The following is a 144,179-nucleotide window of genomic DNA, read 5'->3' as shown; positions in this document are numbered from 1 at the left end:
AGATCAACACATGGTAAAGGCATTATATTTAGCTTTGGAAAGGTTCAACTATTAAAAATGCAGAGGTTCTCAAAACATATACCTGAAAGAAATACTAAAGGTACAGGAAATTAAAAACAAATACAAATATCCTATACTATATGAAATACCTCCTGCTTTTTCTGTAAAATATATATTTGCTTAACACTGAGTAACCTCAGTGCTTTCAGTGAACATACTGCAGTTTGTACAAACTTCCTAGCAAGTCTAGGAAGAATTAGGGCCCAAGAGCATTAAAAAGGTGCTTTTGTTTTCTTTTTTATGCACTTGAGTAACACATGCCAGCCTTCTTGTGAATTAAATTCCTGCCATAAAAAATGCACCTCAGTGTCAAAGGCCTCATATCTGAATAAAATGATTGCACACTCCCACACAGATTTCCTGCATTGTCAGGGATTTCACCATCTCAGGATGCTTATGGCACACTGATATTGGCACTTGTTAAAACTTCCATGAACACACTATGCCTTATATTTCTTAAATATATATATATGTATATATATATATTTGCATAAATTTTAAAGGAAAGGGGACTAGACTTGTATATTTATCATTTAATAAAATAGGAAATCTACATTTACTCTTTACCAAGTTTTGCATCTAAATTCATTTTATCATTTGAAGTTTCTGGATGACACGGTTAAATTCATATATGTAAGTAACTCTGTATCACTACTATTGACATTTATTCTGATAGTTCTCCAACAGCAGGTAATATAAATGGTTTTAACACATGGAGACATAAACATATTATGACAGATTTCAGGAATCTAATCAGCATTTGTTGTGCAGGAAAAAGCATACTTATTAATAGAATAGTTTCATCCATGATAACAAGCAATGAAATCTAAGTTACCTCATAAAACTTTCTATTGCAGAATTAGAACTGGAATAGCACAAGAAGATAATTTCAGATAACATGAATGATTCAGAAATGTTTTATAACTCTTATTCCTCAGAACAAAAAACACATTTATTTGTGCTCTGTTAAATATAGTTTTGACTTACTTTCTTAAATCCAACTAGGTAAAAATAATTCTTTTATCTAATGACATATCGAGAATGTACCAATGCAAATAAAGTTTTTGGAGGATTTTTTTCTATAAAGGAAGGAAAATCCCAATAGGCTACCTCCAAAAATAGATATTTTGTATTAACACATACCATTATTATTTGCACAGAACAATTTACAATATCAACAACTGTGTTAAAAAATAACAACAATTTAGTTCCACCGGACTTGTGCTTTCAGCTGCTCTCTCAGCAAGTACAGACATAGAGCAAATGTGAGAACAAAATCGGGATTTGTTTCATCCATAGCTCCTGTGTAAGGACTAGCATGGCATGTCCTTTGCTTCTGCAAAGTCCCACTAAAGCATCTGGAATTTCACGACTGCGTATACAAATGCATATCAAACTTACCATAAATATCTTACTTATGGCTTGTCTGTTTTTACTCAGTCACTGACTTACAGTGACTTTAACTATACACACATATAAATAAGCTTTGCACAGCTGAAGAAACCAGAAGTACCCAATTAGTTTCCTTTAATTTCATTTTATATCTCATTAGTTATGTGGATAGTTCCCATGCTACAGCTCCTTCCATCTCCTTTAGCAACATTTGTACAGGCACATTCTATTGTTTTTAAATAATTTCTCTAACAAGGAGCAGGGAGGAGAAATATTCATACAAATAAAAGGAGACACTGTCAATACACAAACTGCTGACACATCCATTAGGTAAATAAGCTAGAAAATTTATTTCCTTTAGTTCTCTCCAGAGGCCTTTGCTAGCCTTGCTTTAGTCAGAAGTTTATTATATTGACAGTATCCTTTCAAAGGAAAATTCCAGTGCAATATAGAAATTATTTTAACCAGTTCATCAAAATCACTATGGGCCAGACAGGTGCAAATGCATAGACAGGTGTGCATACATACATTCTATATGATGGCCTTGGGAGAGAATGCAGTCTTTCTTGCACATCAAAGAGCAACAGCAGTTTGCAGCTTGGGAGCCTGGCTGGCCTGCTCTGTGGCATCAACAGCCATAGGAAAAAGTAAGTCTGTGCTTCCTACACACTGAGATGTGTAAATAATTTTAAAGAGCTGTGTTTCACTGTAGGCTTGTAAAGACATCGTACAAAAACTTTACATGGGTGCTGCTGACTTGCTCCTACAGCAATTGCTTTTTGCAGCTGAGGATTTAAGACTACTGAGAAAGAAGTAATTTTAAGATTAAAAAGAGTGCTGTATTGCTCTGAAAAAAAAACCCAGGAGAGAGACAGAAGCAGCCTAACTAGTTTGGGAGGTTTTTGTTGGTTTTTCTTTTTTTGGGGGGGTTTGGTTGTTTTGTACTTTTGGGTATTGTTGTTGGTTGTTGTTGTCGGTTGGTTGTGAAATTCCAGCTATTATAAGGTGTTTTTCACTGTCAACCAATGTAGCTCTCGTGGCATCTAAAGTTTTTACATGTCATAACAGAGATTAATACTAATGATTAGTACCAGCAACTCTCCATGACAAAGTGCAAGACAGTTCTTACTCTAGGGAAACTGTTTTTGTAAATAAATTCTTGCAAAATGACTTCATATTGTAGAATCCTTCATGGGGCTTGAGCCTACTACTTGCTGAGAAAAAGTGCTAAAACATCTGGGTGCCTCTTAGAGGTGACACGACTTATGTTGAAAGAGGAACAGTTTCTATTTTCATCAGCATTAAATTACTGTTCACCCAGCACTGTTCACCCACAACAATTTCGTTCTTTACATAAATTAGCATTTAGACATCATACCCACATTAATGGATTTGTGGATGTAGGTAGGCTTTGCTCACAAAAAAGTGCTGACATGTTTAAGGCTTTGTGAAGTGCAGAAATACTGTTCTGACAAGGTTTTTTTCCAAAGCTTATACCTCTGTTTTTTTAAACCTCCCCTTCCATCTGAAAAGAAATTTTGTGCATTAAGTTTTCTGAGGAAAAGCCACGTGTAACACCAATATCAGAAGTATCAGTTCTGGCATATGATAAAGGAGAAGAAAGTATTACTAAATGAGTAGTAAGGAGAAAAACTTGATGACTGCTGTATATAAATTATGTAGTCAGGGATAAAATTCTGGCCCTTCTGAAATCAAAAGCACAGTACTTGCTAAATCACATATGACTGTCACTGTCAATACTGTGACCAACAGATTAATTCCCAGATGCTTTTGCAGAAAATAACATAGCTCCTCTTGAGAGTATTATTCTATACACACTTCTATACAGCATCTTTTAAAGAAAAGGCATTCACATAAGCAGAAATCTTGAATATTATTTAGAGGGACTAAAAACCTTTGAAGTATCTTTACTGCTTGAGTTCTCCAGGACTACTGATTAGTAGTCGTGATTAATAAAGGTAAGCAATTATTTCTTTTTACATAAATATATAGTTCTCTATTTTTTACTAAGTATCTGATCCATACAATTACCATTCATTTTGCAAATACTTTCCAGGCTTGAATGAAATTTATCTCCAATGAGAGTTACTTCAGTAGAAAGAAGAAAATTTTGATTGTGACCAAAACATGTAACAGAGATAAGGAGAAGGTATGAAAGGCACTTGTGTCCACAATACATTGTCAAATATTCAGAACTTCTGGCAGATGGTTCTAAAATTCTTCATATTTGATGATTGCCAGTGATTTTGGATGACACTTCAAACAATGCCTCCAAATTTTTGCTTGCCAAAGGGTACTTTTCTTTTCTTTTTTTTAATATAAATATTAATCTCCCTGCTGTCAGTTCTGAAATGATGAAGATGGATTAGCAGCTTGTCCAAAATATCAGTCAGGCCTTGTAGTAAACACTTTCTAGAAGCACAATGTTGGCAGAAAGCTTTTGAAATTTCAGTCTGCAAATGTCAATTAAAGGTTTAAAAGATTTGTGTGTTGGCAGAGATTAACATTCACTTGTCCTTTCATGTGGAAGAAATTGATCCCTTTCATTTGCATTTTCAGGTTCATCCAGTTCTTCCACAGGGTTCTTTTCTTTCAACCCACTATTTTCTGAACAAGAATCATCATCTCCATCATTACGATGACCTTCAACACTGTGTCTGATGCCATAAGCAAAGTAAATGAGGAAGCCTTCCAAAAGGAAAAAAAGAAGTTCACAGGGTTTTCAGGCAAGTAGTGAATTAAAAAGGCATATATTTCTCTCTAGCTGAATATATTTTGCAAAACAATTTTCTTCTTCAGGTATCTGAATCAGAACTCATGCTTCAGGTCTCTCCTGTTTCTATGGGAACTTCCAGTGCATCATTTTTACATAATTAAATGCTCTAATAGGTCATGGAAACTACTAATTTATGTCTAGATGGAATGAATACAATTTCCTAGATCTAAAAGAAGAATGACTGATATACTGGGAAGAAACCTTTTACAAACAGGTTGCTACAAAATTTTGGCTATACTTACTAGGAAAAAAAAGTGTGGCTTATTGGAATTCTTCTTTTTACCTCAAAACTGTACCTAAGATTTTGACTGCATATAAATACTTCTTCTGAAGCATGCTTTTTTTTGATCAGAAATATAAGCTGACTTCTAATACACCACAGAGGTTTTTTTCAAATATTTAAAGGAAAAGAATGTTCTAAGATGAGATTCATGACTTCTAGTTTATGAAGTGACTGAAATGAACAGAATTACTTACCGAGTGCCATCCAGAAGCTAAATCTAATCCAAGTTTCTCCACTTAACTGCACCATCAAGTAAATATTTACCAGTATACTGAATGATGGCAAAAATGGCAATAGTGGAACCTAAAAGGAAATATTTAATATGTTTATAATAAATATATATTTTTTGCATATCACACTTCTGTTATATAACAAAAACTAGAGGTAACACATATAAGCACTAATAAAGAATTGAATTTTTATTTGCTGTTGTTATATAGTGAAATTGTCTTTTTCATTGGGTTTAACCACTAGTTTCTACATATCTTAAAAACTTTTAAAATACATTGTGTTTAATATATATTATCTAAGGCTGTAGGAAAACTTTCCAGTTTGTCTGAACATATACTAATGAATTCTTGTATTTACAGCTGAAAAATATATTTATCTACATATCACTTCTTTCTGAAATCCATCTCCAGCTCCACCAGATTCCTTGACTTTCATCACTATACTTCATTATTTCCATTAAATAATTGATCTTAGAACATAAGTGAAAGCACAAAATGAAAGGACTTATACTCTGGGAGGTGTGAACTATATTGTGGCCCAAAGGACTGCTGACAACACAGACAAGTGATTGTACTCTCATCAGTTTTTGAACTGTTTTCCAGTTTCTGAGTTCTCTGTCCCACTTGTTAGAATCCATCAAAACCTCTCATTAGAGAATAACAGAGTAAATATGTTATTCACCATAAAGGCCATTTTCTGCTGGTTTTGAGGCTGTCTTTGGATGAGGAGAATGGTAACTATGAAGGACACCGCTAACACAGTAAGAAGGCCAATACTCCAGGGCTCCAAGTTAGCAATGAAATGAATCCCATATGTAGTGAGGACACTCAAGCCACAAACCAAGCAAGCTGTATGAAAAACAAAATTATAGAAAAAGTAAATTTCTGCATTGAAGAGGAAGTGACTTTTAAGAAGAGTTGATAGCAAGTCTTCAATATGTAGTATTATCATGAATATGTTTAATTAAAAGAAAATATACTCGACTGCAGATTAGATGGATCCTTCAAGAAGTATAAAGGCATAGAATCATTATATAAAAGCAAACTAATTAGGACAGAAAGAAGGCATGTTATCAGTGAATTTTTAATTCTGTCTTTAATAAAATTCCATTATTTATGTTAATGCATATATGAGTTTGGACAGCTGAATACTTACCTAAGAGGCTCACTAAAAAGTTAACAGTAGTTGCTGTCTGCTCAGTTGGTAAACTGGATGGATTAATCAGGGCCTGAAGACTGAAGCGATTCTCTTCTATCATATTTATCTGTGATTCACTTACTGCAGATTCCCTTTCAGCTGCAGCCAAAGCTGCTTTTTCTGGAGAATATTTTGGTTCCTCATAGGTTACAGTGGGTTGGTATCTGTGCATAAAACAAGCAGGATAATAAAAAAAACATTAAGCTTGCTTTGGGTTTTGAAGCAATATGAATCTAGGAATGTATTTAAATACTAAATTCTTTGCAGTAGTGCATAAGAATTTCACAATTTATAACTGTACTGCAATAGTGTAGGAGTCGGATTACAGGAAGGATGCTGGATGAGGCATCCTGGGAAATGAAGTCCCGAAGTACTCCACACATGGGCAGTGAGATGCCCTTGGTAATTGGTCAAGGGAGTCACATGTTACTTTGAGGTGCATATAAAAGGTGTCATCCAGCATCCTTCCTGTAACCCGACTCCTACACAATAGCATCAGTAGTCAGTATCATATATAAAAAAACTGTAGCAACTCACTTTTTGGATGGGTTTTTTGGGGATTTTTTGGACAGTTTTTAAAGCTACATAAATGCACAAATGGGTCAGATAAATGACCAATCACGTAGAGAAAGAGGGGACAGGCTCTGTTGGTCAACAGCAGAGAAAGTTCCTGACTTGTTTCCCATCCTGTAAGAGGCCTACTAACCTGCATAAACTGAAATTTTACATCTGCTTTGTTTGCATTTAAGTGTATTTTTAAAAATACATATGGTAAATAAGTCACTATAGAATAAAATAGTCTTCTCCTTTAAAGTGTAGATTATTGCGACAATGAATTTTAACTGAATTTAAGCTGTTACACTTTTCTAAGTTAATCACTTACCCTTACGTAATAAAGACTGACTTTTCAATAACAATTTTCTTTAAAAAGAACAATACATAATAAAGTGAGCTATAGCTACCAATATATAAATTTCATTCCACAGTTTACAAACACGATAGATACCAGAGTTTTACTGAGAAGTATTTATAATCTCTTGCTTTGAGAGATAATATTTGCTCTCTCTTCGAAGGCTACCATATCTTGAAGCACTTCTCTGATCTTACATTTCTGGCTAGTGTAAAACAAAGCAATTATTTGAACTTGTTGATCCTGTGAAGGACCTAGAACATCTACACCTTTCACATACAGTCCCCAAAATGTAACAGGCGTGATGTACAGCATAGATTTTATTCATATCAAAATATCATTTGTTGAATTCTGCACACAAGCTTATATTCAGTACCTTTGGGACTAATGCTTGGACCAATACTACTTCTGGAAAATAAAAAGTGTCTAGATTTCACATGAAGCTTTGACTTGACTAACTGCTATACTTCCATGAGAATATACCATTGCTTTCTTTAATGGGTCACTGCTTCTTAGAAATAATTTATACACTTACAGCTGTTGGCCATCTAGCAAAAAACATGCCCTGTAAATGTGACTTCTCTTTATTTACTGACCAACACAAAATAAATCACAGTAGAATATGAAGGCTGTTTTTGACTTACCTAAGGATAAGGACACAGGTTGCCACAAGTGAATAAGCAAGAAGTGTACCAATAGACATCATGTCCACTAAAGCCTTTAGGTCAAACAGAAATGCCATTATAGCTAAAACAGAAAAAATAATGCAAAATTTCCATGAGATTGACACAGAATCATTCAGATTGGAAAAGATGTTTAAGACCATCAAGTCAAACCATAAGTGCCAAGATTAATATTAAGACATTTTAAGCTAAGATTTTCAAATCTGTCCAGAGTCTAACTTTACATTGTTTTACGGACAGCAGTATGAGTGAAATCATGGTAATCCTTAAAACCACATTTTTGAAGCCATTGGTACAGTTCCCAAACCTAATTGCCTACAGTTGGGAATCTAATCTATATAGATAGGCACTGATGAGCCATACAGTCATGCTGCATAATCAAACGCTTCATAGTGGACTTATTTGGACGTAAGTACTTGCACACAATGGGGCCATATTAAAAACACATTTTTATAGGATAAGGTTCAGATCCTGCAGCAGAATCTCACCAAACCTGAAAGGATGGATCCCACTGCCAAACCAGGAAAAGTAATCCAACCCAGTTAGTCATTGGGGTGTAAAATTTCTGCTGAGCTGGGAAAAAGCTCTATGTAGAGAGGACTTTCAGAAGTTGTCTCAAATAAAATAATTTTGTGTTTTGGGTTTTAGTGGTTATCCTACTAAAAATAGTTTTCAAGTGACCTTCAGGAAAGGCTAGCAAAATCTCACAATTTTTTTAAGATCATTCAACTCAGAGGCAGAAATTTTCATCATCCTGGGAGTAATTATAGAAATCTTGTGTCTATAAAAGCTAACGTCACATTCCTTTGGAGATTCTGGAATGTCTTTTTTTGTCTATGCTGTCTGCACACAGATGCACAGAGTTCATCAAGAAATTAGCAGAAACCATCACTAAATGAAAGGCTAATTCCAATTGATTTGAAAAGAGCTTCTTAAAATATTTGTATTTTATTAATATTTTTTAGATGCAGACTTTTTGAAGCATCTCAAACATCGAATCTCAACATCAAAAGAAACTTAAAGGTAGCCTTTATACACTGTGTATATATGCACACCCAAATTTTTCTATATTCAGAAATATTTATATTTAATATTTGTTACTTTTGGGGGTTTTTTTGTTAATATTTGTTAATGTATTTGTAAACAGGTGCATAAGTGCACAAACACACAGACACATTTTTGCCTGGTATTTGATCCTGAAGGAGGAAGCAAAATGTGATATTCTGAAAACAAGACTGCTGGATTACAGAATTTTTATATCATTTGTGAGTCTCCTTTTCCAATTAAGGAAGGTCATCCTGTTTTCTTTAATGACTGTGGATGTTCCTGAATACAAAAATTAATCTGCGGAGTAGATTTCTGAATACCTCACTGCTTTTCATGCTCAAAAGAGCATAGGTAAGCAAAGCTGAGGAAGAACAGAACCTACTATAACCTCATGTACAGTAGCTATATTTAATTTTTAATCCTAGCTTCAAAAGGCTACTCTATAGTTCAGAATGTTCATTAACATTAGAAATAAAGTGAAAAATGCCTCTGTTTCTTACTAAGAGAAAAAAAAGGCACAGTATCGCTTTTCCACTTCTCTTAATTCTACTCCAAGAGACACTGGTAGATCCATTTATGATGAAACTGGACTGACACCAAAACTTTTTGCTAGACTTTCAGCAGTGCAGTTATCACCTGTGAAAAGGTAAGTCACATAATACCATGAGACAGTTGCCTCAGCTGTAGTTTTGACCTGGTAACTTTGATTAAATGGCCAAACATCTAATTTCCTTAACATTTCTTAAAGCTATAAGACTTTCATGCTACAAATGCATAGAAAAATCAGATCATGTAAGCTGTTGCATACATCCATAACTATTCTGGTAGAACTATTTTTGGCCACACGTTACCAAATATGCTTTTTTGTTTTTTAATAGAAGAAGAAATTACTCTTTCTCCAGCAGTAGATAAAGCTGTTTTCAGATCAGCTGTTGACACACCAAATGCCCCAAACTCTCTAAAAGCAGTCCAATGAGGGTTGCAGCATAGCTACAGTGAGGGCTGTGTAACTGCATCAACCACTTTACCAGCTGGGTAATACGGTTTTCTTTCTTCTCATCATTACTGTGATTTCTGATAAAGATCTTGATTTTATCCCACAAAACCACACTTCCAAATTATTGTAGGAGAATATGTTGATAAGATAAATTAAAATAATATAAAGTTGAAACAATAAAAGTAACCCTAAGCAATTTATTTGTACTCTGACCGAAGAAAAGGGAACTGATAATAATGCTTCATGTGGGAAGTCTCCAGGCAGTGACTGTGCCTTTCCACATAATTGTCAAGTACGTGGTGTGAGCAGTTCCAGTCTTGTGGCATCTGAAAATACCCTGCCTATAAATGAAAATATTGTGGTCTCATTTCTGAGATAGCTCAGTTGGTTAGAGCATGGCACTAACACCAAGGTTGTGGGTTTGAAGCCCATATGGGCCATTCACTTAAGAGCTGGGCTCGATGATCCTTGTGAGTCCCTTCCAGCTCAGAATAGTCTGTGATTCTGTGACATTCCACTCAAATGATGGAATTTGGGCACAGCTGCATGTACCTCTGCAAGAAGTATGGACAGAATTGAAACAGTTGTATGTCAAGAATTAACATTAAGAGTTGGCAACAGCTCCCAAAATACTGTTTTGCTAAAATATATGTAGGCATGTATGTGTATACATATATGTGCAGACACACATAACCCCCCAACATACACACAAATCCCTCAACCACAACTTGGTAAGCCTATACAAAACCAGAATCATTTTCTCTGAAAGACAATTTAAAAATCTTTGTATTTTACACAAAAATAGACCCTGCTGAAAATATAATTTTTTTCTTATATCTCATAATAAAAATGTGTCAGTTATTTTTCCCCTCCCTTATAGATGTGATAAGTATATTATGAGTACATCAGACAAGGAAACCCTGTCAGTGAAGCATCAGCCTAAGTAAGGGACACAGATTAAGTAATAAGCTTATTCACCTACAGTGGGTTAATATTTAAAAAAAAAATTGAATTCTTTGACATTAAGGCCATCATCACCACCACCATGATTTGCATGATCGGGAGTTCTTATACCCTTTGATTACTCCGTAATTTTATTCCCATTGTACATGCAAGGGTAATTAACAAGCAGTCCTTTTCAAAAATATAAAGTACCATGCACGTGCATAGAGTGTTTAAATCTCAGTTTTAAGTAACACGGGCTTTGAGAGCTTACCAGAGATGACCCCTGCTGTCAAGGTGGCAGAAACTGGTGCCTGCCTCTTACTCACTTTGGCAAGAAAACTAAAGAGTAAACCATCGCGTGCCATGGCAAACAGAATTCGGGGCAAAGGGAACATAGAGCCGAGAAGACTAGAACAGAAAAATGTATAGTTCAAATACAGGTTATTAAAAGCACAATGCTTTATTGGTAAACCCAACTACACAAAAAGAAAGCTTGGAAGAGTTAATGGGCTCAGGCATAGTTTTCCTTAGGCTCTGTGTCGCTGCTCTTGGTATTTTGTTTGGTTGACTGATGTTCTTGGTTTTGGTTGTTGTTTATTTTGAACCTAGGCTTTTGAACCAGCAGATACAAAATCTGCGGTAGAGAATAGTTTTACTGGTAGCCTACTTTACCTAGCAACAAGTAGATTTGATCATTTCAGTCTGAAGCACGTCAAAGCTGCACAACAGTGGTTTATTTTCATATATGCAACATGTTTAGCAGTGCACCTTTCTTTACAATGATCAACTCTTAGTCTCACCTGCTACTGCACCAGACGATAGAGTAGCAACTAGTGGGGTCTTCGTTTTGGAATTGATTTGAGCTAGACATTTGAAAAGCAACCCATCCTTCGCCATAGCATAGATTACACGTGGTATTGGGAAAATGGATCCAAGAAGACTGAGTAAAAAGCAAACACATGCAACATGGCAAACACAGTTCATGCAGAGTTGTATCATGGAAAAGGTAAACAATGTTAATTAATGGCATCTATAGAAACAAAATGTATGGCTGTAAGACAAAACCAGAAAGCCCCATAGCCCAAGGTACTACAGCTCAGACACAAATAGAATTTTTTTTTTTAACTGCAAAGTTGATTGCTTTTTTTTAATTATTGGGTTTTTTATTTAATTTAGGTAATGAAATTGTGTCATCAGGCAGAATTCAGATTAGCAAGATAACTCTCGCCATCACCATAGTTCTTGGGTGTTAGTGGACCAGAAACATGTTCCAGATCACACTAACTATGAAATTAAGCTTTAGTATTCCTGGAGAAAGTCTGTCAGTCAGAAGCAGCAGCAAATAAATAAGCATTAGTATCATCTCTTTCACGCTGTATTTTCATGTGAGGCTGCTGATTAACAGTAATTCAAAGTAAGCACCATACAAGTATATTGGGCAGATTTTTTCTTTGGATTAAAAGCACCTCTAAGCAAACTTCATTAAGATTGTTCCTTTTTGGTTTTTTTTTTGGAAGAAGTAAAGCTAATTAATTTAGATTTGTTATTAGCAAAACACAGAAAGCTTTTAAACTATTGATAACTTGAAGCTCTTAAACATACTTCTTGAATTAGTTGATTTCTTTCCCTCAAAGAGAAATATTTTTAATTAAGAAAACAAAACACAAAATCATAGCCAGTATAACCTCTGCAGCAAGCACACTAGTTTTTAACCAGGTGAATGGTTTCTTTTCTTACTTTGCAGAATTGACTGTATCACTTAAAGAAGGCACAGCTTTTACATACCGCAGATGTTAAATACATCCAGTAATACTTGTGAGACACAATTGTTAAGGTTAGACATGAGAGAAGTTTTATTGCAAATGAACTGATTTTGATGAATGAATGTACCTTCCAAAAAGAATGTTTCTTTGCAGCTGTAGCTTTGTAAAATTCATTTAAACTACCCTTCTTCTAGTATATTCATATATATAATGTAAATATTAACATCTTTTTACCCTGAGGTAAAAAGTTTCCCTGAGGAAACGAGTTCATGAAATAACATAGTATGAGGTAACTGTATGAACCAAAAATAATCATCCCAGCGTTTTTTCTTAATTATACCTCTACACTGAGGAATATGAAATACAGTTTCCTTTGTTTTGTTCTAAACTGACATCAGTCAACAGACTGAAAGATTAATCTCTCCACAGAAGAAAATATAATTCTTCACTGGAATACACTGAAAAATAGACTAATAGTCCAAATTTCTAAAAAAGCATTTTACCATCTCAGTTCATTTTGCTTTCCAGTATTAATTTCTTTAACTTAGTTTCTGCTTCTATGCAACTTTCATTATTTATCAATGTAAAGGAAAAATTCAGTAAACCCCTCCAAACTGAGAGGACCATGACAACCAGATAGAAAATAACTATAATCCCAGGATGAAATGTCTAACTGTGACATTCTTCAGTCAGCTCTACAATTCTTTTAACATCATTCTGGAACTATTGCCTTTTTCTATCCCCTCCTACATCTAAATATTCCTTTCCTTTAAAGCACTGTCCACAGTCAGCATGCTCATCATCTTCAGGCTGCTTACAAGGTTATCTTGGAGTGCTGTTAGCATTAGTGCTTCCACAGCCATTATGTTTGCCTTTGTGGAAAGGCAGCCAGTATTCTTACCACTGAAGCTCACGCTCAGGTTACAGATTAGCATCAGCATTTTTCAGGCCCTGAATTTAAGTATCAAGCAATTCTCTATTCTATGAAAGCGTTTATACCACATCAAAATTGGGCTGTAATATATATGAATACATACTAATACATCTCATGCCCTCCCTGATCTTTTAAATCAAAGTAACATGTTAAGATTACATCCACAGTTTCACAAAGGGGAATAAATTATAATATTTTGACAGTTATAATCTATATCACAAATACCCACACAGAAACCACAGGAAGAGATGATGTCAGAAGACAGACTGGCTACTAGAGGAAAACAGAGACAGGCAACAAAGATGAGGAGTGGAGTTTAGTTAATCCTCTCTTCAATTTTGCCTGCAAATGCACAGAGCCCATAGAGCTGCTGAGTCATCAGGAATGGACAGCAAGAAAAGACAAAATGGGTGAGGTTGATTTTACCAGTTAATAAAGATAACTTGCAGGTCATATGTTTGAAAATACATACTTTAATAGTAAGTTTCTACCAAAGAGAATACTGTTCAATAACAGTACAGTTTAAAAAAGGGTACTGTGATGTAGACCTGCTTAAGTATAAAATTTGTTTATAATACTTACTGCTAATTCTTTGCATGGACTGAGCCTTCAAAATGAACATGTGAACATACATATAAATGTAATATATTACTCATCAGCTTTTCCCAGCAAAATCAGTATTTCAATGTCTTTACCTTGTAGACAAAGCACAGAGGGATCCCACTGCTACAACATATTTAGCAGGACCCCATGCAACATATTCAAATGCTACTGGCAGAGGACTTTTCTCATCCAGCAGATAGTATGGCATCATAAGTGTCAGTGCAGCTGAAACCCCAAAATAGGCCATGAAGCAGACAAGCAGGGACACCACAATTCCTATGGGTATGGCTTTCTGAGGATTCTTGACCTCTTCTCCTGAAAAAAGGGAGAAAAAACCCCAGCAAAAATTCTTATGAATTTGCGCCTTCAGCTTTAAAAGATAACATCAAAGACAAACTGTTTGTTAATTTAAGTCGTATCTGTAATAGAAGTTTTAAAAATCTGAGTGAAATAAGCTGAGAGACACAGAACAAAACTCACTATTTTGTTGTCAGAAATAGCGTTAAAATAGAGGTAAATTAAAGAACATAAAACACATTATATTTCTAGACTACTCGGAGCCCAGTATTTTTAGTTATTTACCTACAATTTATAGATCAATGTACTCATTCCCTATCAGTCACATGCAAGCCAGCCTCTAGAAGAGACACCTCACGTCAGAAAATTGTAAAAGTGAGCAAGTGATTAACATTATTTGAGCAGAAAAATTGTATGCTAAGCACTTCCCCAACTTAGAAAGCAACAATTAATTTCTTTAGAACAGGAAGAAAATAAGCAAAATCTCCTACTTCATCCCATAACTATAGCCACATTCAGGAGTGAACTTAGGTTCACTCTACACGGAATGAAGAAGGTTTGGGAGAAAGCAAAGTAAGAAGAGTAGACAGATTGTTATGTTGTTTGTGGGGTTTATGGGTTTTTTTTACAAAAAAATCATGTTAAACATATATACACAGACATATAAATACTATACCAGTTGTTGCAATGCAGTCAAATCCTACAAAAGCATAAAAACACGTTGCAGCACCAGCCAATGTTCCTGTGAAACCATATGGCATAAAGCCACCACTCCCATATATACTTGTCACATTTTCATAGGATGAGATGTTCCTATAAACAAGAAAAATACAGCAGAAGGAGAACTTATTTTTTCATTACTGGTAGGACAAACACATGCACACTCCTATCCTATCACTCTAGAGAAACATGTTAAAATGTTTTCATCAAGACAGAGTTCTGCTTTACAAAACTGCATGAGATGACATTTTTATGTCTTGTAAGAAAGACAAAAATAACAGCAAAAGGAAGAATATACGAATCAAGTAACCATCATCTTACTCACTTTGAAGTTTGTGACAAAACATATTAAAACACTAATAGCATATATACCAATAAAACGTGTAACAGAAAACTGCTTGGAACACGAGCAAGTAAATAGATTTTTAAAAATTACTCTGTTACTGCAGTAAGGTTTCTGAGATATTCTTCACTTATTTTCCAGTTGTCAGCATCTCCTTTCACAAAACCAGAAATCATAACGAAGAGTAGGACCAAGATGTTAATAGCAGTGAAAATTTTATTCACCCATGCAGATTCCTTTACTCCAAAAGATAAGAGACCTGTAAAATAAAAATATTTTATAGATGTGAATGGTCTATTAAACTGATAAAATAGCATTTTAAAGAAGGTATATAGGCAAGTAGTGTTAATAATACTAAAAAACAACACCAGATTTTATACTTCTAAAAAGCAGCAGCACAAATTTACTAGACTCTTTAACAGCATGACAATAGGCAAATGTATTGGAAACCACAAAAGGAAAAGCTTCTTTAATGGTATTCTTTAAGTATTTAAAAATATTTTGATCAATGGCTACTTACTGCTTCTCTGAGATGCAAATCCATATCTCTATTTTAATCCATGGAGCAAAAATAGCTACAAGAATTCTATGCTTTGTAAAAACAGGTTGGTGGAATCTATTGTCCTTACAGAACAATTATTCTTTAGATTAAGAATAGAAGTAAAATTATTAGGTTAATAATGTAACCTATTCACTCCACATTTTCCAGAATACATTCATCACAGAGTAAGTCCCATTTCCTAGTTCAGTAATGAAACCTTTAAAAGAAATCCATGCCTCCTGTTCATAACACTGATAGAGATCCTAGAAAAGAGTATGATATGAAATACACATCCTTTAGCTTACAGAGTAGTGCACTTAAACAATCTGAAAGTTATTCCATCAGGATTATACTGTGTCACTAGATTTATAACAATTTTAAGTGTACTAACAGTTTAATGGAAGAGCAGGCAGTGAGAAGATCAGGAAAAATTAAATACAATTGGAAAGCTTTCAGAGGTCCTTTACACTCTAAGCATTTCCACTGTTATCACATACATACTTTACCTCATTATTTAGAGATTAAGTCTGAAAATTTTAAGCCTCTCAAAATCATGTCTGAAAAGTTTCTGACTCCACTAATGAGACATTTGCTATCTTATCAGAACACAGAAGTTATCTTATGAGATATATTTTTCTTTACCAACAGCATTTTTATTGGAAGTAAGTGTATGGTTTCTTCAGCTCAGTTTTTTCCAAAAAGTTAGTGTCTTAGTCAGCCTAATACAGTATGATTCATAATTTGTGCATTTTTTAAGTCCTTTCTGTAGAAAAAAGAATCCCAAACCAGATTTCTGTGTACTTTTCCTTGTGCTTAGCACGTAATATTTTCTGTAAAACATCACCTGCTATTCCTATGATTCAGCTTTGCACAGCTCAAAATCCAATTACTGTGTCATGCTCAGCCTACACAGCCCTGATCCATCCCCACTGCCTCTCCTCTCAGCAGTGAATTCCACCCAGTTCACTCACTGGGGGTTTGGCTCCTTACAACAGATACCAGGAGAGGCAACTGGTCAGTCATTCTAGCATTAGGAGCCAAACAGAAATGTTTTCCTGGGTCCAAAAAAAAGCCGCTCGTAATAGAACAAGAGAACAGGAGGTTACATACATATAAGAAGTTTCACTTTCCAGAGAAGAAAAGTTCCTGCTTTGGTTTGATCTATAGAGAGACTGAACATGACAAGACATCTGCTGAATAATTAAATGCTTCTAGTATTGCCTGAAAACAAACTATACACTTTAGAATACTCTTCCTGCTTCCTTCACTCCCAGTGGCAGTAAGAATGTTTCCTTGTGGAAAGCAATTTTTAATGCAAACAGGAAATAAGTTGCAGTATTTTTGAGTTTTCTGATCCCTCAAACAGCATGTAGTTGGTGTCAATTTTTGTGATGTAAAAACATGATACGTGAGTAAAGATGAAAAAGAAACAAGACTGAGAAGAGTAGACATGAAAGGTTTACTCAGGTTTCAAACTGGTCTTTTGCTTCATGCCAGTACCATAGAGTGCCCTTTAGCTCAAATAAATTCTAAGATAGACAACTCTTCTGAAGACTTAAAGAGAAGAACATTATTTTATACAAAAAACCACGAAAAATTTAGAGAGCAAAAACCCCTTACAAATGCCCACATTTCTTTAAGGAGACCACATCACATCACCGAACTACAGAGCTTAACCTTAAGGTCCCTCCAAAAGCATTTATCAGTGATAAAGCCATGAAAACACACAGAACTGTATAATTTTCCTGTTACCATCAATCTGTATCATGGGTTTTATAAAAGAAGTACTGCCAAGTGATTATAACACGTCTCGGCTTCAACAGAACAGGGTATACATGAAAATTTGATTATATACATTTAATTCACAGAGCCATTCTGCCAGTACAAAATGTGCATCTGAACTTCCTTAAACATTATTAAAAATAATTAATTAATAAATAATTAGTAAAATACAAACTACAGTTTGGCATTTTTGTCTGTAAAACATCACAACCATCATAAATGAAGCGATATATTGTCTTACCTGCTAAAAGTAATATAAGGAATACAGCAAAGAAGTCAGGATACTCTGCTAGCCCAGAGTAATTCATTTTGAAGTAGGTACCGAAGAAATGACCAATCCGTTTTCCAAGAAGTTCATCAAAGGTGCCACTCCAGGCTCTCGCTACACTTGATGTACCTTCATAAAACACATGCATGTTTAGGGTTTTGCATACATACAGCAGGATATAGCTATTTCTAGTGAAAAATAAATAAAACTAAGCCTGTTGCTATTTGCATTTTAAAAAGCAGAGCTTATGCTACAATTGAGTTTGTTTTGCTGAAGAACTTTAATAGAATTTTTGTATGTAGTTAAATGGTAACATATTATTCTACAACTAAAATATAAAAATTTGTGTGCCACTTATTCTCAAAATATTGCAGAAATTATTTCATTTTCATAATTTATATCTGATGTCATTCTGGAAGAAGCTTGTTTCTAAAGGTACAGTATGACATATTTTAAACAATATAAAGTAATGTAAGAAAGCACTTTAAGAAAGAACATGGAGGAAAGTTTGCCCACCTGGAAGTAAAGCAAAAAAAAAAAAAATCATTAGCAAGATATGTGTTGCTACAGTTAGTATTTAAAATTAATACTCTCCTGTGGTAAAGAGTGCACATGGCCAAATGCAACCTTATTTTTACAACTCTCCTATCACGAAATACACTTTAGTACAATACTGGGGCATATCAATTTTTTAATGATTTGGGCAACCATACACAGTTTGTATGAGTGAGGCGTGCTAAAACAAAATATAACATAATGGAAGTTTGGAAGAAATAATTTTTGTATCAAAAAATGTTATCTCTGCTGTAGCACTGAGGTAGTTATTTGAATATCTGCCATATAAGCATTAGTTTTTTTTCAGATCTGGTCAACTTTTTATTTTATGGGATTACCTGATAGGACAGTGCTTAATTAGCATGATGCTATAGTAGCAAATTAGTACTTAAACACCACGACTTTCTTGAAGTGAGATTGGGTCCCTGTAAATGTCCTTGCTGTGTATATTCTGAAAAAAATGCTTATTGATTTTATTGAAATTATTCTTGCTGACCAAAGACAGCAGTGAAATCCTGTTTATTCTTGTGCATCATCACTGAATTGTCTGACCCAATTTTCATACAACGTATGTGGTTCATACTTCTCAAAACACACTCTTACAAAAATATCTTGCAAAAAAACCTGTTTGCAATAGGGATGCACAGGAGGAAATAACCTAATAAAATTACTTTGGTTATTTAATCTCACCAGGACTAAAAAGCAATAGCAGCTAAGTACAGAGACAGAAAGACAGACCTAAATCTTTATCTTATATCTTCTGTCTCAGAAACCACCAAGACCCGTGCTTGTTCCTAAGCTTACCTATAATATAGGATAAAATGAGGTTCCAGCCAGTGATAAAAGCCCACAGTTCACCAACAGTAACATAAGTATACAAATATGCAGAACCAGTCTTGGGGACGCGAGCACCAAATTCAGCATAGCAGAGACCTGCCATCACAGAGGCAAGGGCAGCAATGAGGAAAGAAATAACGATGCTAGGTCCAGAATCAGATTTGGCTACTTCTCCGGCAAGGACATAAACACCAGCACCAAGGGTACTTCCTACTCCCAGGGCTATCAGGTCCACAGTCGATAAGCATCGGCACAACTTGGTGTCCTCAAGGCTTTCACCATTGACATTCTTCTTCCGCACCAGACACCTAATAAAGGACAAAGCTGGTCCACAGGGCAACATGGTGGATGTAGAGCTGTGAAATAAAAGAAATCATTGCAGAATGTAACAGATAGCACAGACACTGGTGAAAAACAATGAAAAAAGTATTTACATAAAGAACTTTAATCACATCTACTAACTAATACATTTACACTCTTCTGTGATGTTAAATAAGCTAGGATTTGCTTTTTCCCCAGGAAAAGAAATTAGGGATATAATATTCCTAATTTTATATTTACTACTTATGTCCCCAGGAAAAAAGATCTTTTGTTATCTTTTGGTTTACTAAACTGCTGTAAAAAATGAAGAGATTTTATCTATTTATCTGCTAATGGCCACTTCTTAACCATTTCTAAAACAGAAACAGTATATTATCTCATATACCATAAGGACTTCTAAAATAAGGATCAACACCAACATAAATAAGGATTTTTGGCATCCGTCAAGGCTATAAACAGCAAAAGCTTTAAAACACAGCATTCTGACAGAGCCAATTCAATCTCCTTTTGTCCTCAAACACATCACTTTTGCCTTTACAATTTGCTCAGTGAGAACTGCTTGAAATCAGATTAAAAGTGTTTCTACTCTCTCCTGCACCAGTGAAGTTTCCCAGATCTAATTATCCTTCAAGAAATCTTGTATGCTTCTCCCTGACAATTATCTAAAAAAACGTGATGGGCTAACTGCTCATCCCATGCCAGCTGCAGTTCTTCAATATTCTGAGTGTGGGGTGCAACCAGCTCTTGCCCACAAGCCCAGATTCTGTGACCAGCCTGGTCCTGGAGGCCAGCATGTGAGTAGCACTTCTCTGGCCTGTGACATGGGGTACTGGGTCTGGCTGAGCTGGAGTTCATAGTGCTGTGCTTTGCATTGGTGGCTAGAAGGGTGTTGATAACACATCCATGTTTTGGCTTCTGCTGAGCACAGCACCAACACTGTAACATTCCTTCCTCAATCAAGGGCAAGATCCTGGGAGGGGACCCAAGTAGGCCAGCTGACCCGAACTAACCTAAGGGATATTCCATACCAAATGACATCAGCTCAGATATAAAAGCTGAGGCAAGGAGCAGGAAGGCAGGCATTCACTGTCTCCAGTGGCTGCCTGCTGAGGAACCATTACATGTGCTGAGGCCCTGCTTCCCAGAGGTGGTCAACCATCGCTGCGCATGGGAAGTAGAGAATAAACTTTGTTATCTTTCACTTCGCTTTTGCGCGCACAAGCTTTTGCTTTGCTTTTGCTTTAATAAACTGCCTTTTCCGATCCCATGAGTTGTTTTCCATCTTATTCTCTTCCCTGTCTGGCTGAGGAGTGATAGAGCAGCTGGGTGGGCACCTGGTGTCCAGCCAAGGTCAATCCACCATACATGGGTGCCTGCTATGAACAGCAATGATCCAGCTTCCCAACTCAAACAAATTATAGCTGAGGGTCCAAAGCATTTGCTTGGGAGGGAGGACACGGGCATCCCATAGAACATAATATCTCAAAGAGGCAGTATTAATGTACAAGTTCTGTCTTTATGTTTTTGTTTGAATTGTATTGTTGATGGCTAAGAGTTTGGTAAGAATCAAGCAATACAATCTGCCATCTCCCCAAACTGATGTTTGTCTTTGCAACTCATATCATAAATATCTATACTCTGCTCATGATTTGTTAAGTGGAACCCTCCTGGGAACTGAAAATCTATTTAATTTATCACAGAATTATAGAATGAACTGGGTTGGAAAAGACCTCCAAGATCATCAAGTCCAACCTTGATCCAACACTGCTGTGGTTACTAGACCATGGCACTAAGTGCCACATCCAGTCTCATCATAAAAACTTCCAGGGACAGTGAATCCACCACCTCCCTGGGCAGCCTATTCCAATGTCTGCTTACTCTCTCTGTAAAAAATTTTTTCCTAAAATTCAACCTAAACCCCCCCTGGCACAGTTTAAGACCATTCCCTCTTCTGCTGGTTGCCTGGGAGAAGAGACTGACGCCCACCTGGCTACACCCTCCTGTCAGGGAGTTGTAGACAGGGATGAGGTCTCCCCTGAGCCTCTTCTTCTCCAGGTGTAGTGGTTTGAACCTTGTTTTCCCCCAGAGGTTGAAAAGTGGTAACCCCCAGGGGTGGAGACCCCTGGAAGTTTTGAAGTTCTGCCCAATTAGCGCTCCTGCAGAAATGTAAACATATCACAAGCACCGGAAGAGAAGGGTTGTAGTTTGGTTGTGGAAGAAGTAGCCATTGTTGTAGGAGCCACGAGGAAAGGGGCCCGGAGCCCCTCGGGGCCTCTGGGGCCCCCCAGCCCCAGCTGGGGGCTACAGGGACCTGGAACAGCATACAGAGACAGAGCAGAAGCGGCGGCAGTGTCCAGAGACTCTGGATAAGAGCCAGGACAGATAAGAACTGAACCGGAGGAAGCAGCAGAAGAGAGAGCCCGCAGCAGAACTTCAGAGTTCTGGGGGTAGGAACTGTACCAAACCCCCAAACTCCTTGAGACCTCCTGGAAGGAGGAAGATGATGGACTCTTGCTTGAAAGAGCCTTGGAGTGCTACAGCACTTGCAGAGAGGAGCTGAGAAGCTCAAAGGCGTCCTGGGAAGCTGGACCGGGACGGAGAAGGAATGCGGGGGGGGTTGACCTTGGCCCCCCTCGCTGCTGCTGCTAAGCTAGCAGCCTTGAGGCAGAGCACAGAGCTCTGCAAAAGGGGAATTTGAATCCCCTGAGGAAAGGGACTGCCACGAAGACCCCTGAGCTTCGTGGTATGACGTGGTGACGCGAGCTTGTCCCTGCTACGCAGTCCACAGAAGAGAAAGACCCTCGTTTTGGAGACGACGGGCCAAGGGGCTTGGAGACCCCCTTGTGTGTATTGAACAGAGATCCAGCTACAACAATCCAGTTACTGCTGCATGCACGAGATGAGGAGAACCTGCTGCCTTAGAAGAAGCTGCCACCCTGAGAGACTGGAAGGGGATCTGTCCTTCTTTCCCTCCTGGACTTTTATTTGGAGGGGAGAGGAGATCTGATCCATTGTAAATACTATATGTCATGGTAGAGATAGTTGTGATTTTGTGTATAATGTATTAGGATATTTATTTGTACAGTCGTAATATATTCCCTTTCCCCCATTCTGAGTCTGGTTGTGTTTTGTCTGGAAAAAAAACCCATCTCACATTAGGTTGAGATGTGGGAGGGGGGATGGAGCTAGGGAATTGGATTTTGGGGCTATCTCAAACCATGACACCAGGCTAAACAGCCTCAGCTCCCTCAGCCTCTCCTCATAGGACTTGTGCTCGAGTCCCTTCACCAGCCTTGTTACTCTTCTCTGGACCTGCTCCAGCATCTCAATATCCTTCCTGAACTGAGGGGCCCAGCACTGGACACAGTACTCCAGGTAGAGTAGATGATGATATTCTGCTGGTATATACCTTCCTGGTCTGTATCAGTTTCCTAGACCAGTTAAGAACATTTCTACTCACAACAGTTCAATCCGCTAACAGAAATGACTTTGCATCAAGATGGATAGCTCAATTAACAGTGTTTGATCCTAGAACAGAGAGTCAGAGCAAGAGAACTGCCACCCTGACACGAGATTGCTTGAAAAAAAAAGTCCCCTTGTGAGAGAGAAATCTATGCAGACAGTTTCTCCCTATTCCTGTCATAGCTCCCCCAAGTACACTCAGACATGCCACTTCTGTCTTCAAGGAGCATCCTGAAGAAAAAAAGTTCTCCATTCCCTTTCAAGTAGAGGGAATTTGATAAAGGACAGTGAATGGAATTGAATAGCTCTGGGCAGAGATGCTTAATGCTCAGAAAGGTGATAGCTGGCCCAGGACAGTAGAAGGAGGCAGAAGGCAAATTTCCAAAGCTTTTCTGCAATTAGGTAGGCCTTTCAGCCTGCCAAGGCTCCCAGAGATAAATATCTGCCCATGGTATGTAGACTTCATCCACTTAGGAGATTTCATACATTAGTTTCAGAACTCAGATGATATTCATGTCAGCAGAGATCCACAAGATCTTCTGAGGGGAATCAGCATTGAATTGTTCAGGCAAAATCCCCTGCTGTGTATCCTGAGCTCTTCAGAAAGAGCAGCCGTTTTTTGGGCATGAGGCTTAGGCACTCCACTCTCACAAATCAGGTTTATCTATCCTGGGCTGTACTTAGACAAGTATTCCTGACTCCACTATCATGGTTTTTTCCTCATAATGACACTTCTGAAACTGTAGCAATCACTTAGGATGTTATATTAATATAATTATTAGTCTGTAGTCCATGGTGACAGGCAGCAATGCTCTTGTGACTCCATGCCCTTCACTTTAGTGATTTCAATGTTGCAAAAGCATAGCTTTTTTAAGGAATTATTCCCCTCTCCCCCCAATGATATTTCATTTGGTATTTCATTAACATGAAAAAATACTCTGGCAGATGTTGTTCTCAGAGCACTAAACAATTTCCAAAACTCCTGTTATTCAAACGACATCTCAGATTGCTCTGCTTCTTTGACATTTGGGACAAGGAGGTTTTAGAGTCATCTTGCAGTGGCCAGGTGAGAGATATTATGGTTTTCTCTGCTGAGAAGAAATCATTGTGACAAAATAGAAGGAGTTTTTCTGCTTTCTCTGATTCTTGTGGAGAGGACAGGAGGCTGGTTCTTGGTGGTCACAAGCCAGTAAGAGGAAACACCTCTTCTGACTCAAATCCAGCCTTTCTTCTTTAGCCTTTACAAACTGCAGCACAACCAAAGACAAAGTTCAATATAAAAATCCTTTGTCTCTAGAGAAAAAAAACACCTCACATGCATGGGAAACATATCTTTTTAGGTATATCCATCCTAACATGGACTTGATGAACAAACGTTCTTTTACAACAATCACTGCAATCCACAATGTCTTGCACTACTTCCTATACTTACTATGCATATATGCATAGTGAGCAATGTCTGAACCCAGCTTCACAACTTCTGTTGCTGTGTACCAAGAGCAGTACTCTATGTCAGATATGGCTGAGACATTCCAAGACTTCCTACTCGATAGGATGGTGCAGCAGGAAGAACTGATGAACTTACAGAGATATTTGGCCTTCACACAGGACCAAAAGACATAAGTAAGAGGTGACAAAGTGTCTTCAGAAATCACTGACAAGTGTAACCTTTTCCTGAGGAGTCACTTGTAAAGCATTACCCAGTGGAAGAGAACAGCCTGGGCAATGACTCAGTGCTAACATGTACTGACTCACAAGCACAGTTTATCAGAACACTGGGGCTAAGGACGTCTCAGGCTCAAATACAAACCTACAGAAGCAGAAAACTTAACAGCTGGGTATGCCTTTTGGTGGCAGTATTGTCCTAGATAAGCTTACACTGACCGCCACTACATGCTCTTAAAAACGGTCTTATTGCTGCAGGCTCACAGATCTTATTCCTTTGAGACAAATCTCATGGTTTTCTTTTCTGTCAATCTTTAGACATAGAGGAACGTGAAGTAGGATAAAGTGAACACGATAAAAAATTATCTGTCCTACTTTTTGACCAGCAGGATTGAGTATCTTCCTAACTGCTCCTTTTTACTTCTTCCTTTCCCTGCTGCAGCCTAAGCCTGCCTTGTCCTAGCACACTGTGGCCTCTGCTTCATCTTGGCCTCTGCTGCCACAAGCTCTGCCAGCGCTGGCCTGGGCACTTGCTGAATATCCTGCATAGCTCTTCTCTGAGCACTGGCTTTTCTCTGAGCCTTCCTGGGGAGGCACACTTGACAGCTTGGGAAAGGGGGTTTTGTCAATATATTGGGTAATCAATCAAGAAGGAAGAGAGTGCTTTCGAGGCATCTCTGACACACCTGTCCTGCATTTCTTGGAGCAGACTTGGATATCTGCCTGCCTTTGAACAACGGCATGTAGCCTGCAAGTAGAATTAGTCAGGGTGGGCTGAATTGTTCATGCAGTTTAAACAGAGAAAAGACTGAATCCTGAGCTTATACAGAGTTTAAGCATAGGCAATTAGAGATAAGAAACCAAAAATGGAAAATGCCCTTGCATTCACTAACAGTATGCAGTTACTTCTAATTAAGGTGAGGAGCAGACCCAACCTGATGCTTCTCTCATGCATTCAAACCTGTCCTAGGCTCCACTTTGGTGAAGTCTGTGTTACAGAGACATTTGTCACAAGCAAACACCTGTGAAGTCCATTTGTCACCGACTTTGGCACGTCCCTTTTGCTGTGTACAACTGAGGTGGCACTTCTCTGGCTCTGCATGCGCTTAGCCACTGCACTTCTCAAATCTCTTTTGGACTAAGTTTTAATTTAGCTACAGATTACTCTGTAACACAGAATATGCCTCCAACAATCCTCTGAAAAAGGGAGGTCCCAGTTCAACTGCCTTAGACTTGAGGACCAATGATCAGCTCATACTGAAACCTCCTCCTTCCTTGAATGCATTCCTAGAAAGAATGCTGTCCACAATGTTGTTTTCAGTTTTACCCTTTCAACTGCATTCAACAAAGAGACAGGCAGGAGAGGAGGACTTAATTTAGACAGGAAAAGAATTTCACAGATATATCTAACATAGGCAGGAAAAAAAACAACAAAGCTTCCTCATATCTGATGAACATTCATGGTATTTGTCAGAGTACCTGAATATGCACAGGCATTTTTCCAATTACTTTTGTTCTTTATTGTCTTGGGATTTTTTTTTTTGTTTGTTTGGGGGTTTTGTGTGGGTTTGTTTTGTTTTATTTTTTTTCCCTCTACAGTAGCTGCTAATAGAATCTTCCTAATTTCAGCCTTTCCTGGCCAGTTGTAAACCAGATCATTTACTGTTTGACCACTACACATCTGAATGCCAACCCAAGAAGAAGAGTTTGGCCTTATAATTCATACCACCTCTTCATTCAGGTGAATGATCAGGAACATTTAATAGTCATCTACTGTTAACCCTCTTCTGGCACGAAAAGTTTGATGTCAAAAGACTTGTAACTACAAACACAATGCAAGGAACAAAGTCTCCATCTGCAAGGACTGTATTCATATTTAAAACTGCTTTGACTGTTTCACAGTACTGTAAAATCTACCATTTCTGCAAAGTATTTTCCATGTAAAAATAATCTAACCTAGACTCCTATCCCAAACAGGAGTCAATAAAATGCAAAAAAAAAGTGGATATTGGAGCAAAAAAAGTAACTTGCATCATGCATCACCAATTTTATTTCCATTAAAATCACATTTTAATTTAATTATGTCTCATAAGCAGTTTAAGTTAGTACACATTAAACCCAAGCTACATGTGAGAAAATACAAAGTTTTCCTGTAGTTACCATTCAGCTTTTCCTACAAAATTTTCAGTTAAGAGCTCTAATAAAAAAAGATAAAAATCTCATATGGAAGGCAACTGTTACAAAGCAATATAAAACATCTGAAAGTTTTAATACTGTTATTGAGAAGTATGTTTAATGATTCCTGAAGCCAAAGTAATGTAAAGATATTTTACCTAAAAATTATTCTGTTGAGATAATATTATATAATATACTATAAATTTTAGGTACAATAATTTAACATTTTAAACAGCATACCAATTCAGGAGACAACACTCCAATAAGTTTTTAACATACTGAAAATGGGAAAATATAAATATATACCGGTTAATACAGGTTAATTTAGCCTCTTCCTTTCGCCTCATTTTCCTGAAAAATCTGTAAAAGTTTATATATTTTCCATTTATAGAATTGATTAAATTTTTTTTTTTTGCCCTTAAGTACATTTAGCCTTATCCAAAATTGCAGTATTGCATTGATTAGATCTTGTGCACTAATAGATAAAAGTAAAAGAATTCAGAGATGAAGCAAAACTAGGTATTGTCTATGATTTCCGTATGTATGCATGTACACACATGCACAGCCAACACATGATTTTACTGCAAGTGTCCTAAAAGTTCATATTGTTCCAAAGACTTTCACAAAACTCCTGATGCCTTGGAATATTTAAAGTAATGTATTTCAATAATACTTAAGTGCTCAAATTGGAAAGCAGCACTCTGTAACAGAAGTCTACGATGCATAAAACAGAAAAGGAAAGCTTTATCATCCAAAAGCAGAAACACTTTCCAGTCAGACAGGGAAGGAAAACATAGTCTGCATCTTCTAAATATTAGCACTGTACTTTGCACTCTGCCAAAGACAGAGTAATGCTGCATTGTAAACAAACTGTATACCACAGCTCTTGCTACTCAAAAAGCACGTACGTTAAAGGCAAAGTTTCCTGTGATAAGCTATGTTGCTTGCAGGTTACTTCTTTCAGCAGTAAACATCATTACAAACCTGATTCAGAGCAACTTCTGCTGGGCAAACTTCTGCTTTTCCCACCCAGTCCCAAACTCCTGCCGTTATAAATAGAAGAGTAATGACTGAAAGTGATTTTATTAACATACTTGCTTTAAAAGCCAGCTGCAGGTAGCGTGGAAGCCATTGGTGACAAGGGGTGGAGGCTTGGCAGCCCAAGCGATTGGAGGGCTGAGAGCTTGTCAGCTATTTGCCCAGCCAAGGCAGGCAGGCAGGCAGGCAGGCAGAGAGGGAGAAAGTCTTGCAGGTGGTTTTGATAAATCACATGACTTTCTGGAAGACACAAAATCCAACTGGATTGCCATTCTCTACATTTAAACACACCTGTGTGTGTGCACACAAAATGCACGCTGTATACTCCCTCATGCAGTGAGAGAGTAGCGTAATTTCCCCTACAGGGAAACCTTTCACACATCCTGGAGGAAACGTAGATGTCAAACTTGGTATCCCACTGGGATACCAAGGCAAAATCTTTCCACAGCCCTTGTGAAAAATAAACTGGCTTTCAAGCATGTTGAAGGATACTTTGTAGTAGACCTAAATGCAATAGCACAGCATGAAAACTGGTTTTGTTGAGTAAATTTTAGAAGAATATAAATAATTTTAAAAGTATTGCTGTGGTAGAAACAACACAGGAGGCAGTATATTTACAGAGCCTGGTTAGAGCCCATTCTGTTGAACTGGGTAGATGTACCATAGATCTTGAACTCCTTTATATGGCTTGAAATGCAAAAATGCTGAACACTGGAACTAGAACAAGCCAAATATTCCCGTGACACAACCAATAAATCAACCTCAGTTTCTTAAAAATTAGCTTCCAGCATAAACCAACCCCCAATGTACAGTTTGCAGCTGTATTTTTATTAAAACCCCACTCCAAACATGTAGTAGCATTTCCAGTCAATATTATTCATGGCATATTGTTTCCTTTTAAACACTCGTGTTTAAATCACTTTATTTTTGTTCAGCTAAAACTCCAACCTTGCAGATAAAAGCCCTTTGCTTCTCATCATTGAAAAGTCTTCCCTACAAATATATGCAGAAAAACACGTTACGTGATAGCCTCTGTAACTTTCTCTCAGCTTTTAGTTTTCTGTGAGTGTAAACTCTGCCAGTGCTCCAGAAGCAGAGAAGGCTCCTCTTCCTTCCCTCAAGAAAAGTCCTGCTTCCTGCAGCCACATGCAAGGAAAGAATACAACCTTTCCTCAGCTTTCCCACATCCAAGGAGAAATGCCTCCAAGAAGAGTGTGCTCCACAGGGGTGGGCCGTGTTTCAAGACCAGGAGTCCAGCTTACATTATCCAAGGGAATTCTTTTCTTAAAGTGCAAAAAGGTGTTAAGAGAAAGGTCTTGTTTGTTGAAGCTCTAATGATGACAATATTAATTCTTTCCCTTGTGTTGACCTCATCTTTATTAATATGAACTTTATCTCTTCCACAGTTAATACCCAGTCAGAAGTTGTGCTACAGGGTAGGCTTCTTGTGCAGAAATACATGAAAACTACTTTTAAGGAGCATCACTCTGACCTGTGACAATATCTAGGCATTTTTTTACCAAACTAGCACTCCCTAACATAGCCATGAATAACTTGAGAATTACTCAGATGGTTCTTGAGTATCTCCAGTGGGGGAGACTCCACAACCTCTCTGGGCAATCTGTTCCAGTGTGTGGTCACCTGCACATTAAGGAAGTTCTTCCTCATATTTAGGTAGAACTTCCTGTACATCAGTTTCTGCCCATTGCCTCTTGTCATATTGCCCATCTCCTGGTTGTGATAACAATTCATCCCAGGTAACACCAGTAAATTTATGGATCATTACAAAGACTGAGGAGCTGGGCTGCTGTGGTTCATCTGACTTTCTAAAACTTAATCCTGGGAACAGGAGCACACAGGAGCTACACTGCTAAAGGCATTAAAACCTAGAACTGTCCTGGCTGCCGGTCAAGAGGCAGGGAGAGTGCCCTGGCTAGTGAAATAAAATACCTTCCATCTGTCGCGCCTTGATCTAGTGCACTGTGGGGTGGATTAGTATGTCCCCCTTATGCAGTGCTTGGATCAAAGGTCCTATGGACAGACACTCATAGTTTTTGTGTGTGTTTTCAGTAAAGCATGCTCAAAACAAGAAGACCATGTTACCACCCAGCAGAGTGTTGTTTTTGTGGATTCAACTGCAAAGTGTATTTGTGCGCCTCAGGGTGTGTGAGAAAGCAATATCAGAGAGATGTTCATGAAGGAATGGAGTCTAATGGGGTATCAGTGAAGGATGCCAGACCTGGTGCTCTTTGCACAAGACTGAGCATACAGAGTGCTGTCTGGTGGCAGTTACCTGCAATAGCATATCCAGCTTCTCTCTCAGAGGAAAGAGTTTATTTCCAGTTACAAATCCAACTGTGTTTTGATCAAAAACATTACTTTATAGCTTAAGTTCTGACTTTAGAGACTTAGCAACTATATCATACTTGGATTAATATAAAATGCCTCATCCAACAGTTCTCTAACTTGCATACCCCAAGGGCTTTCATAGCACATTCTTTCCATAAAGAAGTTGATCAGTAATTCTCTTCTTGCCAGGAAACAGTTGACCACATCAGAGAGAATGAACTGAAAGAGAAAATTATTTTATTTATTTTATTTTCCTATGGAAGGCTGCTTTTAAGACTTTTCCGTAGAGTGGTAAAAAGGAACATATTTTTATAGAGTTATACAGACATTTATGTTCAGGGAATTTTAAATGTACGAACCCCCCCCCCAACCCATTAATTTGTGAAACTCTTGCCCAGACTGAACAAAGTACTGCAGGTACTGAAGTGATAAACTCATTAAAAGTTGCTCTGCTGTTGACTCTGAATTGTCTCACAGGTGCAGTCTCACAGCTACAGGCCAAAAATATGTAGAGTTTTACATAACTAGAGGTGCTAACTTTGCACATGAAGATCCATGTGCTTGCCCCCTATATACTTCATCAGTTAAATATGAACAAAAGTGCTAGCAGGACTGGGCCTTAGTGAACCATGGCAACCCCTTGACTTTGCAACCAACTGTAACAAACACAACTTTTGACATGCACAGTGAAAAAGAAACACGTTTTGTACAGTTTGTGCAGCTCTGATGGGTTATGAGAAGATGTACTAGTATTCATAAGGGGATTCATGAGGTGCCAGCAAGAATCTTTTCTAGATTATTACATTTTAGTGGTTCTGACATGCTTCTGAGAATAAAAATCCAGTGCAATCGATGTGTTACTGTGCTTAAAATGATCACAAACGTTCAAGAGAGAAAAAGAATCTTTATATAGCTCAACAGTAATGTAGGCTATCTCTATAATGTTATGACAGCATAAGTTCTGAAGAGAATAAATTATAATTAAACAATTTTTAAAGGGCTTCCTATCTATTAAAATATATTTATTTTATATTTTTGTGGTTTAAGTAGATTACTGAAACTAGTTCCTACAGAATGTTGTACAGATTAAAATAAAATTATCACTTATCAATTCTCTCACCTTTTCTTTAATAAGTCATTTTGAGTTTGTACTTGGAAAAATACCTCAAATCCTGACTTCTGTAAAAGAAATATAATACATCCTATAAAAATAATCATATACTATTAGACTAATACAAGCAGGAAGAATAAATCTGCAATCCTGCATCATTTCATATGTAAAAAGAAGAAGGGCTACATTGGCACAAATTCCTATTATTTATTCTAATCCAAGAATTAGTCATGTAACCTAATATTAAGCATATCCCAAGCAGCTACTAGCTATCATTTGTTGAATTCAAAATATTCCCAGGGGTCTAAAGAAAATGTTTGTAGTGCTGACTCACAGTGCTGTCCCTAAGTCTAAAATCAGAGTTTTGGAGAAGCTTGGGAGAAGGAAAGTAACTACTTAAAGCCATACTATCCGTAAAAAAAAAAAAAAATCCACACATACTTTTTTGGCCCAAATCCACACCTTGAATACAGGATAAATATAGATAGGAAATTCAGATAGAAAAGTCTGTAATACAAACTTTGTAAATACAAAGAAGAACTAGGAAAATCCAAGTTAAAACTAACAAACACTTGATCTGTAATTGATAAAGTAATTGAAAATAAACTGCAATGCTATGTCTTGCCAAGACTGGGAATGAAGCTGTTTTGCATCTCCCTGGACACCTGGGAAAGAAGCATCAGATGCAGCTCCACACTGCAGCTTGGGAAGGAGCATGAGGAAGGCACCACCACCATTTGAAGCATGAGTACGCTTCTTCATTAGAGGCATGAAGTTACAAACTTTCGATAAGAGCAAGCAGAAAGACCAGAAAACAAATTAATGCACTGTGCATTTTTTGAGATGTAAGCTATTGGATAACATTCTGCTTTTCCACAAGGCTGATGGAACTCATAACATAGTGAACTGAAGCCAACTTAAAAAAAAAGGTATTCAGTTTCTGACAACTAGTCCCTGTTTGAGCCAAATACTAATGGCCATGTATATTTTCTTCTAATGGCAACTTAGGTAGGTAATTAGGCACATTTCATAGCAATTATCCCAGCCTATGCAAATGCAACTGGAATGGAAAAGTAGTACTTAAATCTCAAAACTTAAAAACCAAAAAACACCAAGCCTTTTACCCAAATAATGGGGATCTGAGTTATTATTAGAAGTTATATAAATATGTACAGATATAATAGTTTTTAGTTGCTTTGAATGGGCTTCCTTTATAAGTTTTTAAGGTCACCCAGTTTTAGTTATCACTTTCTTCATTACCTGAATTAACCAACTGAATATTTATTTTCCAATCCTACATGTAGGACTATCATCCTTCAACTTACTCTTTTTCACCTCAGCCAATCTCTTTTTTTCAGTTTACTTGGATTTTTTGTGTTGTTGTTGGAATATTTGTGAGGAGGTTTTGATGGGTTTTCTTTAAAAATTTTAAGGAAATCAGTTTTTCTTTAAAAATTTTTTATTTGGAAAGGCTAATAGTGATCTTTTCTCCTGTATCAAAAAAGGGAAATCTTTCCAGTTGCTATGAACGTTGTTTTCCTATAAAAACTTCTAGAAAATTTCTACTAATTCCATTTCTACTCAACAATGATTTTCCATGCTGGAAAATGCCTGCAAAATGATAGGAAGGTTGCTGTTTTACTCTTTTTAATCAGTAACAGGGCTTTACCTTTCACCCTCCGTTACTAAGTTTCCATTACAGTCTCTTGTGTAAGACGCAAGCAAAAGCCTCTTAGAAGCTAACATCAGATCACTTCCAGGTATTCTCTTCTCTTCAAACCAGACAAAATCAAAACATAAAATTCTGAAAAACTAATAGAGAATTATTTACAAATACAACCTTTTTCACTGATAACAGGAAAATATAAGCAGTGATTGCAGGATCAAAATTAAATCCTAACCCTTTCCTTGCTGAAAATTTTATTGATTTGCACAAAAGCTGGTGATTCTTTAAAAGGACTTAGCCACTGATTTTAAAGTAGGAGTAATGAGAACCCTTTCACATGCCTAAACTCCTGAGGTGGTTTCTAGAATGTCTATAAAATCTGTATTTTTTAATGGCTTTATCTTTGTGCTCCTGTCCACTTCCACAGGGGAGTTGAATAGTCCAAAATAGTCCTAATTTCATGGTGCAAGAATGAAAATTAAGCGAAGAACTAATGATTCACCTAATTTCCCTCCTCCCTTCCCAATCCCAGCTGGCTGGTTTGAAAGCACAAGTAGTATCAGATTCAGGGGTTCCTACTCCACTGAGGTTGTCCAGTCTCATCCCTGGGTCACAGCACCTCTCAGCCCATTTGACCAGTGCACCACACACTAATGGGCTCCAGGACATCTTTTTCTTTTAAAAGAACAGTGCAATTAATTTTCCGTGTTGAGTTACTGGAAACTGTTTAAGGTAACTCAAATTTATAAATATAAAAAAGTGGACTTTCCCCCTTTTTTATATGGGGGCCAAGAAAGAAAGAAGAGAGAGTGGAGAAGAGAGAAAGGATGAATATATCTAATTTAAGACTAAAAGAAATCATGGACGATACTGGAAATAGCCTTACAAAAATATCATGGAGCAAGGGCAGGAAAAGAATACCTATTATACACCTTACTTGTTTCTATATGACTTTTTGTGGAAAAGATGGACATGGAAAAGATGCCATCTTAAAGGGATTACAAAAAACCAAAACCAAACAAAACCAAACCAAAACAACAACAAAAAAACCCCTAGGTCACCTAATCAAGATGTCACAACTTGCTCATAATGAAACATATAAAATGTAGCATGTATTAATTATCTGCCAATTTTAAGAGTTTTCAGAAGTTAAGTTTGTTTTCTTTTGCTTACAGAAATCCAACAATTAGATGCATATGTTGTTTATATTCCATACTTCTTTTATCTTAAGTCAAAGGTAATAAGAATTAATTGAAGAGATTCTTGCTCAAAAGTTTTGAGAAATCTCCTTTGTAACCAAATATTGCTTTAAAATAATGGCAAAGTATTTAAAGTAGGATCCATCACTTGATCTGTTCTGGACTTTAAATATTAAATCAGAGAAGTATTTTGCTTCCATTCTGTGCAAAAACAGAACTGTGACAGCGCAGCGCCACTGGCAGACATCACAAACACCAGACAGAACCCGTGTGCTCAGGGCACAGCTGTGATTTATTTTAGGTTTATATATCAGAACAATATATATATCAGAACAATATATATCAGAACAACATAAATGGGAATAGTTAATTCATATGATATAAATAAGCTCCATCTGCAGTGCTTAGTCCCAGAAGCATTAACCAGCGTTCTGTGGTCTGAAGTTACTGGTGTTAAGAGCATCCCACCTTCTTTGCAGGTACTTTCTGCACCCTGCAAAATCAAAACCACTTCTTTCAAAGATGAAATCCCAAAAATAATAAGTCACTGCAAAGTCACTGTAGCAACCCTTTGACATTAAATGTGGACAATCCAGCCAGAAGTGGAGTGTCAGACGCTCCATTCTGAATATTTACTGTCCACATCAAGATAACACAAATCCTAACATCTAACATGATGAATGTTGCGTTCTCGTGTGTTGTGGGAGGCAATTGATCTGTGGACAGCTTGGGCCCTGAATTTGAGTGGTTGCAGCTGTGAAGTTGTGAAGGAATGTAAACAATGAAGATGAGAAGATGGACAGGGAGGATGGAGCTGCGGGGCAGTTGTGATAGCCAGAGAGCCTGGACTGTTTGCTGAGTGACCCTGAGTTGCAGAAGCTATAGAGCAGCCAACCTTAAGATGTGTATGTAGTAAGGGCACCAATGGTGGTGAAACACGCTGGCTAGGGGAGACTATAAATTGGCCATGTTTGTATGAAATAAAGGCTTTTCTGCCTGAAATCCCACTGTGGTGTCCGTCCCGACAACGACAGTGTGTGTGATTGAGTGCAAACTACACTATTTTTTTGACTGCTTCTCAGTCCCTACTATGTAGGAAGATACTGTTATTATGGCTGGATCACAATTTTAGAAGAAAACTATCCTCCTTCCTCACTTTCTTCTCATAAGCTCTGGTGGCAATGACAGCAAATTGAGTTCCTGCTGCCTGTGTGTGCAGAGGCAAGATCTGGCCACAAACCATCCCTTACTTGCCCCAGGAGAAAAAGGTGGCCAGGGCAGATTCAGTCTCTCAAGGGCCAAACCCAGAAAACAGGTTGCCAGTTGAAATGCAATGATCTAGGAAATTACCAGCAGGAAAGACATCTCATTTTACAAACTGTTTGAAAAAACCTTCTGACATCGAATATTTCCTTAATTTAATTCTTTACTTTAACAGGGTAACTAGAATACACATAACCCCATTTGGGTAAAATACTGAGTTGCAAAATGACATAGAAATTACTTCTAATTTTGAAATGCCACCAGTTCCCTTACTAGAACTAAATGGAATATTTCACCAAATTACTGATTTTTATTGAACCTGATCATTGGTTAGTACCACTTGTAAATGATACATGTTTTCATAATGCAAAAAGATTTTGGCACGAAGAGTAAGTATATATTCCTCATGGAAACACTATTAAAACATGAAACTTTAACTGTTCTACAGCAGCAACAGATACTCATATAATGAATTTTGTTACATAAAATTAAGATAATCAGTGTAAAATCCTGCAGGGCTAATCTAAAAAAAAAAATCTTAGCTAGTTTAAATGATAATCAACATGTCAGCAAGTATACTTTGGCTAAGATCCTTTTTCACCTATGCGTTGCTTTACTGGCATTCAGAAAATGCCACTTTGGCATACAATAGTCAAACTATTGCTCTTTATTTCCCTAGACACTTAGCCAGCAATGCATCTGCATTTCTCACACAGAACTCGAGCTTCCAGCAGCTGAAGAGGCTAAAGCAAAACCAAACACTCCCTGTGATCAAACTCCCATAATTTCCAGTTAATTTGTTTTATTTCCCTTTAATTTTGACCTTTTTCACATTTTACATATATGCTACCCTCAAATTTTCATTATTTTCTGCCCTTTAAAATTATTATATGCAAAGAACAGAGTCTCATCTTCAAATTTTTTATGGACCCACTAGAGTGGCCTGGATATCTTTTATCCAAATAACCTTCCCTTTAACTTTAGCCCCTCATGAAAATATAGCTCTTCCATCACTGAAATACTTGCATATTCATCTGAATATTAAGCTTGTTTTCCAGTAGAAGTGTGTAAAGAGTATCACATGCCAATAGGAATTTTCAGGCACATTATCCATTAGCGCCAGAGTCCATCTTGTAGCATGAAAAATGAACTGGACGAAATGTCAGTAATATGAGACCCAAACAAAATGTCTCTCTAACTTTGCAACAACTGATTTTTGACAGGTATTGAGATGCATCATTACTGACCACCCTGTTTAACTGCAGTTGTGCTCATTTTGTGAAAAATCTGGAAAAGAAAGACGATCTCTGTGATAAGTGTTCTTCAAACATTAGTAGACAGTTCCATCTGTTTCAGTAGAGGTTAAAACAATTCCATAAACATCTTAATAAATTTAAAAATGTACTTGACTAAAGCAATTCTAAAATGTTAATAATTTCCTCAGTAGACTACAATATCAAAAGCCATCACAATATATATAAATAATCAATTGAAAGTATTCATTTCAAAAATAAAACTCACCTCAGAAGAAATTTTAAAGAGGGAGTTTTGGGAGGGTTTTTGTTTGATTGGGCTTTTTAACCTAGAGCATTATATTAGATGAATGCAAGAAGACTGATTCATTAGATAGGAAACTAATGAGATAATTGCTCCACTACGAAAATAATCTTTAAAATATTTTAAATTACTTCTGGTTTTATAATAAGAATCCTTTGTCTTGACTCAAAACCCCCCCCCACAATAATTCTAATTATCACACGAAAAATAATTTAGAAATACTTTGAAGATAGTAGAAGGATAATCACTGCTGTTCTTCAGCATTTCTCCACTGAAATCTAGAAATGATTGGTCAGAGGACCTGCAGTTTCACAAACTTTATGTATCCTTCTCAAACAAAGCATCCAGAGTTCAATGTCTTCTCAAATGCTATCAATCTGGTATACTTAAAATACAAATAACAAGCTCTAATTAAAGTCTCAAAAAGCATGGAAGTTTGGAAATCCAAGGCAAGAAGTCTGTGTCTCAATAAAAGGCTATGAAGGACAAAAAGCTCCTTATGATTTTCTGGATTAAGAGCAATTATGTACTTACCAGCAAAGTTTCAGCGGTGCACAAACTAGACATGTTTTTTGGGGTTAGCCAAATACGGTTTTAAAAATCTATCACTACAGGCACAGCAGAATTTCCAGCTAGAACAAAAGCTAAAAATCAACGCTTAAGAAATTCCATATGACCCACCTGGAATTAATTGGCATCTTCCTCTAATTAGGCAAGGATTTCCCTAAATAATAACTTCCTCTCTATTTCCAAACTCTGCAGGTAAAAAACGTTCAAATAGAAGACAGAAATCAATGAAACCTGATACTCTGCTACAGCACTGCAGATACTTATGGAAACCTGCCATAGAAGACTGCCTGTTGTGTACAAAAACATCTGCAATTACTTTACTTCCAAATGATGGTAGATGGTCTACATCCTTGTGTGTAACTCTCCAGTAGCACTAGTAGTCATCCTACCTCACTCTGATTATCCTTAAAGATTAACAGGACAGTGATAGACTACAGTCTCTTGCTGACATAATGTTGAGAGAAATCTTTGAAAACTCCGAGAGTAAAAGTCTGAAAAAGAAAAGCGGTGTTCTTCTAGCCATGCATCATAAATAGGTATTTCTTCTGAAATTTTCAAGACAATTTATTTTACACGTCAAATAGAGCTGGGTAACATCCTAAGTAGGATGGCTAGGACTTCACAAGGATACAGTTGAACATATTTCACTTACTCTGAAATTCCCAACAATTGTGAAGAGAAATGAAAAAAAAAATCTCCAAAGCATTAGAACTGATTAATTATCTTCAAAGCTAGCCTTAAAAAGAGATTTTTTCTGATGGGAATTACAAAACCCAACACAAACTGCAGACAACTGTGCAACGGCCAGGAATACTTCTAAAAGGGTGTTTAGGGCAGGCAACAGCAAATGGATGAATTGTCCAGAGCAGAAAAAATGGATTTACTCTTGAAGAACATTGGTGGGCCCAGCACTGGACTGCAATGATTCATATGAAACTGGTGACAGCTATAAAGCCAAAACATGAGAAAAGGAGGAAAATCCAGTAGAGCTACTAAGCCCAGAGATCAAACAGATCAAAGACAGCTACTTCTTCAGAATAAAGACTATTATTTTTTAAGTATAATTTTGGTCTCTGCTGTGATAGCGTGTCACATTAGAAATTTTGTCATGACCTAGTCATAAATCATCCAAAAGGTCAGAAAATTCATCTGAGAAAGCAGAGACAATTGCTCTACCATTTCATGCCTATCAAAATATACACCACTATCAGTGATGTGATGACAATGCCATGACTGCTTCAAGAGTTAATATCATAGTCTTTCATTCCACCTGTTCCTAAAGCTCTATAACACAAACTCTGAAAAAACCAAACCCCTCAAAAAGATATTTCATGTGATTAAAGTTATGTTCCGCTAACAGGTTCTCTTCAAAGACAAAAAAACCAGAGCATGAAAGTATCATTCAACTGGGGAAACTATGTTAAAACTATGAGTCTGGCTCTTCCTAAACTTAGCTTAACTCAGTCTATCCACACTACTTTTCTTCTCCCCTTTCTCCCACAAGGGACAAATGACCAAACAAAATAATTTTCACAGTCTTAAATGCCTGGAAGCACAAAAAAGCACAGTTGTTAAAGCTTGTGTAAAAGACAGGAGATGGACTCTACGTGAACATGAGTAGCGTTCAGTGGATTTCTTTGTTCAAAGTTTATCAAACTGAGTATAAAGGCACACAAAGAAAGCACAAATAACAAGCACATGCTGGATCAAAGGCTATTTGGAAAGTGCAATCAAAACCAGATGAGAAGTCATGGATATGGAGGAGTTAATTTTTTGCATTGGTATGAATTTTGGATCAGTATAAAAGATCAAAGAGAAGCTACTGACTATTAAGAGTATGACATGTCCATCTCCCCAAAATGAACTGGACATCTCCCTGAGAATATAACTGGGCTCTACTCTTAGGCTTGGCATTAGAAGTTAGCAGAAATTATTTCTCATGACTTCTATGCTTAATACAATTTAGCAATTTTCAGAGACACACAAAATTATTATGCAACAGAATGCCCACTTTGATGGGAAATATTTTTAACACTTAGAGAAACTGAAAATCTTCCTGTTAAAAAAAAAAAAGAAAGAAAAAGAAAAAAAAAGAAAAAAGAAAAAAGAAGAAAAAAGGAAAAAAGAAAAAATGAAAAAAAAGAAAAAAGAAGAAAGTTGGGCTGTAGCTGATAAGTAATTTTCTTTTCTGTCAGCTTTACAGATTATGAGCAGTGTTTTGTATTATAGCTAAGAGTACAATGACTTGGTGACCCCATTTATTTGGATAATTCTTGAGGTTGATGTGACTCAAATTCATGGAACTAATTTGTCTGGATAACAGCTTTACAAAGGTTCTGAAGAGTCTAGACATTTTCACTGTGGGAAAAAAAAGATGCACAATCCATTTTATACAAACTTTAAAAATAATATCCTGCAGTCATCCTGTCATATTGCAAATTGTACTTCTAAAGCCAACAGCAGATAAACTAAAGCAGTTGAAAGTAGTTGTGTTTGTACAACACCGGAAGGTATCAAGGGAAATGGAAACAGCCTTTGATTCAACTATTTTGCAAGAAATGACATAGCAAAGAAAAAGATCAGTTATCTGCAGTTCTATAGGCTCCACAGAACTTAATCTTTAAGATATGTGAAATTTTACTTAATGATGATATGATTAAAAAGTAAGCTACTTCTCAAAGAACTACATAACTATGTAATTTCCTGTCCACACTGACTGAGGCCCAGGCAGAAGAAATGCAGGATTTATGAGAAGTTTGAGCACTGTTTCTAGCAGCCTAGCACAGCTTGACTAACTGGAGAAAATAAAAAGGTGGCAAAGGAAGAGACAAACATTGTATTTGAGTTTTACATCATTGTCTCTCACTATAGCTATAATTTTAGCTTAGAATTAGGTTTTACAACTGTAACATACTTTGGCCTTGTTCCATTGTGGTCTGCCAAACTGTTTTCCAAAACTGGTTTAACTGTAACTGTGTTCAAACACTGCTGCCAAGTTGTTTTAGCTCCAGAACAGGAGAGAAAGAAAGAGTCAGCATTTATTTCTTTAAAAAAAGAAAAAGAAAATACTTATTTCTTTATCCTTGATCCAGAAATTCAAATTTATGCTTAACCAAAAAGACTGAAATCCCTTCAAAATTAAGAGCTTCATTATAAAACACTTGAATTTATGACAGATTGTAGCCACATGGCACAATTCTGTCTATAAATACACTTTGAGCCCCAGTTAGTGAAACAAAAAACTTTTCAACTGTGCTAAGATAAAAAATATCTCTGCAATTATTCATACTGTGGTAACACCCAGCTCAGAGTCAAGGCCTTAGAACTTAATCTAAGAAAAATCAATAGTATGAGAACAGCAGTGGTAAACAACAAAATGTGTGTTGGTTGGTGTGTTCATCTGTCTTCCTACTGGTGCACAATGAATATGCTTGACTGTCAAAATACCAAGAAGCTCCAGTGTAGCTATTGCTGCTAACACCTTCAAACAAGAATGGAAACAGTAGGTAAAGTCCACCTTTCAAACACACATCCAGGTTTCTTTCACTGGTGTTTCTTAGATTATTCAGATCCAATATTTTCCATTACACTGCAAATGCAACACTTTCAAGCACTATCTTTACGCTTCTCTCTTTTGGCAAAGCTCCTTGAAGATAGATACTCCCTTTTTATGTGGAGTCACATGGAAAAGACAAGGGGTAAGGAGTACAAGTTATTCCTGGGGAGATTCCTATTAGATACAAGAGGAAAATTTTTCACAGTAAGAACATTCAGCCATTGGAATAATTTCCCCAGATGGATTCCCCAGCGTTGGACACTGTTAAGATTCAGCTGGACAGGGTGACGAGCCACTTGTTTAGACTTTTGCCAATAAAGGTTGGACTTAAAATATAACTCTTTGGTGCAACTGTAACTCTGAGTACGGACAACCTTATTCTCAGGCACAGCTGTCAGGCAAGGTAGGAACCTATAAAGGCCACAACAGTCTGAATGGCAAGATTAAAGTCTAGAATGTAACACTGCAGCAGTGTTGATGGTGAATGACTCACAACAATGCATCAAATCTGATCCTGTCACTGGCAGAAACACCTACAAAAGACAAATCGATTTTAAGCAAACTTGGACAGTTCGGTTGTTCAGTATGCAGCATTACTGGTACATCTTAGGGAAATACGGATATTTAGAGAATAATGGCTATAAAAGTTACTTTAAGTCTTATTCCATTCCAAGTTTTGTGTAATTAATTGAATACTGACACCACACCCTGCACCCTGATGTGGCTTTCACTGATGGGAATGCCAAATGAAACTCTGACTCCAAGTTACTTGATCTGAAATTCAAAAAGCATAATAAGGATACTACAAAAACAATACAGACACTATCAGTTCTGCTTTACTTACAAGAAAATACAGCCCAACTTCTATTACAGTATGCCTTTATTTCAGTGTGCATACTCTTATTTCAGCGTGAACCATACGAAAAAGCAGCTGAGAAAGACAAGGACAGAAAGCTACAGAGGTTGCATTTGTATACGAAGGGTTTATTTACTTATTTCAGTCTTTGGTTTCCACAGTTTTTGGAGAAGACCATTATGAAAGCTCATCCCCACCACATGCTGAGATGCTCTTAGTACATGAACCTGGAATTCAGGTAGGAGGTACTGCTGAATTCTAGGGGTCATTTATCTAAATCCATAAAAAGCAGACTTCTCCCCCTTCCCTTCAGTTATAACTTTCATACTCATGACTGTCCACCTGATTCACAGGGCTTGGTATATGCCTTTTTAGTACCTGGCATATGTCTGAGTACAACAAACAGGCTGCAGCAGGCATACAGGCAGTACCTTCCTCCTACCACACAAAAGCAAGCTGATACTCTGTACAAGCCTGAAGACACATATAAAACAGTCACACACTCATCCTCGTACAAAAATGGTCTTTTGGTGTTCTTTGGATCGTCTGGTCTTTGAATGCTGACTTAATATTCACTGCATAAAATAACTCACTCTGTATCAGCCAGGATCTCTTTTTTATTTGTAAAATTTTCCAACATTAGACTGCTAAATTTCCACAGTCCATTACACAATACAATGCTGCCATATTAACTAGGGAGCAAGATCTCAGAAGTGGCTGAAGGTTCAGACATGCTTTCTTGATACAGGTGTTCAATGATACATGCAAAGGATGAAGAGAACCTCTCTAAATGGTCAAATCAGTACCAAAGGCCAGCAGAACAACCCACACAGGATCCAAGCAACAGTTTTGTGATTTCCATTCTTCACTGTTTATGATGGTCAGCCACTCCTCATTTTGCAGCCTGGTGTGGCATCACATTCTGAAACATCAGTTTGAACACATAGCATATACTTCACATTTATACATCTTATGGTATATACTTTAACATTTTGTAACCTTGAGTGGGATTTTAACACTACCATTTCTCTCTGCTTATTCTGAAGCATATCCCACTTCTCCACATAGCCTGTGCTCAAAAAGCTATTCTTCTGTTCTGCTCAGTAATTTACCCAATTTATTAGCAATACTGAACCAAGCCAAATACATTTCAGCAGAATTGCATCAGTCAAAAAAAATGCTAATGTCAAGGACTGCAGTATTTCTGATGGGGCAATCCAAACTTTCCCTTCCTGGGCCTCCAGAGCAGAATTCTGTGGTAAAATATTCAGCCTTATGCAAGATCCCTAGATGACGCAGTTCCAAATCCAGGCAGACAACTTCTATAGCCTACCCAATTCACAGATTTAATTCCCAGGCTTGTGGAGGCCTTGCTGTTGTTCCTGAAATCCTGCTTTCTAAGTTTGCTAAGAGAAATGCAAAGATTCTTCACTCAAGCCAGCAGCCATGCTAGCTGTTTATGAGAACGCCACAGAAGTGGTGTAACGTGTGAGTAACGTTCCTGTATACCACTGTTTCAGATCTTCCTTCAGCCTTTGGATGAGGTTTCAAGGGGTGTGTTTACTATCAAAGAAGAGTCCACATATAGATAGCACTTGGAAGCTTTTCCCCCGAGAAAGCAGATGCTCCACCAACTCCCGAGGTGATGAAATTCAATGTCGCACATCTCACATGCCCTGCTCTGCATTTCCAGAGTCCTGTTTCCTTGAACATAGGGGGAATCAAAGTATCAGGACAGCTTCTTTGCTTACAGTTCCAGGCTTCTTTCCAGCCACCTCAAGCTGTCCCTCCAGGGAACACTATGAACAACATTCACATCATTCTGTGTTTCTGCTGCCATTCTGCCATTTGCAAACAGTTGCAATTAAACCAACTCACTGTCTAACTCTGTGCTATCAGCAATGTTTGTTATCAAATCCTTAGAAAGCATATGGAACACTGAAACCCATATGTCTATTAGCTAGGTTTCAGCCAAGCTAAAATGCTGGATTTCACTGTTCTTCTATGTAGATTAAAGGAAGATACTTATCCTACTAACCATCTTCTACAGGAGTAATTTGTACCAATCATCACGCAGCTGTTTGGACAAATATACTGCCAGTTTTCATAAACAGGCACAGGAATATAACTTGGAATATTTTTTTTAAGAAATTCTGATAGGTTATAATAGCCTACTAATAAATGCAAATGAGAGTTGAGAGAGTGTTTGGAACGGGGAAGGGAACAAGAGGGATATTTTGCAACTTTGGTAATTTCACTGGTTCCTATGGATATACTTTCTATTTACAAGGCCAAACAGAAATCAGAATCCGGTCAAAAATGCAGTAGTGGAACTACAGTTATAGAAAAGATGTAACAAATTAAAAGTAGCAACTATCCAAAATCCTTCATTCAATACAGTTTCACACAAAACTCATTCACCAAGCCAGTCTAAAAGAGCATCAGCAAAAATACATTTGGTAAGTGATGTCTTCTTGATTAAAAAGTTGGTACTTTCTTTAGCTCCTGTCCAAAGGAATGAGACTGAACTCTACAGGAGTTCCTATGTTGCAAGGAAATTATGATTCTAAATGCCAAAACTTCCTTAAAAAGTTTGAGGGATACTACAGTCCTATGATGAAAGTTTTTGAACTAATGCTTTCTTCAGTAAAAAAGACAGTCTAAAAGGAAGGGAAGACAAACATCAGAAGGGATAAGTGAAATTTTGGTATGTTTTACAGCTTTGTGGAGCATATTAAATAGTTTCTTCCAATGGTGGCACAATTGAAGCAGCTCATACTGCTCAGTCTATTCTTTCCTCTGTGTCCATCCCTTAGTTGTGGCTGCACGGCCATGTGTGTGGCCATTCCAACTGGAATAGGGAACTGATCCTTAATCAAAAGTATCCCAAGATAAAAAATGAATGTTTCCTAATCCAGTTCATTGCACTGTACCACAAACAGCTGTGCAGGCATAGAGAGATGGTTACTAGAGCAGGAACAAGAGATAGCAGCCTGGAGCACGATACGAGAGCTTCTTATGCAGACATGGCTTCAGTAACAAATGCACGAATTGTACCTATGAGCCCATCCAGACTGGGAAATCTACTTGTTTCACAGAATGTAGTGGATACATTTTAATTAATTTCAATGAAAGAGTGTAAACATTCACTTTACATAATCAGAAAGCTGACTTAATTTATTGTGTGGGAATAAAAATGCAACATCAACAGTATTTTACTGCAAATTCTGCTCTTTTTGCATCTGGTTCATTGAACTAAGTGCAAGCCATCTGTTACCACATAGGACAGAAAAACAGTCAAATGGAAAAAAACCCCTCTTATTTAATACAAATCTAAAATTATTTGCTTAGACAACTAATGAAGTGGAGGATATAGGCAATTAAACACCATAGAAGGCTTTCCGAAGTACTACAAAACTGCAGGAAGGTTTATAAATGTTTATAACTGGGACAATTAGAAATACAAAATGGGGTTATTAAGTCTGATGTTGAAACTAATTGCCTCAGAATAAGACACATGCACGTAATAAATTAAAAAATAAATTACAATGGTCTAATAAAATATTTCTAATAGTTGGACATTGCATGGGAGACTGCAAACAATTCTGGACTGGGTACTCAGAAGTAGTGTCCCACTACTAAGGAATAAATGTTGAATCAATTAGAACAGATTTCCTTCACTTAGAGAAAGTATGTTGCAGGGCTGATTTTTCCCTCCCAGTTTCTTCTCTACCATGAAAAAACCACAGTGAATACCTCACTGCTCTAAGACAGTTGTTCTACTGGAACACCTCATAGCAGATAAAACTTGCTACCACATGGTATTTTTCAGCATCAGGCTCAACCACAATGATGAAAGTTGCATTTTCATGGAACAAATGAGATTTCTCCTAATGACGTATGAACATCTATTTTTTAACTCCTGAAAACTTCTTTTAAGTGCCTTAAAAATCTAAAGGAGTCTCAGCAATGGTTGGTTGATACCACAGAGTCAATCAGGTTAGAAAAGACCTCTGAGATAATCAACTCCAACCTATGACTGAACACCACCATGTCAACTACACTGTAGCACTAAATGCCATGTTCTGTCTTTCCTTAAACGCTCCCAGGTGATCTGGGTCTACTACATCTTAAACCTGCTCAAACTCTCAGAAGCAAACACCATGTGAATCACCATTGTTTCCCTATGCAGCATCTCATCTTTTGCTACAGAGAACAAGCTGCTACAGAGGACATTGTAATACTTTTTTTTCCTTTCATAAGTGGCATAACATAATTTTGCCACTGTTCCGCCTCCATACATTCCAAAAGGTCTTTCAAATACAATGGTCTCTCTCATTATTTTCCCAGATGTTGTGCTGCACCAACTATATACTTCTCTGAGCAGAAAACAGAGATCTTGGCAATATGGGAGCTCTGCATATCATCTCAACTAAATATGATGAATGCACTTAAATTCTACTCAGTTGTTTAGGCTCAAGAAGAGTCAAGGATGTCAACTTTCTGTCAGGCATTTACATTTTTCACATAAATAGACAAATGAGAAGAATCCATTTGGCTTTGGACAAGAAGACAGAAAAATACAAATACTGGGAGAAGGCAGTTATATACAGACCTTAGGAAAAATACTTCACCTCCTTAAGTCTGTTTCCAAACATGATTTTAGCTCTGTCATGGTCAGGTTATGGGGGGTAGGCATCATTTGTTTGTTTACACCAGCATGAAACTCTACGGACCATGGAGTTATTCTATACAAACTGATGTAAACATGAAATACAGCAGTCTCTACTGTGCTGAAAAGTAGGTTGAGAAACAGGAAAGACAGCACTATAAGAATATGAGGAACTGCAATTCACCATTGAGGCTTCCTTAGGAGATATCTGAATCTTTATTCATAGCAACTATTCAGGCCAATTCAGATTTGGGGCACAGAATTAAACTAACACAAAAGATAAGATACATATCAAGGGATAGTACAGAGGCCACCTGAAGACAGTGAAACCCTCAAAGCAGGCCTGTTAGTTACAAGAGGAAGTCTCCTCATAGATGGTATTTTAAAAAGTACTAATTTCAACTTCTCTGGACTTTTCCATCTGACAGTGAATATTATATTTGCAAATCTCATAGTATTTCTAATGAAGCACCATGTACTACTTGGTAATCCATATGACTGAATTTTTAATACTGAATCTTTTTACTGATCTAGTTTTAGATAACTGCAATTTTTTTCTTTTTAGTTTGTCAGCATAGCAATTTACCTAGTGCATACTCATGCCTTATTGAAAAATATTAAAAAAAAAAACAAACAAATTCATAGATGTAGGAGGCACCTGCTACACACAGGCCTGAGGGAAGCCTCCAGCTCAGGACTTCCCTCTTCACATAGGACTTCCCTCTTCACATCTCCTTGTTATACCTGCAGAACAGCCCCTCCTTATCAGTAACCACCCAGGGTCCCTTCTCGAGTCTTTGTAAAGAAAGAGGACGGACACAGGTTGGTAAGCAGTGCACAGATGTAAGGCATCAAGATTTTTCTAAAAACATATTGCTGAGGAAAAGCAACAACCGCAGAATGTATAAATTACATATTAATGTACCTAGTATTACAAAAACATGTATGAATTTTTGCTGGCCTAATTTCCACATAACAAGCCTGATGTTTCATGATACTTCTTCAGTACTACCCTTAAAAGTTCTCCCTCTCTTCAAATCCTTACAGCAGAACACAGCAAGCAAATCCTGCAACTTACTACACTCAAATACTTACTACTACTTTAAATCTTCAAACAAGTTAGGCTGTCATTACAAGGATCAAAAATACAGCCTAGTCATCTAAACTATTGCTTCTAAAAAGCACACTGAAGCACTGTACCTTTGAAAAGAATCACGTATGCATGCTAATTCTATATATCCACAAGATTTTCATCTCATTCACAGTGGTGAAAGTATTTAATGGCAAGTCACATCCCATTGTTTTCTCTCAACTGCATGACAGTCCAGAAACATTCAAGGGCAAAATAAAATCAATATTACACCAAATCATTCATAAATAGTGAATTCAGAGGAATTAATTTAGGTCCTCATATGAGTAATCAGATATCTTCACAATATCCAAATGTTACATTTTCCTTAAATGATATGGAGATATTTCTCTATCTAAGGAAACTTACAAAAGAACAATAATAATTCCTTCCAAATTCTATTTCAATTATTATTTATTTCATAACCACAATGCATATGGTAGTACACAAACAAAATAAAAAAAAACCAATCACTTTCCCATGTTGTCAAATAGCTTGCAATCCAACTCCAAGCAAAGAATTAACTAATCTCAAAGAAAATGGGCAAGGAGTAGGGATTAGCTACATGAATTCACACAGCTATAGAACAGCTTATCCACATCATTCACTGTTTTCACAGTAAAGGTGATGAAGATTAGATTGCATTGAATTCAACTCCGCCTCTCCAAAAAGAGTCATATAAAGCATAATGTTCTTTAAAGCAAAAATAAATGTATTCCATATATTTCTAAAAAAAAAAATCTGGAAAGCAAAAAGCACAAGTGAAGTTGAATTTGTACATTAAACACAGATGATGGTAGAAAAGTCTGGCAAAATTATTGGTACGGTTTGTCTTATCCCCTCAATCCAATCTCAACTGACAAATGTTTCCTGCATAAGTTAAGTTCCCTGCATAAGAAAATTTTGTCAGTTGACACCTTTCTACAGTTTGTTACCTTTCTACAGCAGTTAGATTCACAAAAACTCCAGTAAGCACTAAATTGGATTAATCTAATCATCCCTTTCTGGTAGGACACCTGACAAAGTAATTTTCAGAAATGAGGTCATTTAGTGAGAACAGCCATCCAAGACCTCTGAAAACTGATGTTACCATCACGAAGAGGCAAAACTACCCTGTCATTAATGACAGAGGAAACAACAGCGAAACACTGAATCACAAACACTGACTCTGCCCATTCTGATTACTTATCAGAAACAGCAGATGTTGTGTGCACTCCACTGCATTTCTGATAAGTTGTCACAGGGAACTGAGGGCACCAAAAACAACCTTTCTCTAGCAACTGCATGGAGGTCTTTACGGCTCATCTACATTAACTGCCAGGTGTGGTAGGACAGGGTAGTTGTAGAAGTGAGATGGAAGAAGAACCAGAGCCAATGAACAAGCATGACAATAATGTGATGGTTTATGTATAATTGTTTCCTCCATTTTTTTTCGTCATGACTGGTTTACTTCTACTTGTCAGAGGCATGCAGCCATTTAGAAGTATTTGAATAAGAGATTCTACCCCTCCAAAATCAGTGTTGTAGAAGTCATCCTATAGTGGCCTGGATTTTTATGTAAACTAGTTTTAGATAATTAGATAATAATTTCTAGAAGCCATAACCCAAACTAGAGTAGCTAGCTGTCATCAGAACTATGGTGTTGCTATTCCATACCATTAAAAAGTTCATTGCTGCCTGGGCAACATTTTGAGAGGCTCCATCTGTCTTTGGGATTCTATTAACTTTACAATATGTGAATGAAAGTACACTTTATTTGTGAGGACCTCTTTTATTAACTTTAAACCATAAAATATTCTACTCCAGTTTAATGGTTACTTCCTTATAACACGTCTTGGGGGGCTGCTTACATATATACACAACCATCACATACATGACACGTACATGGGAGTCTATGCAGTCTAGGACAGAATCATATCCACAGTAAAGAATGCACAGATATGGCAATTGTCTATGTATGCTATTCTAGTAGCACCTCTCCCCTAGTAACGTTCAGTAAAAATGGATTCAACATCAGCCATTAAAGTATTAATTTTTTAGACTGTCACAACCTGCCCATCCTCATTTCTACTGTTCATGGTCAAGTAAGACGGAGGGAACTAAAGGATATCTATCTGTGTATGTAATTGCTATAGCCCATATATTGGCATTAAGAGACCTTCAACAATCATCTCATAAGCAGAATGTTTTATTTGAGGTAATGGTGTATTTCTTTTCCAGATGTGTGTAGAACAAGATGTCCTGAGCTCATTCTGTGGTCAAGCACTTGCAATAGATTTCCCATCAGTATTTCACAGAGATTCAGAAATCTCATTCCACACATACGCAAATCCTATGCAGGAACTCATAAGAACAATGACAACATTCAGTGTGTTTCTAAATTATCTTCCTCCTGGAGTATGCCCATTCAGATAAATTACAATGTTGAGATCACACAAGATAGTACTGCAGATCTTAGATGACTGTCAGCAATGACTAAACTTAGGAATCCCAGAAGCCACTTTTACTGGTAACCTTTATAACTCTCACTGGAGTTGTAGTGGCAGATCACTTATACAAATGCTTTTCCCAGCAGAGAGGAGGACACGTTTGTCATTTTCTGAAAGCTCAACTGTTTGCTTCCAACAGCCCTGTCAATTGACTTACCACCAGTGGAATGAAGATGAATCTTACCCCAAGTGGAGAACAAACAGAAGGATGAGAATCAACAAAGCTGAGGATCAGAACTGTATCATGACACTGAGGGATCAAAGGTGATGTGATAAACAGTAAAGGTATCACGAAGCTGGGCGCTTTCAGATACATTAAAACTTACAGACACAGAAACATGACTCCAAATATTTTTATATACTTTTTAATAATTTCAGCAGCATATAAAATAATTTTTAGTATCTTAGTATGGAAAAAGCTAATGTGAACACATGAAGTTCTGATTTAAAGTCACAAATATGCATTAAAATGGCACTGACAGCTGTTTTCTACACCTTTGGCTATATGGCATTAATAGATCACCAAATGCCTGGGAGGTACCTGAGGGGAAAAGAAATGGCAGAAGATTGCTCATTCTAGTATAAAAAATAAGTCAAAGACAGGACCAGTACCCTACAATGCATGCTATACTTTTATGTTAGTGCCCTACCTAATATTGCCTATGTGAAGGAAAATTTCCTAAAGGGTTTTCTCCTGAAGCATATAATTGTATGAGCTAGAGAGAGTTCGGATTAAAAATAGAACAGCAGGCAAACCAGGAAAGCATGCCATGTCTAGCTGGGGAGTTTTTTTTAGTGTCATGTGATACCTGTATCATGATGGATGGATGCCAAAATACCTATGGAACCAACACAAGTGAAGATGATCAAAAGGTGTATGGGTAAAGCTGTAAGAGTTTTCTGATATTAAACTTAGGGAATGAGATATAGCTTAAGTTCCTTTTTGTAGTCTTTCCCCTTCATTCTCCTCTGTCTTAAACATATAGTCCACTGCAAATTGAACAAAAATCTGCCAAGGCACGAAAGGGGGAACTAAATCTTCAAGCACCTTTCAATACATCTCATTTTGCAATGAACACCAGTCACAACTTTGCTCAGTTACTCTGCAGTACACACAAGCAGAAACGTAGAAGTAATATGCATTTTCAAACAAGCTAAAACCTACACTGACTTAAGCTGATATGTGTTTTCAATCTCTGTCCCATTTCTGGTCCCTACGCTTTCAAAATTAAGTTTCACATATTTTCACCTAAGATAGGTGGATCTTTAGCAGTTCTCTTCACCTCGAGATCTCCTGCTGGATTCTTATATCCAGCAAAATTACCCAGGAGTCTTGACTAGCTTGAGTCTCTGTCACATCCACCTGCAATCACTGATTTACAAAAAGAAACCTCCTCCTTTGAAATACATTGTTGCCAAAACACTTAAAAAGTGAAAAGGTTTTAAAAAGTTTTAAATTCTTCTTTTATCTTGCCTGTCTTTCTGTACTCACTGCCATTTATTATGCCAACATATTCATATATCAAATATCCCCATAAAGTAGCTAATAAATGGCATCAATAACAATACTGACTCCAAAGTCATTGTCATCCCTGTGTACTTTATTAACTAAAATCTTAAACTTAAAAAAATTAGAAGTATATACAGGCAGGTGGAAAATATGCTAAGTACATTAATTTATTAACCCAATGCTCTCAGGCACGGTGTGATTCTTGGGGCTGTCCTGTGCAGGGCCAGGATTTGGACTTCGATGATCCTTGTGGGCCCTTCCAACTCAGGATATTCTGTGATTCTGTGATTATTAAGCAAGTTGAAACTGATTTTGATTTAATCTGTGTGTACAAAGCTAGAAACAGCTACACAGTCACGCATCTTATCAAGTACATTTTTACTGAGGTCAACAACTTTGTTCGGACCATTTACGCATGCACACGCCAGCCAACATACTGAGCTTCAGGATCAAAAGCTTCATTGCATTAACACTTCACAAAGTGCCAGTTTTCATCCACGTTTGAAGAATCAAAAGTTGTATTTGAGTAACATCAGTTAGACAGAAGATTACTCCATGCATGAATAATCTTCATCACAACATGTGGCAAAAGAGTAAAAATGTATGCCATTCGTACAAATTATCATTGCACTTTGCATAAGATATAAAACCAGCTACTTATGTCTCTGTGGGTTTGTTTTGTTCCTGTATCAATTTGTATCAGAGCCCAGTGGGGTTTAGAATTGTGTGGACAGGGTAGAGTCAAATGGAATTAATTGCAGCAATGGAGATCTGCTTACAGGAGCAGGACAGGCAGTCTTTTTATGTCTGACTATATTATACATCATACATACCAATGAAAACGAGTTTTTTTTATAGGCCTAATGCCTATTTTTACAATCAATCTTAATGTTTTAATGCCATTAGGTGACACAAACCAGAATTCAAAACATTTTCCGCAGTGTGTAATCCAAATTCTAATCCAAGATCCACTGTGTACTGAATCTGCACAGTGTCTACAGGAACTTTTCATACAATGTGTTTTGTCTTTCTAGCATAAACAAACTACCACCAGCTTGTTTCAATATATACAAGTTCTATATGCCATGATCCCTTGTCTTATGTTCTCCATCTCTGAAACATCTGAATGCCTCTCAATATATTTGTTTTGGTTTTAATACGAACAATACAAAGAGAAATGTTTGAAAGGTTTTCAAATAATGTTAGGTATTAATATACTTGTAGCAGATGGTAGGCTTGAAGTAATTCCTTTCACACTTGAGGCCAAACTTCAGGAAACTTATATTCCTTTCGCAAGTAAGTTACTTTTGCTGGAATCATGTGTTAAGCACCGGCATAAAAATCAGAAGAAACTCCATCCACTGTCAGAACCAAGCAGTGTGATAACCCCACTCCCCCAAACTAAGGTAATTCAGCCAAATTAATGGAGTTCACCCAGCCCCAAGACTTGCATCAGATCCACAACACTCTATCATCCAAATGTTATCATAAATCTCGAGTGATACTTAATATTTTAAACATAAGGTTTATGTTCTGTTGCTTCAGACACCTCAAATTTTAAATTTATTTTACTGGACTACTTTTCTCCAGCTGCCAGTAGCATTACATGTTGGGTGACATACTTCAAACATATTTCTACGTTTAAACATGCAAAGTCGGCAGAAGGGAACAATCTTAGGTTTCCTAAACCTGCCTTACCACAGTTAGGGACCTGCACCCACTTCATGCTCTCCACTGCAGTGTGATTTCCCCAGTGTCTCAAACGCAGTGAAGAACTGTGGTTGCACTGTGTGCTTTGAATCAGTAAACCCCTGCACACGGGCAGCACCTGCATGGACAGCAACTCCAGGTAAAGTCTCAGATCGAGCTCGTCGGAAACCCAGGGAGCGCCGTTTCACCAATCCACGCCTCCAAACTTACAGGAGCAGCAGACGCTGCCCCAGGACCAGCAGACAAGGTCCCACACCCGCTGCCCAGCAGCGTTCGGGTGCCTTTCCCCTTGTGCCCCGCCCGCGGGTTCCACACGCCCCGCGCCCCCGGCTGCAGCGCCCAGCGCTGGGGGAACGCGACCAGGGCCATCAGGGAAACGCCAGCGCCGCTTCCCCCCCCCAGCGGACTTTAAAAGGCAGCAGAAAAGTCCTTGCCTCTCTCCCCGCGCAAGTCGCCCGGCGCTAAGAGTAACTGCTCGGAGCAGGCGGAGGGTCAGCGCCCCTCCGGCCGCACACCGGGGGCTCTCGCCTGGCTGGAACGTGAGACCCCTCGCCAGCACCTCCAAGCCAGCCGAGAGGCCCCGGCAGCGGCACTTCCTCCAACCCCTCGCCGACTCGGTCCCGAGGAAGGGAAAGGCGGGAGAGAGGAGCCACTTACGGGACCCGGGCACGGCTCCCTGCGGGCTGCGCCGAGCTGCGCTGACAGCGGCGGGTCCCTCTCGGCGGCGAAAGCCGGGGCGCTGTTCCCGTCACAGAGCCCACTTGCCCGGCCTTCCCACACGTGCGGGCCGGCAAACTCCACCCCGCCGACCCCTTTCCGCCGTTCCCTCCTCTCCTCCCTTTAGGAGGCGGGGGATGGGGGTCTTCCCTGAAGGGTCGGACCGTGTTCCCCGCCGTGTGCCTCGGGGAAGGGAGGCCAGGCAGCCCCGACCCCGCGGCCTCAGAGCCTACACAGACATCCCCCGCCCTTGCAGACCCGCCGCACCTCCGCGGGAGCGGCGTTCAGAGTCCCCCCCGCGACGTTCTCCCTCTCCTAATTACGAGCAACCACGGGGCGCTCTAACTTCGTTCTGCCCCAAGTGCTTTGATGTTCTGCACGCGAACAGCCCCGGCGGGGGGTTCATGAGCCGCCCTCTGAAACAATTTTCCCCGCAGCTTCAGCCGGGTGAGCCCGCAGGCGGGGGGTGCCTACCCTGGCCTTGCGCTGGGGGTGGGAGGAGCGGCTGCTCTCGGGCCGGCCGCCTCCCAGCCGCCCTTTGCCGCTTCCTGGATCAATTTTTAGGGGCACCTGTCAGGAACATGTGGTGGGGGGTTGTGGAGAAGGTCCAGGAAGTGGTGGGAATGAAGGTGGAAAAGTTGCCCCGTCGGTCCTAGCAGATAATGCTTCGTATGCTTCCTTTGGGAAGACATCAGGCAAAATTTGGCTGAGAGCAGCAGAAAGTGTCACAGGATGGGTACAGCTGGTTACATGCACAATGCAGCTTCTTTTCATTCTGGTGTTGTCAGTCTTCCTTTCCTCCAATCTGCCTCTTCCTACAAGCCTTGTCATATTTGTTTGAGATACCTGGGAACTGGTAGCTCTATCTGTCCAGGTTGGAGGGGTTTTTTGCCTCCCTCTGCTTCAGCCTAAATAATTCCAATAATTTTGCTCAGCCAGATATCTTTAAAAACTCATTTTGAGGCTAAGAATAACCTTAGGCTAAGAATAGCTAATGCTAAGAATAACATTAAGAATAGCCAGAATAAAACTTACAATCATCATCTTTTTCTCCCTGCACATATTCTACTTATATAGGCCCTCTCCTTTCAACACTGTAATCTGAATCTCCCAGCTGGCTGGGGAAGATGATTGTCCATCTCTGCTCACTGGTGCGGCCTCACCTTGAATATTATGTGCAGTTTTGGGCACCACAATATAAGAAGAGTATAAAGCTATTGGAGAGTGTCCAAAGGAGGGTACAAAGATGGTGAAGGGTCTATAGGGGAAGCCATATGAGGAGCAACTGAGGTCATTTGGTCTGTTCAGCCTGGAGAAGAGGAGACCGAGGGGAGACCTCATTGCAGTCTACAACTTCCTTGTGAGGGAAGAGGAGGGGCAGGCACTGATCTCTTCTCTGTGGTGACAGTGACAGGACCCAAGGGAATGGCCTGAAGTTGTGTCAGAGGAGGTTTAGGCTGGATATTAGAAAAAGGTTCTTCACCCAGAGGGTGGTTGGGCATTAGAACAGGCTCCCCAGGGAAGTGGTAACAGAGCCAAGCCAGACAGAGTTCAAGATGCCTTTGGACAATGCTCTCAGACACATGGCATGAATCATGGCATGATTCTTAGGGCTGTCCTATGCAGGGCCAGGAGCTGGATTTCGATAATCCTAGTGGATCCCTTTCAGCTTAGAGTATTCAGTGATTCTATGAATACATAAAATCCATTACAGTCCTTTACAAATTTTGGCTGTGGATCTGCTTGTCTCTGTTCTATGATATTCTGTCACTATATATAGTGCGTATGTGTGTATACATTTATATGTGCATACGTACATTATATATACATAGACACGCACACACACGTGAATCCCCACTGTAGGCTTTCAGAAAACAGAGATTGTTCCATGAGCACCAGAACTAAGATATAGCTGACTTGTGAAAAAAAGTCTTATCTTGGAATTTCTATGTGGCATGTTTAAACATACCTGTTTTTGCTTAGATCACAACTTTCTAACAAATTTTTCATAATGCCCAGACCTGGTGCTGCCAGCAGGTCTCATATAATTAATATTTCACTGCTGAGTTAAACTCTTATGTAAATTTCTATGAACAGGCCTTCAAGTTTGCTTCAAATAATATTTGAAAAAGACCAGTGATTACATATCATCGCCAGCTTTCCTCAGTTGAAGCTAGTCACTGAGCTTACATTTCACAAAAAATTAAACTAATATATTTCTATGCCAGCCCTAAGTTCTTCTACCCACTCCACATCCATATGATTTCCTGAAGAGACTAATGCCATGTTCTGTCAAGGATGCAGGCAAAGCCTATGAAGGTTTGGACCATTTTCAGCAACCCTTAGATTTCTATCTTTTTTTTTGGTAGAGGACTTAGAGATTAAATATATTTCCTTCTGTTTCATTTTTTGTATGTAAATGTCATTTGTTCTTTGAGCAAGGAGTTGTCTGTCTTAAATACAGTTCTATCCACAGTGGCTAGTAATAGTACTTACTGTTAAAAATTAGTTCCACCTAAAGCAGTTGTGTGTAATGTGTGTGTGTTCCTCTGTCAAAACAGCCTGTAAAGTGTGAAATTAAATACTTACATCTAGTATTAAAGGGGTATTGTTTCAGCTCTAATTATACTACATTGCTCTGTTAACAACTGAAATGTCCTTCCCTGCTCTCTCAGTCACTGTAGTGCCTTTGAAATGTTGTCAGATCCATAACTGCTTTTATAAAAGCAGTGGAGTGTCACAAACTTCAGCAAGCATGTTTCTAGGGCTTCCGATAGTCCTGTGCAGCCCTAGCTTTCCTTTTTCTTCAGTAGTAAGTCCTTTCCTGCTGACTGTACAGCCAAGGTAAAATACCTACTTCTGGAACATTTTGAGTTCCCATTTTGAGGGTGTCAAACTCAGGTTCTCAACCTTCAATTTATTACTGGCGGCTTATAAGTATGTCAGTTCTGATTCAAATATTTGGTATGCACTAATGTACCACATAATTAAAGCAAATAGCAGTTGTTCCAATTCACTGGTTTTACAGCATCACAGGGAATGCATGCATGTATCCAAGCTTAATGTGTCATCAGCCTACTAAGAAATAGCTACATCAGTAAGATAAGCAGTACAGCGAAGATTTTTTCACAATGGACATCAGATATCCCGAGAAGTCATGTAACTAACAGGAAGCCTATTCAACCAAAACATTGGCAGTCAGAACGTTATTTGTTCTTGCCCTTGCCACCATGTGTGCAGGACAACAAGTTTTGACTAAATGTTCTAATCCGTATCAAGACATTATATATGTGATGCATAAAATCTTCTGAATACTATTGAAGGGTGATTTTTGAGTAACTGGATTTGTAAATACAAACATTTTACTAAGTCCTCTATGTGATTATGCTACATTACGTCAGAAGTCAGATGGTAAAATAATTAAGAGAAAAAAAATAAATCAGTGTCACCAAATCTGTGATTCAAAATTAGTTTTGTGAAATTTCCAGTTACCCAGCATATTCTTGCTGTACTGTATGTGCTGTAACTGCATGAATACAAAATAACCATTCTTCGCCACATTTTTTAGCTGATAAATGCAAAGAGATTTTTACTATGTGTGCAAAACAAAGGTAAAAAAATGACTCATTCTCTTCCCCCCCCCCCCCCCCCTTCGTCTTCTACATGTAGGACTGTGTCTCACTCTGCAAATTATAGTGTTTTCCTCTGTCAATGAATTCTTTTCACCTTCCTGTTTTCCACTGGCTTTTTCTATTTAATTATTTGTTTCTGAGTAGTTATTGTCCTGTGTGGCCTACTGACAGGAGGAACTGTTGAAGAGATGGTATTAATATACCTAATGAACACATAGTAAACAGTTTCTTGAAGTTTAAACATGTTCTTTTTCCATTTAATCACATAAAGTAGCCTTATTTTCCCAGTTTTCAGTCTTAGTGAATCAGTCTGCTGTTAAATGGTTTCCACCAAATCAAAATTACTAGATAGAAGCATGAAAGAAATACTGGCCAGCCAGTGAGAATATGGTGGTCACCTGTGTCTGGGAGGGTACGGGGACTGAACCTGGGAAGAAATCCATCATATAATGGATATAGTATGTATACAGATATACACCCTTTTTCTCTGAATTTCAGACTGCACTGTAGATTTTTGGGAGATTTAGAGAGTTGTGCCATGATAGCAGGCATCACTACTACCAATTTCTACAATCTCATCTGATCTTCAACCCCTACAGTCTAAGTCTGGGAGAATATTTTCTCTTGCATTGTAAAGAAAAACCTGGAAAACATATATCTTGATCCAAGTGAGGCTCAGAAAACAAGGCTCTGAAGATAAATAACATAAAACTTAACATTTAAAGTCCAGGTGACTTTTAAACAACTATCGCAATCTTTGGAGCCTGACATAATTTTAGATTCAGTTTGCAATACTGATTTTAACTAATGTGTAAAGCAGAAATAGGATATTAGCTCAGAATTACGAGTCATTAATACATAATACAAAAAGGTTCAAAAAACCAGAGAGGCAGGGTGGCAAAGAGGAAAAAGAAAAGGAAAAAAACCATATCTCTAACCAACCTAACTTTTCCAACGAAGTTATTACACCTTATAAAATAAAGTTTACTTATGGGTGCTTAGCTATGGGGATAGGTACATTAATTTTATTAATGTTTTCAGAGAAATCGTGTCTGAAGGAAGGTACTTAGTGGTGCCTTTAACGCCCTCGTGACCTGTGATTGCTGGTGATTTGAGGGGAGGAGGCTGAGCTCTAGCCCCTCCCCCTCTTCTCCACCTAGTTCATGGCAACGTTATTCATAGTCAGTGATCCCGTGCAGGATATAAATTCCATAAAAATGAAGGTGTTCTTCCTTGCAAACAGGTTAATTGTCATCAGGTCATGACAGAATTATGTAGTAGAACAGAAGCTTCATGTTTTTGCTACCGGAAATACATTTAGCCGTTAGATAACTAAGGACTTTTATTAGGCAGGACAGATTGTCCTTTAAACTTTTAAAATACAAACACAGAGGGGAAAGAAGTTTGCAAAGGAGAAGAAGAGCTAAGAAGTATTTTTAATCTGTGTTAATAAATAAAAACCAGTGTATTTTATTAGATTGAAAAACAACTAAAGAGCATTTAAATAAATCACAGAAAAGCAGTGTATGTCTGTAAATAATTCATTACTCATTTGCAGGGAAAAAAAGGTATGAAGATTTAAAAGAATATTTATGTGAACACTGGATGACAATTTTTAGCAGTTTGGGGATTTATTTTCTTTAGAGATCTTGGCTATGTAGAGTCAAAAAATGAATTATTGCTTTTCCACGGCAGGAAAAAAGTTCTAGCAGGACTTGATCCTCAACTGCCTAAAGCAGACTCGCCATTTGAGACTTCAAGGGGGTGTACTGAGGGGTGTGTAAGGGGGAGTGGCAGGAGAGCTGCAATCATCTCCTGTTTTCCAGTGAACAACACTGAGGTAACAAGAAGTACCTCCAGCAACCTATGGCAAGTCTCAGGTGTTGAGCAACTGAGGCCATATCAATTAAACTTCTAAAAGTAGAAGGAACTCATGCCAAGAAACTTTCACAGCCATATCAGCAAAGAAAACATACTTTTTGTTTCCATTATCAACAGGTTGCTTACATATTAACCACTGCTATACAGTCTCTGTTCACAGGCTCAACATATTCTCTTCTGGGGTCAGAATTTGCCTAAGTACTTAGGGTTTGACCAGCTATAATGAATCACATGATTTACCTCAGTAAGATAGTATTAGCTGACTTGCAGAAGCTGAGCCGGCAACATGAGTTTTGGCACATTTAGACAGAGAAATGTGCCTTATGGGATTGTGAGGATTGGCTCCTTTTCATCTCTTCTACTTTTTCACATGAGCTGTACATCAAATTGACACATTAATTTGTCTGAGAGAAGTGGAGGAGGTAATCTCTTAAATTAAGATGGGGTAGTGATTTTTACTCTTTCTAAGACATGAAATAGCTGCAAGGTTTTCAATCTGATCTGTGTAGAGGCACTAGTTTACTTTAGAAATTGTATGCACTTTTTATGCACATGTGCATTACATGCATTACTCAGAGGAGTTCTGCATAAAAGTAGCATTTGCCAATGCAGGCTTATCTGGTATGGGGAGCAGCAGAAAGAGAAAATAATGTGTTCCAGCAGAAGTGAAGCGCTAAAGCTTAAACTGGAACTCCTTTCTAAATATGGTCCTGGAAAAGTGGTGCTGTCAGGTACTGTCATTGTTATAAGTTCTTAGCTATGGCTTAAAACTTAGCTAAAGCTCAGAATAGCTTTTGAACCATAAACTCTTTTTCTTTCCCAGCACCAACAGAGCCCATGGACTCTATGAATTTATGTCCTCAGACACTCATCTGTTTTGAAGCATCCAATCTTTCAGTTTAGAGAGAAGAAAGTATCTTTCTTGTGATTTATAAAGAAAACTCAGATAAACAGATATAGATGTTGTCTCACTGAGCTTCTGGGATTCCTGAAAAAAAAAAACCCTTCACACTTGAGAACAAACCTCTATGTAAAGGTTTGTATGTTTCTATGTAAAGGATGCTCAGGTTATCTTTTAACAAGCGAGTCTTTGGTTCTGGACTCTGATAACCATTCATACAGAGCTTTGTGTCTCTGCTATGTCTCAAAGCTGCTTTACACATTTCAGTCAGATAGTTCATTTTAATGCCAAAGGCAATTCTACATCAATCTCACTGGTCTTTAATAAATTAACTAACAGTGTATTACTTTGATGTTCACCATATATTTTCATTTCAGTTCAGCAGTTTTACACTGTATCCTAGAGCTCCAACTTATCAGAACCTCCAGTTGTCCTAAATTAGTTCCTGTGATTCAGCATGTCTCTGTCACTCAGATAACCGACCAAAAATTTTTAAAAATCGCTTTTCAGAGTAAAGCAATGCTTTTAATCAGCTTTCCCAGGAAGATTCCACTGACCTTTGGGTTGCAGTGTAGTCCCCTAAACAGCTATTCTTCCCCTTCTCTGTGGCCGAAGATGTGAGAGAAGAACTTCCCACAGGAAAAGGGTGGGAGAGAGCAGCCAGATGTGGAAGACTTAAACAGCCCTTCTGCCCTTGGAAAAGAAAAAGTATAAATATATACTGACACATTTTGAAGTTCAGCTCTGCCTAGTGTGGTGGGGAGGAAGTTATCTGAATCATTCAGTCCCAGTTATACCACTGGGGAAACCATAATGTCAGCACACTCTGCTCCATCTCCACATAACAACAGCATTCATTAATTACTGAAATATTCCCCAAGGAAAATAATGTTTACAACTGGGGCTTGTAATTGACTACAGAGATGCCACAGATTCTATGACTAGGTACTTTGTGTATGTGTTTGCTCCTCAGTGTTTGCATGTGTATACTTTATATATAAGTATACATTATGCATATATGTACTCTGAAGCTGATGAAAATGACAACGTTTGCAGATTTTTGATGAGCCGAAGCTAAATTTTTAAGTGGTAAGGAAGAATGCAAAGTTTTGGATATTGCATATCATTTTTCTTCATGATTTATAACATTTACTCTTTTGAAGTTTTTTCTTCAAGGAAAAATATCACCTAGATAACTTCCTACAACTGCTGCTGGATTTTGCTTTTGATGTTTTTGTTCACTTTCTCTTCTGAACAATACAATAGAAGGCATCAACAACACGATTGTACTGGTCAACTCCTGCAGTTACTATTCATCAGTAAAAGATGACATGATCATTGAAAACGTATCTTGCAAAATTCTTTGATCCCACCAAAGGAAACCCGGTAGTAGGGTATGGATTTGTATACACCACTTTTCTGCACACTTCTGTTCATTTTCTTGAATAAAAACTATGATTCGTGCAGTATTATTCTTTTTTTCTTTAGATACCTAAATTGTGGTGAGCTTAACTGAACAACAAGTGATAGAAGACTTTATTTTTAGCATCAATATTTATACTTTATCCTCTTTAGCCACCCATATATGTAACTCTTGTCCTTAAGGATAAGGGGAGCTAATGTCATTCTTTATGCTGAAGGAAATCTGTCTTTAATCAATACTTATTAAATTCATTAATCAATATAAGAGACTGCTGAAAAACTGGAGGACCTGTATCTTCTCTGAGGCTTAAATCCAGTAATTCTGGTGATCTAAGTTTCTGCTGGCCTCTGAACCAAATACAGCACCTGAGGCTTTAGGCAGAATTATGAGTGCTTGTTTTAACCAAATAAGCTTATTTGAGTAAAATGTTTTCCTGAATGCAAACTGTGACTGGGAGCAGAAGAAGCTCATCTAAGTTCAGAGCTGCAAGCACTGAAAAGGTAGAGGATGTGATTCTGATAGTTACAAGACTTGTTTTGTCCCCCATGTTGTACTAATTTTAAAGATAACATGCCCAGTGATTCAAAAAGCAGAGGAAAAGACTTAATTTGGAACATTTTCTATCTACAGCAGTACAAACAGATGCACATTCTTTAATGATGCGTTTTCACATTTTTAAGGACCTCTGTAGGACTCTGGGGAAGAATGTGTCCCTCAGAGCTGATTCCAGCCTTATGCAGCCACTTACACAGGAGGGATAAATGTTCTACATGAACCATGGCTTTAAATGTGAATGTGGAACAGCCTCCTCAGCATAATGGTCAGAAAGGCTGAGATTAACTTTCTCAACACTGACTTTCTAATCTTCCAAATTAAGTTTGATTGGTTTAGTACATAAATTAATTGAAATATTTTATATGGCTCTTCTTGCATGTAGGAATCAAATCACTGTTTTAGCCCCCTTGATTGGTTAGTGGGCTATACTTGCACAGAAAACACAAAAATATATATGTATTTGCTTAACAAATTTGTGTATATCTAAGTTTGCATTATAATGTCTTATTCATTGGCTGATCTTTACATTTGTTAAAATGCTGATGCACAAGACACAATATAAGAAGCCTACTAAATATATGGAAACTGAAAATTAAAATCTGGCAGTGAAAGAGCTGCCAGCTGTCACAAGGCAGTTGCCCTCATCAAATGCTGCCTTGTGATGTATATATCTTATACTGCAATCTACATTGTAAATACTCAAAAAAGGGTTTTTATCATGGTAGATTGAAGGCTGATAGGAGATATGATTGCAGCATATATTTCAAAGGCTAAGTTTTGGGAAGAGAGGAACTGTTTAGATTGGCAAAAGAACATGTTGGCAAAAGAAGATGTTGGCACAAGAAGCCCATGAATACATTTTGGCTGGGACATATGAGTCAGTATCTAATTTTTTTGTAGAATTGGTGTATGTGGAGAGGAGAAATAAAGTAACTGGTCTCAAAATGGAGCTAGCTGATTTACGAAGAACATCATATAATGGAGTAGTTCACAATAGCTTCATGATGATCCAGAAGGTCCCCTTCAGTCCTTTGTCTTTCTGAAAGGGCGAATGTATTTTTAATTACTAAAGTAGTTTTGGAAAGTACTGTGCTGTGTTTATTACATTGCCTGGGAAACATTAGGCCTGAGTAGAAGGATTAGAGACAATTTGTGTTTTTATTTTTTATGTATGCTTTTTATAAGAATGAGCACACATGGATTGGATTTATTTCCCAATTAAAAAGAGTGCAAGAAAAAGGGGTTGTGTTAGTACTACCCAAAGAAGGAAGACATCCAACACAGAGCAGAATTAAACTTGTTTTAACAACACTATAACTACTGGGATTAACAGCTCGGCTCTAAATGCTGTGTAAAACACAGAACTCAGCACCCTTACAAGTGACTGTGGAACACTGGCTGTACTGGTTGAAAAGCAATTCTTTGCAGGGTAATTTGTTCATCACTGCTCACTGTCAGAACTAATATAGAGCATGACCTATTAATCCTGGTATTGAAGACCTTCCCGTCCCAAGCTTTGTGGTATCCAGTTTGCTTAAAAATAGCAGATTTCTAGAGCTAGAGGCAACGGCTAAGGTGCAGTTTGTAGTAATGCAGTTATTATGGCTTCCCTAGTAATTGTCTGCAGATGTGCAGGCCAGAAAAGGTACAACTCTCCCTGTAATTTATGAGTTACTCTTTTCCTAAGAAATCCTGAATTGATACAAATTTCACAAAACTGAGAAACTGTGTTCAGGATAGATACTTTAGCCACATGAGGCAACACAACAACTCACCATACCCAGATTGAATAGGTAGTTTTTCAGTCACTGGAGTACAAAAGCTATGAGTTATCCCTCTGGAAGGATATTTCAGAGCTTCACTACTCTGATGTTTGGAGATATTCCTGTTTCATACTCAGGTGAATCCACAGACAATTTATACTCTTCTTTTTTTTTTTTTTGAGCGTCAATACTGTCTTCTAGTTGGATTAACTTTCCCCCTCCTTTTCCTTCTCAAATATGTTTTCAGGAAGGTATCGTATTCTCTCTCTACTTTTATTTTGCCGGGCTCAATAAGCAAAAAATCTACCAGTCTTCTCTTGGGTGGTAGATTCTTCATATTCAAGCTTCATATTCAGATTCTTCATATTCAGATTCTTCAAGCTGATGGCCTTTTCTTACACCCATTCAAGGTTATTCCTATGTCTTGAATATGGATGAAAAAAAAAAAGTAGACCATTTCATGTAGGAGGTCACCAGGACCTCTACACACAGTGCCCACAGGGCACTAATACTTCCTGTGTTCCATATCTATATGGAATTCAAAACAGGACTGTAATGGGTTTTTTGTGTCTGAACTACAGCTTAAAGAAGTTAATATAATCTTTTTACATGCAGTTTCAGATGTGCAGAAAATTTCTCATATAAACTGCTGCCTCATGGAAATATGAAAAATGGAATGTGATTAAGTTGTTGTCTTTTATTCAAGCAGGAGGACCTTAAGACAAGGGGATAATTGAAGCCTAGATTCAGCCAAGACTGCTTAAAAGGAGAAATTGTGAGTCCATTCTAAAATAATTGAAGACTTCAAACTGCTCATACTGAACCTTCAATATGACGTAACTTTAGACATTTGGTAGGAAAATATTACAGAAAGCCTGAGTAGTGGCAAGTGAAAAAGAAACAAGTTTTCATAGTGAAACGTTAAGTTTTAACTCTGGCACCACTCAAATGAAACGGAAACTAGCTGCAGTAGAAAGAAAGAAAATGTATATTGTTTGGTTTAGAAAAGTAACTGTTCAGGAAGAGTAATCTTGAATTTCTCCAAGGAACAGCATCTCTTGTGAGCAGATTCTCTGGTCTCTAGTAGACTTTACGCTCACATTGCAGTTTGTTGTTTAGGTGAGGCTCTCACTTCCTCTGTGCAGCAGCCAAAGTTTGTAGAAATCAGATGATCTTTCTTCATGTCTCTCTCTTCCTCTCTCTCTCTCTCTCCCCCCCCACCCTCCATCCCTAATCCCACTGATATATTCACTGCCTTGAGATGTTAGTGAGGAAAATTGACTGCCTTTAAAAATCAGACCAGGTACAGTTCCTGACACACTTTTTATAACTCTCCGGTTTTGTGGGAAAAATCTACCATCAAGAGCATGTAGAAATTTGCCAAAAAATCAAGAATGCTGAAAAACAAAATAGAATAAAAAAACTAACAAAAATTTAAGACTTTCTGTATTGCTAGGCAAACTTCCAACACATCAGTCTATTCAGTGTGGACTTTCCCATGCCCAGTATAGAAGCCAGAAGTGTTACTGCACAGTAATAGTTAGCCTCTACAAGCTGTGTCAGTCTTCTTGTCCGCAGGGACTGATACTCACATATGGGGGTGGAGTGGATCTGGCAGTGCAATGTGGGAGCCAGCTCCTCTCAGAGAAATCTGGAAGTGGTGAAGGTCATCCAAAAGTGGCTCAGACTGTCACTGCAGCTTGCAAGAGCAGCTTCCTACTGAACCTGATGCCGAGTCTTGCGTAGCTTGTTATCAGAATACTTTGACGAGACTATGATTCAGTCTCAATGTGAGAGAGGTAAATCAGTGTTACTTCTCTTTTAAGCTACATGCAACATTCATGCTATAGAACTACAGGCCTCTAACTTAGCTAACTTAGCTAATCTTCCTCTCTTATTTCTGCTAGAGCATCAGTCAGAGCAGAAGTGTAATGTGGATGCACCGAGTGGATCCCTCCAGCCTGCATTGAGTACTTGTGGAGCTTTCCAAATTGGCCCCTGAAGTTCTGGGCCTAAAGTGGTAGTGTCTGAAATGTGTCATGGAATGACTTGCTGCAAGTTAAGTGTTTTTTCTGTCCTTTTTGGAAAGGAGAGAGCATCGGAGTGACAACAGAAGCGAAAGAGTTTTTACTGCTGCCCCCCGCATTCCCATATCACAAGGATACAACGAGAAGTTCACTGCTGTTCTGATTAAGACATGCAAAGACTAAAGAATGAGGTTTGGACACTTACCACTTGCTGCAGGAGCTATTTAGGTAAAACCTGCTAGTCAAAAGGTGTCAAAGATTGTAGATATCATAATATTAAAGGTGCCAACTCGGAAATTCTCATTAATCGACTAGACGTACTAACTGGAAACTTACTCAAACTGAAGAAAAAGGGCCTTTTATTCAGGTTTCCATGTTGTAAGTTGCTGCACACCCGCTAGGAAGATTCTCAGGGTGTTCTGTGCAGGGTCAGGAGTTGGACTCAATGATCCTGATGGGTCCCTTCCAACTCAGCATATTCTGTGATTCTGTGATGCACTTTAATCCTACCATTTAAAGCCCCTTGGGTCTGGGTGAATTTATTGTAGAGCAGAATTAGATTCTTGGTCAAGAAAGAAAATGAAGGGAAAGAATAGTTCAGTGTGAACAAGGATGTGGGATTGCTCAGAGAAGTGGAGACTTTCAGCTGCCTTACACAATGTATCATCCACCAACAATAACAGAAATATATTTTCTATTCTTAAGCTCTACTTAACATTACTTTTTTCTTTTTTTTTTTTTTTAAATTCAGCTTGGAAGAGATTTTGGTGTACTTCCTCCCAACAATACTCTGATGCAGTTATTATGACTCCTTCTGCTGAATAGGAGCTTTCATCCTATTCTCATTCACAGCCTCCAAATAAGGCTAATTTTAGCAAGATGTTTTTTCAAAGAGGCTTCAGACTTGCTGCTATTTAGTTCTATGTCAGAGGTTGCATTCAAGAGAAGAAAGAGTGGCAGAAAACATCTGATTTCATCCGTTTTCATTTTAAAAACTAGAAATGTCTCAATTTGTACAAATCAGAAAAGTCACACAGTGAAAAATCAGCTACCTCACTCACCAAAGGCAATAAGAATAAGCACATGAAAACTCCTGTGACTTAAATAGCCTTGTTAAATGCAAATTAAAAAAAAGAAAAACCAAACCATAGAACATTCAGATACAAAATGCTGAAACAAAATATAGTTTTGTATTTCTTTTGATGTACCAACTTGTTATCTCTGACTACTGCATTCTTCGTCATTTGAATAACATGACAGCTATAAATTTTCAGGGAAAAAAATATCACAATGTGTACCAGGCTCCAACAAATATCTGGCATTGAAATCTCTTGAAAAACCTGTTAGTACAAATCTTGATTTAATTCAGTGTTGTAAAGTCATCTTCTTTATGGAATCCTGAACCTGTTCAACTTGATCAGAGTTTTGTAGGGAGAGGGCATACTGCCATTGCCCTTATGGTATTTAAAATACCTGCTCCAAGATTTACAGTTACCAAGATGATGTAAAAATTTAGTGTGCTTGTAAGAAGAGAACTACTGATGAAATCATGAGAAGCATTCTCTGCTACAACCATGTTACATCCTGAGTAGAAAAGCTGTATGTCTCCTTTCTCAGTTCTGCTCAAACCTGTGGAACAATGAGGCTTGGTAGGTTGACTTTCTGACAGTAATTTTTGGAGCAAGGCTTGGCCCTGGGCAGTATTATTTACATGTATCTATGTGGACATTTTATTGCTGGCAATGCTACTTCAGCATATATTTTCCTGAAGACTTCTAGTGCTTGTGCATTTGCTGCTATGGTAGCAGTGACTCTTAGTTGTTGTGACTTGACTCCTCTATTCATTTGATGAAGAGGAAGCTATCACACTTTTTAAGTGCAGAGGGTTACTGGCTCAGAAATCAGTTAATCCTGTAATTTGTTTCTAATTAATAATACAAAAATCATTTAGGAAAAGAAGAATCTGACTGCATGACTTTTGAGTACCCATTAAGCTGTCCAGATGACAGACAGAATTCCTAATCCCTTCAATATGTATCAACAAAGAGAATAACAAAGAGAACAATTTGGTGCTCACAAATGGATTTCTCAAAAATCTGAAAAAATCTCAACCTTCTAGTCTGTAATTTACTTTGCAATTCACTTACTCGTTTAATAGTAATGTATTGGATCATATGGCAAATAGAATCAATTGATGAATTATTAATGGAATGAATGCTGGAAATATGAGTTTATGATGGAGTCAGTGCAGATTGTGAAATTTTATTTCATAGAAATGATGGGGCATGAAGTTTATTATTCTTTATGCCTACAGTTATTGCCGTATCAAAATCTAACCAAGGTCACTGTTGTGAGGGAGAACCACACGTGATTTACCAACTGGAAAATTACACAAGGTTCTAAATTACACAGACCTTGGAATTCTACTCTGCTAAATCCACACCACATATTTCTCTTTAAATAAGCCCTCAAGGGCTTTGTTTGACTTATTGTTTAATTAACTGCAAAACATATTGATGTAATATATTTGCTAATATCAAATATGGAAAAAGATTCAGACAATAGAAATGAAGACTGTGTAGTTTCATTTAGTCATCTGCTTTCATATCTTCCACTTATCTCTCCTGTCAGTTACCAGAAATTATGTTTTGATGATCACATTAAAATGGTCACAAAAAAGTCACAGTGATATATTATCCTTCACAGTAAAAATATAGTTCTGTGTTAATAAGCAGTAGCCTAACAAAAACATCATGTCTTCCCAAAAAAGTGCATTTCTGCACTGTTTAATCAACTCAAATAAATCTCAGGCAAATCAGTGAAGGACCCCCTTATCTTTCTTAACTCAAAAATTTTTTACAGTCATGCTAAAAATGTTCACTTCTGAAGACAGACCTTTGGTACCTTTAAAACTTCATTTCAAATAAATGTTTAACCATAGGATATCTGGAGGGGTTTTTTTTACTAAAAGTAAATTTTTTAAGGTTTGTGTCTATTAAAAATTCAGTGTACCAGGAATATTTCTTGTTGTCTCTGCATTTCTCTCATCTAGTTCACATTTCTTTTGACAAGTTCTGCATTGTACTGAGAAGATAAACAAAAACCAAACAAACAAAATAACCATGCTTTTTCACAAATACAGAATTAAAGATGAAAATTTTAAAAGTTACAAAAGAAATTAATTAGCTCCTTTGATTTTGGAAATATTCCAACAAACATTTTGTCCAACAAAAAAGAGATACCTTGACAAGAAAAAATAACACCAAAAGCCAAAACATCTAAAAGAGACAATCTCATCTTGAATCTCAGTATTTTCTTGCATGATTCTGCAAACACTGAACTTTCCCTCTTACAAAATACACCAGTAAGATTGACTTCAAATAATTCAATTAAATTTAAATATTTTCTAGGATTATAGAGATTGTAATACAGAAGCTAAGCTTGTACACTTATAAATTTACAGAAATTGTTCTCTGAAATTTATTTTCTATGTAACAATATGTAATAAATGCTAGACAGATACTTCTGAAGTTCAACTTATGTTCCTTGAACACCAGTCCACAAGTACTTCTACCTTGTCAGTTTGGTATTTTTTTTGCTCTTCCTCCCTCTTCCTGTGCCCATTAGGTGTTGTCAGGGACAGTGGAGCTAGATCCACCTCAGGCTTACTGGGAACTGCTGGAAGGAAATTTTTGTAGTTGAGCACTCCTTGACAGTGGAGAAACATAAATTGCCAAGTGCTGTTCTCTCTCTCCCTCTAAAACAATCCCAAAATTTTCTGAGAGCATTCTGTTCTCAGGAAACCTCCGAGATGCCCTCATTCCTCATGAGAACCACCAAAGAGTATGCAAAAAACCTTAAGTTCTGCATGCCAGAGAGCAGCCAGTTCAGGATTTGGCCCTTATCTTTACTTTGCTGTTCATTCTCAGCAAGAAAGAAGGTATCTGTGGGACACAGAAGAGTGACCTGGGGGCTAGAATAAAGCTCACATAGTTACTCAGTTGTGTCAACAAAGGGTTGAGGAGGTTGGTAAGAGATAGACAAAGAGCTTTCTGGTTTTTGTGTATGACAGGCTCACCAAGGGATTCTGATTCACACTGAAGAAGACAAAGGCAGGCCAGGAACCATAGCAGGTGTTGTGGGGCAGCTTGCATCACATATTCACAGCACAAGAATCTGTGACACCATATTTGCAATAAGGAAAACACTACATTTATCACCTGATCTTTATGTGAGGGTCCAGACTGACAACTCTGGCCCATTTGGGATGTCTTTAACTTTGAAATGCTATCACAGCAGCTGAATCATTAACCTCCTTCTCAGCCACTGTCCCTGCAACATGAGGAAGGACAGAAAGGGAAGAGACAAGCACTCTCTGCTGGGCAGGGCATGAATGCCTCAAGCAGCTTCCAGGACTAGGTATTCTATATACCTCATGCTGACATAAGAGAAGAAGAGTCCTTAGTGGCAGTTTCTGGTGCTTTATAGAGCACTGCCAGCTTGGCTTTGTGGCAGCTGTGGATGAAGTTTATAGTCCTACTGGTAGTTTTCTAATAAATTATCCATATATGCATGTGTCCCCCCAACCTAATCATGTGCTTTCCTCTGGCAATATGACACTGTACCTTGGGATTATGGCAAATAGCTTTGCATAAATGAAAAAAGCCCCAAACAAACTACAAAACCCACACCAGTTACAACTGGAAGAAATTCCATGTGTTCTGCTTATGAGTGAAAATATGGTGAAGTAGCATTTGCAACACCTCTTCAGCTCTGTTAACTTTTCCTGATCACCCTGGGGGCTTAAGTCAGGAATATCTTTCCCCATAGTCCCCCAAGCAAGGGAAACATTTTCCTGCATTTCAGTCACACTGACAGACTCCTCAGTTCAAAGCTGGGTCACTCAAAGATTGTAAAAGACCTTGTGTCATTGACAGTTCAGCATAAAAAAAAGGTTGAGGATTTTGTGTAGCTTCAATCAGCTGCCTGACTGCTGTTCAGCTCCTGCTTGGCATGGCAGGGATGGCATTGTCCAGAGAACACTCTCTGTAGATTTACAGAATGAAGGACCTCAGATGAAAGAAGGAGCAGGCCCTACAGAAGCAGACCATCTTCCTTAGGAAAATGGTCCATCTCTGGAGTGTGTACATTGATGGAATGAAAATTTAAGTATGACGATTCACAAAACAGCCACAGATAAGGAGACAAGGTAAAAGATCAAGATCATTGTGAAGGAGACACATGAGTTTCATTACCCAGGAGGCTGAGGCACATCAGGTTCAGTTTCCTAATATGGTCTCATGTTTTTCTCTCCGGGAGGCCACTAGATCCTTCAGGCTCTCAAGAGTCCAGAGACAGCTTCACTACTACCTCCTAAACCCATACCAGCTGTGGATGAGGTAATGCCAGAGCATGCACTCCAATCCCCAAACTGAGTCAAGAACACTTGGAAGCCACATAGGACATAACAGTTAAATCCTTTCAAGAAGAAAGTTTCTTTTCTCCTGTTTCCACCCTCTTTTCCACAGAGATAAATGATGAGAAGGGAGGACATTGGTGCTGAAGCATAGGAATTAACTAGAAATAGAGGCTTTCTGATGTGAACCTTCATATATGTGAGTTCTGCCTCCATTCCTGACAGCCAGCTTAGGCTACAATGATGCGGTCCCATTCCTCGCTTTATAGAGGCAAAATATTTTCTGACTCTGAGGAGACCACAGGAGACTTCAACGAAGGCCCAGACCAGGACCCAAGATTCTGCTCTTTAAGGAGTATTTCCTCAGCAGATTCTTGCAACTGCAGTAGCAGCAGTTTCTGCATGATGATCAAATTCTCATACATGTCGGGTTCCCCTCTGGGGGCTCCAACAGCATCAGGCCAGTTGCCATAGCCTGACTTGCAAAACAGCAGCACTGAGCAGCAGCTCCCTGAGGCAGAGGGAAGGACTAGAAAGGACAAGACTGAAGCATTGCTCTTACATAACCCAGTGATGCATAAAGCGCACAAAGCAGGTGGCTAGTAAGCACAGACACAGAGAGGTCTGCCCTGTGTGGGCACCAAGACCATGGAATAGCTATTGGGACAGTAGGATGTGAATGGTTGTTTTGATACTAGTACAGATGTAGATCAGCTTTAGAGATGTAAGCTGGTAATTAACAACTCGCTCAGTTCAGTGGCTCATGTTGTGACATGCAGCAAAAAATACAGTGTAGACATGTGCTTTATGTGTTGATTATGATCATTAAGTTAGTTAACTGTCAACTAATTTGCTTTTATAACTATCCACTCACACTGGACAATTTTGTTCAACTGTCTCTATAGTTATCTGAAGTTAATGATACATCTGATCTCACAGATATTTTTTTCCTAGAGATAGCATCATTTCCACTCAAATGAGGATCTTTCAACCACAATAATTTATGCACCCTCTGATCAATGTTGGAAGAATACTCTGGACATTCCACTCTGGGAACAGATTACATCAAACACTGTCTTCTCATGAAAATAATTGTCAGAGATAAAGAACACAGATTTAATACTACAGAGGGTGAGAAAAATTCAAGAGTTAGGGAAAAGATATTTCCTGAGCTTCAGAGCTTTCAGCCCAGGAACACCAGAGCTGTTCAAACTTTCTTCAGGACCCATCCCAAAATTTATTTTTTTTCCCCAGATCCAAGCAGCAGTAATGGAACCTGGAAACTACTAACCAGGTGAAAGTGAAACCAAGTGAATTCAAGTATAAAACTGGGTAAATTTTGGAAAAGCACCACTGAATTCAATCATAACACCCTTTCAGTCTGAACATTGAAGTTTCTATGACTGTTGCTTTATCAGCTATTTCTCAAAAACTAAATTGCTTGTCAGTAGCTTAAAGACTGTCGTGTAATCTGAACCTCTTTATCATAGAAGGTTAGCACGTGAGACTTTGCTGACAGCTTTCACAGTGCCATCTTATTTCCCTAATCCTGTAGTAGATAAGGGGCCAAGGCAATTACTTGAAATTAGGAAGGCTCTCAAGAGGCACAAGGCAGCCAAAACTGATTATGGACACTTACTGTGATGGCTGCTTGTAAGATGGTAGAAATCACATTAGTTTCAGTTGTTCTGCATAGACATTCAAAGAACTCTTCTGTTTTGCTTTAAAACCTTATTAATAAAAATGGGAAAAAAAGCACCTAATCTTAAGGTTTCCTTTTCAAGGCAGAGAGAAAATAATTATCTCAGAAATACACTTTTATACGGTGTGAATTTGGGATATGAAACAGCATTTCAGTGAAGTTTCTATTATATATTTTTGGGAAACAAATGTCATTTTTTTATTTCCCTATGTATAATAATTTCTGTAAAATTTGTATAATAATCAAATTTAATTCACAGCTATCACACACTCATGCATAAATCTTGTAACCGAAACGACCACAATTGCTTCACTGAATACTGATCATCATAGGTCAATGGGGAGCTTCAAGATAAACTAACTCGTCAGTATTTTAAACGTAGTTTTAGCTAATTCTTATACAAAAGCCAGGGAATACATTTCCTCTGTTATCCACTTTTTCATTATTCTCTAAGAAAAGAGATTTTTTTTTCCCTAAATCCAAAAATACCATATCCATTTCTTTTTCTTCATGTTGGGAAAAATGCTCTAGGCAGACCATTAATATGATCCCATAAGTTAAGAAAATTTTCTTTGTGAAAATGCTGGAAGCTGCCTTGCTATGATGATTTTAGGTTTCATTGAACAATACTGCTTTAAACTGTACACAGTTGTGGTTTGCTTTGAACTAAATATCCTTATTTTCTTCTGCTAAGTTTTTGCTGAGACTGTGACTGAATGTTTCAATGGAAATAGTCTGAGAAGATAAAAAATACTTTTAAAAATATATATTTTAAAAATTATTTTTATTTTTTAATATCAGTTAAGGGAATATTTCCTGTCTAAGATTCTGGACAAGATATTGCAAAGGTAGTCAGACTATCACAGATGCTATGGATTGGAGAATCCCCACATGACTGGTTAGGAGCCGTAAAGCTTCCTAACACTTCTCAAAAACAATCCAGTTACTCACTGTTACTGATTCCTGACTCTGTAGTAAAGTCACTTTCAAAATATCCAATTCTCATTTTTAAGTGGAAGAAACACATTTTTCCGCTAGATTTTAATGAAAAGTGATTTCTTTAAAACGTAATAACTCATCTTTTTTTTTTACATTTCTCCACATAGCCGGAGATTTAACTTAAGAGCAGGCCTGCTCAGATAGACATAGCTACTGTACGGGGGGGGGGGGGGGGGCAAACTTACAGGTTCCCAGTTCCAAATATAATTATCCATTACAGCAGTATCCTGCTGAGAAGCAGTGAAGGCCAGGATGAAGCAATTGCTCTTCATTGAACCACCTAACTGGCAAAAGAGCTTAGATAAAAATATCTATGCCTATGGATTTTCAGAATGAGATAAATGTCTAAGCAGTATTTACACCACTTCAAGAGTTGAGGAGCTTTAAATCATCTTGTAGAAGAGTGTGTTTCTCTACTGGCTATACTGAAGAGCACTTCTTTCCTTTTTGCCCCTACAATCCCTATTGTAATCAATGACCCTTTCCTGTAAGTGCTATGCTCTCCTTTAACTGCTGTATGAGGCATACCGAGTATATCACTGCTGACCCCCCCCACTGTACTCTCCAGCTGGTTGTGCTGACACGCTTCATTATGAAAAATGCACCATTTTCCAAGTAACGGGACTGAGTATTCTAATCTTGTTGAAATGCTCTTATTTAATCAACAGTTATCACTTTGCCAAAATCATGCCAGTTTCCTCAATTTGAGGAATCTTCATGTAAGTAACCGGACATACATTCTGAGTAATTCTAGAATTTTGCCTATTTTATTTCTCTACTATGCATTTCAGGCCAGTTATTACAAATATGGGCAGATATCATGTATGATGTATCATATATCATGTATAATAAATGTTATGCGATATACGATATTAATATCACTTTGTTTAACTGCAGAATAGCATCAAAACCATTCCAGTTTCCACAGGCTGGCTGGTATTCCTTCCTGCAAAAAACTTGTTTTTATAACAATGTAACAATGTTTTATAACAATGCAACAATATTTTATAACAAGTCCAAATCAAAGACTTCTTTTAGCAGTTCTCGAAGGAAATGTTGAAAGGTCAAACCTAGTAAAGGCAAGTTAAACAATAAAGTGACAACTGCTCCTTGCATCCTTTACCTTGTCACATGCAGCTCCTGCTAGATTAACTGGGGGTGAAGTTTGTGTGTCCAAGTGTATTTGCCACGAGAAAGTTGCATGTCCCCTGAAAAAGTTCAAAAGTCATGAAACAAATATAAACAGACATACTGTTTCTGAATTCATGGTACTGATTATCCTGGGTGTCAACATGTTCCAAAAGAATTAATCTTTATCATTTGGCATGAAAAACCTCGACAAAAGGAAATAAGAAGAACAAATCCTATGAGGAGTGGAGTAGCTGAGGGATCTGGAGTTGTTTAGCTTGGAGGAAAGCTGACTCAGGGGGGCTCTTATTGCTCTCTACAGCTGCCTCAACTGAGCCAGGGGAGGTTTAGGTTGGATTTAGATTTAATGGTAACATCTCACTGTTAGGTTAATGGTTCGACTCAATTATCTCAGAGATCTTTTCCAAACTTAAAGATGCTATAATTCTAAGAAATTATAGGGGGTTTTTACCCTATGAAGGGGTAAAAGCAGCAGAGCAGCACAGTGAAAATTGTGAAAGAAAAGAATTTTGAAACTACAAAGTAGTTACAAGTTCCATGACTCTCTTGTGTCTAACTGGTGTAGATACATTATGTTCAAAAGTGTATTAGTGTACTGTACTTTATGGTAAAAGATGGTACCATTTCCCTTTTTTCTAATATAAAAAGTCTATTTTTCCATGGATTTTACTGGGTATCTCCATTAGAAGAAGACTGAAAAAAAAAAAAATCTGTTTGTTTTGATGTAGTCCTATTTTGTTTGTTTGTTGTTTTCAACAAACAATGTACAAAGACCTGTATGCTGGATTGTGTGAGAAAGTGTTGTTGTGCACAAACCACTTTTTGCCAACACTGGGTCCAGAAGCATTTCCTTGGTGAGATGCCCAGCAGGTTTTTTTTTTGCTCCATTCCTTGTCCACAAACCCAGGGCTACACTTGAACCAGTACTGTTTGACTTCAGCCCATGGTAACATGATAACATGGGCTGACCCCAGTCTCCTCATCTTCATCCCATATGCCAGATTCTGTCACCCTGGCTACAGCTGTCCTAGCACCAAAGCCTTTATACTGCCAATTTCCAGTTAATTTCTTCCCTACATGTTAGCATTTAATATATGTTTATAAATCTGCAGACTAAACTTTAAAATAAGTATTACTACAAGTACATAATTTTTTGTTTGAGTTGTATTATATCAAAATGCAACCCACAGGAAAACACCTTTAAACAAGTAAAATGTAATTGGAAAACACAAATAAATCTATAAACTCTTCCAGATCTAACATGATGATTCAAATTTAGGTCAGGTAGCTAGTAACAGATGCAATATATCTGAGCATTCAGGTGATTCCATTGAATGTAACAGAAATGTTTACATATTGGAAGTGAAGTGTGTGCTTTCAGGTTTTACTGGATGAGGCTAAAAGCTGACTATTTCTTATGCATATAGAAAATAATTATGCTGGTATCATTCTCATCCTCAGTGACTGGCCTTCAAGTGACATTAATTAAGAACTTTGTTGGCACTTGCAGCAGATAGGTCAAAACCTATTTAGGCACAGCAATTTAATTTTCCTGCCCCTACATCTTAGTTGAATCACAGCAGTAGTCTATGGAGTGTTATTTTTTGTTGTTGCTCTCACTGTACTGCTACAGAGGATTTAATTTCCAGGATTGCTAAGGGAGCAGTCTCTATGAGCCTGAAATGCAAATAAAAAATGTAAGAGAATTTTTAGGTTGTGCTTACTGCAGCTTTCTATGACAATTGCAGTAGGCATAACTTTTATCTAAACCCAAGGTCTGTTTACAGCTGCACTTGCCCATCAATTATTTTACCAGCCCAAGACAGGTCAAAAACTTTGGAGGATGTTGAGCAACAGATTGCTACATAAACACTCTTCTCTGAGAAACAGCTTAGTTTTGCAGCTATTGATGAATGTGAAGCAGAGTTAAAGTGCATTCTCTCTTAGATCTCAAAGTTTTCTTCACTTTACCAGTAGGACTTGAACTTGGTTGTGATGAATTACAAGACATACCAGAGAAAAAGTAAATATTTCTGAAAGGGGGACTGAAAGGACGAACATGCATTCTTCCAACTTTACTCACTGGTGGTGGCAAATGCTAAAAGATGATGATGTACGCACTGAATCACATCAGCCGTAACTACAAGCGAATATTCCGTGGTTGATTAATTCTTTATTGATTCTGATGCTCTCATCTAAAATAGAGAAAATAAGCCACTGATCAAGAGTCTTGTGAAGTCCACACTTTATGTATTCATGCACTTTATGGATGCTATCCAGTGAATTTTCAAACAGAAAGTGATATTTCCAATTCTCTTTTCAGATCTGAGTGAACAGTGTGAAATGCAATGATTAAAAACTCCAAGAAGAGTTTTCATCCATATGATGGTGTCTCAGACTATGGTCATTCCAGCCACTTCTGCTCAATAACAGCAGTTGAACTATAAGAGAAAGGAGGGCAGAAATGGGCCAAAACAGGGGAGAAGCCAGCAGAATGATCACATACAGAGGTGACTTACATTACACTCATGATAGTATAGCTTCTGTCTCCTCTAACCTAAGACTTGACATAAAAACCCCTCATGATGCCCTCAGTTTGAGTATAAGTAATGGAGCAAAAAAACCCATCATCTAGCTATTTCTTAGTAAGAGATCAGCAGGATTGGGAAAACAATGGCATGACTGAAGCCAGTGCAGCTATACCCATTATTCCCTTTCCATTGGGGTAAAATGCATTTTTGTTTTTTGGTAACCCTATATTTTTCTCAACCCATATTTTATCTTTCACAAAATATATTAAGCTTACTGTGTTCTGTGCAAGCAAGAGGTTATGTGGGGAGCTTCTCCTGCTCTGGAGCAAAGCACTCTTGCCATGACCTTTGTGGGTTTGAGAAGTCTCACATTTATTTCTACGCCTCGATGAGGCTAGTCCCTATTTAAGAAGAATTATTGGAATACATCGATCAGTATAGACTTTCTGGGCATTTTACAAGCCTCTAAGACTATGGTTTTTCTGAAATAATATATTAGCACATCTAATAATTTGTACATTGGCATAAACACTGAGAAAGGTTATCTTTTTGCTTTGAATATGATAGCAATTCAGAGACAGCTAGATACCCCTTCTTCATCTTCGCACAGGTTAACTGGGGAAACCATCTCCGTGGCATTTCTTTTTGCTCCAAGAGGAAACGTGTCTTTTGCAATAGGTAAGGCAAAAGATAGGGAAAGGAATTTCTGGTGTAAGACTGAAAACTGCGTGTTGCAAAAAATCCTCCCTTGTGCAAATCTGAGGATGCAGCAAAGTTGTGAATTACAGAGAAACAGACAAGCAGAGCTTCAGATAAACAAAATTCAGTGCTTCAGTTTCAGTAAGCGCAGCTTTTGTCTTTGAGATACTGTACATGCTGGGCCAGAGAACAAACAAAAATGGGGGGAGGCGATCTTAGACAGAGCTCCCTTTATGTTACCGATCTTATCTTCCCTGAAAGAAAGGACAAGAGCGATGTAACTCTAGATAAGAGAGCAAACCATCCAGGTTGCGCCTCCGGGTGCCGCGGGGAGAGGCAGCGGCCGAGGAGCAGGAGGGTCCCCGCGGCTGCGGGGACGGCGCGGCCGGGCCGGGCGGGAGGCGCGAAGCATCCCCGCCGCCGGGCAGCATGGCAGCTGCCGGGGAGGTGGAGCCAGCCGGTGACCTGCCAGCATCGCAGCACGGGCACATCATTTGCCGGGAGTAAATCCTCCCTTCTCCCTCTTATCTGCGCCGGAAAAAGGCGAGATCAAGATAAAAATTAAAATATATTATTAAAAAAAATATAGTTTGTTTTTTTTTAACAGCAGGGCTGGCAGGAGAAAATCGGGGAGAGGCCAGGTGCGCAGGGCCGCCTCTCCGCCGGCGGCGGGCGGTGCATGAGGAGCTCGGCCGGGCGCCGCCGCCATGGAGCACATCCGGATGCCCAAGGTGGGTACCGCCGGGCGGCCCCGGCCGCGGCAGCATCCCCGGCACCCCTCCTGCCGGCCTCTGCTCCCGCTGAAAGGAGGCTTTTACCGCAGCCCCGCGGGCCTGAGGCTGGGCACAGCCTTCCTCCGCGGGCTTCCTAGCTGCTGCTGCGGGATGGGTTTCGGCCAATTTGCCATGAAATGCACCCCAAATACCGAGAGGTGGGCGTATTGCTCTGCGATGTTGGCCGGGGATTTGTTGGGCCTTTTCACTGTTAACGCTGGCACTGTCCATGAGCTGTAGATATACGAAATGAGAACCGTGTTATCTGCTTTTCAGACGCCTTTAGTTTGCCCCAAGATTTCAGACTCTATGATGAATTGATTTAGTGTTTTTATTAATATGTTTGACGTTTAGCCAGCGTAATCAGTGTTTCTCTGTAGCTTTCTAACCATGAGGCCTGTATTTGTTAAGAAAATCGCCACCTTGCTCTATAAAGGAAGATGCAGTTTTGACACATAAAAAAATTAGATTAAAAATAATAATAAAAAAGTGAACTAGAGCTATATGTTTATTTGAAATGGGATATATTTTCATATTTATTTATTTATGTATTTATTAAGACAACCCCCTGAAATTTATTTGTATTTGATTTGGGCCCATTTATTTATTATCAATATTTAGTATAATGATCTGAATTTGAGATTAGGGCCTTGTTCTTTCTTCATCTATATTTTAGGGCCGTTAAGTGTTAACCTGCAAATCTATTAAGAAGTTAAGCATTTATAACAGCTGCTTTTCTTCTCATCTCATTTCATGATCTATTGACTGCCTTTTTGGGAAGGAAGAATCTCAGAATGGTAAAAATGTATCATACTGCGGGTGGGAAACAATCAGTGAAAGTTGTTTGAACAAGTGCTTCTGACCATTTGCTGAAGAATGCTGACAGCATGAATGAGGAAAACATTGAAAACAAATAAGAGTAGAAAAATATCATAAAAGTAAATGGTTATATTTGCTGTGAATGGAAGATCCCTGTTGCAGGCAATGGAAGCTTATCTGTTTGCTTTTTTACAACCAGGTCCTTAATATGTTACTCTGCATATGTAAAACACATTTCAGTATCTGATAGCTGTGAGAAGGGACTGTACTGATGCCTCAAGTCACTGAAAATCTTACTCAGTGTGAAGTGATTCTACAGTCCTGGATCCAGGCAGTCCCTTACATTATAGCTATGCTAAAAGTTATCTGATGTAATAAAACAGTGCAGAAGGTATGACTTAAAGGTACAATTGGTACAAAAATTCCTTAAAATTTCCTGCATAAATGTAGAAAATCAACATGAGTCACTACTGAAATAATTAATCTCTCCAGTTACTCCTAAATACACTGACAAGTGCTACTTAGCAGAACTGATATGGGATTTTTTTTCTCAAGAAAACCTCAGCTTAAAATCAACCACCAGAACAGCGTTTGGATTTTTATGTTTTTGTTTTTATTGAATTTGGTTTTGGTAATTTGGAATTGAACATTAAATTTCAATGCCAGGAAGGTAAAAATAGGTAAGGGCAAGCTATGTGACTATAGGGATATTCTCACAGTATGATGTGTTAGTCTCTGGTGTCACATTTCCAGACTTCATCCGATTTTGTCTTGAGAGAAATTTGACAAGCGACTACCTTACTCTGTAAAGGTATTAATCTCAGAATAATGACACTTTTCTTGATTTGCAAACCCAGCCAAATGGAAAATCAAGATAAATCCCATACTTAGCAAATTAATAATTTTAATAATATCTGAAAACAAAATTCCTGGCCCAAGTAAAAGCTTTTTCTTCAAGGGCAGGTCTATATTACATGATGCCCATTAGGTCTCAGCAATTGTTTTAGTTTTAAGTGAAATATAACTGTAGTGAGTGATGGTTCATAAGTTTTAAAATTATTAATAAATAATGCATAAATACCACAATAAATTAATAAATCATAAATAGAACATAACTGACATTTAAAAAGCAAAATGTGATTTAATACCAGTTGGACCAGTAGTTCCTTTAAGTCACTACTCTGTGTCTGACAGTGACAGAGGAGAGAGAAATTTAAACCTGGCCACATGCTGTACCTTCTCAGCACTACAGTTGTATTAGGGTCCAACCCTTCCTAGTTCCATTAGTGTCCATTCATGGACCTCTCTGTGTGGCTCCACAGCCTGCATGGAAGCAAGTTACAGAAGATCATGGCATTACAAAAAAATTACTTTCTTATGTCTGTTAAAACATTCTTGTTAGTTTCCTTCAGGACTCCTTGATTCTAGCTTCAAGGATTTGTTTGATAACAGTTCCATGTTCACCTTATCCATGCCTTCACAGTGAATCTTGATCGCAACCCACCAGATTCTGATAGTTTCAGAGAAATGTCATCAATGACCCCAAAACCTTTTTTCTGTGTTGAAACTATCAATTATGAGTCCGTGATTCTGTAGATATGGTCTAGGTTGTTTTTCCTGTAGGTATTCTACTTTATGTCTATTTCTGTTGAAACTCCTATGTGTCTCTTTTGCCCATACACTGTTTTGCAAGACTCCTCTGGGGTGGGACTTCCTACTGCAAAAGCCATTTTGGTTCTCTCCCAACAGACTGTTTGTATCCACCTGCTAACACAATATTTTGTATACTGAACACTATTGTTCTACATGTGAATTATATTTTCACAAGTTAAATGTGATCCTATATATGAGGGCTGTAATTTAAGCACATTTAAGAGGTGCAAACAGTCACTCATTGCTAAATAGAATTATATGTAACTCCAATAGCCTTTTGAAAATTAGTAAAACCAGTGACCGACATGAGTTTGGATTGAGCAGTAAGATAGTTTAGGATAACTCTCCAAAGCCAAAATGTGTCAAACTGCTCATAAGAGTCATAAAAAATAAATAAGCAATACTTCTGCACAGATTAGAAGCACATTTTATGACCATGTGTAGAGATATGCCTGGCCATGGACAGGATGACAGACATAGGGCTCTGTATATATGTTTACTTCAGAGGGCTACTTTGTGCATTGTTGCTGCTCAGTTACTTTATTTTATTTGCCACTCTTCATATCATTTGTCTTTGTATACTGGCAGCAGGCCTACTGAATAACCTTCTTATAATAAAGAACACATATCCCTGGTGTAACAGCTGTATTTAGTGTCTTCATTTAGCCCAGAAATTCTTTTGGCTCAGTATCTCTTTCTAACAGAATACTTTGGATGACTTGTGTGGCTCTAGTGCTTTCATTTTTGTGATGTTATGGTAAGGTATTTCCTTTAGGTGATGCTTGTCTCAGGCAGAATTTAAGATATACTACCATGTTAATGACAAGTCTTTCTAACAGATGTATTGATTTCCCAAACAAATTTCTAGCATGTGTAAATGAGTTGTGTTTGCATTTGTTTTCAATCTATTTTCCTTTCAATAGCTCTTGCTTTTCATTTGCAAGTTTTATAACACATGTCTATTTTTACAAACTCTCCATCAGGAGACCCATATAATTTACATCCACTCTATATATGACAATGTAAATGGCAAATTTTTTGTCTGGGTGCTTACCTAGGTCAATAGCAAAACTGAACCTAGTCTTTAATCTCCAACTACTTGTTCTGGGTTGCTGGATCTCTACCTTTTTTTGTTTTTTTTTTAAGCTAAGATGGCATATTCTACCACTACCTGTGATATTATAGTTACGTTCTCCATATTCAGGCTACAGTTCCTTATGGAAAAGTTTGATTTTACTTTAGTGAGGTAGAAAGGTGCCAGCAGTCCACAGGCAATATCAGGAGTTACCTGGGGATGTGGACTGGTTGTTTCTCCCCCGAGCCAGGGAATGGAGTCCCACCAGAACTTCATTGTAGTCCTAGTGCTTGGCTAAACTTTAGTTTAGTTTGATACTCAGAAAAGGTAGAGGGGGTGAGGCTAGCATGGCCCTTGCCTTTTACTGATGCTTTGGGTCATCAGCTTACAGCAGACACATTACTGCAACGTCTTTTAAGTGCCAAGTTGATTTTTTGCTTTTCAAGTGTTGTGTAGAGGTGGTTTCTGTTCTTGCCTCCAAGTGTACAACTTAGAGCAGTGCACCTCACAGTTCAGCTGGTGTTTTCTGATTCCATAACTGTTTTCTCACTTTACATCATGGTTAAAAAATGTTTAACCTGTTTTGTGGCCAGTGATGTTTAATGACTTCGAATAGTCACTCGACTGCTTTAGTCAAGTGATGCTTTGAAACATCTACACTAGTTGTGGACACTTTTAACTCTGATTTTGTGTGTTATGGATTTTTTTTCTGATTAATAAATCTTCCCTGTTTAAAATGCAATTTAGTTTTCTTTGAGATCTATTTATTCCGTCTTTGTGCTTTGAAACTTTGAGCATAAATGATAAATTTAATACAAATGAGCTTTGTAATATACTGTGCCAGAAAATGTTCTGTAGTTTGACATTAAAGACTGGAGGTGGATAAAATGAAAATAGGAACTGCAGAAAATATCTACATGTTGTGGGATTGGACTTAAAATGTCTGTTTGCAATTTTGTTCCTAAAAGACTTGTTTTGAATTAGGGTCATCAAGATACCTGCTTATTAGTGTGAGTTTTGATTTGAACAAATATATAACAGCCATTATTCTCAAAATATTTAGACAGAAAATGGCCAAAAGATCACTTTCATATTTTCAGTAATGTGACCCTCAATGAAGAGGCAGCTGGATAAAATCATGAAACAAGCTCTAAAAAACATGGATAGCCACATACTTTAATTTGCTGTCTTGGTGTCTGTGTCTAAACCAGTAACTCAAAAACTTATTGCGCTCAAAAAATGGTACTGAAAATCATTAACCCAGCATGTCTGCAGGGTCCTCTTTGATTTTTGTTTATGCATATTAGGAGACTGGGGTTTCAGTGGAGGATTTGGGAAGTTTGGCTTTGGGGTGGTCAAAGATGAAATCTCTAAGTCTGCTCTTAATGGACTCGAGTAGGTGGTACTTAATCCATCAGTGTCTGTAAACTAAAGGAATTGTCTATTTGCAATAGAAAATGCACACTGACATTCTCTGCTGTGCAGGTGTACTCTGCTGAGAAAGATAGATCCCTACCATGAGAAAAAGGAGTCCTACAAATCCATTTTTAATGCAGACCTTTCATGGCCTGCACAGCTGAAATGGCCTGGTACTGCTGCTCTTGAATAGGCTGCTGAACAGGGCATAGTTTTAAACATGTAACAGAAAAGTCTGCATCAAATACAGGAGTTTAAAGATACATTTCTTTTCAGTATGATTTGGCTGCATGCAGAATTCTTTCCCCCTATACATTTTTTAATAACTAAATCTGAACAAATTTGGCAAGTGTAATAAGACTTACTGCCTTGAGGAAGCCCTTTTTTCCTAAATTAAAGCTTTTTTGATTTCTAATAGAACACATAGAAAAGTTAGGAAATTCCTTAGAGTCTCTATTCTCCTTTTCTAGATAAATGAGATCTAATATAGACTGAAAGAGAAAACATTATATATGAGCTTTGTGTTATGATATTGATACCATGTTGTATCATCATGGCTGGGCTTCGCGGATGAAGATTTGGGAAGGCTTTATCCACATTTGTTACAGGCACATTGGTGACTTATGAGGCCAATACATGACAGACATATCTGATTGCAAAAGGTACAACAGAAAGACTCCTTAGATGGTGTATTCCGCAAGACACGGTTCTTCCTGCATTGCCTTTTCTCCTCAAGAGTGATCCTGCGTGTGTTCTCAAAGGCATCCGCAGCGTTATAGATGGTGTGTCTCCAAGCCTCCCGATTTGAGGCCAGAGTAGACCAGTTATGTTGATCAATATGGCCAAGGCTGAGATGTTGTTTCAGGGAGTCCTTGAATCTTTTCTTCGGGGCTCCTCTCTTGTGGCAGCCAGTGGCAAGTTCACCATAAAGCAAGATCTTAGGGAGGCGGTGGTCCTTCATCCTGGAGACGTGCGCTGCCCAGCGCAGCTGTGTTCTCATCAGCATGTCCTCTATACTTGTGACTGCTGCTTGCTCAAGAACAGATGTAATGGTCACATAATCTGACCAGTGGATGTTTAAGATTGTACGGAGGCAGCGTTGATGGAAGTGTTCTAGGAGACGCAGGTGGTGGTGGTAGATGACCCAGGATTCGGAACCATACAAGAGAGTAGACAGCACGATGTCTCTGTAAACACTGATCTTGGTACCTTTCTTCAAGAGTTTATTACGACCTTACTCTTTTGTGGAGTTTTCTGAAGGCACTGTATGCCTTTGCCAACCTGTTGTCTATCTCCCTGTCAATCTTACCATCCGAGGAGATGAGGCTGCCTAGGTGATTAAACTGCTGGACTGATTTGAGCTCTGATTGGCCAATGGTGATGTGGGGATGATGACTTCCTGAGGTGCAGGTTGATGGAGAACCTCTGTCTTCTTTAAGCTGACTTCCAGCCCAAAGAGCTCAGCAGCATCTGCAAAGCAGGATGTTAAACGTTGCAGGGCTTTCTCTGTGTGGGCAACAAGGGCGGCGTCATCAGCATAAAGTAGCTCCTGAACAAGATGGTTTAAGGTCTTAGTATGGGCCTTCAGTCGCCTTAGATTGAATAGACTTCCATCAGTACGATATCGAATGTAGATACCGTCCTGATCATCGAGGTCTGCTGTGGCCCTTTGGAGCATCCTGCTGAAAAAGATTGTGAATAAGGTAGGAGTGAGAACGCAGCCTTGTTTCACACCATTCTTAATTAAAAAGGGCTCAGAAAGTGTGTTGCCATACCTGACTTGGCCGTGCTGATCCTCATGAAGTGAGATGATCATTTTAAGGAACTTGGGGGAACAAACTAAATGTTCCAAAATCTGCCACAGGCCTTTTCTGCTCACAGTATCAAAAGCCTTGGTGAGGTCAACAAAGGTTACATAAAGACCTTTGTTCTGTTCCCTACACTTCTCTTGCAGTTGTCTGAGAACAAATACCATGTCTGTGGTGCTTCTGTTGGCTCTGAAACCACACTGACTTTCAGGTAGGATCCCTTCTGCTATAGTGGGTATTAGTCTGTTCAAGAGTATTCTTGCCAGGATTTTGCCAGCAATGGAGAGCAGATTAATACCACGGTAGTTTGAGCAATCTGATTTAATACCTTTCTTCATATACAAAGTGATGATGACTGCATCTCGAAGGTCTGATGGTAGTTCACCGAGTTCCCAATAGCGCACCACAAACTCATGAAATTTGGTGTGTAGTGCAAGGCCCCCATGTTTCCAGACTTCGTGTGGAATTCCATCAACCCCAGCTGCCTTGCCACTTTTCACCTGCTGTATAGCCTTGAGGGTTTCTCCTAAAGTGGGAGCAGTATCCAATTCATACTTTACTGGTTGTTGTGTGATGGACTGAATTGCTGAGTCTTGGACCACACGGTTGGTACTGAAAAGAGTCTGAAAGTGTTCAGACCATCGATTCAGAATGGAGGTTTTATCTGTTAGAAGTGTTTGGCCATCAGTGCTGAGTAGAGGGCTTTGTACCTGGTATGTAGGCCCGTATGCTGTTTTCAAGGCCTCATAGAAACCTTTGTGATCACCCGTATCTGCGCAAAATTGAGTTTTTTTCAGCTAGATTGATCCACCACTTGTTCTGGATGTCACGGAGTTTCTGTTGGAGCCTGCTGCATACGAGACGAAAGGCTGTTTTTCTTGCGTGACAGGATGGCGGTGCAAGGTGTGCTTGGTGGGCAGTTCTCTTCTTCCTCAACAAGTCCTGGATTTCTTGATTGTTTTCGTCAAACCAGTCCTTGTTCTTCTTGAGGGAGAACCCTAAGGATTCTTCAGAGGATGATACCATGTTGTAATACTCTTTTAATAGTTTCCTGTTTACTGCATCCCTTATACAACTCTTTCTCAGGTATATCTGATAACATGATGCTCACTTCACACTTTTTACAGATCTTAGTAGAAAATATTTTTAAGCCAAATTGTTGGGTAGTATGTTTACTGTCTTGCTAACATTATGAGTGATTCCTTATTCTTTTTTTTTTTTCATCTCTTTTCCAGTATTCCTATTTCACTTTAGTCCTCTAGTAAATTAAACTTCCTTAGCTTTTTTTTTTTAATTTTTTCCCCATCCTGCTTTACCCTGAGGAAACTTCTTACAGTGCAGAATTTGAGGTGTCTGTACTTAAAATTTAATGATTTGTGTATTTCTGGCTTGCTTTGATTCTTCTTTTGACATGTGCAAACATCTAACTCCATAGATTGATGGTGTAACATTATTTTACTGCACTTAGGAAATCTTTTCAGAGATGGAAATATAAAAAAGTAACATGGATTAAATACAGTTTTCATGATTCTTATGAAATAGAATAGAAACCGCATTAAAAGGCAGCATCAATTGGCAATTCAGTTTTCCTTTATTCTCGTTCCAAGATTAAGCAAAAAAATCACTTACAGTATATTTTGTTTAACAAGCACAACACTACTATCTTTCTGTGGAAAAAAATTTAAAGAGCATTTGGTCTTTTGCATGTTGTCTTTTTTCACCCTCAGGAATTATGCTAAACACATGGATAGCTGGGGTCAACCAGGGTGAAAAAAGCTCAAATATTCCACTTGGCCTCAAATCATACCAGCTGTGCTCCTTTTTTCTCATTAGGCTCAGGCTTTTGGCTTTCACAAGCTCTTCCCTTAGGTTTTATATGCCTGCAGTGCTGAAGCTAGTCAGTCTTTTGTCACTAATTCCCAGGATTCAGTTTCTTCTTGCTTTTACTCAGGTGTATAACATTTCAAGGTGAGTAGGGAAGGCAGCTGAAATCCCCAGTCGATCTAGGAGCCCAAGCGGGTGCACAAGAAGAAGCCTTTGTAGGGCTAAGTGTCTGCTGTTAACCCAAACAGGGCCAAGCCCCATTCCTTGGCTTTGGGTCAACCTTTTCAGTAGCACAGATTGTTGTGACAGTGGCCTTTCTTTACCCTTGAAGAATCACTGAAACTCCTTTGTACAGTCAAATTTCAAGGTACTTGGTCAGCTTTTATCTGGAACTTGCTTTGGCAGGTTGTTTAAGAACAATAAATTTTAACTGTCTGAACAACAGAAAAGCCCCTGAGAACATGGCCTGAGCGAGGACATTCCCTGCTTACCCTTAATTGGCAGCTTACTTCTGGCTAGGAAGGGATTTTGGCCTTTCTTCCTCTTTTGTGGTAAGGAGTTAGAAGAATTAGTCACGGTTCCTCCTAAAGGAGTAGGGAGCACTTGGTAATATGTGGGAGCTGAAGTATTTTGTTCTTGGCTGCTGGATAAGCTTTTTTGCTTATGTTCTCCTTCCAGATGCTCAGTGTTAATGGGTAGCTCAGTGATTGTCATGAGAGAACTGGCTGTTCAAGGGTCTTCTACTTCAGGTTAGCTAATACTTAAGAATAAAACACACAGACTTAAAATCTATGTAGTGAGAATGAAACTCTTGGAGATGGTTTTTCCTAGTTTAAAATTTCATTTTATTTGAAAATCCTACAGCAGAGATGTTTTTGTGTCAGATAGCATCTCCCTCTGCACATGAGTTTTGCTGTGTCAGGAAGCAAAGCGATATGTAGAGATGTGGGACTGAGTTTTCCTCCGGGTCTGGCCAATCTGCTCTACAGTTTTACTTCTCCTTTTACTCTGCTTTCCCTGCTTGAGTCTGAGTCTACCATCAGAACTGATCCTGCATTTATCTGAAAGAGCTTTCTGATGTGGCACGGGGAACAGCCTGAAAAAGGAGCAGTAACTTCTACATTGTTTTGCAATGCTGATGTGTTTGAAGACACTGAAACATCTTAAAGAAATGAGAACGAAGGTAGCATATTCAAAACACATTTAAAAATAGGCCATGCAGTCAGAGCTTATTCAAGAAGTAATCTATACTAAAAATGAAAACAAATTAGAGTACATGAATATTTTTAGCAATAACATTTTGGCATCCTGGCTTCTCAGAACGCTTTCAGGGTCATATATTTGCCATTCTTCCTTAGGTGGGAGTCCCGTTGAAACTGGAGGAAGTTGTGCCTGAATGAAACTCTGACCCATGATTTTCCCTAATATGACATTTTTTTCTTGAATGACCTGGCAACCTTGTTCATAAGTCATTTGTCATGTTTATTCTCTGAGTAAAAAGTGCCTTCCATCTGTTCTTAATCTGCTCCCTTTAGCTTCTATTTTTGCCTGCTTATTTCTGTCATCTGTGTTGCATTGAAAATACCGTTTCTAGCCAACTTTATTTATCCCCATGTAAGGGTTGTAGTCATTGAAATAAATCTCCTGGCAGTCTTTTTGTCAGGCCTAGACAACCACAGTCATCAGAGGAAAAAAAATGATGGGGGGACAACTTGAAATAAATTATTGAAGTTTTACTTAGATGCCACTCTCTAGACTCCCTTGGCTAACATTTTCTTTCTTGCTCATTGAGGTCTTCCAGCTCTTGGCTTTACAGGCCATTTTTGCTCTGTTTTATTTACCTTATGTTTTCTGATCTGGTCTCTCCTACCAACTGTTCATTTTAGGCAAAGCACATATGCATTGTCTCTTTCTGATATTGAATTTAAATTTTGGCTATTAATGCTGATTTCTCAGCATACTCTGACTTTTTAGATAGAAAAACTCATCTTCTTCCAAAGTGCTATTGCAATATTTATTCCTCTCTTTAGCAAATGAACATATTCCCATTCCCTCTAGACCATTTAAAAACACTGTTTGACTTGGTTTTCTTTTCCTGATTAGGAGGATGCAGAGGAAGAAAGAAGTCTTGTTCTTTGAATCCTTCGATCGGCAGAATGAAATCTAAGATTGAGGCTAACTCTATTTTATTTTTCTTTTTTTTTCTACCCGTGGGTGAAATAAACTGCTTTTTCAGAAAGTTTGAGTAACTGGAATCTAGGCAGAAGAAACACAGATGAAAAGCATCTAAATCCATGCAGGAGGTTATGCAGAGAATTTTCAGAATAACCCCCTGAGATCTTAGAGATCATTACTGCTCCTGAAGGCATTTGATGCCACTTACTCACCATAAATCATAACTGTGGATTTGAATCCAGGTAGGGTTTAGACTTTAGGAGTTCCCTTTCTCTTTAGAAATGGCGTTAGACATGATAAAGTGGTTCATGAAGCAAGTTATTAATAAACCTGGTTTATTTTCCTCATGCTACAATCACAGATTGACACATTTCACCTGAGAGGTAGGCAAGGATAATCAACTTATAATGCTAATTTTTATTGAGTCCAATTTTGAAGCTCTCACTAATTTTAACTGACTCTTACTTTATTCTTTAGGATCAGCAGAAATAAGGGCTACCTAAAAGTTCAGTCGTGCATTCTCTCTCACATTACTTTTTCCTTGTTGAGCTTGGTAAGAGAGTTGATTCTGAGTTGTGCTTATCCACACTGAGGTACTGAAGAACTGAAAAGCTCTTGTTAGAATGCAGAAAATATATGATGTTTTGGATGCTGTGCTGTGTCACAAAAAATTGTCAGTATAAAAATTTTTATATTCTCGGTAAATGGAAATTGCCTAACCACAGCAAATGAAGATAGGCAATTGGGCCAAATATGTGTGTATTTCACTAGAAATATTAAAAATCTAGAAAAAGTTCTGAAACGAAAGTATTAGTTTAGAAATGAGAATGTTCATGTAATAGGCATGTTAGACACTTAATGGAAGAAAAATAATCAATGTGACAGGCACATTGATGACAAATTACATGAGAAATACAGGTAAAGTACAGATTTCTTTTGTCTTGAAGTAAACAGAGTCAAATGTCATGGATTAACTACACCACAAAAGCCAAGAGTGCCTACAGATTGAAATTACAAGATTAAATGGGAGAACTAGAACTGTAGCACCACAGGACCGCAGTTCGATATTAGGACTACAGTAACAACTGTCCTACCTAAATAGTGACATTGCCCATGAAAAACCTGATCAAGATCAAACAGGGCATGAAAACAAGAAATGCAATGGCAGTAGGTGACATAATTTACCAAGTGACATTCGGTAAATGGACTGGGGGTTGTGATTCTGCATAAAATTTTAGGTTTTTTAAATGCTTGCTTATACAAAAGCTATTTGTTTATCTTGGAGAAAAAAAAGTAATTCTAAGTAGTTCTAAGACTTGGTCTTAGATGGCAACAGAAAGATCTCTTTCAAAATACGGTTAGAATATCTGTGTGACAGCAGCTAACGCATTTAGATGCAGTGTTCTTGAAATAGAAGAAAAAAAGGGGAAAAAATCTCCCATGGCAATGTTCAACTTTCAAGAGAAAACTACATAAAAATGTGAAAACTGTTTAAAAAGAAAGGGAGCCAAAATTTAAAATGTTTATAGGAGGCCTGAAGATTGTTTAAATATGGAAAGTCAGCTCCCATATTTAAAGTCAGCTTCCAGGGAAAGGCTTTAAAAGACCAAAAAAAAAAAGGTTTGCATAGCTAAACAGCAGGATGAAGGACTAAAAGGATGTCTCTTATTAAAAGGACTTCTTTTATATGAAGTAAAAGGGCTTTCTTCAAGTTGAATTTCTGCCTAAATGAGGAAAATAAAGCATAAACAATTTAAATATATAAATAAAAGAAAGGCCAAAGGAGATTTTGAAGAACAACTTGGCAAAAAATGCTAGTTAAGTAATTTTCAGTCTCTCTTTTAAGTAGGTAAAATCCTGACATAAAATCTACAGGACTAGTAAATTATCAAAGTAGAGAAGGTGTTTGGAGACATGTACATTCTGACATATTTTTCTGTCAAGAACATATCAGAAGATTTGTCAGCAATAAAAGTGTTATAAGAAGAGATTTCGAAACAGTTGGCAACAATGAACAGTAAAAAATTACCAGGATAGTATGGTATCCTGCAAATTAAAAAAACTAAAGTACTAAACTGTGCTTAACTAACTAACAAATACTAACTTGTACTTACTAAACCAGTAATGATGGTGTAAGGATTAAAAGTTTCTCACTCTGAAAAAAATGGAGGTGGTAAATATGACAAGTAATCTGAGAGATTGGTAGGACCTGCAATGCTGTCTTAAGCCCACTTCTAAATCATAAGATTTATGGGTAAATATGGTTAAAAAAAAGGGGAGAATAAGCATAGCTTTCAAACAGGAACCCAGAACCTCTAAAATTTCATTGAAAAAGTGACAGGACATATGGATGAGGATGATCCATTTTGTAGAAGCTAGTTGGTCTTCCAGAACTCATTTGAGCATGTTCTTCATCAAAGGGTCCTGAAGAAACTTAAGTATCATAGGGTAAGAGATTCAGGCCTCTCAGTAATAACTGACTACAAACTGAGAAAAAAATAGCAGAGGATGTTGTTCATTTTTGCAATGGAGGGAACTCCTCATTAGAGATCCCATGAATCTGTAAGAGCCTGTGATGTTCAACTTACAAATGTTTTGAAAGATACAGGGAGGGGAGGAGATGCCAGAGATGGCAAAATTCACTGGTAGTACTGACGTTATTCAAGGTAGGAGAAAGGTAAGATTGCTGTAGGGGCTTGCAGCAACATTTCATTATACTGATGAACTAAATTTATCATTAATAAATATAAGGTAATACACACGGGGGGTAGATCTTAACTTATATATCCAGACATGATTTAGAGTTACAATTGCTAGTTCTAAAAAAACACCCCAAAACCCACTGTGTTCAGCAGAGGACAAAAAAGCAAACAGTGTTTGAAAACTTCAAAAATTTGAATAGAAAACAAAACAGCAACCGTGACAATTCTCCTACACAAACATATCATACATCCAGCTCTTGAATTCTGTTTGCACTTTTGGCCTCTTCTCAGGAAACAGACCTCTTGTAGGATGATCAGAAGTGTGGAAGAGCTTGTCTGGAGTAGCTCAAAATAGAGTTGGGCTCTTCACTCTTGGAATGTGAGGACAGAGGGAAGGATCAGTGTGTGTGGCACAGAGACAGTAAATGAGGAACATTTCCCTGTTTGCCAAACTGTTCACCAGATATGTAGTGCACCTGTTACTGGTGGCAGGTTCAAAATGAGCAAGAGGAAGGGGGTTTTTTTATACAATACACAGCTGAAACATGAAGTTCACTCTTAGAGGGTGTTGTGAGTGCTAATACGTTACAGACATTCAAAATGTTATCAACAAAATTAATAGAATTTAAATGCCATTAGAGCTATTAAAAAACATAACCTCAGCTTAGGAAGGCCCTAGGGCTGGGTTAAGATCCTGAGAGAGTTTGTCCATGACTGTAAATCCTTGTGTCTTATATTCTTCCCTCAGCTGCTGGAACTGTCCGCTCTTAAGAGACAAACTGCAGGGCGAGGTGAATCTCTGATCTCACCTGGTGCACCAATTGCAATTGCTTTAGTGAAATCAGACTAACCACACAGCTCTTATTGCAACTGTTCCTGTTTATATCCAAACTTTATTTTATTTGAAGCTCTGCATTAAAAAAAAAGACCCACAATCCAAGAGAAGCTTTGTTGGTTAGCATTGTTCAGTCATGGGGCTCAGACTGATGAGTGGGGAGAGGATGTGACTAGGAAGCCTGGAAATTCATCCCTCAGCACTACCCCGCTCTGTGGATGCCTACTTTGCTTTGTATCTCATGGCCCAAGCTACTTCAGTTTGTAGGCCAGAGTGATGAATACCTTATGCAACTTGAGTGCCTGTACAGCAGAGTCCTCATTGGCTGGTCTGCAGTGTAGGGACCTTTTTTCATTCGGACAAAGCTAATTTTTATTGTTGTTTTTGTGGGTTCCTTTTAGAAGGGCCCTGCCTACATTTTTCTTTTCTATCATCCCTCCTCTTTTGCTTACTACTGAATGCTTACTGCGTTAATACTGTATTTCTTCAATTCCTCCTCAACACAATCTGTGACCTCTGAGGTAGATGGTCCTGGGAAAAGACTCCATCCATGCTTTCTAGCTGTTTTCTTTTTGTTTAAAGTGGATTATAATTGGTCTTGAGGGAGAAGACTCGGTTTTAATAATTGTTTGATTTTAGACATTTTGCTACCAGACATGCTTATTTTGATTTTAAGGTTTTTGTTATTCCTATTTTTAAAATAGTGCATTTGGAATACACATCATAAACACATAATTCTCTTATGCTGGCATTATTCTGTTTTTTTTATGAAAAATTAATTTTAGTTTTAAAATTGTTGTAGCAGGAAACCCATCAAACCCATGGTTGTAAATTGTTAACTGTTTTAGGCAGTTTTTTTGTTGTTCTAGTTTCTCAGTCAGAAATCATAGAATGTTGTGTGTTCAAAGGGACTTTAAAGATCATCTAATTCCAAGCCCTGACAGATGCCTATAGCACATGCTATATACAAAATATTAATGGTGTACAAGCCACAAGATGGAGATCAGAGAGTTGATAATGTGTTATGGACTCACCTGCTGTCAGGATTGTAGCAAACATGCCCATTTTATGCCCAAGGTGGGAGAGCAGTGGATATGATGTCCTTGATTCCCATTGGAAAGTGACTGAAGGTAAAAGCTTCTGGTGTGACTTCTACTGTCAGACCTAACAGGAGTGTAGGGACAAACACTGAACAGAGATTTGCCTGGGAGCCTGAGTGAGACCTGATGAAGGAAGACACTCTACCACTATTATTTCTGCTTATTCTTAATTTTTAAATTTAGCTTTCTGTGTATCGCTGATAATTCTGAAATTACTTGAATGGAAAACATGGGACTAGAGTTTAGCTGAAGGCCAGTCCCTGCCTTGCTATCACAGAATTTTGATAGGGTGAGATCACAAAGACAAGATCAAATGAGAAATTGTATTTGGAAGTCTTTGCCAACAAGTTTTTGGATATAGGAGTACCACAAGAGGAGGAAAAATGAAAATTAAGGTACATCTGGAAATGGATCACATAATATAATCATAATATAATATAATGGATCACATAATATAAAAATTCTCACATATTTATACTTTTTGATATTTCATATTGCCCTGAAAGAACTTAATTTGTTTGTAATGAACAAAATGTGGACATGGAGCTCTCACTATGGCAGCCTAATTATTTTTTTTTTGTCTGTCATTTCTTTATGTAGGTGGAAAATGTTCGGTTACTTGATCGTTTATCTTCAAGGAAAGCTGTTCTGGGAACCTTGTATTTAACAGCTACCCATGTCATATTTGTGGAGAATGGTTCTGAAACCCGTAAAGAAACCTGGGTATGAATTTTTGTCTTTTCAGTTAGCTTTAAGTGCATGGCACTTTATTGATGGTAATTTGAAAATTACTTGCAAAACAGTTTAGACATAGTAAATGAGTTCATATGGATGCTTTTGTAACTTCAGGGCATGTGAAGTTCCAGCCTAGTAAATTCTGAAAATTTTCAATGGATTCTGGATATCGCAGTACAGTAAGAGGAATAGAAGGACCTTCTCTGTACGAATACCACATGTATTTGTATGAGGAGCAACTGCTGTAAACTCCAATATTGTTCCTATCATCCAGGAAGAACTGAAGAGAAATGCCTTGAATATGAACTACTACCTTGGCTCTATCAACTCTTGCCTCTCTCACTGACTGCTTGTGCTGAATCAGTAATTTTGTTGTTTTAATATTTTAATTTTTTTTATAATGTAGTGTTTTGAATTAACTATTTTGACGGATTGATAACATACGTTGCGTGTTGTCATTCTTTAACCACAAGCCATTAACCAAGCCCCATGTAGCCACTTGTTCACTTCCCCACCAGCAGGACTGGGGAGAGACTTGGAAGGGTAAAAGCTATAAAACTTTTGGGTTGAGATAAGGACAGTTTAATAGATAAAGTAAAAGCCTCACACACAAGCAAAGCAAAACAAGGAATTCATTCACTGCTTCTCATGGGTGGGCAGGTGTTCAGCCATTCCCAGGAGAGCAGGGCCCCATCACACGTAACAGGAACTTGGGAAGACAAATACCATCACTCCAAACAACCCCCTTCCTCCTTCTTCCTCCCACTTTATATGCATGAGTATGATGTCATATGGTGTGGAATATCCCTTTGGTCAGTTGGGGGCAGCTGTCCTGGCTGTGTCCCCTCCCAGTTTCACATGCGTCCTCAGCCTTCTTGCCAGCATTGCATTATGAGAAGTAGAAAAGGCCTTGACTCCATGGAAGCAATAACAAAAATATCTCTACATTATCAACCCTATGTTCAGCACAATTCCAAAACACAGCCCTGTGTCAGCCACTGTGAAAGAAATTAACTCTACCCCAGCCAAAGCCATCACACATGTACATATATAGGTACAAATATTTCTCCAGTGCCATATCATTTGAGAGTCTTTCATATGGCTTAATTATGCATCCTGTGTCCATTTTTGTACTAATTAAATCCATCCTTTTCTGGTCCCACTGTTCCTCACCTGATTTTTATTGTAATGTTTCATCTCATCTGACGCAGCATGTAAAATTGTATCATCACTACCATTCTACCCATGAGAAGGCCCAGTATTTTAGCCATATCTAAGTGGTGCTGGTTCATCTTTTCACTGTGCAAATAGATGAAAAAAGCTCTTTCTCTGACAACCACTAGCTTACACTAAAGCAAGCAAACAAAAACTTTGGATAACATGAGTAGGCTGATAATTGAGCAGCTGAAACACTCCAGAAGCACTTCTTTGTCTGTAGGTGATGTATCAAGCACTGATTGAGCCTGAAGGAGGAGATTGAAACCAAACTTCTTCAAGAGGAGAAGTGTAGGGGTTTTTGTGAAACAGTGGTGGAAGCCACTGTGCCTGCCCTGGCACATCATTATAAATAATTATTTTTCTTCTTAAAGATTTCATTGGCATAACAATTTTCAATTCCTTTACAGGTTCTCCACAGCCAAATTTCCTCTATTGAGAAGCAGGCCACCACTGCCACTGGTTGCCCATTGCTGATTCGCTGCAAGAACTTCCAGGTCATCCAGCTGGTCATCCCTCAGGAACGAGACTGCCATGACATTTACATATCTCTGATCCGTCTGGCACGGCCAGGTATGGGAAGGAAATGGCACAAAAAGTAATCCTCATCCTGAAGAGGGAGAATATAATGGAAGAAATGTATCTGTGTGTCTTTGTCCTTTGCAGGTTAAGAAAAAACCTTCATTAGAGGTATGTTATAAAAGAAACATTAAAATAATCACTTATGGAGCAATGAAGAAAGCACAATATAACAAGTAGTTTGTTCCATAAAATGTGACATGAGCTTTGTTTAAAATAATACTCTATTGGCCGTAAAATATATTATAATGCTATTTTACATACAGCTGTTGTTTGCTGGATCCCTTGTGTAAGTGTGAATTTAGGAAAATACTCTAAATCCAGGGAACTTTTGTGCCCCTGCTGTGACAAAAACCTTACAATATATTTAATGGTCATGTCAAGATTTGAATTTTGACTTTCTGTGCTGTGCATAAATTTCTTAAAATCAGTTAAAGGTTTTGCAGCAAGTAGTTGATTTATTCCACCAGCCTGCCCATGGTTTTGTCTATTATTATCTACATTTTGAATGTGTCCTGTTTGAATTTCTGAATTCAGTTCAAGATCCTTTTGAAACCTTTCCTCTTTTCAGTGAAAATCCAAATGTTGTATCAAAGTCCAACATCTGATTGCCTACACTGTAGCTCCTCTCTGCATTACACTCTCCTAAGAACCAGCTGACAAGGGTTCTGGATTGTTTCTTTTTAAAATTATAACTGTAGAAATACAACACCGACTTTTGTCCCTTACTATTACTTTAATAGGATGCAAAGAAATTGTCTACCACACTGTACAAAGCTGAAAACACTGACTTTAATTTTTATCTTGCTAGGAGAACACCAATTTCATCTACTGTATAGAGGGGGAAAAATTGCATAGTCAGCCAGCACAACTACTGAACTATAAAGTACCTTCTATAATTAGGGTAGTAGGAGTAGTAGTAATGTACAACTGTAGCAGAAGTAACTTAGTATGCTAGGTGATGCTGGTTCAAAGTAATCAGAAAAATTTTAAAACAATGAGACAGATCCAGTCAGTGGTTCTGCTGATATAGGTCTGGATTCATTCCATGGACCTCAGCTGCAAGCATGTGTTCATGCGTGCTGGAAGGAATGTAGTTCTGGAATGCTCTTTCCCTGGAGGCTGAAGGAGGTGTGCGTGCTGCTATGCACCAGAACGGGCAGACAGAAGGGTAGCTATGGACCCTGAATGCAAGTTCAGTGGCAAACTGCAATGGACAAGAAGGTTTGAATAAAGAAGATGGGAAAACAGCACTGTAGAATTAGCTCTTTCAATAGTTCAACTGCACAGTAGTTTTCCTTCTCCAACAAACTATCCAGTCTTGATGTGAGGAAGGATAAAATTATGCTTACTTACTCAAAATTAGAAGGCTCTGATTACAAACTGAGCCATATGTGCCCTGACAGTTCTCATCTGGGTGTGAAGCTGTACTTTAGGTAATACAGTTACTCAGCATTAGAAGGTACCCTTTGCTCCATGAGGAGAAAATGGGACTCAGGCTCTGCTTTCCATTCTCTGCCTGTTCTTTTCATTCATTAAGCCATAGCGAAGCCTGAGTGAAGCCCATGTTGTGTACTGGCTTAACATGTTCTATGCCAACTGATGTCCCAGTTATATTAAAGGTGAATTTTATGCTAGAATTTTATTTTTGCTAGAATTTTAATAAGATCAAGCTGTCAGCTGAATTTGGCCTTTTTGCTTAATTAAGCCATTTTTTGAAACAAACTGACTGTAAGAGTTGTTACATGCTTATAGCAAAATAACTGTGAAAGATTAGGAAAGGTCCTGTAAGTACTGGCCAAGGGGTGGTGACTGAGCTTTAAGGCACTGCTACTAATACTTGAACATTTTTGATACCACCTATAGATACCATCATGTAATAATACTTGTAACACTGAGGCAGACTTTAGTCGTATGTAACCCAGATATATTTTAATAGGTGAATTTTTAAAGGGTTCCCATGTGCCTGTAAACAGCAGGTCCATCAGGAAGAAAATCCAGATGTTTCTGACAACAAAGCAGTGAAAACAAGAGCTCAGATTGCTACCAAAAGCACTTTAGTAAAAAGAGCTCAAATTAGATTTATGGATTATGCTAAAACTTCGTGTTAGAAGATGAGAAGTAAACCAGACTGTCTTCCTCATCTGTGCCATGCCACAAGTTTGAAATTAGAGAATACAGAAAGAGTTTAAATTGTTGGACAATTTGCAAATCATTCTTTTCTTTTTCGCTACTCAAGACTTGGTTGACTTTCTGTACAGTCCTAACATGAAGTTTTCTTTCCTTATGTTCATACTTTTGTGTATGTGTGTATACAACAAATTTAATGAAATTAAAAAAGGCAAAATAGAATTTAAAGTAAACCTTTAGAAGACATAGTCAAAATACAAGTAAAGACTTTCTATAGAAAAAGGTGGGAACCTTATTATTAATATGGGGGAGTATTATTTTTATACCTCTATATTCTGTACAGTACAGAACACTGTAGTGTTCTAAGACTGCTTATTAGCTATATATTATTAGAAAAAGAAAGTGTAGTATTCAAATTTACTGATCTCCGTAAAATTATATTGTAGAGCAAGTGTATCAGTGGAGAACTGTGAAATCATAGACTCAGCTTGTGATTTACTTTACCTCAGTTCTAAAGTTAAAAACCTGTTGGTCAGAGAGCTTTAAGGAACTTAGAGCAATGGAATGAAACACACCCTTGTGACACAGTATCTTAAATATCAGTGAAAATGTGAATTTCAAATTGTATGCTGAATAGTTACTCATGTCAGTAACAGCTGGCATTCAGTGGCAGTGGTGTCTGGCTGCCACTGGTCACCAGGACTAAGACATTCATTAGCATAAATGCAGATATATTCCTAAAAAAAGTCAAAAACTCCAGCACCATCAAAGTTTCCTATATGATCCTTGATTGACAGAGACAGGTGGCATAGCTACTTAAACAATTTCATGGTCATGATAAAATGATTGACGTAGCATATGCTTTTTTTATGCTATTACGTCATCTGTATCTCCAATGCCTTTGCCAATAATTCAGGGACAGAATTTTGCACTCTGCAAAACTAAGATTTCATTGAATCTATTGGAAACCTTCCTAATTAGGAACAAAAACTACTGAGTTCATTTTTGTGCTGCATAGTCCATTGTTCACATCTTATGTCTTTGCCACAGGATAGATGTTACGTTAATAAAGGGAATTCTGAACTAGTAGACAGTAAATTCTTTTGCAGATCAAGTGCTTACTCTGGCACTGACTGCAGTTTTCTTTGGATGAAAGCGTATCACTGACATTTTGTCTGTGCTGGGGGAGGCCTTCACAATTCTACTGAAGTTTAGCAGAACGGTATATTTGTAGTAGCACTTCTATTTCAACATATACAAATATCAAAAGAGCACAATACTTTCAAAGTTAACTTGACAGTAGATATAAACCAGGACATGTGCTTTTGTAAAACAAAGCATACTGCTTTAAAAGATACTGCATCAAGGCCAACACCAAGTTCTGCTTTTAAAGTGTGATTTCTGGATAAGAAATCTGAAGTGGTTTACTGTTTTTGTTTGTTTGCTTATTTTTTTCCCAGTGAAATATGAAGAGCTGTATTGCTTCTCATTCAATCCAAAATTAGATAAAGAAGAACGAGAACAAGGCTGGAAACTTATGGACCTCAATGAAGAATATAATCGGATGGGCGTTCCAAACAACTATTGGCAAATTTGTGATGTAAACAGAGACTACGGAGTGAGTCGTTGTGATTTTTCTGTTACAGAGGTTGTCTGTAAAACAAATCAGCAGCCTGACTGTGGACTACCATGGTGCTTAGTTGCAGGATCCCTTTGTGCTGAGTGCTGTACACACATGTCACAAGGTGCAGTTCTTTCACATAAAATGCCACATAGAGAATGTGAGAAAGGATATGTCTTTATTTAACAGATGTGAAAATGAAGCACAGAAAACAGTGTTTTAAATGTTAGAGTTTGACTGCCTGGGAAGAAGTTTAAATCATTCCTAATGTTATGTGTCTGAATAAGATTTTTCCTGACATGTAGGGCTATATAAAATTACTACACAGTCATTTTATGAAAAAAAATTGCTCAAAATAGTGAGCTTAGCAATATTTTTTTCCTCACTGGCTATTCCCACACTCCTTTTGAATCCTGTGTGATTGAGTGTTTTCATAGTCATCTAGTAGGTCATATATCTTCCTAGCTGCCTGCTGTCCTGCCTCATTCAGTCTTGTACAACTGAAGACCCTAGAATGTTAATTAATTGTGAGAAATAATAACCAAAGGATTTTTGAAGGAAGTTTGTCCATGCACTGCATTGGCTCTGTTGCTGGAGCACATCCATGTTAAGGAAGGTCTGTGAAGTTCTCAGAGAAGACTAAATGTGCTGTCAGCATTTGTTTTTGTTAAAAGAAGTGGAAAAAAATGTTTGGCCTCTTCTAAGATAAAGTATAGGGAAAATGGCCTCATGAATAAAATCCAGTTCACCACAGCAGCATCTGTAACCACAAGCCATAACTTTCCTTTCTCCTTCATTACATATCTCTGTCTCAGAAAATAATTTTTTCCTGGGCATTCTAATTCCTTTAGTCATCTCAGAAAGTCACAGGGAGATACTGAATATCCTTTTGACCCCAGTCAGAATGTTACAGGCAGTACCAAGACAAGGAAGTTAAACTAGGGCCCCATGTGTGGTCCTACTTGTCTCCAGAGGGATTTCTGGGCTTTTTTTGCAGGCTCATAGGGTTCCTCTCAGAAGTGATAGGTGTTGTCAGGGCTGCTTGCCTTTTGGTATCCTCATTTCACATGGTTTAATTTCTTTTCTCCAAGTCCCTATTTTTATCCTTATTTTTTTATTATTATTATCAGATTTGCTGGAAAATTTGGCTCTATAGTCGTTTGAGAACTTCACCCACTCCCATCCTTACTCCCAAATTGTGCTATAGAGAAAACTGCAGTTGTAAATACAACTTTGCTGTACATAATGATAGATGTTTTCTGGTATGAATGTATGTTAAACCTGTATGTTCTCAACAAGGCATGAATCAACATTTGGAAATACAGCCCTTCAACCCTTCTCCTTCAGTTTTTCCATCTGTAAGTTATGATTAATACTTTCCAGCTTCAAAAGAATGTTTTGAGAAATGTCAGTGATGCATATACAATAATGATGGAACATTTCCCAAGATTTGAGTTCCTTGGTATTTTGTTTTTGCTGTGGAGATGGCTAATGTTACTCGTACTTTGTAGACCAAATAAGCAGTTTCCTTTCACAGGTCTGTGACTCCTATCCTACAGAAGTGTATGTACCAAAATCTGCAACTGCACACATCATAGTGGGGAGTTCTAAATTTCGGAGCCGAAGGCGTTTCCCAGCTCTTTCCTACTACTGCAAGGATAACAATGTAAGTGCGAATTTGAAGCTTATTTTGGCCTTGGTTTTGTAATTCTTCTAGTAAGATTTTACAAGAAATCTGTGATTATTTAATTTTTAAAAATGATTACTGTAGCCTGGTTAGTGTGGTTAGTTCATTAATAGGCATTAATAGGTATTGAATGCATTCATTTAAATCCAGCTGCATCACACACACAAAAAAGTGATCCCCGTATCATAAGAAAGTGGAGTAGTGCAAGAGGCCCTGAAACTTGGGTGGCAGAAGAGTGAAGTAGCAGGCAGCTTAACAGGTGACTGGGAGGAGAACAGAGCAATTTTGGATCTCATAGCCACAGACTGAGTTGAGGAGGTTAAAAACTATACTTGCAGCAATTAGAGAATCAGGAGTAGCTTTTCAAGAAAACGTCTGTGAAGAGACCAAAAAAGACGGATGAAAGAGCTATCAAGTGTTGGCTGAGCAGCATGTTGTGGGTTTGTTGAAGAGTCTCTCCTTGTCTGCAAGAGTGAGGAGTGCCATCTTCTCTGACACATAACACATATTCTCAGGGTAAGCAAGGAACTGCCTCACTTGTCTGTACCCTTTTGGAAAAAACCCTGACCGTGACCTGTTTGCATTTCTTTTTTCTGGCAGCTGAGGTAAAGGACTGAAGGATCCCATGGACTGGGTGTTTTTGCATTTGTGTTCCAGCCCCTTAGAGATTGGCTTAGCTCAACTATCATTACTTGTTAGGCTAATGGTGTCCCTTTTGGGCTGTCAGAGGATCTGTGTGACTCCAGTTTCAGTCCCAGACTGGCAACTGCATTGAGAGGTCTTTTGTAGTTCTGGGGGACAGGCAGAACCTCCCAAGAGACAGAGCTACTCTGAGATTACAGGGCACCTGTAGCTTTTGCCAGGCAGGATGGAAGGTAGAATGTAACAAGCACAAATCATAAGTTACAATCTCCACAGAAATTTTTTGGCCCCATCATAGTTTAAGCCTCAGAAAGAAGGGATAAGACGTTATTTTCACTCCTTCCTTACCCTGCATTTTATCAGAATATTACTTCCCTAAAGATCTATGAATTTTACAACAAAAGTGGAGGATAGGAAGATTTGAATAGTAAATACAATCTCTGCATAAATTGCATAATTTTTTTAACATTTCGTGAAGGCCAAATTTTTCAGAGTTAATCCCTTTGCATAATCAACTAGGTCCAAATATAGATATCTAGGATTCAAAACACTTGGACATTTCCAAGTCTCAGTGAAAGAAAAGGTCTCAGGGGTCAGCTAGATTCCAATATATAGTGATTGGATGAGTTTCATGGTTTCAGCCTGAATGTTTTCCCTGTTATATTTGGAGTCCAGATTAAGGTTCAAACTACAGGATCTGAAGTATTGTGTTTACTCATGCATCCTTCATGGTTCAAAGAGCTGGGGAAAGCAATGTTGAAGGAAATACCTCCTTGTGAGTTTGGAGATTGCCATGAGTTGCCAGCTAATAGAGTAATGGACAGGGGAGGGAAAAGATTTATGATGCTCACAGCAGGTTAGGAAGAGGTGTACTGCGTGCAGAAAGAGACAGGTACCACTCGTTCAGTCTTTCATATCCAGAACTTTCCCATAGCTCTTTTGTCCTGACAAAAGAGGTATAAGCATGTATTAAATTGCTGGAATTTACGCTGATCAGGAGGCAAGACTGCATAACTAATAACCTGTTTGCAAAAGCTGTTAATAAAGTAGGAACAGGCTCTCACACAATTCAGGGTTTCTACCTTAAAGATCCATATTTTACTTACTAACTACTGACAGTACAAAGACGTGACTGAAAAAAAGCATGTCCTTTCTCACAGTAATAAATAATCTGTAGGGCAGTCTGTACAGGACCTTCAGCAGGCAGATTCTGTTCATGCTTGTGTTCAGTGCTTAGAAAGTGCATATATTAGCTCCTTGCCTTCTACAAATCTAGCTACCCTCTGCCTAGCAAAAATAAAAGCCTCCCTGCTCACCTATTTCACATCTAGTTCCTTCCTTCCTGGTTTCATCTGGAGGTCTGATCCTGAGGGGTCTGTGGAGAAGCTCTCTTGCCTCCTTCAATAGCCATGATTAATAAATGTACTCCAGGAGTCAGGCTGCCTGACCCACTTCTTATGCAGTAAAGTCTTTCTCCAGAGACAGTGCTAAAAATATATGACCATCAGTGATCTGGCTGCATGTTACATGATTTTGTTTCCTTGACTCCTGGTGTCAGGTTGTTTAGTAAAGCAGGCACTGGTGTAAGTTGGGTGTAACCAGTATCATACCTGATGTGAGTGACAGTGCAAAAGAACCTATTCTTTATGTTATATCTGTGTTCTTGTAATTGCAATTCTGTACTCATCCTCAAGATATCACCTTTCAGGAGTTATTCCACATTAGGCAAATACTGTATTTAAAATAGCTCTAAAACTTGGATTCGAGACTAGACTTGGGCCAAAGGTGTTGTATTGTTTTAATATTTCCTTGCCTTTTTAAAAATAATGTATTTATTATGTAATTAATTTTACCTTCTGCCCTTCTCATGTAACTGTACATCTATGCAAACAAATGGTTTTGTAAATGCTTCTGGATGCTAAATAATTTCTACTTAATAATAATGTTGGGTTTTTTGTTTGTCTGTTTCTCTGCAGGCCTCCATATGTAGAAGCAGCCAGCCTTTATCTGGCTTTAGTGCTCGGTGCCTTGAGGACGAACAGATGCTCCAGGCCATTAGAAAAGCAAATCCAGGAAGTGATTTCATATACGTTGTTGACACTCGGCCCAAAGTAAGTGTATTAGATTTCTTGCATACAGCAAGACTGTGTAACTCCACAGATTGATCAGGGTTTATCAGGGGAATCTTAGCTAGGAACCTTGCCAGCATTGTTATCTTTAGGGGAATTTTTTCCTTTACACTGAGCTTTTCTCTTTTTGTTCTTAGCAAAATGTTAAGACACAGAAAAGTAAATAACTTCTAGTTGTAAATATTTACACACACATAGGAGCTATCTGTAACTATATTTCTGATGAGACTAGCAAAATCTAGTTCGCATTATAAAATGTTTTTACAGTTGTTCATAATGTTGCAAACCTCTGCCTGCTTATACTAAAATTTTCCATGCGTGTTTTCTCTTGCAAGTGGGAAAATGTCAATGACCTGTGCATAAAGACAAAGGAAAGACTAGTTACCAAAGTTACAAGAATGGAGGAGACTTCTTTGATTATCTCCAACAATTTTGTGGTTTTGAGAGAGAATTTGAAATTTGGTAAATAGTGATCTCAGATGCCATATCTCTGTAACTGACTGAAAATCTCCGGCCAAGATAAAAGCTTTAGAAAAATTACGCTGTGCAGAAGCATAGAAACTCAGTAACAATCCAGAAGAGGTTAGAAGCTAAAAAAACATTTTGTCCAAGTTATCATGCTAGCAAACAGCTCAAGGTGATGAAGATTATATAGACTTCATTATCTGGAGGTGGGAGCAGGGATATGTTCTTTCTTACACTATGAACAACTTCCCTGTTGAAGTGACCAAAGCACCTGAAGAAAAGAGACTAACAGGGCAAATCTTCATAAAATCCCTCATAGATGTAGGATGAGTTATAGCATGGGAAAAGGAAAAATGAGAGCAAAGGTTTGAGGAAAAGGAACAAGAAAGCTGTTTCAGTATCCTGAGATCAGGAGGCAGACCCTGAAAGGCAAGGTGGGTAAAGCTGAGAAACATGAAGAATGGAATGAGAAAGAGCAATCGTGGCAGAGCTGGAGCAGAAAAAAGGAACCTGCGTGGCTGGTGACTGCCTGCAGATGTGGGGACTGGAGGAAAGGTGCTGAGTGCTCACAATTGTGATGGAGGCAGGAGCCAGAAAATCAGGGCCTTGGTCTGCCTCATTGACCCAAGTCACACAGAGGACTGTAATCTGGGGACTGATTTCACCTTCAGTTCCTTCTTTTTTATTTGGAAAACGAGGATGGTACCACCTTACTGGTGGTCCTGAAGCAAGTGGATAGTGATGATTACTAGGAAAGGATTGGTATACCATTGTGTTCAGAACAGGCTTTCGATATGAAGTACAGACCTAGATGCCTAAATAATGTTTAACAGTTTTCTAGATGTAATAATAGTTACAGCTTGTTTCCTGCCTGATGATATTGGTACTCTTCCCCATTTAAGGCAGTCTTTGACTGATGGGATTTATTGCTAACGACTTCCTGACTTGGCTATTAATAATGTTTTACAATATATTATCAGGAAGGTCCCTTCCTGTAAACGTTTCTGATAAATTACTTTGAGACACCTTCTGTGTGCAGTGAAAAAAGCCTGTACTTTTTGGAGACTGTGGAGAGAGTGGAATTGGCTTGCCTAGCTATGAATGCCAGCGTATTTCCAGCAATGCTGGCTCCCTCAGGAGTCAGTCAGGAGGTGAAGACTATTTCTTTTCACTGAACTTTTCTGTAAAAAAAGGTTTTGATGTAAAGAAATTTGTATACCAGGTTCCTACTTCGCTCTGTGTTGCAAAAATGGACTGATTTACTGAAGCTGCTGTGATCCCAGGTGCCAAATACAACCTTGTTTCAATTTTACACCTGCTGATGCATTTATAAATCTAGAGCATAGAAGGGAGAGGTATCAGTGGAAGAGGTTCCTGGCATTCCTCGAGGAACCTTAGCAAATGTAAAGCTAAGATATGGAGTCTGGTGCAAGGTTTCCCATTGCTGTAGGAGGCCAAAAAACTATTTTCTTATTTTCTCATCAGAACCAGTTCCTTGCAAAGATTGTTAATATTGGTGGGTCCTTCAACTGAACATTCCCAAGTGCTCTTCATATGCTGTCCCTCACTGCACTTGGTAATCTTCAAAACAAAAGATTTGGCCGTACAAGAAAGTTTTGTTTCCACTTCATTTGAATATACCAGGATGACCAAATGCAGAACTCTACTTAGGCCACTGTCTTTCCTTTATGTGATTCCAGAAGAAGCTCATACGAACTTACTGTTTATAGCTAAAACACATTAGTTATATACTCTTTATAAAAAGACACAACTTGGTTATTCTCCAAATTAAAGAAAATGCCAGGAAATCTTGCAAGTGGGGTCTGTTACCTTTAGAGGTTGTATACTCATATTCACTGAGATTAATCGAGGACAGGCACCATTTAGAGAACTTCACAACAACTACTTTAAGAGCAACAGATGGAATTTTGGTAGATGATGTGGAAAACTTGTTAGTAAATATTGTGGCAGCTGCAAAGTTTGGCAACTGATAGTATTTAAAATAAATGAGTGTCAGAAAGCCCTGCAAATTTAACCTTATATTTATTTACTTTTAAAGAGGACTATTTCAGATTTTCTTTTAAGAAAGGATTTCTGTGATAAAATTGCTCTGCTGCAGAAACAGTTAATAGTATTTATGTACTGAGGATTAGGTCAGTTAGAGGACAGCTGTTTTTTCTTTAGGATTTCAGGGGTTTCTGCTGGCTTGGACTCGTGTGTACAGATCTTTCTTCCTGAAACTATAAGGCTATTGCAGAGAGGGATTGCTTCATTTTGTTTGTTAAAGAACACTGATGTCTATTTCAAAAGAGAAAGATTAGGATTCAGCAGATAATTTATACCTTTCTATCAAGTCAGACTGAGGATTCTGTCCTTAATTGACATGCTGCTCACAGGCTGTATCTTTTTTTTTATTGTTCATTGATAGTCAAAACATCAACAGACTGCTGGTTGATAGACAAGCATGGATGTTTTTGCCTTCACTTTTTCCTGAACTGCATACTACGAGTTTAAAGAAGTCTTACACAAGATTTAAATAAATAAAAAATGCTAGTGTTACGCTTAAGTTCCCATCTTAGAGTGTGGTTTCTTCTGTTGTATCATGAAATTCATGCAATGTTTCAATTCCTAATGGTGGTCCACAAATGTAACTTTTAGCTGTTTTCTCTGAAAGTTAAGATGTCAAGTTTGGTCCTTGGAAACCTATTTTGACATATGATGTAAAAAAGCTAGGCTTATTCATCTTGGTTGGAGGAAAGTTGGCATACAGTGGCTCCAAATTAAAACAGAATATCAGGCGCATGTGTGTTTGGGGTGGAAGAGGTCAGAAAAAGGGACATTCTTGTGTATTCCATGATGCCATTAGTCAAGTAGTGAAGTATATTATTGTGAGTTTCAGAAGTGACCACAGAAGCAGCAAATCAATAGTACTGCCTGCGATATTGGGAAATAAACTGGAAATGGAGTTATCACCATAGCCTCTTGTCCCTTAGGCAATGCCTAAAGGATACTTTGTTTCAATTTTTTTCATGAGCATTGGCTCTCACTGAAAAGAAGATGAGTCACTGAGTAGAATTGATGCCTCGTGAAGTCTTTCCGAAAGCTTTGTTAGTGCCCTCCAGTTTGGATGTGCAATATCCTTTGTTACTTATTTCTTAAATCTTTCCTGGGCAGAAGCTGTTAGTTGTGCTTGGAGGCATGGAGGTCCTGCCATTTGGACTGCTTTGTCACTCCTGGAGCCTTCATATTTCTTGGGAAGTTCAAAGGCTCCCCAGCCTTACATCATGGATTTCATAGAAGAGCAGGGACTTCATGCAAAAAGACAATTTCTTTCTATTGCACAGTGACATCTTGCTATAGGAAATTTAAAAAAGTAGATGGGGTAATGAAGTGAAAGTACTTACTTCATTTCTATCAGCATGAGTTGTCAGCCCAAAGATCAAAATTTGGCATAAGGAGCTTTTCTTTTCCACCCAAGGATCTCAAAAGGGGGGTGGGGCAGGGGGGAATAAGCATTGAAACACCCTTAATTTTATGATGCGGAGAACTGAATTAAAGAACTGTTTTGTGACTTTTCCATGTCAGGAAACAAGTAACAGATTTAAAGACGAAACTTCAGCTTCCAGCTGAATGGGTTTTTTTGCTGAAGCACAGCAACTTATTTGATAGCACCACATTACCAATGAACATATCTGTGGTAATTTTGTCAATTCAAATAATTTGTGGTCTTGCACAACTCAAGACAAGATATTATAAAATGAGGAAAAACTACTCCAACTCTCTCTTCATTATTCCAAGCATCTATCAACTTTTGGATGATCTGAGTAGTAAAACACAGTAACTTCGGCAACATTAGTGTGCACATGCATGGCAGATAAGACACTGCCACCTGCTGGGTGTATTCTGCTAGTAAACTTGATGCTTCTGTAATATAAAATCAAAATAGGCTTTTAAAACCAAATTAAAACTTTCATGCTCTTGCAGAGGAACCCTACCTAAGCTATGTTTTTTGTGTTTAACCTCACTAAAGAAGTTCACTCAAAAGCTGTGAAATCGGGATATCAGAGACTCAGAAACCCAGCACCCTGCAATAGCCTGGAAACAGATCCCTGATTCACAACCTGTTGTGTTGACATTGTGATAAATGCTTGCCTGACTTAAATCACTCTGATTTATTGCTGTAGACCACAAGCTTTGTTTTGAAAAGAAATTGCTACTGGTTTTCATCCAGTTTTCCATATGTTTTTCAGCTCAATGCAATGGCAAACAGAGCAGCAGGGAAGGGATATGAAAATGAGGACAACTACTCCAACATCAAGTTTCAATTCATAGGCATTGAGAACATCCATGTCATGAGAAATAGTTTGCAGAAAATGCTTGAAGGTAATACTCTTTTTCATTGGAAACTAGAGGAAAGAATTGATCCTTCTGTCACACAAATCAGGGTAACTGCTCTGAAATCAGCAGCTGTGAAAACAGGTATGAAAAGAAATCTTTGCCTGTTGCAGCTGCATGCAGCTGCTACTGGGACTTGGGCAATGGAGCATCATGGCAACTAGTGGTGCTTTTCTAATTGTACAAACATTTTGTTTCATGGCTGAAATCCAAATTACTTAAGTGACAAAATTCATTTGACTTCAATGCACCTTACTACTACTATATCTTTTTTTTTGAAATTTACACTTTGGTGGTAAAATGAGGAAAATCACTTACAGCTGACTTTGAGGCTAGCGGAAAATACAGGATTTTTATTTTAAAGCTTAGAAAAACTATGGTTTGATTTTGCGTGTGTGAAAGGCAGTCATGCATTTTAGGCTGTGAATTTTAACAGATGCTTATTCATGCTCTGTATAGAACATGACACATCAGGGCTATTCGTGAAATTCACAGTCAATGGGCATAACCATTCAGCACCTTCATAATCCCATCCAAATTAATAATAATTGCTTAGCAGTATGTAAACCAGCACATCTGTTCTTCTGTTTCATATTTGGAGTGCATGACTGTTTAGAGGTCATCTGGGAAAAGAGTAAGGATAAATAAGCCATCCTTGACCCTCAATGGCTTGTTGATTTTTAGAAGCAAATTGTAAATAGTGCTCACTCCAGTGTCTCAGTATTTCCTTCATGTACATCATCAACAACCATCACCTCCTAGATCAGCCTGATTTAGCTATTCTTGACTTGATGCTCTGTCCATGCTCTTTTATTCTTCATCTGTCTCCCATCAACTGTATGCAAATGTAAATTGGAGATCTAAGAAGGGTTTAAATTTTTCATGACAGAAAAGCTGTGCTCTAGTTTAAAATAAGAGCATTTTATGAAAACCAGCATTAAAATGTGATGCAGGTAAAATGGTCAGTCTCTTCATGACATATTTTTACTTAATTCCTTAGTCTAAGGGTCTCAGGTAGGAAAACAGAAGGATTTTTAGTTCACTAGGAAGTCTTGTTTGGCTAGGAGAGAGGCTGGGTCAATGAACAAGTCCCTTTATTTGTTCACATGAAGACCACCAAAGATAAAATAGTAAACAATCAGCCTGGCTGCATGGGGCAGTACTGTGTATACTTTTTGAGCCAAAAGTTCATGAGACTGGTCCATGGCCAAAACTTACATGTAACAAGATAATTTCTAATGCATTTAACACTTCAGGCTGCTTGGGGAGCATAAATTCTTAGCATCTATTTTCAAATGAGCTGTATGCTCAAAACATTTGCTTTTCTCCTAAGTGTCCTGTTTCCTCCATGTGTCCTGTTTCCTCCTCTCCTCCTGCGAAATGGGCACACCACTGGATTTCTCAGAGCTCTGCCTAAGGTCTCTTGATTTTCCTGAGCCTATGCCATGGATGCGCCAGGCCTTATTTTTCAAAGATTTTGGTACCTTTTCTTCTGAGATGGAAATACCTTTTCCCCTTAGTATAAGCCTCATAATTGAATTCATAATCAAACCCAGTATTGAAGGTCCAGATCTGTTGCCAAAATCATGTGAAATATACAGTGTATGCCTTTAGGACAGTCTGAACTTTGCTCAGTGAAGTGGTCAGTAAATATTGACTCTAATTGGGCAGTGGGAAGGAGCAAAGCACTGTTTCAGCCTTACCTTGGGCTTTTGTAAACAAAGACAGCAGCTTCAACCAGAATTCAGCCACTAAGTGGTCATGCTTCCATCTGCACAGCAGCATTAATCATATGAAAAGCTGTTTGCTTTCAGTGCTGCTATCTCTGCATCTTTATAAATATCCTTCAAAAATTATTTTTAAAATAACCATCTGGAAAAGGCCTTACATACAAACATTGTAAGACTTTGTATGGATACATTAGGCCATTTTATTTTTTAATTAAATGGAGTTAGGACAGTCCAATAGCCCAGATATGGTATAAAATCTGACTTTGGCTTATAAAATTAAATTTCAATTACAGCGAAGGAAACTAAAATTATCCCAGTGGCCATAAATAACCGAGTCTTTTAAGATGTCTGAACTACAGGAGACCTACTAAGACATTAGTTATTGACAGATCATACATTAATGTGGTAAAACCCATGATATTTTTCACTGTATTCTGAAAATGAATTTCACCGGCTAATATTTTTTCCTTAAAAAACAGTATGACCCTACATGGATCAAAAGAAGGGTATAGTCTATTTATGGGGTGAATTTAGTATCTCACTGTTGAAAACAGACTGCAACAAATTTCATTGAGTATTTGTTTGCTGCTGGGCTGAGGTATTTGATTTAGATTCTGATTGCCCTTTTTTTCTTCTAATGCCCCAAACTCTCTAATATTAAAAATTAGACACTTGGATACAGCCAAACCTAAACTTAAAGTAAAAACTGAGAGATTATAATTTTTTCCTTCAAACATGGCATAGAATTTGGAAGGTTTTCAGGAAAACATTTTCCTTGATGAATTATGGCTTGTCCTCACCATCGGAATACTTTCTGACTCTAAGTGAAGCTTTAGTAAGCTTTCATTCTGGGATGGAGAAGTGTAGAGTGAATTGCTTTAATTCAACCACCATCATCTGTGGTGATGCTGGGAGTAGAAGGCTGTGGCTTTCTGCCTGTCTGCCAGTAGAAATCATGTGCTTTCTGTTTCCAAGCCCTCATTATTAAATACACAAGCCCCTCCCAGGAGTTTGAAAACTTCACTCCCAACACAATTTTGGAAAATCTGTGCTTCACAGAAGGATGCATTTGGTAAACTGTTTGTAATAGACTTTATGACAGCTTCTCTTTTTAACTTAAATCAACATTCTGGGTGAAATTTGACCAAGCCCTGTTTCATAAATATATGTGCTTTTTCAGTTGTGAAGTTTGACTCTGAAGTAGTCATTCTTTTGAAAAGATGCATGTTTTACACGGGTTATCTGAAGAAGAGATAATTCTGAGGCTGAACAGTCAGTGAGGCTTTAGGGACTCTAATTACGATATGTTTAAAATGTAGCTTATTTTGCAGTTTGTGAGCTGAAATCACCTTCAATGAGTGACTTCCTATGGGGCCTAGAAAATTCTGGCTGGCTGAAGCATATCAAAGCCATTATGGATGCTGGCATTTTTATTGCAAAGGTAAAGTGTGTAAAATGACATCAGAACTTACAGTAATCAGACACAGAAAGTGAGGACCAAATTCACTGCTTGTGGGTAACTTCTTTTATCTCTTCAGTGATGTTATACCTGAAAATAGCCCATCTTGCAATGCATCATGTATGAGGAGAGATGTTTCTTAGATGCTGTTGTGTGGACCTTTTGCTAATGTGATAAAAAAAGCTTGTGTCCCTTTGTACTAAAGCCTCTACTAGCCCTTAACTTGTTATGCCAGGCATTTGAATGTCCTTACTTTACTCCCCAGCAGTGATTGTTACAGTTCCTTTCCCTATTTCCCCTGCCTCCTCCACTGGTTTCTGGACATTATCTTTGTTGAAGGTTTCTGCTATTATATAAAATTAACTAATGTGTTATCCCCTCTGAGTAATCAGGCAACCAGCTAAATTCACCTCCTGGACCAGTTCCTGTGTATTGCCATGGCCAAACTCTCTAGCAGTTTCTACTCTTATATATTTGAGAAATATTCCAGAAAACAGTTGTTGGCTTTAATAAGAAATTATTTCTTCTAATCTCACCCAAAGTAATGCAGATATTTGTCATCTACCAAGAGCTGCTTTAATTTTATTGCTTCCTTCCTTGTGCTCTTTTACTGCTATTTTTGAGATTACTATTACAATTTCTTATAGGGCATTTTATTCACATGATGTGCTACATACAACTGTATGATACAACTGTATGATGTGCTACATACAACCATATAGATAAAACTTCATGGATTTCCCTCCTCACTAACTGCTTGTTTCTCTTGCTCTACTACCTTTCATTAGCTAATAGAAATCAGGTCTTTTACATTAGCTTTGCCAACTTTTCCCCAGTGGCTAGTCTTAAAATTCTGTCAAAAAATGTTATCCTTTATTGATAAGCTTGTTAGCCTTGTGCCTTCTCGGACATGCATTTTGAACCATTCTTATTTGTACAGTTCCCAGTTCTTAGTTCTTGGTCCTCTGCCCACAGGGCTTCTATTTTAGTAGAATTAATTTGTCTCTTGAGATTAACATAGAAAATTTATTATTATTCCTCATTCCCTATTAAGCCCAAACTTAATTTAAATGTTTATTTTTCTAAGCAGTGTCTTTCCTAACCTATTTTATTTTCTACTTCCTAAATTTAGTTCTCTTTAGAAATGACAAAGGCCAAAACCTCTAGAACTAAAAAAAACCCCAACAACCAACCCTCAAGTTCTAAAAATAATGCAACACCAGACTGGAGAATTTAGTATCATCTCTTCTTTATGTGTTTATGTATAAAATGGGATCCTCTCTCACCAGTTTTTACATTAAAGATACTGATAAAATCTTGCTTATTAGATATGGAAGTTTACCACTACCACAGGTTTCCCCACAAATCTTTGCAGTATGTCATCAGTGCAATGCAGTGTACTGTAATAACATCCAGGTTAGTGCTGGCATTGGAAGCAAAAATTGCCCTTATTGACATTACAATCAAGATGAGAAATTAAGAGCCATATTTTAAGTATGGTGATTCTGTTACTGGTATGTGAGTTAGAGCTTTACCTCCATCTGAATCTGCTGTAGGTACTTGTCCGCTCTGACAGGTTGATGTATTTAATTGAAACAAATCCCACCTCCTCCTATAGTGGGACTTAAACGGGTGATGCTCCACCACCATATTGCACAGGATGGGATGAATTAAGACTTTTCAAACAAAAGGAATAGCACGCAACATTATTCAAGAATTCTGTCGCAGAATAAAAAATTAACCAAGTTTCCCAGTTCCCATATTAATACTCTATGGTGCTATCTCACTGTTCTCCTCTTACCATTGTCTTCCTCCCTGCTTGTGAAATTTCTGACTTTTTCTGTGTCCTTAGGCTGTGGCTGAGGAAGGTGTGAGTGTGCTTGTTCACTGCTCTGATGGCTGGGATAGGACAGCCCAGGTTTGCTCTGTAGCAAGCCTTCTATTGGATCCATATTACAGAACTATGAAGGGATTCATGGTAAGCAGGTTCTTTTACAGAGTAAATAAAGTAATATGGCATCACTTAAGATTAATATCTTTTAATGGGAAATGGGAAATAAACTTTCCTTAAATATACCTTTTTTTTTTTTAAGTAGGAAGGCAGGTTTCTATCTGTCCACATTAAAGTCTTCCAATTTCTGTATGAAGTGTTATCAAAGGTGGGGATCAGTTGGGCACCTTTTTGTTTTTTTCCTAACTTAGACCAAGAAACTTTCTCGCAGTCCAAGGAGCTTTTGTGCAAGCAAGAATTTGTATTCATTTGCAGTAAACATTATAAATTTGAGTGTCAGAAGTGTGTGTTTTCTATGCATTAGATTGCAATGAGCAGCTGTGTTGGAAAATCTGTTCTTTTCCCATGTATATCAGCAGTGGTAAAGCATCTAGGAATGCTTATCAAGTTACTGGTCACATGTTAAAAAGGTGTTTGAGACATTTACAAGTTCTTTTCAGAAAGTGAGGAAGCAGGTTAATTGAAGTTGTGCTGAAATACTGGCATCCTATTTGCATCCATGAAGAGTGCTGCTTTCCCTGAGCTTGCAGCAGTGCTTATCACTCATTGTTTTTCTGCTAATTCTGAAAATTATTTGAGATTCTAATACTGCTTGCTTACATCATTCTTGCTTGTCACTGCTTATTCTAAGAATTAACTGGGATTCCATTGCTGCTTGTTTACACCACTCTTCTACCTGTTTCAACATGTGTCGACTCTACTCCACAACACTGAACACAATATTCTCATTTTAGGTGTTAATTGAAAAAGATTGGGTTTCCTTTGGTCACAAATTTAACCACAGGTAAGGTGGTGGTAAGGTTTTCATATATATATGTGTGTGTGTATGTGTGTGTGTGTTTACGTCGTCAGTATCTGCTGCCACTCCAGTTTTACTTCTTTGCTGCCTTACAAAGTATATCAACAGAACGCCCTCAGGAAACTGCCATACCTTTTTCTCCTACTATATAATTTATCTGTCTGGAAAAGTCAAAGGGAAATATTTTTGTATCAATCTTTTCTAGTACCTGCACTCCTAAACCACTATTGGGAATCCTGAGTGCTGGTCTTGCAGTTGCTGTGAGCACTGAGGGGTCCATGTGAGGGAAAAGTAGTATGTAAGTGGCTTGCAAAATCCCTTTGGACTCCAGCAGATCTTTCAGTAGTGCCAAGGCTCCCTGTTCAGCAAAGTCTACATCTTCCAAGACAGTACTTAATCTTAGGCATGCCTGTGAGTTAGCTCTTACATAAAACATACTCTTCCTATTACACTCTGTTCTAACAAAAACAGCAGGATTTGTTCAGAAATGTCAGGCAAAGTGAAGTGGAAAGTAATTTATTTGGGCAAGTTATTTTGAACATCCATCCAATGTAAGTGCTGTAATGTTTGAAGACTTTATATGTTTAAACATGGATAAATATTCACATTTTCTTTCTTTTTTGAATTTCCTTTTAGTTTCTGTAAAAATAAAAAGTGCAATTTTTATATTGGGGTTTAATTACATTATGTAGCTTGATTTGAATATAAATTTGTTATAGTTTAAAAAAACACAATAAAGCTTTCAGGAAATCTGTGCAGCTCCATACCACCTGTGAAATTCCAGCAGGAATTACTTCATTTAACATGATACTGTCAGTTGTCTATGATTATCAGTGGTAAAAGGTATTATGAAATGCAATAACCACTGGTAGCTTTGGTTTGCTGTGTGGTGTTGCTATATTTTCTTGGATAATAATATCAGAAGTTTCAAGTTTAGATGTTTAAGGAATTCCACTCTGTTGGTATGTATATATATACATATATACATAAATACACACACATGACAAGAATAATAATTGATTGAAAATGCTTCTTTCTATTATGTAGACTTATATTTTTTACTTCTATGTGTTTTATATTTTGAGGCTCCTTTTCTTCATTGCAAGTGGTTCCAAGAGGCATTTTTATGGATAGAAAATTTGATGTTCACTTGACAGTTACAGCATGTAAACATTTCCCACCTTCTAAAAATTTCACCAAGAGAGGGCAGATTTAACCTGTTATCTGCCGAGGTTATTCTGTACCTCTCCTGCTGTTTTCTGGTTTGGGGAATGGTCTGCTATTAACAGACTGTCTTAAGATACACTTTTGTCATTAAGTCATAGCAGTCATTCTTACGATGACATATTACTGTGGTATAACTTTATATTAATAGCATTAAAACATGGCTATGCAGCAGTCAGCTGTTTGTAGGGGGAAGGTAACAAGATACCCATAAAATGCTTTTTTTGTTTGTAATTCTGCTTTCATTCTACTCCAGATTCTTGCATCATTTTTGTAAGTAAAAAAATATACTAGTAGTTGAGATTTTAGAAATGAATGCCTATGATGTAAGCTGCACACTAGAAGTGAGGGGTTTGTTTTCATTAGTGTTAATTCAGTTTTCCTACAAGAATTCAGGTTTTAATTAAATGTATCTTGTCTTGTTTCAGGTATGGCAATTTAGATGGCGATCCAAAGGAGATATCACCTGTTATTGACCAGTTCATTGAATGTGTTTGGCAATTAATGGAACAGTTTCCTTGTGCCTTTGAATTCAATGAGAGATTCCTCATCCACATACAGCATCATATCTATTCTTGCCAATTTGGGAATTTCCTGTGTAACAGCCAGAAGGAGAGACGAGAGCTGAAGTATGAAAGTAGCATATTATGCATTTGATTTCTTTAGCAGCATATTTACCTATGGGGTCTGTGGCTAGTGGTGTATTGAGGAGTCAGACATTAACCTGCAGTCTAACTCCAGTCTGACATTAACATCCAGTCGGCATGTATGTGTTTTCATAAGGCATGGGGTGCCTGTTGTCTTCTGGCAACACAGATTAATACCACAAAAAGTTGATCCTCTGCAGTGTAGCTCTGCTGGGAGTGTAATCCATGGTGTGCGTGACAGAGATTAGTGAAAACAGACAAGAGCATTAGTCCTTCAGCCATGTGGGCCTACCTTTACTGCAGCCCTAACAACATACAAGGCAAGCTGTCCCTCTAGCTCTAATATAAGATGATACTAACTCTAGTTAAGTTCTCAGTTCAAGAGTTACTGCTCTTCTGTGTTTTAACCTGTCTTTGGATCCCAAGTCAGGCCATTTAGTTCTGTTCTCTCAGGTACTTCCTCACGAACAGCCTTTTTGTCTGGTAGCCCTCCCTAGGACTGAGTCAGCAAACTATCCCTCTGCTGCCCAGCCCCAAAGCAATTATGAATTAATCTTCCTGCCCTTAGGCCCGAACAGAGACAGCATCATCATTCCCGGCAATGCTGATGTTTGTATCCATTTCCTGGGGCCCTGGGGCCTCAGTACAGGATGATATCCATCACTTTTCTCATGTACCCTGATCATGTCAGCAGTAGCAATGAGACGAAGGTGGCAATTACTGCTGGCTGCTGCCATTTGGTCCCTTTCACTGCTTATGTGCAGAGTAGCCACAGTGCCACAGTCCATTTAAAATCAAAACCTTCACAGATCATCATATCCCAAGACCCAATTGCATAAGAAATTACAGTTCAGTGGGGTAGGAGTGCTTTTAAATGTGGGCATCCTTTTGGTGCAGAGATCAGCCTGAAAGCTTACTTTATGCAAGTGATCCTCTTCACCTTGCAAAGGAACCAGTCTCTCCACCTTTTCTCTCCAGCTACTCTTGCTTCATGGGAAATGGATTGGATTTTGCCTTTCATAATCAACAAGGGAATATGGGTCTGTTTCTCTATACTTCTTAAGTCTGATTTTGGTAAGGAAGCTGATTGTAAATGGGGAGTACAGAGGACTAGTATGCTCCACCTAAGCTTTAGCTGTTCCTGAACTGTAGCAGACACTTTAATATATTTTTATTTTTTTTTCAGAATCCAAGATCGAACATATTCGTTATGGGCTCACTTGTGGAAAAATCGTGCTGATTACCTGAATCCTTTATACAGGTCAGACCACAGTCAAAACCAAGGGACCCTGCACCCACAGATAGCTCCATGCAACTTCTTGTACAAGTAGGTACTATCACTTGCTACAGAAAATTGTAGGATGCGTTAGTACAGAACAGAGTGACTTCATATACAAGTATTTCTCATTCTGTAAGGCAGTTTATAGAGAGGAAATTCAATCTCATATACAATGTGTTTGCTCCTTGTGTGCTCATAGCCAGCAAACACCTCTGCACGATTCCACAACAGAGTATTAGTCTGAAAAGAAGCTTAAGATTAAAGCTATATTGATAGTTGTGTGTCCTAATTTCATGGTTACTCACTTCTTCCACTGAGATATGCCTCTTTGAATTCTGTTCTTGTCTGTGATTTCTAAATTTATAGTTGCTTTAACTTCTTCCATCCCAAGATTTTTTGATGTTTATTTGGATCAATTGGTGTCAAAAATAAAAACGATCTTTTCAAGAAATTATATGGTTTCATTGCTAAAACGAGTGTTTAGTAAAACAAAAAGGAGACTTTCCCCATGTTGTTGTTATACCTCAAAGTGAGTTTTACTTGATATTTTTTAAAAAATGTAACAAAATATCATCCTTTTTGAAACATTACTATTGACATTCTGACTTAGTTGTGCCATTAATCTTAACACATTTAAGGAGAACTTTAATAGAAATTCATGAAAATTGTGATTTAAGTAAAACTGACCAGTTTGTTTTCCAGTTGCAAGTAATAGCACCTGTTAAAAACTCAATAAAAATCCTAAATGACAGAAATTTAATTCTTTCATGTCTACTATACCAGACTTCAAAACAATTTAAAAATAGTTATTAATCATATTCTTTGGGAGAGTGGGATTTATAAAAGAAGTACTGATACAACAGTATCAGTACAGATACAATGGATGAGTAATCCTGCTGATTTTAATGGAAGTACTTGGGTGCATAACGATTTCCAAGCAGGAGCTATCAGATGATAAACTTAAGGGGGAATGTGATTAAATAGTATACTATTGGAATAGGAATAATAAGACACCAATGAGCACGCACGTGCTCCGAAAATATCTGTCAGCTACTTGGCTAGACAGCTGCAGCTGATGGCAGGGCTCAGCTACTTAACCTGTCTGCTGAACTGGTTACACTCAGAGTCTGGTTGTGGCCATAGTGTCAGGAAGGCAGAAGACAGAAGAGCCCTAGAGTAAGCTAGAGTCCTTTCCTCCTGAAAATGAAAAATCAACTCAACCATTTAACTAAAGGTTTGTCAAGTAATTCCACAGATCAGGAAGAGAAATTGCCAGTGTATATAATTGCTTCATCCATAGGCAGTTTAAAATGTCAGTTTAAATTGTAAGAGAACAGGACACCATACTGTTTTTTACTCATGATTTTTAACCCTTTTTTACAGTGGACCCCCCTCCCATTAACTATCTACACCTCCCCGCCCCCCAGCCCCAGACAAAAACAAGCATACAGAATCTCAAAATTGACTTCATGAGAAGTTAAACAACTGAGAACTAGGAATATGAAAAACTGTCTTTACCCTTGGCTGTTTTATAAGTACCAATGCTCTGGAGCCCATAGTGTAGAACAACAAAATAATAAAAAAAAAACTCCACAAAATTTTGCATTCAGCCATGTGATCTAAGTCAAAGCTAGATTCGTCTTTCTTTTTATTAAATATCAAAATTGGTTCAAGGTGCTTATGTCCACAGAGTTGCACCTTCAGGACAGAGCAAATGCAAATGAGCAACGAATCTTGCCAAATACTCTATGAATTTATGTGTATGCACTCTAATGACACATAAGCCATGGATGGATCATTTAGAACAATGTCTGGGGAAAAAAAAAAAAGAAAGAAAAAAAGAGTGTGCATTTATGTCTCATGATGCTACCTCACTAAAAGAGAAAATTCCTGACCTTCCCATTAATTCCAGGTTCTGGAGTGGTATGTACAACCGCTTTGAAAAGGGGCTGCATCCTCGACAGTCAGTTACTGATTATCTGATGGCAGTGAAGGAAGAAACTCAGCAGCTGGAAGAAGAGCTGGAGGTCTTAGGAGAGGTAATAAACACTTGAGCTTGATACCCCAGACTTGGTAACTGATGAAACCCAATTCCATATGCTGTGGAGTCACCTACACACAATCCTTTTCTGGAATGAGGATGTTCATCTGTCATCTTTGTTTTCAGATAAATTGTCACGAATGTTTTGCATTAAGACACAGAAGTGGTCTTTTATTCTTTAAGGATGAAATTTTACCTGTGTTGGTGCACAAGTACTACTGAAAGTGAGTTTAATCCTTCTGTAATTCAGAAGGAATTGTAGCTCAGAAGGCTGCTGTAAATCACCATTGGTTTGTGAGAAATTGTGCACTTCTCATACTCCACAGACAGTTTTAAAGGGTGCTAGTTGGGTTGGGCTCTGAACTTATATTTAAAAAAAAAAAAGGCAAAGACACAGAAGAGGATTACTGGCCCTAAATGTGTGCATGTAATACTGTTTCCTTTATTTCAGCGATTGGCGAATCTTCAGAAATCACAATTAGGTGCTAATAAAGTCAAGAGTAAGCAAGAAGACCGAAGCAAACAGTTAAGGCTGTCTACTTCCAACAATAGCTTAGCTAACACTCCCCAGGAATATAGCAACGATCTGAAGTCATTCCCATCCCGGAGTCCTTCACAAGGGGATGAAGAAGATTCTGCCCTGATTTTGACACAGGACAACCTGAAAAGTTCTGATCCTGACCTCTCAGCCAACAGTGATCAGGAGTCTGGTGTGGAGGACTTAAGCTGTAGGTCCCCAAGTGGGGGTGGCTGCTTGCCTAGTGAAGACAGTGGCAAGGACTCTGATGAGGCTGTATTTCTGGCGGGCTGAAACACCTTCACGGCAGCAAGGATCCAGATGAAGTTGAGTCTTACACAGTCTGGAATGACATCTTTTCATCAGATGAAGAATGGAAGTGGTCTGTACCCTAAAGAAATAATCCAAAGAAAGGGAACTGTGCAATTGTGTAAGTAAAGATCTAAGCAGAACAAGCTCATTAATTTTAAGACATAATGCTAAAAAAGGTAATATCTGCTGTTATATTTAGTTAAGCTAATGTGATATTTGTTTATCAATGCTGTACATAATTATTCCTTACTTTGTACATTTCCATAATTATTTATTGTACAAGATAATAGTTCTTCTCCAAAGATGTGAAATTCCAAAGTACTCTCTTACACAAGGTTGAAGATGCATTAGTGTTAGCTTTACGGGTGAAGCTGTCAAAACTTATTTTTGTAGAGTTCTTCTGCCTTCAGATATATTATGTATATTTTGTTTTCATAAGAGGTGTTAAATTTTGAATTCAAACAATTATTTTGCATATCCTCCTACTAGAATTCTTTACAGCAAAGTAAAACTAACAAATTGACATGCTGGCTAAGGGGAAAAATGAAGCTTTGATCCTGATAAAAAAATCCTTTAGTAAGCAGTTTCTGCTGCTGCATGTGAATGCATCCCACTTCTACTTGGTTCTCAAGCAGTGTTGAAAGTTCAGTAGTTTCTGTGACCAAAACTTCAAAGGAATATAACAATAATCACACAGCCTTTGTGCTAAAGCACCCCTTTATAACAAAAGGTACATTAGGCAGTTTACTCTAGCCTCTTTATGTTTAGTTCTCAAGTTTGTTTCTATCTTACCCTAGTTCCAAACCACCTACCTAAAATTCTAAAGGTAGTAAAATTCCAAATTCTCCAGCCTATTCTGATTCCTACTTGAAAACGTTTTATTTGAGTCAAGTGAGGTACATATATAGTGCAGAGGATAGAGAATATAAAACCATTTACAAAAATCACTTACGAAAGCATCACTTTCGTGATGCTTCACTTCTTTCGTAAGTAAAGAAAGGTTATGCCCATAAAGGAACTGTTATAAAGAATATTCCTTCCAAATTCTGTTGTTCAAAATAAACTAACCATTAGCAACCAGTTTTTCTGTCTTCACACAAAATTTCCCTTTTAGTATTTGCCAAACTGAAGAGCATGGCAATACTAATTTAAGAACTGATTCAACATTTACCAGGAAGTTTAATCTTATCATATTTTTAAGAATAGGAGTAATAGTTTTCATAATCATCAGTACAGAAGTAAACAAGTGAAAAATGTTTAAAATTTGAAATGTCTTGAAACTCACTAGAAAGGTGGCCAAATTAGGCTGCAATTCTTCCAAGTTTCTTTTTTATTTTTAAATATTAGTTAAAGCAAGCAGTTAAAAATATAGTTCACATGACTGCTCTTACCTGCTTGGAGACAATGTGGTATTGAACTCTAGTAAAGCAAAGTGGTAGTAATGTAAGTTTACTTTGACTGCATTTCACATTACTCCTCCAAATAAAGACTTACAGACATAGTTGTATTATATAAATATGCTTCAGTTTAGAATTGTTAGATTTTATTACATTTATGGAATGGTTTTCATTCTGTTCTGTGAACTTACATTATTAAAAGTGAGTATGTAAACTTCAGTATTATTAATATCCTCCTAAGGGAGCTGCTGTCTTTGAACAAATAATTCCTAACAGCAAGGTTTATCTTAATGTTATAGTGGAAAGGCCAGATCCTCAATTTGATAAATCCCTATAGCTCAATTCAAATAAATACAACTCTAAGGTATACTCTGTTGAGAATCTAGCCTTCTGTTTTTAATCTTTATGAATTTTTAATAAATTAAATCCCTGATTTTAATTGCACTTTTAAAAATGTTTTGTATTTTGAACATAGCCTGTAAAATTTATGCTATTAGAGACTTTGAATGCATTTTCTCAAACTAAAGAAATATGCTGCAAAGTCAGAAACGAAAACAAAACATACAAATATTCTACCTAAAAATGAGTTTGAAAATGGGCAATGTTATCGCACATCTTTAAAATATAAAAATATATATGATATTGTGTCCTATTAGACATGTCCAGAAATAAATGCAGAACAGCAAGATACGCAAATTCAAAGCACTGTCTTTGTGTCGCTTATGTAACTCCATGTAACTAGCTTTACAACTAAAATATTAACGTTAACATTTTCTTTATCAAGCCTCCACTTAGCAGCCCTCTGTGATGTGTCTTTCAGCCTTTGAAATTTTGCATTAGCTGCTATTGTTTTCACTGTACTGCATGTATTTGTGGCATTATCAGGCTAATGAGAAACACTTTCAAATAAACACTTAGGTGTAATTTAATTTTATTTCACACCAGTGAGTGAAAGAAAGGTTTGCTATCCTGATTTTTGTACTGTAGTTTTTCATTTACTCAAGAGTCACTTTGCCACTAAGAACAGGGAATTTTTCTATCTTCCTTACTTTGATACTTTAATCCAGTAGTTTTAAGCTGTGGAGAAATCTACAACTGATAACTAAGAAAACCAAGACTCTCAACAATTGTGTTAATAATATGGAAGCATGTTACAGCCCTGTATTTATTTTTTTTAGGAAATGCAAACCAAAAAAGATTGAGAAAACCATACAAGGAACTACACTGATTTCTTGTAGCCTTGTGCTGCAAACCTTTGCAAATTTGGCATAAGCCCACTGTAATTTGAAATGCGACACAGATGAACGTAGTTAAACTGCTGAAAAGGCCTCTCTAGGTTCAGGCTGGTCTTTAGTACGAAAATGTGCCTCTAAAGGACACTGAAGGGAATGGGATCAAACAGCTGAAGCCTTCTCTACAGAAGATCACCAGCTGAAGCACAGAAGGAAAACCTATTCACTAGCTGCTTTTACTGGTAGCTCTGTACAAGAGAGAAAAAGGTGATAAAGTGCAAATGGATTCTAAAAATCTGAGAAATAGAATTAAAAAGTTGGAGGGCACAACTCAGAGCAAATATCATTAGAAGTAAGAAGAGAAAAAGAAAATAAGTAAAAGGAGGGAGGCAGGGAAGGAAAGCTCTTTGTAAAATCAGCAAGTAAGGCAGGGAACCACAATCTTTGAAGACGGGGCAAGCCAGAGCACAGGTTCATATAGCATAGAATATGTTTAATGACACAAACTAATAACAATTAAGCCCCAGCAACAACTAAGAGATAGACTTTGCAATGAAGATAAGCATGTCATCACTGTTGACTAGCTAACTTGATGCTTTTATGTGGATGTTGCCCTGATCTGCACACAGAGTTCTCAAGTAGATCACAAACACAGTCAAGGTCAGGGGCTGTTTCGGGGTGCAGGCTGAAGGCTGAGTGCAACTTTTAGGTTAGTTGGTCACCCTTATGCTCTGTAGGGAAGAGACAGGTAAACACCACAGTGACTGAAAAATCCTCCAAGGACAGGAAAGTCACTGACAGTTCATTTGGGAAGGGAGAAACATGTGGTGGGTCAACTTATCACAGTACTAAGACTCATGAAAAATCCACCAAAGATCTAGAGACAAGCGTATTGCAAACCCTGAATTCAGAGAGGTCAGAAACATTGGCAGAGTGGGGCAATAAGAAGGTAAAATTAAGCATTTCACTTTACCTGTCATATTTAAATTGCCAGTAGAGCACCTGAAACCAGCAAATCAAATCATGCTAAACCTTAAAATAAAATGTAGTGGTCTTTTAATATAAATCATTCTGGAAAGAAGCTAATGAAACCTTAGAGGTCCACCAGAATTGTGACTGAGTTCAGGCAAGGACTCACTTTTTTAAGTCTGCTGGTTGCCAAGGTTTTTTGGATGAATTTATTCCCTTTGTGGAGACTAAAGAACACAGTTATTTTATGTAAAGTATTTCCTTACTGTTGATATACAAGCTTTCTTCATAGCTTATTACTGTAAATGTGATGTCTACAAGGTATCTGACCAAAACAAGGTGCTTACAAAAGCCAGAGATCCAGTATGGGTTTTCAAAGCCTGTTTCAATGAAGGTGGCTCCAAGAATTACTGCTATTGAAAGAGTTAAACATGAAAAGCTCACATCACTACTCATGAAGATATTTTCTCCTTCAGTAGCTTACTGCATCCATTTCCAACATAATTCTGTATCCACTCAAGAAGTCCTGCAATGTCAAATGCCTGACTCTATCCGTTAGATGATTACAAGATATATTAAAATCCCAAAGCCTTTATTTGTAAGTTTAACACATTACAGCATTTACTGTTCAGAATAATGACACAATTACAGCTGATAACTTTGTTGTCAGAGTTTTAATTCAGTTTGACCTGAAGGTCTCTTAAATCTCCCTTTTAGAAAGATTTATGCTAGTCTTTGATGGGAGTAGTAAGAATTTGGACATGAATAAAACTGTAAGATTTCTAACTTATACATTTGGTCCAGGTCCAAAGCAGCAAAACTGCAGGAGTATGTACAGAGCAAACAGAACTATAGTACATACTGCTTAGAACTGACTTTACCATAATAGTCTCTTGCTTGCAGTGGTGCCTAGCACAGCAGAGTGCCTCCTCAGCAAGTTTGCTGATGACACAAAGCTGGGAGGAGTGGCAAATACTCCAGAGCGTTGTGCAGCCCTTCAGAAGGACCTCAACAGGTTGGAGAGATGGGCAGAGAGACCTTCTGAAATTCAGCAAAGGCAAATGAAGAGTCCTCCACCTGGGAAGAGTATTTCTGGGCTCCTCCGTACAAGAGAGACATGGAGCTCCTGAAGAAGGCCCAGCAGAGGGCAACAAAGATAATGAGGGGACTGGAGCACCTCAGTGATGAGAACAGGCTGAGGGAGCTGGGCCCATTCAGCCTTCAGAAGAGACAACTGAGAGGGGACCTCATCAATGTCTGTAAGTATCTGAAGGGAGGGTGTCAAGAGGATGGAGCCAGGCTCTTCTCAGTGGTGCCAAGCAATAGGACAAGAGGCAATGGGGAGAAACTGATGCACAGGAAGCTCCAATCGAATATGAGGAAGAACTTCTTTACTGTGCAGGTGACCAAGCACTGAAGAGACTGACCAGAGAGGTTGTGGAGTCTCCCTCAGTGGAGATACCTAAGAACTGTCTGGATGCAATCCTGTACCATGTGCTCTAGGATGCCCCTCCTTGAGCAGAGAAGTTGGACCACTGTGGTCCCTTCCAACCTTACCCATTCTGTGGTCCTGTGATTTAGCTCCAAGATCAGGCATTCAAATTAGGCAAACCCCAGGCTCAATTAGCAGTTACAATACAGAATGTACTTCCCCCCCAAAACTACTGCAACATCAGAGACAAGCCATCTTCTTACTCTTATTTCTTGCTCACTGAGTTCTCTTTCCCACTTGGCAGAACACCTGAGGATGACATAGTGCAAGGCTCCCAAGAAACAAGTCACTGTACGTAGCCTGTTATTCCAGATTGATTAGAAGTTCGCTTGACACATTTCAAAAGCCTTCAGAATATGCATCTAACAGCAGCTGCCATTCTCTTACACTTTACAGGGAGTTGTTTTAAGATGGATTTACACCTACACTCCATATTTTAGCAAAATAATGTAAGGAATGCATTCAACAGTGAGCTACCAGCGTGCTAGAAGCAAAGAAACCTAACTCTTGACAGTGTTATCACTGTTCTACTAAGTCTTTTGGTGAAGGTGAAGTGTAGGACTAAAGAAAAAAAACCCAGACCTCAAGGAGAAAATACAAACCTGCATCAGCTTGGCCTTTAAAGCCAGAAAAGCCAGAAACAGGCTGGCTTTTCTTGGATGTGATGGGATTCCTGCAGCTAACCCAACATACATCATTGTTGAATACAGAGACTTTTGTGCTTCTTTTCTAGAGGATGGGTTTGTGTCTGCAAAGAGGCTAAAAAATAAGGGAAAAAAATCTAAAGAATAGGAACAATAATATGAGAGAATAGAAAGGGAGAAAAGGGGAGATCTTAAGCTCTCATATCCCCGAACAACAAACACTGAACTTGCATTGAACAGTGATAATTTCTTCTAGACTCTACTCTACTACCACCAGAAAGACTCCATGAAGTTTTGAATTTGTAAATTTGGTAAAGTCATCATGGCTAGGCTTTGCGAACGAAGATTTGGGAAGGATTCTACCCAAACTTGCTACAAGTGCGCTGGTGGTTAAAAAGGCCAATGCAAGATAGACAAGTCCAGTTGCAAAAAGCACAGCAGAAAGACTCCTTAGGTGGTATCGACAAGACATGGTTCTTTATACATTGTCTTTTTTCCTTGAGAGTGATCCTGCATGCATTCTCAAAAGAAGCAGCAGCGTTATAGATGGTGTGTCTCCAGGCCTCCCGATTTGAGGCCAGAGTAGACCAAGGATGATGGATATGGCCAAGGCTGAGACATTGTTTCAGGGAGTCCTTGTATCTCCTCTTTGAGGCTCCTCTCTTGCAGCAGCCGGTGGCAAGTTCACCATAGAGCAAAATTTTAGGGAGGTGGTGGTCCTTCATCCTTGAGATGTGTCCTGCCCAACGCAGCTGTGTTCTCAGCAACATGGCCTTGATACTCGTAACCGCTGCCTGTTCTAGAACAGATGTATTAGTCACATAATCTGACCAGTGGATGTTTAGGATTGTAGAGAAGCAGCGTTGATGGAAGCGTTCTAAGAGTTGCAGGTGGTGGCGATAAATGTCCCATGATTCAGACACATATAAAAGAGCAGACAGCACTATGGCTCTGTAAACACTGATCTTTGTACTTTTCTTCAGGTGTTTGTTTCGCCAAACCTCTACATGCCTTTGCTAACCTGTTGTCTATCTCTCCGTCAATCTTACCATCCGAGGAAATGATGCTTCCCAGGTAATTAAACTGCTGGACTGATTTAAGCTCTGATTCACCAATGGTGATATGAGGACGATGGAAGACTTCCTGAGGTGCAGGTTGATAGAAAACTTTTGTCTTCTTCAAGCTGACTTCCAGCCCAAAAAGCTCAGCAGCCTCTGCAAAGCAGGATGTTAAACGCTGCAGAGCTGCTTCTGTGGGCAACGAGGACGGCGGCGTCAGCATAAAGCAGCTCACGGACAAGATGGTTTAAGGTCTTAGTGTGGGCCTTCAGTCACCTTAGGTTGAATGGGCTTCCATCGGTATGATATCAGATGTAGGCACCATTTTCTTCATCGAGGTCTGCTGTGGCCCTTTGGAGCATCCTGCTGAAAAAGACTGTGAATAGGGTTGGTGCAAGAACGCAGCCTTGTTTCACACCACTGGTTATCTGACAGGGCTCAGAAAGTGCATCGGCATGTCTGACTTGGCTGTGCTGATCCTCATGGAGTGAGATGATAATTTTAAGGAACTTAGGGGTACATCCTAAATGTTCCAGAAATCTGCCACAGACCTTTTCTGCCCACGGTATCAAAAGCTTTGGTGAGATCAACAAAGGTTACATAGAGACCTTTGTTCTGTTCCCTACACTTCTCTTGCAGTTGTCTGAGAACAAATACCATGTCTGTGGTACTCCTGTTGGCTCTGAAACCACATTGGCTTTCAGGTAGAATTCCTTCTGCTATAGCGGGTATTAGTCTGTTCAAAAGTATTCTTGCCAGGATTTTGCCAGCAACGGAGAGCAAAGTAATATCACAGTAATTTGAGCAGTCTGATTTAACTGCTTTCTTCTTATACAAGGTGATGATGACTGCATCACAAAGGTCTGATGGTAGCTTGCCTAGTTCCCAACAGCGCACCACAAATTTGTGAAATTTAGCATGGAGTGCTTGGATGCCTCCAGACTTCAGGTGGAATTCCTTCAACCCCAGCTGCCTTGCCACTTTTCACCTGCTGTAGGGCCTTAAGAGTTTCTCCCATAGTAGGGGCAATATCCAATTCATTTTTCAGCAGTTGTTGTTTAATGTACTGAACTGCTGAGTCTTGAACTACACGGCTAGTACTGAAAAGAGTTTGAAAGTGTTTGCTAAAGTAACATTAGAGGAAAAGCTGAAGTGTGCAGAACTTGTACTAGTTTGGGAAGCAAATCCCCTGAAGGTGACCTGGCTAAAGAGTTCAGTGGTAGTAGAACATCACAATACATGACAAAACATTCAACATGAGGAGGCAGATGAGAACAGAAGCCTGTCATTCCACGCCATTATAAAACATATAAAGAAGATACTTAGCCCAATACAGCAGGAGCACCAGATGTCTGGTCATCTGTTCCTTTCTCTGCTTACAAGAAACAACAATAAAAAAACAGTCCTGTACAGAGTTGTGAGTCTTTAACGACAGAGCTGTCTTTAACGACAGCTAGATCCTCAGAAAAAGATCAGAAACAACTTATACATCCAGCACAAAAATAGATGAGAGTTTGCCAAGGTGACAGTGATGACTTAAACCTAACTCTTCTCCAGAGCTGCAGAAATCATGCTACTCAGATACAGAAGTCCAGAACCATTTGGAAACCTACATGATCTCATTTCTAACCAGGGCTTTAGTTAGCACATTAGCAGAAGTGCTATGTCAATATACAAGCAGCACATTTTTTGGAAGAAGATACTCTAAAATTATTGCTTAACCATGGCACTTATAAAGTGTTGATTTTTTTCAGACACCCAAGTCTCTTCATTTGGTCCTATCACTTCTCACCAGATATACCTACTTCCTAAAAAAGTCAGCTTACCAGATGCAAGATTCAGCGGGCAGAATTAAGTCTCACTTCCAAATTCTATCCCCTGCCTTAACAGCACACAATGTAACTCCAACCACATTAGTTTCTTTCTTTTTTAAAATTAGGAAAAAATAACTATTTCCCACAGAACTTCAGAGATAGTTTTTGTAAAGTGCTTCTGAGTTCTCACATGATGAACATATTCCTATTGTATAGAACAGAAACTGGGAGGTGACCTGATTATTAATCCTTTAAGTACAAAAAAAAAATATGAAAATGAAATTGTCAGATGAAAATTGTGTTTAATTATAGTGGTAGATACCAAGCCACTCCTGAAATCAGTGCATCAATGCTACTAACCAACATACGAAGTCTAAGCAGAGATCATTTATTCTATTTTGATTCCAGTATTATTTGTTCCAACACATTCTTTGCTTAATTCCAATCTATTTATCCAAAACACAATATAAGCTACACTTAGTTTTCTACTATTATTTGGAAGTAAAAAACTTGTTCTTCAGTATTTTGGCTTCAAGAAAAGACAGCTTGTGAATCCACTGACCATCTCAATTAAGAACTTCTTCAGTTTCCAAAGCCCTATCAACACTTAATCTCAGTCTTCCACAGATCAAGCCAAATCTATGTTTAAAGTTCAGAATACAAAAGATATGAATTAAGTTTTTATAAAAATGTAAAAAGCTAGTCAAAATTACATGTTTAGATATTTAATTTTTGAAGAACGGAGTATAGCAGCAGGGAACTTAAATATAATAAGAACTATCAACAATAAATACAAGAAAATAATGCAAAGATTGCAATAGAAGGATTCTTGAGTACAATGAGAATATAAAGAGACATTCTAATTTGTACAAAAACCATTCCAACTTTGTATACAATCTCTTCTATAAATACAACCATATAAGATGAAATGCTTATTTGCAAATAATAATTATTAAAAAGTGTGCTTTATTGGGTTTTTCATTCGGTCTCTTGGCAGGTGTAGTTTGCAGGAAGTCTGTAAAAACAAATATCCATAATTAGATATTTTAACTCCTCCAGAAGTTATGTTTTAAATACAAATAACAATAGATCCAGTACATACTTGATTTCCACAGCATCACTAGAACACTAAGCACTGTAACAATTCCATTTGCAGTTACACAGTGTGGAACCTTATGGTAAATTGTTTCAAAAAAAAAAGTTTACCTATAGCGGTGCATGAAATTGGCTGTGCATTGCTATTGCCTGTTGAAGTTTTTCCTCTTTGGCTCGTCTGCAGTGGCACAGCTACAAAACAAGAAGTACACAACTGAATTCTGAACGCAATTTTTTTATAATGCATACCAGTTTCTCTTTAATTATTTAGCTACTTTGCAAACTTTTTTAAAAAGGAAAAGCCCTCTGACCTACCTTCATTGTTCAGGCTGAACAATGGTCTACATTGATAACATTATTCCATCCACAATTGCTTACAAGAGGATTGTTTGCAGTGTTATGAAACGCACTTATTAGGCATCTTTAAAGAAAGGTAAACTGCCTGCTAAGTTGCTTCTGTTACAGCACAAGCAAGAATGTTGTTTTTTGAACCTCAGTTACTTATTTGATGATAGCCATCAACAAAATAATTAGTTTAATAAGTTTAATAAATTAAACATTAATGTTGTTTAATATAACATGTCATTTTATGTCGACCTTCCAAATTTGAAATTTACCATGTGGCTATCTTCCCTGTATCTGTATATGATATTCAAGAACGTGGCACAAAAATATTTGCAAAATACACCAATAAGGTCTAATGCACGAGACCTTTGCACTCCTGCCTTAAAAATATGTGCCTTCAGAATGTAGATTATACTCTAAATACAGTAAAGCCAGTTAAGGATAATTTTTTCTTCTGTCAAAGCTCACTACAGCACTGTTCTGTACCACAAGACTGCTCAAACTCAAAGTCCTAAATTTATTTATGTGTCTTACATATCTCAGATTAGAAGTACTTGTATATTACATACCGTTCTCTTTTCCATGAAACTACTAAGAAAGTCATCTATTTCTGTTTTGCCTTCCAAGAAGTCTTCTGCAATAGTGTCAGACTCCTCTTCAGCTTCATGGGCAGCTACTTTAAGTCTGGCTTGCAGAGCACTTGGACTGCAACTCTAAGAAAATAAAAAGTCCTATGTAAAATTAAACTGTCCATCTCAACTTATATTTTCAAGACTCTATAAATATGGAATATGTGGATAAAGCATTATTATTATTACATAAAAGCCAAAGTGACCAGATGAAGCTTCATCTCCAAGAAACAGTACAGCTTGTTAAACTAGAAAGGATTCAATGTGAGAAAAGCATTGCTAGTTTAGGTCTTGATACACAATCATTCTCACAAATGTATAAAGCTTTTCAACTTTTACCCTACACTGTAGAAAGCATCCAGTTTGGAAATCTGACAGGTTCTCGAGTGCATGATTTCTCAGTAGAACTAGCGTTTCAAGTGTCTTCAATAAATAGGGTCTACTTTTGAAACTCAGTTGTGAATCTGAGAAGTATAGAAAGGTAAAAAAGCACTTACTGTTCAGCTTTTAAATACCCTTGAAATGACTGTGGAGAGGAAGACAGGAAAGCAAAAAGCACCTACTCAAGAATTAGATGGGCTGCTAATCTAAACCAGTATACTCAATTTTTGGTTCTTATAAACCTCAAACCTTATTTCTGTTTATTGCATATAATTTCATTATTTTTCCTCTAATATGCTTGAGCAGTTAATCAGAACATGATTCGCATCCAGTAGGAGTCTGTGTGGAGACAAAACTGCAAAATTAAGATATTTATACATTTTAGATGCTTGGCCTACTCTTCCATCTACTGCATGAAAAATATTTTACTTAAGTACTGTAAAACTTTAATCAGAAATTCCCTGTTAAATTAATCTTGTAGCAAATAAGGAGATTCTGCTCTAATAAAGATGACTAAAATTCACTCACAGTACAAGTAAAAAGACTTGTCTGGAACTTTGAAGGACAGAGAATAGGAGATACCAGGTAGAGCACAGCAAACATCAGTACATGAAGATATAGCGTATAGGGGAAAAAAGCAGAAAAATTCAGTTGCAACTCTTCAGCTCTCAGCCTCCTAACCATCATTAAATTGAATCAGCAAACCTAACTTAGAAAAAAAAAAAGGTAATGCAAAAGTGGAATATTATGTCCTGTTCTTAAGTGGTTTCTTACAGAAATAAGTTACTCAATGTCAACTACCTACATCTACTTTAAAGACAACTTGCATCACACGGAAAGGAGGCATTAGTAGTCAAGACTACTTTGATTTTCCAGTGAGGAAACATTTAATACTTTTAGATCATGTATGAAATCATTCAGTTTGCTGTCATGCAACTTTTTCATTGTTATTTTGTATTTTGTTACTTTGGGGACATTCTGAAATTCAGCTACTATGCGTGCTAATTTGACAGACTGTTGTATTCTCAGGTGACAAGTCTAGCAAATAATTTCAGTGCAGGAACTGGTTTGTGAGAAGTTACATCTTCTAATGCATAGCCTGGTAAACATACCAAGAAATTGTCTTCCTTCTTTGAATTACTTTCTTAAGTAATAACTTCACCCAGTTTGTGCTTTTGAATGTGCAATGTTTGACAGCATTATCCAATATGTTGCCCAAAATAAGCATACCTAGTGAATCACAGAATTTAATTTATAAAGTCATCATTTTGACCATTTTCACCTGGTATAGTTTTACAAGCTTACTATGTTAAATGAGTACCATTAATTAAACAAGCCTTCTTTAAAGATCATTCTATTCTTAAAACTGGTTTGGTCCAGGATTGTACTTAACAGCTCTAGATGCACATCACTCTCTTCTTCCAGCTTTGCTTCTATCATAGCTTTAAAAAACAAAAACCCAAGCAAAGAAACCCCTCTTTTGCTTTTAACCTGTTTGGTACACCATCCCATTTTTTTCCTACTTTATATGAATCTATTTCACACAAAATTAGATTAACCAGGAGAATATTCTTAATGGTTAAAGATACAAATCAAAACTTCCATTTTATTGAAGTATTCTTAAAGGATAACATATAGAAATTATACCTCACTAAGTTCATGCTGTCTTTGCATCTTTTTTTCAAAGGCTGCTTTCATCTGTGTAAGTTGTTCATACTGGAAGGAAAAAAAAAAAGAACATTTTCCCCTTGAAAACCACCAAATATTATTCCTAATATTTCTGAAAAAGATTTTATTGCTCACTTACTTTATCCAACACTGTCTGTCTTTTTGCTTCAAGACTAGGCTCCAGCAGCAAGTTTTTTTCTGTAAAATAAAGTCACTATTACTACTTTTTTTTAAAGGATTCAGTTCACAGCACACAGCCACAAATGATAACATTTTGACACCTTACTTGCCAGCTCTTCGATGCTTTTCACTAACTCATCTCTATCAGTAATGACTTGCTTCAGTTGTGGTAGAGCCACAAATTGTTCCAGTAGTACCTCCTCTTGCTCATTCATACTGGTCAGCTGTGATATGCTATATTCAAACAGAACAGGAGTAGATTTAAATCTAACAGCAAACACCACATGCAGAGCAACTCACCTCTGCCAAAACTTTGAGGCATTTCTGGGGATTTTACAGACACGTGACACTTGACTACAACTTCTTTTTCCCATTTCTCTTGGATTGTGGGCTCTACTATATGCAGAAGTAAGCTTAAAAAGTAGCATGTTAAAAAGTATCACCCATTTCAAGGCCTACTTCCTATAAAGTGCTTTTTAATGCTACTATAGTGGGTTGACTGTCCCTAGCTACCAGATGCCCACCCAGCTGCTCTCTCCTCCTCTCTCCCCCTCAACAGGATATAAGGGAAAAGCTTGATGGTTGAGATATGACAAAAATCAGACACAGACCAGCAGTAACTGCCTTTTAATAACTATGGAAAGTTTAACTACCTTCTGAAAATTTACCTTAGTTCCGAAAGTTCTGGAAAGGTATCAGGAACATCAGGCATCTTGTAAGTAAAACCATTCTGGCCAACCTAAATGTAAGTTCAGAAATGCTTAGTAGATTTTTGAAGAAAAATTTCTTGATATTTAACCTGCTTAATCCAAAACTGGAGATGAATAGTTGCCAGCAAGCAGAAAGGCAGGAAAAGTAGTAAGAAGCAGTAGTACTAGTCTCTGAGCAGAAGACAACAATGGCAACAAAATGCTCGAAGATGTTTGGGGAGGCATGTCACAAAAGATGAGCCAGTTTTGGAGGCAAATAATTCTGCCTTGACATGTCCTTCATTTGAAAACAGTTGGGTGACCAAGGAAATACACATGAGTACAACTCAGAGAAGTGATAACAAAGAAAGAGATTGACATTTTGATCTCTTTCATATGGTTTTTAAAGCTATAATCCCTCAGAAAAAAAAAAGTTTTAGACAAGGAAAAAGCCTTTGTCTTCATTGAATGTAGAAAATTTGAGTTTCACAAAGCCAGAAAAGTGTCTTCAAAGATTAAGAAAACTTTTGTTTCTAAAGACAAGATTTTATTAAAGACTAAATATTTACATATAAAGTTTTTAGAGGACATTAAAAAAAATTCCTTCCACAGTTCATCAGAGAGAGGGAGTTTGATATACACATACAAGATAGAACTCTACATATAGAGGCTTAAGATTGCATATTGTCCTCATCTGACAGGTTCTGGGCAGGAAAAAAAATAAAAACCATTTTTCGTGGTTGGAGAAACAGTTACAGCTGCACTATGGGAAAGTGCAGCTCCAAAAAAACCCCACCTCTATATTCAAAGATATTTAGCGTAACACTAGTTTCACTGAAACTCAGAAAGACAAACTTTTTGCTTCAACTTCAAGTTGTAAAAAACTTTTTGTCAAAGGCAAAATAACAGTTTTGCTTTCCTAACACCAGCAAAACAATGAAGTGCAGTTACACATACTGCTTCCTTGAGTTTTGTGGCAATGCCCTGTGTGCCCTCGAGGGAACTCATACTCAGTGTCTGACAGCTTAAGCAGCAAAACTCAGAACACAGACCTGAAGCACAGCTTCTGCTGTGGGAACAGGTAGTGGCAGATCAGCAATCAAGCCATAGGAGGGAGCAGCAGGCTTGTCTGTAGTGTAGCTTGAAGAAACTGATTCAGCAACAGGCATGGCTGCCATTGTTCTATTTGTTTCTTGAGGTGGGTATGGAGGAAGAAATGGAAACCCCTGAGGAGCAAAAGGAGGCATTCCAGCTGGTTTGTTGAAAAGGCTAAAAAAAAAAAAAAAAAAAAAAACCCACACCCATGAGCAACCAACTGCTTACAGCACATTTCTTATCATTTGAATTATAATTACTAGACCACATAAAAGACACGACTGAATTTTCAGATGACCATAAACTTTGCATTATCTGTTACTTCCAATGTAATAAGTCTTTTTCTCTTATACTGCAATATAATATAGAATTCCATTAAACTATATTCTTGTAGAGCAGCCAATTACACACACTTAATTATAAGAAAACTGCTTCACAAAAATTTATGAGAGCATAAATTTCAATTGTTTCCATCCTGAAGTTGTAAGAAACATATTTGTGTCACACATTAGTTCTTACTAATGCTATGGTATAGCATTTAACAGTTTGGGCAACACACACGTAGTTACTTCTAAATAACAGGAATGGGTTTTTTTTAAATTCACAACTGAATTAGAGCTGCCTCTAATCCTAGTATCATAGAATCATAGAATCAGATGGGTTGGAAGGGACCTCTGAGATCATCAACTCCAACCCTTGATCCAACACCACTGTGGTTACTAGACCATGGCACTAAGTGCCACATCCAGTCTCATCTTAAAAACCTCCAGGGACAGAGAATCCACCACTTCCCTGGGCAGCCCATTCCAATGGCTGATTACCCTCTCTGTAAAAAATTTCTTCCTAATATCTAACCTGAACCTCCCCTGGTGCAGCTTAAGGCCATGCCCTCTTGTCTTGCTGATAGTTGCCTGGGAGAAGAGACCAACCTCCACCTGGCTACAACCTCCTTTCAGGGAGTTGTAGAGAGCGATGAGGTCTCCCCCTGAGCCTCCTCTTCTCCGGGCTAAACAACCCCAGCTCCCTCAGCCTCTCCTCATAGGACCTGTATTCAGGTCCCTTCACCAGCCTTGTTGCTCTTCTCTGGACCTGCTCCAGCACCTCAATATCCTTCCTGAACTGAGGGGCCCAGAACTGGACACAGTACTTGAGGTGTGGCCTCACCAGTGCTTAGTACAAGGGAAGAATCACTTCCCTGGACCTGTCAGCCACACTGTTCCTGATACAGGCCAGGATGCCATTGGCCTTCTTGGCCACCTGGGCACACTGCTGGCTCATGTTCAGCTTCCTGTCAATCCAAACTCCAGGTCCTTTTCTGCCTGGCTGCTCTCCAGCCACTCTGTCCCCAGCCTGTAGCACTGCAGGGGGTTGTTGTGACCAAAGTGCAGGACCCGGCACTTGGCCTTGTTGAACCTCATCCCGTTGGAATCAGCCCAACTCTCCAGCCTGTCCACTGAGAGCGGTAAGAACCACAGTTGTATTGATAAAGCTGGAATGCCTCAGACCACTTTTGCATATTTAATGCAATTCTTTAAATTGCACAATTTATGTTGCACAGTTGTGCAACAGAAACTGCCCTAAGCTTGGGAGGTTATGAACAGAATATGAAAAAACACAACTGCTCAAATCATGATCTACAGCAAATTCCAGATTTCATCTGATAATGTAGATATTGTTTTTCAAGAAAACAGGTATAAAGTTACATCAGCAAGTTGATATAGTAACTCCAATGAAATTCTGTGTTTCTTCTCAAAACAATCATGTCATCAAGCATGCACATGAAATTGTGCAAGGACAGGGAATATAATTCTCCCCATATATCCATTACATTATTCCTGTCCCTGCCTTCCTAATAATTGGTTTAGTCTCTTTTTTAAAAGTTAAATTAATACACATAGTTCCATTCATCATGTTTATAGATAACTTACTATGGAAATGATGTTGAGCTAGGAGCCAGGACTGGAGGATTCTTCCAAAACTCATCCAGTAAACTTTGAATAATTTTTCCAAGATCTGAGTGCATTGTAAACTGGTAAAAGCACAAAACAAAACCCAATGCAGAAAAAAAAATTATGTCTGGAATCGAACAGCTCCAAAATGTGCTGAACTTAACTGTTTAATATACCCACACAGCAGTGCTGGAAGCTATTTCAGACCTATAAGCTACTGTAAACTGTGTACACATAAGCTCCAAATAAAGTGATAAAGCATCCCAGAATTGAATAGAAACTAGAAATCTTTTGTATATTCCTTTATAAAGGAAGAGTCAATGAAGTACAACATTTCTGATGAACAACCAAAAGAAATCCACCTTAGTTACCAAGTTACATTTGGGAAACCAACAAAAGGAGGGGGGGGGAAAAAATGAGTCAAGGACAAAGGCATTAACTGCCTTCTGAAAGCGTCAAAACCTCTCCCCCACCCCAAAAATCTACCACATCCTTGTTGGCAAAGAAAAGGGGAAAGAACAGCATATTAAAATCCTGAATATTCGAGCTAAAACCCTGACGTTGTTCTAATAGGATTAGGCTGGAAAGAACTACGTTACAAAACACTCTTAAAGCATTCCTCTCCTTTATCTGGAATACACTGTAAAGAAACAAGAACTGTGCTATTGATACTGACAAAAAAATTTGACAGGAACTTTCTAAGCCACCATAACTAAAATAGTTTTAGATATATAGAATACTCAACTCAGTAATAGCAGCAGTAAAAGAATAAATAGTAGTATACTGAACACCTGAATTTTTGTTTTCAGGCCCCTGAAACACAATTTGAGAGAGATTAGGATCTGCACTAATCTTTTTTACAAAGAGTATTAGCAATAATCTAGTGTGACATGTATTAAAACTTCTATTAACAGTACATTTATGTGAAGCTACAAATTATACATACATTACTTATTAATGGACCGGTCACATATACTCCCTGCTTGTCCATTAAATGATGTCTCACAGGTGGGAAAACACTGATGACTGGCTTTTCCTGAGGAAACTGAGGTGGAAGCAAGCTGCAAATACAAGAACAATCATTACTACAGCTATATTCCATGACAAAATTTGTGTAAGAAGGCTTATTATGCAAAGAAAAAGTACTATTAATTACATAAACCTACTTTTCTACACAAAGAGTTATGGAGAAATGTACAGTGAATGAAGCACACAAAAGGATTATTCAGTTATAAAATTAGAAGTCAGACAGAACGGAATACTAGACTTCCATGGAACTGAAGAGAGCATTTACTGAGCCAAATTGTAGTATAGCAATGGAGTACATATGTCCATGGACAAAGAAAAACTGTAGCGTAACAAGAGTATTTTCAAATACAAATGTTATTACTATAAAGACAATGCAGAGTAACCTGTAAGAATAGACCAAGTCAGCAGGTAAAAGTAATAAAAAACTTGTGGACAGAATGCCATCAATATTTGCCACAGCAAAAGCACCCCCCCAAAACAAAGTAACGGGAAATGTTACAATAAATCACTTAAGTTATGATCCAGAAGCCTCACTGGGGTAAGAGTTTGGAGTTACAGCAGACTAGTAAATTACTAATCAAGTTTATTTGCAGTTGTAAGGGATTCAAAGTCAGAAACCCTCAAGTGTTGTCCCCTAGTTACCTTCAACTAAAAACACACAGCTATCTTAGGAGCTGAGCACAGCAAAATAAACTTTTGCTCTCAGCTGAGCATTTGCATCTTGTACAGGACTAGTTTCACTCATATCACTACAACACTAATACAAATCCAGGTTCCTGAAAGTTAGCTGGGAGCCACTTATGTTCTATTACTACTTTTTTTTTTTTTTTAGGACAATTTTAATTTTCAAGATGTGCATAGACACATCTCACTCTACTTACATGTTAATATTAATTGTCAAGTTGTTTACAGTGAACGGCAGTCGATATTCCACATCTTTCTGAATTTCTGCAATGCTGTCAAAGAAGAAATGGTTAGCATCCAATTCATGGTCAATATAATAGCTTAAAGTCTAAAAAAACAAGCATGACCTCAGACCTTTGTACTTAGTTTAGTTTTGAAAAGCCCTGTAAGAACAAAATGGAAAATGCTGGAATAAGTTAATATGCTTCAGCATGCCATATTGAATATTAAGATTAAAGGAAAAAATAGGAGGCTCAACTTTTAAACCTCATACAGGATGACAATCAATGGAAACAGTAGGAGAAATTGCAGTACTCACTATTCTGACAACAATCTCAACTTACTGGCTTAATTTAAGGCAAATGTGTGTTAAGAGTAGCACAAGGAATGTTTTGTGTCCTTCCCAAGCATTATTTGGACATAGAATTTAAGACTCTAGCTTTCAGAGCTTGAGGAACAAATGTGTAAGACATGAACTTAGTTATGAACCTTGTTTTCTGCAGGCTGATCTTATTCCTCTCATAGACAACTCAGTATTTGCTCTTGCCCTGTGAAATCACATGTTGTTTGAAGAAAGTATCAATTATCTTCAACACAAGAGAATTCAAATCAACGGCTCCACTGTGTTACACCACACACCAAAATCGGCATTTCCTCATTCTTAACTGAAGGATTCTCCCTGGAATCTCTCACACACATTCCTGCCCTGTAATCATCTGTCACACTTTTTAATAGCCTGCTGCAAAATCCTTTTGAGAAGGGTATATAATCATGCTCCACTCACAGGCACAACCTATAGAAACTGGGGGGGAAGATGAGGACAGGGAGAGAGAAACAAGAAAGACAGAATCGCATTGAGCTGATCAAACGGTTACAACCTCCCTTATGGAAAACCTTGAACTAATAAACTTAGTTGCCCCTTTCCTAAGTGGGAACGGATACACTGGAACTTAACTTTGGCTAGAACAACAGCAAATGTAAGAAAACCCTTTTTAAATACAAAGACTTTATTTCAAGCTCCTAACCTGTGAGGGACCCTGAAAAGGAAGTTTAGCTGCTTTACCAAAATTAAGATCGCACATACCTGGGCTTTTACGACCTAAGACAATACAAATCAAACTTGAATATCTTAGTTATCTACACTGTGACAAGAATTTTGAGCATTTCAGCGAAGAGCAGTCAGGATACTCAGAAATGAATGACAAAGTAGACTTAGCAGACAAAACAAACACTAGAATGACATTTACTTAATTGCTGCTTAGGAAACAGTGCTGCTGCAACAGCTTAATGCATATTCCTATCCTACACATCTGTGCTGCTACAGAGTTCATGAGCAAGGACATCAGTCCCATCCATGAAATAAACCTTTGCACTTTTGAAAAGTTGCTCGAGTTCACATACCTTTTTGAAAGTAAAGAATTTGAGGTGCTGATATTCAGATTTGTTTATGAAAACTGTACACTTTGTCAGAATTTACTCTGCTTGCCTGACTTTTGGGTTTTAATTATTTTACTACGATTAAAAGAGATCAGACAGCTAGTTTACAGGGCTGTAAAGTTACATATGGGCAGCTATCATGTCCCTACCCCTCATCTCAATTCCTGGCTGCAGGAATTCCCCCTCTGCCTGTGCTTGTGCTGGTGCCTGCACAAACAAGTAGCAAACCAGTTCAGCAAGCTGACTGACAAACACCGATCACCTTTTTGGGGACTTAACTCAGGATGAGCTTCTCTTCCTGCCAGGAAAAAAGTTCACTGAGCTGCTGCCTGCCTACAGAGACAACTCCTTAGAAAAGTGAAGTCTCAAAAATACTTGCAAAACTGGCTCTGAACAGAATTAAGTTTATGCAAGCAACAGTATTTAGAATACTGTCATATTTATGTTCCCTGTGTGATAAATATTAGGATGGTGAGCTATCTGCAGTTATTAAACTTGGAAATACAGTAAGTATCTCTTCTGTTCCTACTCTCACTCTGATGTGACAGAAAACACTCTCCTTCCTCTTTCCTAATTGTTTTGGAGGTGGTATCTATCATTCCAGTTCTACAGACATCCTAGGAAGCTGTATGTCTATAGAATGCTTACTTCACTGAAAATATAACTTCGAATGTATGAATTGTGGATCTCCTTTTAAAACGTAAATAGCTTTAAAAGACTAGGAAAAATAGAGGGCAGTATGCCAAGAGGGAGTATCTCAGGATGAAAGAAAGTATTTTGTTTTAAAAAGTGTGGATATTGAACAGAAATAAAAACAACCGGCTTCTGTTGAGCATACAAACAAAAACAGTCCCCAAGGAACAACCAGTTATTAGGAAACTAGCACTGAACATCAGAAAAAATAGTCAGTAGACCTTGTAGGGCTGCTACGCCACTGCAGACACACCAGTGTGACACACAGCTCCTCGGTACTCTACGTTTTAGTGTCAACTTTTAAAGAACAACACTCTCACAACCAGCTCTAAGAGGTTTTATCCCAACAGTCTGCACGTCTTTGCAGACTTCAACCCATTAAAGCACTTAGCGGGCTTTCTGGTCAGTGGCCGGTGTCACTGGGCACGGCGATCTGCGCCCGCTCCCCCGGCCAGGCCACACCGCCGCCAGCGGGGCCGCCTCCCCCGTAGCCCCGACAAGCAACGCGGCTTTCGGTTTCCCGGTGCCGCTTCCCGGCCCGCCGCGGTACAGCACAGCACACCACAGTATAGTCCAGCTGTCCCCCGGCGGGACCCTCCGCCCCCGGGACAGCCGAGGCTCGGCCGGCCTGGGCGTCCTGTTTACCCGCACAGCCGCGAAGTCCCGGCCGGGCCTCCCCGGGTGGTGACGGGGCGCAGCCGGGTCCCCGCGTGGGGACACGCCGTACCCTTCCGACACAGCGCGGTCCCGCCTCGAGCGGCACCGCGCCCGGGCCGGGCCAGGCCGGGCGACACAGCGCGGCCCT

The 144,179-nt window shown here is 38.1% G+C and overlaps 3 protein-coding genes across 9 annotated transcripts in view; 1 reads left to right on the top strand and 2 right to left on the bottom strand.

Annotated features, from left to right (window-relative positions):
- Positions 1-54,636, bottom strand: part of SLC7A2 (solute carrier family 7 member 2) — a 55,321-nt gene extending 685 nt beyond the window's left edge. Inside the window, exons 1-12 of one of the 6 annotated variants that reach the window (XM_027635707.1) lie at positions 54,468-54,636; positions 19,153-19,541; positions 17,767-17,922; positions 15,296-15,461; positions 14,816-14,952; positions 13,935-14,157; positions 11,343-11,482; positions 7,515-7,617; positions 5,919-6,124; positions 5,445-5,611; positions 4,727-4,835; positions 1-4,161 (exon numbers count right to left, since the gene is read on the bottom strand). The exon at positions 1-4,161 is cut by the window's left edge and continues 685 nt beyond it. In XM_027635707.1, coding sequence (XP_027491508.1) covers positions 3,974-4,161; positions 4,727-4,835; positions 5,445-5,611; positions 5,919-6,124; positions 7,515-7,617; positions 11,343-11,482; positions 13,935-14,157; positions 14,816-14,952; positions 15,296-15,461; positions 17,767-17,922; positions 19,153-19,528 — 1,971 coding nt within the window. In that variant the 5' untranslated portion in view covers positions 19,529-19,541; positions 54,468-54,636 and the 3' untranslated portion in view covers positions 1-3,973. Of the gene's footprint in view, positions 4,162-4,726; positions 4,836-5,444; positions 5,612-5,918; positions 6,125-7,514; positions 7,618-10,813; positions 10,951-11,342; positions 11,483-13,934; positions 14,158-14,815; positions 14,953-15,295; positions 15,462-17,766; positions 17,923-19,152; positions 19,542-27,792; positions 28,051-54,140; positions 54,259-54,467 lie in introns of those variants that run through there. The other 5 variants (XM_027635710.1, XM_027635711.1, XM_027635708.1 and 2 more) reach the window with 5 other exon arrangements.
- A 24,692-nt stretch (positions 54,637-79,328) lies between these two features.
- On the top strand, positions 79,329-122,689 carry MTMR7 (myotubularin related protein 7). 2 transcript variants are annotated; one of them, XM_027635466.1, is made up of 14 exons: positions 79,329-79,609; positions 95,659-95,781; positions 97,419-97,581; positions 101,178-101,335; positions 102,876-103,004; positions 105,644-105,778; positions 110,512-110,644; positions 113,706-113,827; positions 115,698-115,823; positions 116,591-116,640; positions 118,308-118,508; positions 119,713-119,853; positions 121,718-121,844; positions 122,298-122,689. In XM_027635466.1, exons 1-14 carry the CDS (start codon positions 79,586-79,588, stop codon positions 122,655-122,657), a joined length of 1,992 nt encoding a protein of 663 aa, XP_027491267.1. In that variant the 5' UTR covers positions 79,329-79,585; the 3' UTR covers positions 122,658-122,689. The 2 variants fall into 2 exon arrangements, with proteins under 2 accessions (XP_027491267.1, XP_027491268.1); XM_027635467.1 differs by having other exon boundaries at positions 113,718-113,827; positions 122,298-122,657.
- Positions 122,646-141,291, bottom strand: VPS37A (VPS37A, ESCRT-I subunit). Its single transcript, XM_027635468.1, has 11 exons — positions 141,223-141,291; positions 140,259-140,373; positions 139,292-139,392; positions 137,321-137,537; positions 136,248-136,318; positions 135,686-135,813; positions 135,539-135,597; positions 135,379-135,447; positions 133,291-133,434; positions 132,488-132,568; positions 122,646-122,754 (listed from the first exon to the last, which is right to left on the bottom strand). The coding sequence occupies exons 2-10, from the start codon at positions 140,301-140,303 to the stop codon at positions 132,488-132,490; spliced, it is 915 nt and encodes a 304-aa protein (XP_027491269.1). The 5' UTR covers positions 140,304-140,373; positions 141,223-141,291; the 3' UTR covers positions 122,646-122,754.
- Between the last annotated feature and the right edge of the window lie 2,888 nt (positions 141,292-144,179).

Source organism: Corapipo altera, unplaced genomic scaffold, assembly GCF_003945725.1.
Source record: "Corapipo altera isolate COAL_440 unplaced genomic scaffold, ASM394572v1 22b, whole genome shotgun sequence".
Classification (NCBI taxonomy): domain Eukaryota; kingdom Metazoa; phylum Chordata; class Aves; order Passeriformes; family Pipridae; genus Corapipo; species Corapipo altera.
Note: the sequence above shows the minus strand (reverse complement) of the source record. Positions and strands in the feature narration are given on the sequence as shown.

Bases quoted from the DNA above. Each gene is read 5' to 3' on its own strand.
- VPS37A (XM_027635468.1), bottom strand. From the start codon at position 140,303: ATGGACAAGCAGGGAGTATATGTGACCGGTCCATTAATAAGTAAT. The intron at 135,814-136,247 runs GTAAATTTTCAG...GTTTGAATATAG, and splicing joins CCAGAACTTTCGGAACTAAG to CATATCACAGCTGACCAGTA. The intron at 132,569-133,290 runs GTATGTAATATA...CTTGTTTTGTAG, and splicing joins GTTTCATGGAAAAGAGAACG to CTGTGCCACTGCAGACGAGC.
- MTMR7 (XM_027635466.1), top strand. From the start codon at position 79,586: ATGGAGCACATCCGGATGCCCAAG. The intron at 79,610-95,658 runs GTGGGTACCGCC...TTCTTTATGTAG, and splicing joins AGCACATCCGGATGCCCAAG to GTGGAAAATGTTCGGTTACT. The intron at 101,336-102,875 runs GTGAGTCGTTGT...TTCCTTTCACAG, and splicing joins ATGTAAACAGAGACTACGGA to GTCTGTGACTCCTATCCTAC.